Source organism: Dreissena polymorpha, chromosome 4, assembly GCF_020536995.1.
Source record: "Dreissena polymorpha isolate Duluth1 chromosome 4, UMN_Dpol_1.0, whole genome shotgun sequence".
NCBI lineage: Eukaryota > Metazoa > Mollusca > Bivalvia > Myida > Dreissenidae > Dreissena > Dreissena polymorpha.
Window position 1 is genome coordinate 89,820,437 of NC_068358.1, and position 128,078 is coordinate 89,948,514.

Consider the following 128,078-nt stretch of genomic DNA (forward strand, 5'->3'; position numbering starts at 1 on the left):
CGAATCCTACCTTACTAACCGCAAACAAAAAGTTGTTCTCCCAAACGCAGAATCCAATTGGTCTCATATCAACGCTGGAGTACCCCAAGGCTCAATTTTAGGACCTCTTTTGTTTTTAACTTTCATTAATGATATTGTAAAAGATATTCATGCAAACATAAGGTTATTTGCCGACGACACTAGCCTTTATGTTGTAGTCGACAATCCAGTCAACGCTGCAGCTATACTTAACTCCGACCTCGAAAGAATCAATAAATGGGCTAAAACGTGGCTTGTCAGTTTTAATCCTAAGAAAACGGAATCGATGATCATAAGCCGCAAGACAAACACAACTCAACATCCCTCTGTATATATGGATAACGTCGCCATTAGCGAAGTAACAAAACATAAACATCTAGGACTCAACTTTACGAAATATCTTAAATGGGGCGCCCATATTGAGTACATAGCTAATAAGGCCTACACAAGAATACACGTAATGAAAAAGTTAAAATTTAATTTAGATCGTTCCTCATTGGAAACCATGTACTTATCATTTATTCGTCCTTTACTCGAATACGGCGATGTCGTTTTCGACAACTGTACATTACAAGACCAAGAACTGTTAGAAAACGTCCAACATGAGGCTGCATGAATAGTCACAGGTGCCACGAAATTAATCTCTATCCAAAAGCTTTTGGAAGAAGTCGGATGGGAAACTTTAAGTAATCGCAGAGCCAAACATAAACTCACTCTTTTTTACAAAATGACTAATAACCTAACCCCATCCTATCTGTCTGACTTATGTCCACCAATGAATACCAACGACCGCTATAATTTAAGGAATAATCAATCACTTTATGTCCCTAGAGCTAGAACTGCGCTCTACTACAACTCATTTATCCCATCCACAACTCGTGCTTTCAATAGCCTTTCAACCGAAACCTCGAACGCATCATCCATCCACAAATTTAAAAGAGGTCTTCCATCATCAGCGGTCAAAGTTCCAAAATATTATTACTATGGCAAACGTATATCCCAAATAATGCATACGCGACTACGCACACACTGCAGTGTGCTTTCACATGACCTGTTTAGTAAAAACATTATACAATCCCCTCTTTGCTCTTGTGGCGAAGAAGAAACAGCTAGCCACTATTTTTTACACTGCCCATTGTACTCCACCATTCGAGTGCGCCTCTTGAACTGTGTATCGCACTTCTGCCTACCCTCAACCAAGGTATTGCTTTTTGGAAATCCTATTCTTTCTTTGGAAGACAACTGCACTATTTTTGCAGCAGTACATACCTTTATTGATATATCTAAACGTTTTGATAAAACGCCTTCGGTACCAATGCCCACATTATTATAACGTGCTCCCCAGCTCCTTCAAACTCTCTCTCCAACCTCGTTCTACCACTATATCTCCGCTTCCATTTCTCTAACTCTTCCCTACTATCACTTACACATGCACTTGATCTATGTATCCATACTCATCTACTTTTCCGACATTAAACCTTACTTCAATTTAATTATACACATGTACTTTCCACCACAACCACTCTTCATTAACATTTATGTAGTGAAGTCCTTCTCGCCTAATGCATCGCTTATTCATGCTCGTAGAACGACCTACAATAAGCTAAGTTTAGCTTCCAGGTCAATCCACATATTACTGTGTATTTATTTGATGTATATGCATTCCGAAATAAATATGTTTAAACCAAGACTAACTCCAAAATTGGCTAAAGTTTTGAAAACCTTATGATCTGTAGGTACAATTAAAACTAACATATATAAAATCCGTTCAAAATGCCATACTGTATCTACCCTTATTATTTAATTGCTAACATCATTGATGATTGAAATCGATCAGCGTTGATTAGAACTAGGCATTCGATGGGTTTCCCAATGTCTTAAAGGGGACTTTTCACAGATTTTTGGTTGTTTTGAAGTTTGTAATTAAATGCTTTATATTGATAAATGTAATCATTGGATCTATAAAGCTCCAGTAAAAAAAATCAAGAATAAAATTGAAAAAAGAAAACAGTAACCATCAGCAGGGCTGGAACCACTGACTACTGGAGTCCTGGAGTAAAAGTCTACCCAGAGCTCCAGATAAGATGCGTTTCTGCGCATTTACGAATTGAAAAATTAAAAAAAAACGCTTTACAAATCGTTCCAATACGTAACATTATGCAATACAAATCTGGGAACGTATTTTTAATTGATTAAAGTGCGTAACCGGTTAAGCCAATAATCCAGTTGAGTGTTTAGTGTTAGATAATCTTTCAATCAACAGTAAGTCAATCAAAAGAACCTTGTCATCAAAATGGCGCCCCATTGGAAGTTCGAAAAGGGGACGTTTCAAGCGAACAGCTTCTCCTACAGGAAGTCACTGTATATAACAATATGTCAATAGAGGTCAATCTTATGATGATTCTAGAATTGTTGAAATAATTTTAAGCGATCTCATGTCACAGAAGTTTAAGAGTCAAAAAAAGAAAACCAAATAGCATGGTGGTGACCACAGGCCATGTGACTTTATTTTCAATTGCACAAGCATTGTCATATCTTAGTCCAATTCATTGTGAAATGACGTTCATGTACTACATGAATACTATATGCAAGAAAGACCCAATCAAATCAGAGATACAACACATGTTAGTTTGATATTTTAAAGAAAGTATGTTCATGTCATTTAAAGTTTATTCTGTTTACATTTATTAATAACAAATAATATTTGTTCTAGATTAAACACACCATGTACTATGCCAGTTTTCTATGGAAATGGAAAATACCCCTCAATATTCCTAAATACTCTTTATGGTTGAAACAAAGGAGTAAAATACCCTTTAACAATAATATCAGGGGGTAAATTACCCTATTGACTAAATCCTTATCTTACGCTCTGAGTCTACCATTTAGACCACTTGGTCATCCGTCCTTATACAATGACGGATGTTTTTTTATACTTTATATTAGCAATCCTCGTAGTTTCACATAATATAACGACAGCAAAAGAACTCTCCAAATTACTAAATCGTTTCGCGTTGCAACGCTTTATAATTTTCAGGTTTTTAAATCGTCAAAAGATGCATATAATGGCTATTTTAGAGCATGGTAAATGTTCAGTATTACTGTTTCCTCACAAATATCATAACTAAAACGAATTTTGGCGAATCTGAAACAATTTTTTATTTCAATTTTGTCCATTTACCAAAACGTGAAAAGGCCCCTTTAAAGAGCGAGATAGTATATACCAGGGGCCGTATTCCAGTAGTTTCTTAAGTTAAAAAATAACTTAAGTTGAAATATTGCGCAATATTTTTTCTTATCTCCACCATTTTTTCTTTAACCATAAGATTTCACTTGAGTTAATTTCTGGTAGCTTCATAAACTTAATAAATTTCTTTACTCTGTGTATTTCTTCTCATATATTTAAAATTAAGTTAACTTCCTTTAACTCTTAAAGGAATTTCTTAAAGAGAAATACTAAGCGTCTCATATTTTGTTTTTTACATTTCAAATTTAACTTAAGAAATTTATTTAAGAAATGTCTTAATTTAAGTGAAAACTTAAGAAGCTACTGGAATACGGCCCCTGGTTTAACATTTCCAATCTTACTTTTCGCCCATCATTCGACACTGTCCACATGCAGCTGTGAAGAAAAGCAACATGTAGAACATTGGCATGTTAGTAACGTCACAATACAATGGAAATGTGCAACTGGCCTTGTTAACCGAGTGTCGCGTGTACGAATTTGGCAGTTTAGCCCTTTTCCCAATGTCTGTGTACCTCTAGTTGACTTTTACACTATTTACAAAATTTGATCATATGATATTATTATTTTAGTGATAATTGTTTGTTACATAATGATATGTTTTGTGTGTCTCTACTTTTTTTCATATACTAGCAATACAAGAAACAAAATAACCGATTCGCAGTTTTGGTCTCAGTGTAGCTACTGTGGCCAAAAAGTAACGGTATACAAACGAATGATACATGTTGCAAATTGATTGTTTATATGGAATTGTATGCTCATTTTTTGCCGAAAAATTGCTTATTTCGTGATTTTTCGTATTTGAACAAAATAAAACAAGAAACCGTCGGAGACGGGTGATGCTCCCCAAAGGTTTTTTTGTCACAATATTGCACTATATATTCAGATAAAAGGAAACGTCTTGAGGGGCATAACTTTGGACAAAATAATACGATGGATGGTTTAGCAACTTAAAAATTTCAAAGGGCCACAACTCTCTAAATAAACCATCTAACCAGAACCCACAAATAACATGCGCATCTCCTCAAGGTAGTAAAGCTTCCCATAAAGCTTCATTGAATTCCAGTCAGTAGTTGGGGAGAAATAGCCCGGACAAGAATTGCACTATATGTACAAGGGCCATAACTCTGTGAAAAATCATCCGACCATAACCGGCTGATAATATGCACATCTCCAGTTTGTAGTGAAGCTTCCCATAAAGTTTCATTGAATTCCCGTAATAAGTTGCTGAGAAATAGCTCGGACAAGAATTGCTCTATATGTGCAATGGAAAATTTCAAAGGACCATACCTCTGTGAAAAATCATCCGACCAGAACCGGCTGATAATATGCACATCTCCTCTTGGTAGTGAAGCTTCCCATAAAGTTTCATTGAATTCCGGTCATTAGTTGCTGAGAAATAGCCCGGACAAGAATTGCACTATATGTACAGTTAATGAAATTTCAAAGGGCCATAACATTATGAAAAATCATCCGACCAGAACCGGCTGATAATATGCACATCTCCTCTTGGTAGTGAAGCTTCCCATAAAGTTTCATTGAATTCCGGTCATTAATTGCTGAGAAAATTGTGCACGGACGGACGGACACACGGACGGAAAGACTAAGCGGCGACTATATGCTCCCCCCCCCCCCTCCAAAAAAAAATCATTGGGGGGGCATAAAAATAAGTTTACTTTGGAGTGGAACGAGACTAAACAAGTTCATGGTGATGCACTATTAGCTGTTGGGCTATCTAATGGAGAAGTTATGGCCGTCCTATAAGGGAAAATATGTAGTTTCAATTATGTACACTCTTTATTATCTTAATTTAGACTCGGCTACTATAATTACATGATTTCAACGGAATATTCATAATGGTAAGGTTGAAAATATCGTATAGTAATACTCCACTATCGATATGGTAAAGAATTGCGCATTTCTCCAGCGATTACTGTCAATATCATACCATTTGTTGTAAATATCATGTATTTGAATATGAAATGATTTATATAGCGAGATAGCGAGTCTACATTGCAAAATTCCCAATCCCCAGTGGTTAACTATGTTCATGCACACTCCACTATCGATATGGTAAAGAGTGGAGCATTTCTCCATGGATTAATGTCGATATTATACCATTCGCTCAAGCAACGAACAATACCATCCAGTCAAAACTTCTGATCAGGCAAATGCGTTTGTTAAATATAATATTTATTTGTTACAGGGTATTGCTTGAAAATGAGCACCTCAGGCTTGTTTTTGTTAAATTTGTCTTCATCCAAAAAAAAATCAACAACACTTGTATAATATCTAAATCCATTTATTTTCCCATATAGAAATAACAAACAAACAATAATGTTAAAACAATATGCCTAAACAAAACAGAAAAAACAAGAGCACCACCTTGCGGGTGCAGACCGCTCATCTATATTCTTTTTAGAGGTGAAGGGACTCTCAATTTCAATCACAAAGGAGGGAGGGGTGGAGTGAAGAGGTATGTATAGTGTGAGGGTGTGGACATTAATTACATTATCTTCAAAAAATGCGGGAAAAAAATGAAAAAAAAACGGGGGAGGGGGTGGGTGGGTTGGGGGGGGTTATTCTTGGGTGCGATTGTTGGACGGTATTTCAAACATAAAATATGGTTTGGGTGGAGTCTATTGTGGTATGTCAGGTAAGAGTAGTTTTGTCAAAGTATCAATCAAATCTTATCATAAATAAAGAAGTAATGGCAATTTTAGCAAAATTTAACAAATTTGACCTTGAGAGTCAAGGTCATTCAAAGATCAAGGTAAATTCAACTTGCCAGGTACAGTAACCTCATGATAGCATGAAAGTATTTGAAGTTTGAAAGCAATAGCCTTGATACTTAAGAAGTAAAGTGGATCGAAACACAAAATTTTACCATATATTCAAAGTTACTAAGTCAAAAAAGGGCCATAATTCCGTAAAAATGACAACCAGAGTTATGTAACTTGTCCTTTTACTGAACCCTTATGATAGTTTGCGAGTGTTCCAAGTATGAAAGCAATATCTATGATATTTGAGGGGTAAAGTGGACCAAAACACAAAACTTAACCAAATTTTCAATTTTATAAGAATAAAAAGGGCACATAATTCTGTCAAAATGCCAGTCAGAGTTACATAACTTTGCCTGCACAGTCCCATTATGATAGTTAGTAAGTGTTGCAAGTATGAAAGCAATAGCTTTGATACTTAAGGAATAAAATGGACCTAAACACAAAAACTTAACCAAAATTTTCAATTCAAGTATAAAAAGGGCGCATAATTCTGTCAAAATGCACGCCAGAGTTATCTAACTTTGCCTGCCCAGTCCCTTCATGATAGTGAGTAAGTGTACCAAGTTTGAATGCAATAGCATTGATACTTTCTGAGAAAAGTGGACCTAAACACAAAACTTAACCGGACGCCGACGCCAACGCCGACGCCGACGCCAACGCCGACGCCATTTTGATGACAATAGCTCATAATTTTTGTTTAAATAGATGAGCTAAAAATTAATATATTGTCATTTCATTTTCATCAATATGGATGAATTATTGTTGTTTTCCCCAGTCATTTGCATACGTGTAAATACGAGACATTTTTATACGCATGTAATGCATACAGGTTATTGAAATGTACAAAAACATGTTCAATATGTCATACAACTTAGCTTCATATACAATCATTGAACGCCGAATGCACACTCGCATTTTTAGAGTCAGGTTTGAAACCATAAGCATGAAAACATCCCTATAGTACATTATATTACAAAACTGAATGCTGGTATTGACCAAGAAAAGTAGCACACATCTCTCATACAAAGCTCATTTGAAACTCCATAAAACTGTAACACACATCAGGCATTTTTACTAAAAGTCTTGTATTACAAAATATATTATGTTAACGAATTAAGTGCACAGTAAAATTAAGTAGAATAAGTAGAAGTAAAAAATCAGATCATTGCTTGGCTACAAAAAACACGTACAGGTTAAAGTACAAAATGTATACATATTATTGGCAGGCCTAGCTGACGAATTGACTAGCTACAGTTAAATGCAATATACACACAACGGGATTGTGTGGGACATAAAACTGTCCGAATGCACATTATTAAAAATATGTAAAACTTGTAAAGCAGGAAGCATGTTTACCTTAAACATGTGTATTTTAAACATGGAATGATTTGTATAGCGAGTCTAAATAGCGAAATCCTCAAAACCCCTTTGATTAACAATGTTCATGCACACATTGAATTGTGTTCTCAGATTTACACCTTGGTGCCACCTTATGTGAAGAATCCGTCAATCGCTTCTGTGGTTTCTGATGAATTGCCTGTGATTGGTTACTGTAATTACTCGTACCTTCCACGTCACGGAAGATCCATCTTGCAAACGTGTTACAATCTAGTTAATCAACGGTTTCAGTTTCAAGCCTGGGTCAATCATCTAAAAACAAAAATGACAATAGGTATAGCACTTAACTAAACAAGGTCTGTTTGTAAAATATGCATGCCCCATATGGGCTGTCAGTTGTAGTGGAAGCCATTGTGTGAATCCGTTTTCTGTCACTGTGACCTTGACCTTTGATTTATTGACCTGAACACCAATAGGGGTCATCTGCCAGTCATGATCCATGTAACTATGAAGTTTCATTATCCTAGGCCTAATTATTCTTGAGTTATCATCAGGAAACCATTTTACTGTTTCGAGTTACTGTGACCTTGACCTTTAACCTAGTGACCTGAAAATTTATAGAGGTCATCTGCCTTAATGATCAATGAACCTATGGATTTTAATGATCCTATGCATAAGCGTTCTTGAGTTATCATCCGGAAACCATTTTACTATTTAGAGTCACTGTGACCTTGACCTTTGACCTAGTGACCTGAAAATCAATAGGGGTCATCTGCGAGTCATGATCAATGTACCTATGAAGTTCCATGATCCTAGTCGTAAGCGTTCTTGAGTTATCATCCCGAAACCATTTTACTGGTTCAAGTCACCGTAACCTTGACCTCTGACCTAGTTACCTGAAAATCAATAGGGGTCATCTGCGAGTCATGATCAATGTACCTATGAAGTTTCATGATCCTAGGCGTAAGCGTTCTTGCGTTATCATCCGGAAACCATTTTACTGGTTCGAGTCACCGTGACCTTGACCTTTGACCTAGTGACCTGAAAATCAATAGGGGTCATCTGCGAGTCATGATCAATGTACCTATGAAGTTTCATGATCCTAGGCGTGAGTTATCATCCGCAAACCATCTGGTGGACGGACCGACCGACGGACCGACCGACATGAGCAAAACAATATACCCCCTCTTCTTCGAAGGGGTGCATAATAATACCATCTTAACCCATTTATGCCTAGCGTCTAGAAAAAAGGCCTTGGCAAACAGCGTAGACCCAGATTAGACGCCGCATGATGCTGTTTGCTTAAATTAATTTTTGTAAGAAATATTCTAAATATAGAAATAAAAATACTAGACATCCCTTATTTTGGAAATACATTGATCCATTTTAGAAGAATGGGAGAGTCCATAAATGGGTTAAAATCGCTTCATGTTGGTAAGCAAAGTAAGCAAAGACAGATTTGAAGATTATGTTTACTGCTTATCGAGTGAGTCTGTAGCATAAATATAATTTGATATTCATAATGGATGATTCTAAAGATATGAATAACTCCGTCATTAATTAGGTATGAAGCTCACTAGATATAACTAACGTTTAGACCAATATATACTTCAGCAGATTTATGCTTCAAGCGCATTTCAAGTGCATTTCCGATGACAAATTGTTCTTTTGACTAAAGGGGAAGTGTCGCATAACTGTACACATTGGACTGCATTTTTGTTCTCATTCAGATTTAAAATCATCACTATACAGAAGTTTTCATTTATTAATAAAATAGTATTGCTATGCATACATGTACCGGGAACATGTTTTAAATCCATCAACAATCGAATACATCAATTGCTTGTAATTTAAACGATAATTTAGCATGCTGAATGATATGAAATGGTTGTAAACAATACGATATCAATATTAAATGGGTACTAAGCAATAAACTTGATGTTATAATTCGAAAAGAATTTGTTTGTTATTTCATGAAAAAAAATCGTGATGACTTGGTGCCCAATGCTCCAATTCGGAATAACCTGTTAACGTGGCGGTCGGCTCAAAATATTACACAGTGAAGTATTACATAGAGATTAATTGGTGAGTGAAATAGATCTAAATACCGAATAAGCGTATTAGCGAACAATTCATTTTAATCCATCATATCAAGTTATTGACCTTCAATCAATTACAAGCCTTATAAAAAAGTGTGCGCTTTAAAGTAATTCTTCAAAAGAGTACAAAAGTCAGCCAAATGTAGCCAAATCACATGTATGGAGACATGTATCCAGTAAATCATTATACGTGCACTGTGTTTTGAAAATTCCCAGAAACGGACTCCAATGTGTCTCTATTAAACCTGGAGTGTCTCGATATACAAACATATAGATTTCGATAGAATGGAGCTACATTAATAAAAGACGGGTTAATTTACATCGGGCTCTAAAAAGAATCAGAGTAATAGCTAAAGGCTTTCTTTTGTATTTCGCGCCAACCACGTAACCAGACTAACACGATTTCTGGTGGCGAGTGTTGTACGGAAAAAATACCGATGTGCTCAGTAAAAAATCTCTAACCTACACACAAGCTCACAGTTTGGATTCGTTCTTGAGCTCGAGTAGCGAGTCGCTCTCCTGCGCGTCTGGTCGCAGATTCTCTTTATACTCGTTGGAGACGGCCGGGATCTGTAACAGCGAGGGCATAGCATAGACAAGTAGGAATGGATTGTTTCCTTAGTTGGGTTCCGAAAAAATTGGTCCTTTGAATGTCTGAATTTGAAATCAGCTGGTAATGATAATACATTATCCCGTAAGCTTGGTTTTCGAACGCAATATGTAATACTTTGTTCTTGTGGGTCTTGTAATCAGTCTAGTATTTAATAAAATAATAAAAAATATCATCATTGGATTGTTATATTTTTCGTTCAATTTCTTGAACACCCACGATTTTTGCAATAATTGCCCATTCAAAACACGTGTTACATACTCAAGTGTTATTCCCAATCAAAATACATCTTCCAACGGCTTTACCCTTATTTCGGACGCTCTTTGTATCACGGATTGCAACATGATGGCGTTCACAGCATCGTCTACGTTCAAATATATCCGATCGTCAAACTCGGCCAGAAATCCCGTTTCGTCCAACACCCGCCACACCTCGTCTGTTCATCGAGAATTAAAGTGCATAAACATAATGATGGCGATTACTATAACATGTTGATGATGAAATGAGATGATATGCGGACAAAAGAGATTGATCACGAGACGAGACGAAACACGATAACAATTATGACAGTTATAGACTCAACAACAAAGACGATTTTAATGATGATTATGATGACGATGAAGACGAAGATGATAATGCTGATGATGAGTATGATGATAAGGACGATGACAAGCATTCCGATAATAAGAATGATGAAGATGCAGCTGATTCTAATCTTGCTGCTGATGATGATTATGAAAGTAATGATCCAGTAGCGGATTTCATTGTTGAAGTTTATGATAATGGTATTTCCAGTTTAGGGATAGGCAAGCTAATGACTATGTGAAGTCAAAAATTAATGTACTTAAAAATATGTTGTTTTCTGAAGTGCAGTCGACGAGTATACGATTATTTTTATCTTCTAATTTTATTTCTTAGAACTTAACGATATGCACAACAAACGTTCCGTTTTATTTGATGTTGGGTGTTGTTTTTTTGTTGTTTTGTACTTCACTTATCAAATAAACAGGTAGAGCAAATAAACAGGGAGAGCAGTTACGCCTGAAGCGACGTTCGTTATGCGGAGCCATTACGCTATCAGCACAATAAAAAAACGCAATAGGAAAATAAACATTTGCATTCACTAAAAAGACCTCGCCGCGCTAATGTGATCAACTAGTAATACATGCAAGAGATGTTCAAAATAGGCTTTAATCCATACATGTGCTATCCAACTCTTGAAAGTAGCGCTCTATTGCATAGATTTTCCGGAACCGAACACATGCAAATGTAAAGCCAAACGTAGGGATGTCTTTCCTCAAATCTGTGTTTATTCATAATAAAATCAACGAGAATAGTGTCGTTGTTTGTTGTTGTTTTTTCTCTCATAATATGACATCTCGATCTGTAACGTACCACTCTGTCAAAGTTTAATGACACATCATTTGGTTATAATCAACGAACAAACAACGGTTTTATAATAGGGTGCCAATTCTTGAATATATAATTCGAAAAACAATAGTTCGATTTATCATAACTTCGGAATGCGTGCGCATTTATTACAGCCATGTCAAAAACCAAAGACAAGTTCTCTCCTCACCGTTGACACAGCAAAACAGGACTGTGATCTTCACGGCTTCGTAATCCAAAAACAACTGAAATACAACAGAAAGCCACGTTATACCGATATTATACATGTATAGGTTATTTTCTTTCTGATGCATCTAGAGTTTCACTTAGAGTATATAGGAGACCTTAGACATCAGGCCTTTTTTTTAATTACCACACACTACTGTCAAGCAATATTGACCCCTACCGGTGTAACTCCACCATTGTCCTACTTTTTGTTTTTGTTGCCATAGCAAACAGAATTTTTGACGTATGAACAAAATGAAACGCCGTGCATAATCTCCATATTGCCATCTATCCATGTTTCAAGTTTCATGAAAAAATATGAAGAACTTTTAAAGTTATCGCAGGATCCAGAAAAGTGTGACAGACTGACTGATTGACTGACTGATTGACTTACTGACTGACTGACTGACTGACTGACTGACTGACTGACTGACTGACTGACTGACTGACTGACTGACTGACTGACTGACTGACTGACTGACGGACACACAGAGCGCAAACCATAAGTCCCCTCCGGTTTCACTGATAGGGGACAATAAGCATCAACCACATAGTATACGGTCGTTTGCCAGTAATTCTATATTTTCCATATAGTGTTCACATATTCTATTTTTGAAGAAATATATTCATCCAAACGATAAACAAATAATAGTGACATTTGAAATTTAATTAATAGAATCTCTTTTTTCTGAAGTTTCATCATTACTAACAACTTCTTATGGTTCCGCGTTTAATTATGTCTCAATTAAAGGGGCCTTTTCACGTTTGGGTAAATTGACAAAATTAACAAGAAATATCTTTAAAAAAGTTATACGGCGTTGATTGTGGTTGCAGTTAATGAAAGGTAAAGACTTCAATGAATGAGATCAAAGATAGCGAATGTCTTTTTCTGTGCAGTTCTTAGCTGCAGCAAACGCAGTACGGGATGATACGCGGAGTTTTCGCGGCTTATTTTACATTATTACATATTGCTGGTCATAAACGTATAGATACAAAACAGAAAACCAAAAGAAGAATGGAAGTGAAATTAAAACATATGAGTCAACCGGCCACACGCGAAGTATCCGTATATATTTTAAATATTTATACGCGCGTTCTTCGAACAAACCTGTTTTAGTGGTTTGTCTGGCGTTGCTATTTGATTCGATTTTTAACAGTATCGAGAATCATTGGGCTCATGCTTAATTCATTAGTCAATGTGATGACATAATTCTTGTTAAATTAATTAAAAATAATATTTATCATTGTATTGTTGTAAAACACATTAAGAATCTATTATTGACATACCATATGATATCGCTGGATATCTTCATTTAACATCTGTCTGGTTTAAAGAAAATTCCAGTTCACCTAGTTCACGCTATAGCGTCTTTATTATGTAACGATTATTTTCCTAGCCGCGAACTCCGATCAGCACTTAGGGTAGAGACGCAGCGATGACCTGTATGTAAACTCTGACATTCACACACAGTGGCCGCAAATTGACCCGATATACCTCGCGAGTTGATGCAATGCATTAAAGTGAGTCTTCGCTTCCACGGCTCTCTATACTTTAACATGTTAACATGTTGACAGGAATATGGAAGTTAGTAATAAATATGAGAAAATAGCCTTTAAGTGCAAACGTTCTCGCGCTGAAAATCTTCTGAAAATAAAAGATGGACGCACAAACTGTATTGATGTCGAGATTGAGTGTAAAACTGTTCTATCTATTAAGCCTTTTCATTAGATATAAAATTGTTTCATGCTGAACAAGCAGCAAAACAGTGTTACAAAGACGCGGACATGTTTCCAATGTTCTGGTCGTATTCTCAAATCAGCCATTGCAGTCAATGAAGTGTATTCATCTGTACTTGGCCGCGGGAAGTTTTATTTGAATTCAATTGGACGCTAACAAAGGTCAGGCTAAGATGAAAAGCTGGCTTAATACAGCTTACGCCGAAAAAAAAGTTGTTTCAGATTCGCAAATTTTCGTTTAAGTTATGATATTTGTGAGGGAACAGTAATACTAAATATGTACCATGCTCTAAAACATCCATTATATGCATATTTTGATGAATTAAAGACCTAAAAATTGTAAAGCGTTGCAACGTGAAACGATTGAATAATTTGGAGAATTCTGTTGTTGTCGGTATATTTTTTGATACTGCGAGGACTGCTTATATAAAGAATAAATACATCACTAATTGTATGAGCACTGATGGCCGAGTGGCCAGTAGTTCGAGCCTAATTGAGGGTTAATTTTTTTTTCTGCAGATTTTCAGATTCCATGTTTACATTTATAAATATAAAGCATTTAAGGACAAACTTCAATACATGACAAAATCTGTGAAAAGGCCCCTTTAATGCTTAAAGTGATATTATGGGCATGTAACAGTTTATAGGTGTCTATCGCAACCGTTGTTTATTTGTGTTGTTTTCACTTCATATACACTTATATTTGTTAATGCAGCATCAACATACTTAAAATGTCCCGGAAAGAGAAAAATAATGCATTTGAATATCAACCGTACTTTCGTTTGACAGCTGATTATGCATGTACGATGTGATACTAAATTTAGATTAAGTGCAGATTCGTTCATACGACACAAAGACACAATTTTATTTTACGGATTATTTCGGCTTACAGGACTCACCAGTCACGTAAATATCGAATATAAAATATATTGTTATAAACAACTGGTAGCAAGGTGAGTTTCAGATAATTTGTCGGTAACCACATTTTAATTAACTCTTTTGGCCTTTTAATTCTTTTCAGCTCAATTCAACAGAGAAAAATGCCCTTAATGTCACGTTAACATGTGCGTTATGTTTAGCCCTGTATTGTATAGGCGAATGTTCTAGAGACTTAAAAAGGCAAGGAATTTTAACATTAATATTATGTTAATGTTTCCAGAGTTTCTAAATAACATACTAACTTAAGTATTCTACTGTTCTCTCATTTATGTTTTACATGTTTCTGCTGTTGTCGTTGTCTGCTTTTACGAGGAGATTATTGAGATAATGGGACGATGATCTCGTTCGATTTATCACACCGAGTTGGTACTTAATATCACTGAATACTTACACAACTTGCTCTTCTAGCAAGATTTGATAACAAAAACAAACATGGTTATTTCACTAATGGATGGTTTCACTTAGTATGTATTCTGCAAATTTCGTTCAGTCATTCATAAAGTCATTTAATATATAATTCATATTTCTTGACTGAAACTAAACACCATAGTTTTGACACTGTGGTAGGCTACTTAACATAATTAATATCACTTACATGCGTGTTTATGACCGTTTGACATATCACCTAAATTTTAAGTAGAAATTGCACATTTGGAGGGGCGGAAAAGGCGATGCGTAGGCTATAAATTATTAAACATTTATACCAGCTGACGTACGTCACACGTGTTTTCTAACAACACAATTAATGCGCCCTGACCATAACCGGGTCGATTGCTTCATCAATTCCGGAAAATGAGCAGTTGTGTATGAACAAGGTAAATACATTAAGAATGTTCATGTTCATTTCGATAGTTTTAAAAGTACTTGGGATACAATTTTTACACAATTCTGTCATTTTCACTGTATGCAATTGGAAATCAGACAACCATGGTCATAAAATAATTTCTGTAATATCTGTTTCCTGTTGAAAGTTCTCGTTTTTATTGTAAACGGGTTGAGATTATTATTCCTTCCACAAAATTGAACTGCATTTCTTTCCTTTCCAAGAGTACTACCACTTAACTAATTTAAGCAAAGATCACGACTTTAATTTTTGCCTCCCGCTTTAAGCGAAATTACACGCCATCAAATAGGACATTAGTGCATAAAATAAAATAAACAGTCAAAGCGAAATAGAGGATCTTCGAAATGAAAGCGAGGGCGACCACTCAAATACGGTCGCATGTACCTGTTTCAGCACTTTGGCCCCCACGGAATCGACGAAGCAGACGTGCGCCATGTCGATTACGATGTGATGCAGCGCCCCCTCCTCCGATCCACTCAGCACCATGTTGTTCTGCATGGAGGACCCGTTGAGCACCGGAAGCCAGCCTCCGTTGCGCTTCGTGTCCGCACCTGCCTTCTCGAGGCTCAGGATTGAGCCCAGCTCTTTGGATTCGTTGACTACAGTGACGAACGCCTGAAAAATATGGCATGGGGAATGATACTTGAGTGACGAATGTCTGAAAAGAAGGGGATGAGGGAAATTCAAAGGACTCCGTTTAACTATGCAACTTACGAAATTTTTATAAGCTACATAAATACTCTAAATCATCAAATATTTTGTAAAATATTTCGTAAAATAAAGTTAACCCATAAGAAATCAGTGTTCGGATATAGTAGCGGGAAATTCATATGGAATATAGTGTGGCACACACAAATAAAAACGAACCTTTTGTATCGTGTTAAATCTATGTTACCAGACCACATCTAGCCTTGAAATTTTGGCTATTGCTATACGGAACAATGATTATGTATGTGTTAACTTTATTTTTCGAACTATTGTACCAAATAATCGTTGATTTTGAGTGTTAATGGGCTTTTAATGGTTAAATTATATAGGTCTCAATAATTACATTCGTCGGTAAAAAAACACATGACGATAAGATTCCAACTCGTTCCCTTAAAGGAAATCAATGAAAATAATTAAAACATTCCATACCTGAATAACAAAGCTAAGTATACATGTCTGTTGATCCCCAGATTAGTCCCAGTTTACTTAGTGAAGTAAGACAATTAACTATAAAAGCGAATAGCTGATCCATTGAAGAATTACTGAATACACATTCAGAAGCGTTTCACACTATAAACCTCAATCATAGAGATTGTGCACACGTAGACAGTTGATTGAGTGGGAGCCCATGGTTAGTGTCTCACATTACCAAATGAGAAATTAAAAAATCCCGCCATTATTCCCCGCCGAACGATAATTACGTTTTTTCTTCAATGAGATAAAAAAATCCCGCGATAATTTCCCGCCCAACGGTCATTACGTACTGTGATTGTTGATATTCATTAACCAACCCGAAACCTACATTTTGTTTGATTTCGTTGTCCGTTTCTTTGATTTCGTTTTCCGTTTCTCGCTTCATTCTCTTCATCATCTTTAGACGCTTTTCCGGCACCACCCCGGCCGCGTGGTAAACCTGCTTGACAAACAAGTCCCCGTTCGCGTAGTAGACAGGAGAGTTAAATCCCACAACCCGTACACCGGAAACACTCTCCGTCTGCAAGTTCAGAAACAGCTTCACTGACCATAGGTACATTTTTGTAGGCATCGTAATCGGAAAATTGCAGAAAACTACCGATACGAATTGTTCTTGTTACAAAGGATATGGAAATCGACGAAGAATAAATAAAAAACATAATTATATCATGTGAGTGTTTACAGCGTAACATATGGCTTCTTTATTCCATAGATTAGTTACCTGTTTGTATTTCGCGCTGTTTTCATAAACATATAAGTCGCTGATTTTTTGCAGATTTACGGCCTTGGTTCTGAAAAGTTAATTATAAATTCTTAACTAGAATGTAAATATAATGGTTCGATGGTTGTGTATTATTGCTTTGCACACGGAAGGAATTTTCATGGTGACCTGTAAATAATTCATAGTGAATGTCAACAAACCACACCAACGGTAAGATAATATAATGAAAACCAATAACAAGACTTATTCGGCCTCAAACTCGGAAAACGAGTTTTAATGGCTGTGCGTAAAGTGACGTCCAAAATTAGCCTGTGCAGTCCCAACAGGCTAATCACGGACGAAACTACGCCACAATTGGATTTCGCTTAGAAGAGACATGATTTACAAAAAACCATTTTAATCGGAAAGTAAAGTCCTTTATTATGCCATACGGTCTGCAAATGGTAATCTGGGACGACACTTAACCCGCATGCATTAAGCCCGGGTTTCCAAAAGCAAGGCTTAATAACATAACAAGAACAAGAGCACCGAATAACGGGTGCCAGCGCTCTGCTGCGGGTGCAGTTTTGAATACATGAAAGCTTGTCAGAATAATTTTTATTTATTTTGTTAGAGGTCACAGTGACCTTGAACTTTTACCTAGTGACCCAAAAATGGGTGTGGCGTGTAGAACTCATCTAGGTGCATCTACTTATGAAGTTTCAAAGTTGTAGGTGGAAGCACTGTGATTTTAGATAAAATGTCAAGGTTTTAGCACGGCGGACGCCGGAAAGACGCGACACGACACGACGAGCTGGCTATAACAATACCTCGGGTTTTCTCCGAAAACAGCCGAGCTAAAACTGAGCCTCAGTCCTGGATCCTCTTTGCGAGAAGCGGATTATCTAACTGTCTCGATAAATGCTCGAGTTTTACTTCAAATGTTTCCCTTATTATTTACATGTTCTCAACTTAAAAATGTGAAACAGCATCACAGAGTTCGACAAATGAACAGCGCGACCAACAGGTTAACCTAACAATGTCACGTGTTACCTCTGCGCCCGCAAAACGACGGTGAAGAAGGAGAATAGCATGCCGACCAGGATGCCGAAGTCCACGTGCAGTAAAACCACGGCCAGGAACGTCACAACCCAGATCAACTGCGAGAGGAAACGACAAATTAATAAAGAAGCTTTCATTTACCTTATGTAACGGTTGATCAATTCATACAGAGGCTTCAATTAACTTTATTTAACGGTGTATCAAACAGAGACATAAATTTATGATGCGGATAAATTAAAGAACCGTTTTCAATTGAGATACATTCGAGGTACGGTTTAGTGAAATGGTCATAAGAAGGTTCATTACCTGACCAGGAGGTATACTTGTCACTTTGATATCAGTTTTCTTATCATTATTTTGACAAAACAACTTTCGAGATACAGAAAACTGCTTGTATATACGTTGTACTAGTTGTTAAACGAACTTGCGACCTATCTAAATGTCCATAACCCTTAACGGTAAGAGGTTTAACGTCTACCAAGGTACTGCAGACCATTTACGCATACATGCAACGGTCCACTGACTCAAATTATATCAATTATGTATATCGGATACTCACAAAGTCGTACACGGATATCCGATAGATCTGCGGGAGGTCCTGGAACTGCATGAACAGGCCTTTCAGTGCCACGAGAATGATGGAGGCCAACGCACACTGAAATATAGGCAAGGTTGTAAAACACGAGAATGATGGAGGCCAACGCACACTGAAATATAGGCAAGGTTGTAAAACACGAGAATGATGGAGGCCAACGCACACTGAAATATAGGCAAGGTTGTAAAACACGAGAATGATGGAGGCCAAAGCACACTGAAATAAAGGCAAGGTTGTAAAACACGAGAATGATGGAGGCCAACGCACACTGAAATATAGGCAAGGTTGTAAAACACGAGAATGATGGAGGCCAACGCACACTGAAATATAGGCAAGGTTGTGATACACGAGAATGATGGAGGCCAACGCACACTGAAATATAGACAAGGTTGTTAAACAGGAGAATGATGCTGGCCAATGCACACTGAAATACAGGCCAGGTTGTAAAACACGAGAATGATGGTGGCCAACGCACACTGAAATACAGGCAATGTTGTAAAACACGAAAATGATGGAGGCCAACGCACACTGAAATATAGGCAAGGTTGTAAAACACGAGGATGTAGACCAACGCACACTGAAATATAGGCAAGGTTGTAAAACACGAGAATGATGGAGGCAAACGCACACTGAAATAAAGGCAAGGTTGTAAAACACGAGAATGATGGAGGCAAAGGCACACTGAAATATAGACAATGTTGTAAAACACGAGAATGATGGTGGCCAATGCACACTGAAATACAGGCCAGGTTGTAAAACACTAGAATGATGGTGGCCAATGCACACTGAAATACAGGCAAGATTGTAAAACACGAGAATGATGGAGGCCAACGCACACTGAAATATAGGCAAGGTTGTAAAACACGAGAATGGAGGCCAACGCACACTGAAATATAGGCAAGGTTGTAAAACACGAGAATGATGGAAACCAACGCACACTGAAATATAGGCAAGGTTGTAAAACACGAGAATGATGGAGGCCAAAGCACACTGAAATAAAGGCAAGGTTGTAAAACACGAGAATGATGGAGGCCAACGCACACTGAAATATAGGCAAGGTTGTAAAACACGAGAATGATGGAGGCCAACGCACACTGAAATATAGGCAAGGTTGTGATACACGAGAATGATGGAGGCCAACGCACACTGAAATATAGACAAGGTTGTTAAACAGGAGAATGATGCTGGCCAATGCACACTGAAATACAGGCCAGGTTGTAAAACACGAGAATGATGGTTGCCAACGCACACTAAAATACAGGCAATGTTGTAAAACACGAAAATGATGGAGGCCAACGCACACTGAAATATAGGCAAGGTTGTAAAACACGAGAATGATGGAGGCCAACGCACATTGAAATACAGGCAAGGTTGTAAAACACGAGGATGGAGGCCAACGCACACTGAAATACAGGCAAGGTTGTAAAAGGGGCCAACGCACACCGAAATACAGACAATGTTGTAAAAGGGGCCAAATCACACTGAAATACAGGCAAGGTTGTAAAAGGGGCCAAATCACACTGAAATATAGGCAAGGTTGTAAAAGGCTTTGTGTACATGAACTGTTACATATGCGCGTTGTAGAAACCTGTAAACGTATAAGAATCTAAACATGTACAATGTATAGCAAAACATATACATAGACAAAACAAAGATGCATTCTTTTCCAAACAATACTGTATTGAATTTTGATCTCACAATTTTTTTGGAATTCCTATTAATTATTTATACATTCTTAGCTTATAAATATTATTATAATAATAAGTTATATGGTGTATTATTTACAGACCAGCGATTAGATTGTCTTCAGATCAACGGATCCAAACGCAATTGTACATTATAGTTTGTATTTACAAATACATAAGAAAGGTGTTATGTCAGGACCGTATTGTGATGCTCATTATTTATACTTTAAATAACTATTGATAATGTCGGGACATTATCACACAGATCGAGACTTCTACAAACTTCGTCATCAGGAAAAACTAATAATTGGAATCATATTGTAAACAGTCTACTAACTTTTATTAAAATTAAGCTTAATTATCCTGCGTTAAAAGCACTTACATTTGGGAGCGATTCGAACAGCGGACCTATGGACAGAATGACTATAAGCACCATTACTGCAGACACCACGCTGGCCAGCTGAAAATGGGAGTAAATGTGAGTATTGGTGACATAGACAAATGATAAACAACCGTGCTTATCGTATAAAGAGATGTAATCTAAACTGGTAAACAGAAAGCAAACGCTCAGTTCAATCATCGTAGCGTTGACAGAGTGTAAACCCTAAACACTTTAATGCACTTGTAACGTAATACGTGCATTTATCATAATTTATCGATTATTCATCAACGGATTCTTTCACAATTATGAAAATGCTATTCATTACCTCATTTTCCGTACCTCGTAGAATTTATCCACAATACGATAAATTATCATTAAACGAGCAATATCACTCTAAATTAAAGAAAAATACAATATTCAAATACTAGTATAGGTTACACATGTGTTGAAGGTTCAGTCTTAAAGTCCATCTTACTAATATTTGGATACGGTAATTTTAATGGCAGATCAAATATTTGTTAGATATTGCTTGGTACGTGTGTTTTTTATGTGTGGCACGAGCGTATGTTCAACTATATGGCTGCTTTGACGATCGACCAATCTACAATGGTCTTATTGCCCACGGTTGGTTTTTAATTAGGTATTATAACAGGTATGTTTGTTCGATCATATTGCGACTTAAAAACATATACAAAAAACAGCTTGCGTCTTCCTCCTGTTTATATTATAACGTTCAAAATATTTACGTCCATTTACTTTCGCAAGAAACCAGCTGTGGTTATAAACTGCTAAAACGAAGAATTACAATAAAATATCATACATTCAAGTAACCTAAACTCATTCGTCGGTACCTGAGTTTTACCGCCGGCGGACTCCTGCACGGAGCTCCGAGATACCGAGGCAGCGTACGGGTAGCAGGAGAAGAACGAGCTGAAGATGTTCCCGAGACCGTACGCTATCAGCTCCTGAAAATACGGCGGTATTGTGTAGTGCAAAATTTAATGATATACTTTTTTCTCCGATAGAATATCAGTTGTAGTAATTAAAAATGTTGATATTTCAAGCCATTTTCGAATATCAGTATCCATTTATTGGAATATTTGTCTTCATTCTGTGATTTAGTCAACATAACATAGTTCATCATTGGGATTGTGTTGTGGCTGTTGCTGTTCCGTACACAATATTGTATTTTATTATTAATTTAATTTAGTTTGTTTTAACATGTAAACTGTATAATTAACATTAATGTCAAATAAAATGTGTAGCAAATCAACATAGTATTTTTGGAAATTTTGGAATATGACATTAAGTCAATATAACTTAGTTAGTTTCTTTTCCGTTGTTTTACAGTCACAAGTAAATATGTGTGAAGGCAAAGAGGCGGTAATTCCTTACTTTAAGTGTAATCATACTTCTAGCTGGAGAAGAAATTGCGAGAAACAAAGAGACAAATAAACATTTATATTAAATATCCACTTTTCTTGAAGAATTTTAATGAGCCGCATTCTGGGAAAAATGGTTTAAAGCAAGTGCGTCACGTGTTTACCAGGTAAGCCTTTGAACTCCGCACAGGCTAATAAGTGATGATAATATCCGCCTCGAATAAAATTTCGTTCAGAAGACGCCATTAAACGAAAAATTCAATACAAGCGGGAAGTGAATACAAACGGAAAGTGAATACAAGAGGGAAGTGAATACAAGTGGCAAGTGAATACAAACGGAAAGTGAATACAAACGGAAAGTGAATACAAGCGGGAAGTGAATACAAGTGGAAAGCGTCGTCCCTGATAAGTCTGTGTGAACAGGCTTTACCAACATCCATTTACTCTGTTGTTTCCAAAAACCGTATTGAATGTTTCAGAAGAGGGCGGACGCTAGCATACGTTAAAATTTTATGTGATAACGATTATGTTCCCAACTTAGAAATTGAATCTGTTTTCAAACTGTTCGCACTACAAACACGATGATTTCAAATATTTTCATCAAATAAGTGGTTTTCTAGAGCTACGCAAAAAGCTTGATCGTACCTGATTGGAATCGTAGCTGTATCCGTGCTTCTTAGCGAATAGAGCGACCAGACTGACGCACTGGGAGAACGCTACTAAGGCGATGATGAACACGTCCGCCGAGTATACCCCGGGGCTAGGAAAGGAGGGTACCGTGGGGGTCGGGAGACTGTGGGCAGGATACACGAGAAATGTTACTTTACATACAGTTACAGACAGTACACAACGATGCAGAACAAATGAGATCTTAAATTTCTAATTCATAGATTCCTTACAGGTACATAGAAAAAGCTGCATAGATATGTTAGCTTATTATTTTAAGTGTAGAAAGGAGGCTATAAATTTAGCTTAATATTTAAAAACATATTTTTCTCAAAGTGTGGACATTCGCAAACATTTTTGACGTGCTTTCAAAGCAGATGCAAACGAGTTCAACTTGATGTCATTTAAAAGATCTTTACAGGATGGGTTTTCACCATCCACATGCATTTACATGAATTAACGCAACGTACCCAGGCGGTATTTTTCCCACAGTTTTGATGTGGTATTTGCCTGCGAAGTTCATAAAATGGGACGCCAGTGTAGCACCAATGACCTAAATATGTAAATGCGTACATGATTAAAAAACCGCACATAAAATGTCGTCAAAATAAAAAACTATGGACATGTATAGACAATATTCTTTAAGGTAGACATATGAATTTGGCATGTTCATACAGCTAAAGTATGCGATTCGATAACAGGTCTAATTATAAGTTTACCCTCACAACTAACACTATTCTACGGAATACCGTTAGGGCCATCGTGATTACACATTAAAATCCAGAGGGCGACAATGCAAAAGTGCGATGGCGACAATGCGATAGTACGCTGGCGACAATGCGATAGTACGATCGCATTGTCGCCATCGTACTGTCGCACTATCACCATCGTATGGTCGCACTGTCGTCATCGTACTATCGCATTGTCGCCATCGTACTATCGCACTATCGGATTGTCGCCCTCTGGATTTTAATGTTTAACCACGATGGCACTAACGGTATTCCAAACTATTCCTTATAATAAGCAGAAAACAAGGGCCGTGTTCTGTGAAAAGGGGGTTTAATGCATGTGCGTAAAGTGTCGTCCCATATTAGCATGTGCAGTCCGCACAGGCTAACCAGGGACGAAATTTTCCACTTGTATGATATTTTCTGTTTTAAAAAAAAGTATCTTCTTGGCAAAAATCCAGTGTATGCGGAAAATGATGTCCCTAATAAGCCTGTGCGGACTGCACAGGCTAATCTGGGACGACAATTTACACACATGCATTAAAATCCCCTTTTCACAGAGCACGACTCAAATATATGATCCACACTCTGAAAAATTCGGGCTTAAGGAATGTGCGCAAAGTGTCGTCTGCATTGCCTAATTACGGATGACTTTTACGCTGTTATGTTTTTACACACATGCATTAAGCCCGTTTTCCTATAAGCGCGGTTTTAACATTTAACAACAATGAATATAAGCCAGTTAAGATCTCGCTAGTTTACATTTCGCATATGAAGAAAACCAAACAAAAATGCGTTTACAAATCGAAATAGCTAACGTAGATTCATTTAAACGGCCTCCGAATCCTATGAAGGGGATTATTACGAAAGAGATCACTTAAGTTCACTAAGATCCACGTATAATCCTGAATGTGACGTCATACCACGAAAAGCTCTACGGGAATGGGGAAGCGCAGTTTGCTCTTGAATCGCTGGTTGATCTGCTCTTTGACGATGTAAAGTACCACCATGCAGATCAGAGAGACCACCAGCGTTGGGACGCTCGTCTCGCCGATATGTCGGAACACTAGCGCGTATGTCTGCAGACAAAAGAAACATACGTAATATGACAATACGCAGGAACTAAATGCCATTGACAACAAATCGTGTGTTTAAAAGAACACATATATGATATCGTATATTTAAAAGGATGTGAGATATTGACAAATCATTAATAAAATAATTGATTAATTAATGCTGCATAATATTATCAATACCTCTTATTTTTTATCAATTTTATGTACATATATATGTTTTGTACAACGCCATTGAATATAATTATATAAATAGGCGTTTCATCAAATTAGCAAGTTTCAAGTTTCAAGATTTAATATAATATGTTATAAAGGAATAATCGAAATGTTTGTCATTAAACCCCTTTTTCACAGAAAGTCCCTATTATGCAAGCCTAATGTTTATGGTGGTCTATGCGCACATATTGCTTTAAGAATTAGTTGATTAAATTATATATATCTGGTGCAGTCTGGCTGGATGAACTGAACATATAACAGTATCCGAGTTATGCAAACATGGATCTTATGAATTATGCGACAAGCGTTACGGTAGCTACAGACGTCTGCGCATTCGCTCAGGCTTGTTTGGAGATTCCCTGTGCGCTATAAAATACGAAAGGTTCAGTGGTATCATTAGCGGACAATGTACCCTGTTCAGGCTGCGCTAATGTCGCATACGGCATAAGGCCCCTTTTGTCATGACCCAGTTCAATTATATAACATAAACTGTCCTCTAACGTTTTTCAAAAACATTTCTAAATTTAAGTAAGCTTAACAAATCAAATACAACTAAATACGATCTAAAGTTAACTCCTTTGCTCTATACATGCCCAATCCCTGAATGCATACCTTGGGTATTTGGAAGACTCCGTCGGACCTGGGGATGTGAAGACCGAGGGCGTACTTGACCTGACTCGTGCCTACGTGCACCGCGGCACCCGTTGTGAAGCCGCCAATCAGCGGGTCCGACATATACGTCGTGATGAAGCCCATTTTCAACAGTCCCATTACCATCTGCAATACGGAGACGACTTGATATAGCTATAAGCGTATCAATATGGTCATAAGTGTAGAGCTATGGTATTACCTGTATAGATATGACGTTCTGGCATTGACCAATTGTCAATCAAATGACTGAGTTTACCAATAATAAGGGCATTAATAATAATGGTTGCAGAATTCAAACAGCTGAAATTATTGGAAAAACAGAAAGGTGGACCAATTTATATTCTTCCAGTGGTAAAAAGCGTCTTGGAATGGATATGGCAGTTTGAGTCAAAACCGTTCGAGAATGCAAGGCTGAGAAGGGCAAACGGTTTGTTTTTGTCCTTTCATTTATTCAGAATATTGATGAAACGTTGGAAGCTGTAAACAGTAAATAAAATGCAAAAGATAAGCAGTTTTTAGAACGCTCTTCACACAGCACATTTAAATGTCTAGCACTAACGAATGCGAATAATTCCATGATCAACCAAAACAATTTGATATTGGAATCGGAAGATTGTTCATACATACAGTGCTGCGAAACGACACTGGTCAGAAAAAGAAACGCGTTGGAACGACAAAGGATAAAGTAAGCTGCAGGAAACTTTCTTACTGTTTGATTTGCACATATAACCAACGTTGGACACCCCCGGTCTATTCATTACGTTACTCTCCATTCCGGAGCGAGCGTAATCAGCAGCCGTGGGTATCCGACGATGACGTATAAATAACATAAATTATTGTAGAACACTCTTAAAACATATCACTTTTGAAATCAAAAACGTCACCTGTGCTAGCCCCACAAGCAGACAAATCGACGCAGCAATATTGATCTTCACGTGATCCGGGAGCTCAACCTCGATTGGTTCGTCTTTTGCGTTGTCTGGAATCGTCATGTTGTGGAGGATTTCTTCTGTTTGATTGGCTCCCAACACAGCTGAAGCAAGACTAGGGTCGTAGAAGCGAGATACCACGGAGCCGGTAAGCAGGCTGATCAACGCCACGGTACCTGTATAGAAATTGAAATAGAAGTGACAATTTGTAAGTTTGTTACGAATAATCTTGTTAAGTAGATATGCATGTATTGTATATTTCAACAAACAAAATATAAAAATCACAAGGATACGTGACAACATCAGATAAAGGCATATTCGATTTTTCCTTTTTTTTGCAAGAAATAAGAAAACTTTTTTTAAAAATATAATTAAATAAAAGGTAATTTTATCAACTACGAATCGTCTATATCAATCGTATTTTTTAAGAAAACAACGTTATCGGTTGAACGGTTGTACAAGTAACTGTATTCTCCTACCCATGGATACATGTCGAGATGTTCCGAAAATGAAGTACATTAGCACTGGGAAGAACGCCATGTAGAGGCCCACCACTGGGGGTAACTCTGCCAGCAGAGCGTACGCCATACCTAGGAGTAACTGATTATAGTAAGAAATGTACGCCATACCTGGTGGTAACTGACAGAAGTTAGAAATGTACGCCATACATAGTGGTAACTGACAGGAGTAAGAAATCTACGCCATACTTAGGGGTTACTGACAGGAGTTAGATATGTACGCCATACCCAAGAGTAACTGACAGGAGTAAGAAATGTACCCCATACCTAGTGGTAACTGACAGGTGTTAGAAATGTACCCCATACCAAGTGGTAACTGACACGAGTTAGGAATGTACGCCATACCTAGTGGTAACTGACAGGAGTTAGAAATGTACGCCATACTAAGGGGGAACTGACAGGAGTTAGAAATGCACGCCATACCTAGGAATAACGGACAGGAGTTAAAAATGTATGCCATACCTAGGGGTAACTGATAGGAGTTAGAAATGTACCCCATACCTAGGGGTAACTGACAGGAGTTAGGAATGTAAGCCACACCTAGGGGTAACTGACAGGAGGTAGAAATGATGCCCGCCCCTAGGGGTAACTTACAGGAGTTATAAATGCAAGCCATACCTAGAGATAACGGACAAGAGTTAGGAATGTTCCCCATACCTAGGGGTAACTGACAGGAGTTAGGAATGTTGCTCATACCTAGGGGTAACTGATACTCATGGGAGGTTGAAAAGCACCACATACCTAGTGCTAACTGACAGGAGTCAGGAATGTAAGCCATACCTAGGGGCAACTGACAGGAGTTAGGAATGTACGTACTGAAAGGAGTTACAAATGTACGCCGCACTAAAGGGGAAATTGACAGGAGTTAGAAATGCAAACCATACTAGATGTATCTGACAGGACTTAGAAATGTACGCCACACCTAGGGGTAACTAACAGGATATAGAAATGTACGCTACACCTAGGGATAACTGACATGAGTTAGAAATGTACGCCATACATAGGGGTAAATGACAGGAGTTAGAAATGTACCCCATACCTATGGGTAACTGATAGGAGTTAGGAATGTACACCTTACCTAGGGGTATCTGACATGATGTAGAAATGTACTCAAACCTAGGGGTAATTGACGGGAGTTAGAAATGTACGCAATACCTAGGGGTAACTGACAGGAGTTAGAAATGAACGCCATACCTAGGAGTACCTTACATGAGTTAGAAATGTACGCCACACATAAGGGTAATTGACAGGTGTTAGAAATGTACACAATACCTAAGGGTCACTGACTGTGACAGAATATAGAAATGTACGCCACACCAAAGGGTAACTGACAGGAGTTAGAAATGTACGCAATACCTAAGGGTCACTGACAGGATATAGAAATGTTCTCAATACCTAAGGGTAACTGACAGGAGTTAGAAATGTACGCCATTACTAGGGGTAACTGACAGGAGTTAGAAATGTACGCCATACCTAGGGGTTCCTTACATGAGTTAGAAATGAACGCCATACATAAGGGTAACTGACAGGAGTTAGAAATGCACGCCATACCCAGGGGTAACTGACAGGAGTTAAAAATGTACGCCATACCTAGGGATAACTGAAATGTACGCCACACCTAGGGGTACCTGACAGGAGTTAAAAATGTACGCCAGACCAAGGGGTAACTGACAGGATATAGAAATGTACGCAATACCTAGGAGAAACTGACAGGACATAGAAAGGTACGCCATACCTAGGGGTAACTGACAAGAGTTAGAAATGTACGCCACACCTGAGGGTAACTGACAGGAGTTAGAAATGTACGCCATACCTAGGGGTAACTGACCGGAGTTAGCAATGTACGCAACACCTAGGGGTAACTGACCGGAGTTAGAAATGTACGCAACACCTAGGGATAACTGACAGGAGTTAGAAATGTACGCCGCACCTAGGGGTAACTGACAGGTGTTAGAAATGTACGTTACACCTAGGGGTAACTGACAGAAGTTAGAAATGTACGCCACACCTAAGGGTAACTGACAGGAGTTAGAAATGTACAAATGTACGCCATACCTAGGGGTAACTGACCGGAGTTAGAAACGTACGCCACACCTAGGGGTAACTGACCGGAGTTTGTACGCCACACCTAAGGGTAACTGACAGGAGTTAGAAATGTACGCCATACCTAGGGGTAACTGACAGTAGGTAGAAATGTAAGCCACACCTATGGGTAACTGACAGGAGTTAGAAATGTACGCCACACCTAAAGGTAACTGACAGGAGTTAGAAATGTACGCTAAACCTAGGGGTAACTGACAAGAGTTAGAAATGTACGCCACACCTAAGGGTAACTTACAGGAGTTAAAATGTACGCAATACCTAGGGGTAACTGACAGGATTAAGAAATGAACGCCACACCTATGGGTAACTGACAGGGGTTAGGAATGTACGCAATACCTAGGGGTAACTGACAGCAGTTAGAAATGAACGCCACACCTAGGGGGTAACTGACAGGAGTTTAAAATGTACGCAATACCTAGGGGTATCTGACAGGTGTTAGAAATGTACGCCAAAACCTAGGGGTAACTGACAGGATATAGAAATGTACGCCATACCTAGGGGTATCTGACAGGAGTTAGAAATGTACGCCACACCTAGGAGTAACTGACAGGAGTTAGGAATGTACGCCACATTTAGGGGTAACTGACAGGATGTAGAAATGTACGCCACACCTAGGAGTAACTGACAGGATATAGAAATGTACGCCATACCTAGGGGTAACTGACAGGATAAAGAAATGTACGCCATACCTAGGGGTAACTGACAGAAGGTAGAAATGTAGGCCACACCTAGGGGTAACTGACAGGAGTTAGAAATGTACGCAATACCTAGGTGTAACTGACAGCAGTAAGAAATGAATGCCACACCTAGGGGTAACTGACAGGAGTTATGAATGTACGCAATACCTAGGGGTAACTGACAAGAGTTAGAAATGTACGCCATACCTAGGGGTTACTGACAGGAGGTAGAAATATACGCCACACCTAAGGGTATCTGACAGGTGTTAGAAATGTACGCAATACCTAGGGGTAACTGACAGGTGTTAGAAAGGTACGCAATACCAAGGGATAACTGTCAGGCGTTAAAAATGTACGCCACACCTAGGGGTAACTGACAGGAGTTAGAAATGTACGCCATACCTAGGGGTTCCTTACATGCGTTAGAAATGTATGCCACACCTAAGGGTAACTGACAGGAGTTAGAAATGTACGCCTCACCAAGCGGTAACTGAAAGGAGTTAGGAACGTACACGGTGCCGGGTTTTATGGCGGAAAGTAAGTCTGGGTCCATCATACGGAATACAGGGTCGACTTGAGCTCAAAACAATAACTGTTTGCCACAATGGAAGGTTGCAACTGTGAAGAACAAATATGCTGTCCTCTATTTAAAAACAATTTTTTTCAATTTACCGTTGATTATCGGTCAATATACACCGATTTGGATTTCTGAAATATATGATTTCAGCAACGGGGATAATAGAATAATCATGAAAAAAATATTTTCTTGGAACTAAGATAAGGACTTTGTAATTCTTGTTTTGGAATAGAAAAAAGCCATTAAGTCCATTAGAGGGGTAAATAAGCCCGAGACAGTGTGTGGGATACGTATTTAAGCTATGCTAAGCTAATCGGTATTACCCAAATATGACCGAAATCACGTTACCTTGGGGTAACTGCATTATGCCAACAGTTAATCCAGAGACGATGTCGTTTGGTAAATCAGTCCGCCATTTGTATTTTTTCATAGTTCTCCAGACCGGAAATCGATTGGAGAGCAAATTCCGGCGTGACTGCGCACTGCAACATGCGGCCATGTAGCGTTTCAATACAGCTGTAAATCCTAACGGCGGCTCATCTGGGAGCCTGTAGGAGAAAAACAAAACATCGACGGTTAAGGTTAAAGGGATCTTTTCACGGTTTGGTAAATTGACAAAAATGAAAAAAGTTGTAACAGATTCGCAAATTTTCGGTTTAATTATGATATTTGTGAGGAAACAGTATTACTGAACATTTGCCATGGTCTAATAAAGCCATTTTATGCATCTTTTGACAATTTAAAAACCTAAAAATTATAAAGCGTTGCAACGGCAAACGATTGAATAATTTGGAGAGTTCTGTTTTCGTCGTTTAAATTTGTGAAACTACGAAGATTGCTTATATAACGTATAAAATACGCATCTTTGGCAGGATAGCTCAGTTGGCTAATGCGTTTTTACTTCAGGATTCCGGGGGTCACTGGTTCGAGCCCTGCTGCGGGCTTCTTTTTTTTCCTTTTTTAAATTTTATTTTTGATTTTTTACTGGAGCTTTTAAAATTTAATGTTTAGATTTATCAATATAAAGCATTTAATGACAAACTTCAAAACACGCCAAAATCTGTGAAAAGGCCCCTTTAACGCGGTAGCATAATTTAACAAGAGCACCGCATAACGGATGCCAATGCACAGCTGCGGGTGCAGTTTTGAATAAATGAAAGATTGTCAGAAAATTATTCATTTTTTAAGAAGTCACAGTGACCTTGACCTTTGACTAAGTGACCCAAAAATGGGTGTGGCGTGTAGAACTCATCAAGTTGCATCTACATATGTTGTAGGTGGAAGCACTTTGATTTTAGAGTCAATGTTACGGTTTTAGCAAGATGCCTACGGCGGACGACACGACACGACACGACGAGCTGGCTATGACAATACCTCCGAAAACAGCCGAGCTATAAATTAGATAATTTTTAATAAAAAGACAATTAATGGTTGCTTACCACATATGTCTCGTTTTTAGAAGCGCTCATTAAAGTAGTGATTTGTATACGTTATCTCTGGGACCACAAGTAGCGGGTTCTTAAAACTCGCTAGAAGATGCATTAATGAATTGCGCTCGACGTACCGCATGCGCACTATAGATAATTTAGAATGCAGTTATATTCTCTTCGAAGTGGAGTATTTGTGTAAGCGCGAGTTCGAATCCCACTAGAGGCGTCCATACACAATAAAGTGTTTTGGCATTGTACACTTTCATTTCTTGATTTCCCCAATATAATATGATTGTAGATAAATATCGACTAGAAAAAAAGGAATATGTTTTGTTTGAATGCATGTCTATTTTCAGGGAGATTATCGTCCATAAGCCCCTTTATTGAACAAATAAATCTCAGTTAAGTAGTATTTACATAATTAAATTAGTATTACTTTACAATTTATTCAAGCATTAATTACATTAACGTGACATTTACTATGCTAATTTGTCTTTTAAAAGAACACATAAGGCGTCGCCCTTAAAACGAGTGAACGATGTTTGTGTATCATTTTTATCCACGAAATTTTAACGAGCGATACAAATTATAATCCTAATCACGAACTGAGCCCAGTTGCTAATAATGTTGCCTGACATGTAAGATATCAAACCGTTAACTTAAGACGTAAATAAAATTAATACTTTAAGAAACATGATTTTCAAACATGCCAATGATTTAACACATCGATGAATTCTGAACTGTAGTCCAACTAAAATGTAAACATTTTATTCGCAGACGACCTGTCTGCCGCAGCGAAGTGGATATGATGTCCTTCACGGACTCGAGTTTGCCTTAATAAGCCGTGGGCTTTCGATGCAATTGGGCTTAAGTAAAACTATTTAGTCTATCCAACTTAACTCCTATTCGCCTTATAGGCCAATAAAGCGTTTGGCGATTTAGCCGAGCGAAATACATCGAAAGCAGAACATTTACCTGTAATCCCGGCGGAAGACGGCAGTCTTCTTACAGCGGTTCTGCAGCGTGTCGTAGTACTGCCTCTCCTCGCCGGAAATGACGGTGATAGGCGGCGTGGTTCCGTCCACGTCGAGAACCACGTGCACCTGTGGGTCTTTGTTCATCCTGGTCCGCTGCAATTGGCGCTTCTGCCGCCTGCAAGCAACACCATAAACATGGTTTTTTGAATATGATTGTCGCAAACTATCAGTTTTGTTATAGGAATATCATAGTATTATCTGCGGGGACGACGACGACAATGACGACGATGATGAAGATGATAATGATGATAATGAAGAAGAAGAAGATTATTATTATGATGATGATGATTATGATGATGATGATGACAACGACGACGACGATGACGACGACGATGATGATGAATACGATAATAAAGTAATAATGCCTATCAATCCGTCAATGCAATGCAAGGAATCAATACAGCACCATTTTTCATAGTTTTATATCTTCCAAATTTAAAACCTTGATGTCGATGCTATGAAACTGTTCAGTCTCGACATGAATATCCTGTCACTGTTCTTTAAAAATAAGTTTATAGCAAATCGTTATTATATTATTTATGTTGGCTGAACAGTATTGCCCTTGCGACTCTCGCAAATTTGAAATGTAGATACTCTGTCTACATTTCAACAAATATTATTTTCATTTCAGCACAATATAATTTACAACTTCAAAAAACGTAAATGGTTTTATTTTATATAAGGGCGTAAGACACGAATGTTGTATATTAATAATGTCAATCATATGTCAATTAGTAAAGGCCTCTCGTTCATCTTATTGATTCACACAAAAAATAATAAAGGGGAACAGAACTCTTTACTCAAAGCCCTTCATTCTGTTATCGTTATAATCAAGGATATACTACACTATTTTTAATAAAGTTTAAACCTTTTTACAGCTCGATTTCGTGAAGACCGGCTCAAGTTCGACCCTGGAGTGAACCAAAAATAGATTACGTATTTAGGAACGAGTCCTTAGCTGGGGTCCAAACGTGAAATTTTATGTCGTAATGCGAACACCATATTAACTATACCATCGCGATGTCACAATTTTTCAAAAGATGTTTCAGGTTTCTAAATTACATAAATGTGCAATATGGTAAACAATGATTCAGTGCAAACAAACAGCAAAAAATACTCACAACAGCGCAATTAAAGCTTATGTAAGATTAAAAAAAAACATATTAACGAAATTTTTAAATTTCGTGATGTTGAGCAATGAAATCTAGATTTAAGCGGCTCGAATCGTGGGCTAATGGCGACGAACATGAGGACATGTCACATAAGACCCGAAGGCACTGAACTCTTAAGACAAGATAAGTTGATGTGTGCGTAATTAATATTGTTTCAAACCTTGCATTTAACTTAGAGCCATTTTTACACTGGCTGCTATATCATTATAGCAATATTGCTCTTCTGGTTATGTTTAATGCTAATTGTGCGAAAGATGTGACCTTAAGTGTCTTTACAAGCTTTTACTAAAGATCTATAATGGAATCGCCCCGCTTAACGGCTTTAACTAAAGATCTATAAGGGAATCGCCCCGCTTAACGGCTTTTTTTCAACGGAACATTTTCGAACACGGCGCAAATATCATTCGAACAAATGTTCTTAGTGCGTCTCATCATGATTGGGCTCAATTGTTACTTGAGAGTTACATCTACTTTAGCCATATAAGGAAACATGTCCCGCCACATGACGACCATGTTTTTTAATAAAGAACATCCATTTTCAAACTCGGTATCATTAGAACAAATGCTCTTTGCAATTTTCATCATAATTAGCCAAGAAATGGTACTTCTTGTGTTTAACTATAGTTTCATTAAAACCATCCCTGGCATACATGTTTTAAACTGAACAAAAGCACTTTCAAACTCAGCCGAGATACCATTATAACAAATGTTCTGTTCGTGTTTTATGAAGATTGGACAAAATAGTGAAGTGACTGCTTGAGTTCTAACTAGCTTTAAATGTTAATTTTGACTTAGGGGATTAGTTGTTTATCTCACGTGATCAAGTTACAAACTCGACCGAGATATAATTGGGGAAAAATATTCTGACCAAATTACACAAAATATTGGAGAGTTGATGAGAGTGTTAAAGGGCAGGTGCTTAACGACGGACGACGGACATAAGGATTCCACAAAAGCTCACCACAATAACGCTGTGCTTAGGTGGGCTAAACCATAGCAATTCACCCATGCTTTTTTAGTTTAATGATTACTTTTCGACTGTAAACTTATATGTTTGCTTATTTAAATACATAACAAGTCACTATATTCAAGGTTTATCAAAATTAACATCTCTATTATGCGTTGTTGATGGTGTTTTTTTCAATTATAAATATGCGTACAAAAGACATACATCATGATCCAGGATGTCATATTTAGCAATATAGTTTTACTTTCTCTAACACAATAAATAAGTTATACAATAACTCAGCTCTGATGCTGTACGTGCAAGGTAACACATGTACGAGCATTAGTAATTAAGATCAACAGTTATGGCTAGAAAAATATATAATGATTCGTATAATTTGTCAAGAGACAGAATGCAATTATATATGATTCGCACAATGATAGCGAATCGTATTAACAATCGCCAATACATATTTGATGATAAGGTACGTAAAAATTAAGAAGACATACTTGAAACAAGAGATAATAATAGATTGTAAAACGTTATCCCCCCACACAAAAAATAAATAAATAAATTTTACCATTTCGGATTCATAATGCTACCAAATGGCGGCGAGAAAAGTGTCGTTCTATTGTTGTTTATTACTATAGGGATATGTTAACGGGTATTGCAGATACCATAAAATATAACTTATAATGATTATTGTATAAATTAAATTTCATGTTATGAGCCCCTGTGACCTCGACCTTCGACCTGAATCAAAAGTTTATCTTGATATTGAACGGACGCGAATGCAAAGCGGACTAGACTTTCGACCAACGGACGGGTTCAAAGCACAGAACACCTTTCGCGGTCAACGAAATGGTTAGGTAAAATTTCACGACAACGTCATATAACTTGTAAATCATGACATGGTCCTCTGTTAATCGGACGAAAGATATCTTATAGCGTTTTATTAAATCATCAGTCGCTCTTTAATGTAAAAAAAAAACGTGCAAAACAAAATGCATATCTAACGCAAGTTATTATGTTATTACAGTTATTGCGCAATGCGCAGCGCCCACTTAAAATGTCAAAACATCACGACGATCTGACTAATTCGTTATGAAAATTAATATTGAGCATTAAGACATTTAAAATAAATGTGCATTCCGATTTAACATATAAATTGGCAGTGCTCTGTGAAAAAGGAGATTAACGCATGTGCGTAAAGTGCTGTCCCAGATCAGCTTGTGCAGTCCGCACAGGCTAATCAGGGACGACACTTTCCGCCTAAACTAGATGTTTGCTAGACTTTCTTAAACAAAAAATATCAAAAAGCGGTAAGTGTTGTCTCTGATTAGCCTGTGCGGACTGTAAAGACATGTTATTAAACCCCTTTTCACAAAGCACGGCCCAATTATTTATTGACATGACGCGACGCATTAGAACACGTATGAAGAAGACATGTGAGGTGGGGTGGAGATTTACTAGATATGAGTACGAGTTTCTGTTTAATTGTGTTAATTGTGGTTTATTTGATGATGATGATGATGATGATGATGATGATGATGATGATGATGATGATGATGATGGTGGTGGTGATGATGATGATGATGATGATGATGATGATGATGATGATGATGATGATGATGATGATGATGATGATGATGATGATGATGATGATGATGATGATGATGGTGATGATGATGATGACCATGATGATGATACGATATATTGATGATGTATGAATGATAACAGTTCTTGTGATGAATGAGCATAAAACAGCCCACAAGTTTTCACGCGGTCAGGAAGGAGAAAATCAGAGGCAACAGAACACTCTAGTGCAGTAACAAACCATATAGCTAGGCACAACCATGTCATTGACTGGGAGGGGTAAAAGTGATTGATAGGGAAAACAACACCGCACTCAGAAAACTTAGGGAATCGGTTGCGATAGCTAAAGAGAGACGGGTAATAAACAGGGACGAGGGGGGCTACCAACTGAGCCCCATCTACAGGCCTTTGTTTACTGCTTGGAACCATTCCGGCAGTAAACCCGCCCTATGACGTGCATTTCCCGCAAAGTCACAGTCTGATGAAGATTCACCAATGGTGGATCGAAACTGTCAAGGTATGTGAAAAATTTCTTGGAATGTACATAAAAACTGTTAAATAATTCCTGATGAATTTCTTTCGAGTTCTTGTGGTGTATGATATGAGGTGAAACAGAGATTAGCGTGGGATGGAGTGAAGTAAAGCAAAAAACTTGGTTCCAGCTTAGTGCGTCTTATAATACTAGAACCATCCTTCTTTGTAAAGTGTGCGACATCTTAGCAAAGGACAAAAGTTCATGAACAGATTATACAAAATCCTGTCAGGGTTATCGTTATGTCAATAAGACCTTAGGTCATCATATCTAGCCTAACACGATTCGAAACGCATCAATCAAACATGGAAAAGGGAACATGATGCCCTTCATGTTGATAAAACTCATCAACATCGCAAACATTTCTGACATATGACGTCAGATACATATCAAGATAGATTTGTAAACCGCCTGCAAAGGAATTACTTCTTACAAGTCGTTCGTAATAAAAAGCAGCTTCATCACTGGGGATGCTTATATGCACATGACCCTCTGAATACCATACCTTGCCCGACGTCTATGTTTGCCGAAATGCGCGAGTGGACAAATGTAAGTGCGGAGATCAAATTCGAATGGGTCTGTAACACCATATATGCACGTAGCTAACATTTTTCATGTTTTTTTTTCCCAACGCATATGCATGGAAAATTGTGTGAGCTTACACGGTATTGCATTTATATACCGATGCAAGTATTTCTGTAATGCTACCATTTTACCAAGGCCCGAAGTGATACATACACTGTAGAAAATAAACGGTTAACATTTACGGAACTTACTATTGGAAGCTGGTTTCCAGGACTAGTCTGATAAAAAAAACTGGGTGACAGTAATAATTGATTGTATAGGTAACCACATTTCGTTTACGGTTAAGTCCTGGACGCCAGCTGCAAGGACTAAATTAGTGGCTAAATAATTTACGGTGCTGTGCTAAAAACCAGAGCAGATGACTTATCCCCGTTTATTATTAACTTACAGTTTTTATCGAAATATTGTACAGTTTTTATCGAAATATTTTATAAAAAAGTTCAAGATTAACTAACAGGTTTTCTATGTCCATGCAGAGGAACTGTCAAAGAAAGTTGCATTTAAATTAAACTAAGCTGTGCCATCATATTAAGACATTTATCTATACACATACAATGTTTCAAATAGGAATTAAAGTATTGTGTAGCTACACATGCCATTATCTGATGTTTAAAATATTATAATATCATAACGAAACTATAAACATTTTTTTAATGGTAAACGCAAATGGTAATGAAACGTCATCTATATCTTGGAAAGGTTAAACGTTGAATATGAAAAACGAATGCCATTTATTGGCATTTCGACTTAAAGGATTTGAAACTGAAGATAAATTAAAAGATTGTTGAGGACTGCAGGTCAAACGATAAACAAATATTTCTATCGTCTTGTTTTCCTACAAATTTTCGATGTACAACATTGTGAGTTGCGTCTATCTGATGAAAAGCGGAAAATGGATCTCAAACAGTTTTGACCATAATGGTATGTACGAAAAATCAATGATCAATGCTATTACAACATAACGACCATGAAACTTATTTTATAAGCAAGGATTGCAACATGCGTTGCGCGCCGTCGCATAAGTGTCCGATGTGCAGATGCATTGAAAAGTGCATAATAAATTTGCCCGGAAATAATGTTACGTGTTAGACAAACTATAGTAAAAATGTTCTTATGGCATGTTACATATAGGAAAAAAATATGTTTGACACCTTAAAAGCGCATAGTACACACTAAACCTATTTAAAACCTCGTTTTAGAGGACCCTTGATAGTAATTAGATTTTGCCTTCAAGTCTTATTATCTTGACTTTTTCTCAGACTGCTGAAACTAAAGTTTAAGTTTGTTTGTATTTGCAAATTTTTTAATTAGCGTCAATTCAATAGTGTACATAAAACTATGGAAGGGAAAGACCGCCAATATTATTCATCACCAGAAATGTTGCACGTGTTGAATATTCAGCTCATTTGTTAAACAGAGAATTGTTAAAATGCTTAATTACAACTTTTTAATATCTGTTTTGTACAATTGTTAAGTGTCAAATGTCGTATGTTCCGATTCTACAAATGCACAGTACGCATATGTAGAATTGCACTTTGTTATTGAAGTAAATTTACCGTTTGCTAAACTTCAACAGGTTTAAATGTTTAAATACACACATGTAACTTCATACACTACGGATCTGAAAATGAAGATATCGCATATATAAAGTCTACATCTTAATATACCTAATATTGTAAATCATAATAATGAATAAAAGATAACCGATCTATCTGAAAGTAGTCGATGAAAAACTACATTAGCATCTTGAATATTTTTAAAGTTGTACGATCTGTATTAGTAATCTGCTACAAGTCAGCATATAACAAGTTTACACTTAACCATTGTACAGAACACAAGTCGACGAATCACAATTCAACATTTTACAACGCATTGTCATACTACGATGCAACCGGTGTTAGGGTACAAATTGTCGTTAGTAGTAGCCTCCCTTCTATTATTGTGGACGATTCTAGATTAAGGTAAGGATTTATTTAAATATAACATTATCATCATTGTTATATTCATGGATGCAGATGGGTGTTAAACGCATTGGATTACTCAATAAGTGGTCTCAACCACCTGCGTGCTGTTAACAATTTACTTTGTAACACAATGTAATTAAACAATGCATCTGCAATTTACTTTTTTTTTCATTACCGTTTTAGGTTTAAACATCTGATTTGAGATGTAAGTCTGCCCCCATTATCTATTGAACACAGACCAGACTCCGCATGGTTACGTTTAACTAATTAGTGGTGGATTTACATTCCCATTTAATGGGCTATTCATGCCCAATATATTTTCAGTATCTAACCTAGTTCAAATGTGTTCTCTCTTACCAAAGACGTACAATATAGACTTGGCTTTCCTCTTGCATGAGAGTACAAGGAATTACGGGACAGCGGTTTTGTGTTGAACATTACTTCAAAGAGGAATCATGTATTGATCCCCTATTCAATGTTTATTTTAAGAAATAAGACTGTTTGGCATCTGTTGGATATTTTGTTATAATTATAATTATTTGTTATGGTTAGATTATAATAAATTATTTGAGGTAGATTGTGAAACAAGTTCATTCCTCGAATCCATCACCACGGGGGTCTTATTTCATTTTTGAGAAGAAGCCAGTGCTTTCCTACATAGTGGTGAGCGTTAACCTCAGGTAGCCACTGGTACCGTTTGTGTACGTCTTTAGTAGGATGCGGCAAGGGATTGAACCCACAACCTCATGCACTCGAGGCAAACGCTTTACCACTGAGCTGTCGAAGCAGTTTTAAAGTGTGGTTGCTTTGTTATAACAATTGTTATCAATATGACAGATACTAGACATGTATATTACCTCAAAATTACCTTAATATTGTTTCAGATCGAAGCTATCCCCTACGAATCAATGCTCCAGAATGGACCCGCGATGTGTAGAAACTTTTAGAAATAGACTGAATAGAGTTATCGGTTTTCTGGAATCCTGTACATTTCAATCTTTGCATGATCTAATACATGAACTTGAATGCATAGCCTCTGCAGCTGCACGTTTACTATCAAATAGTACTGCAGCCAGTGTTGAATATGATTTATTGACAAGATTTGTGGGTTTTGTTGTACAATCATTAGATTATCTTGAAAATACAGCAATTAGTGAGGGAGAAGCTGATAACAGGCTATGCACAGTGCAGACCACATGTGAACACGGGCTTGCATATGTTATTTCATATGAACAGTTAAACGTTTAAGCAGAACAGGGTTTCACAGCAGCCCAGATGGGGGAGATAACTGGGACCAAAACTGTTTAGTTAAGCTTGGAACTTCATGTACATTTCCTGAATAAGTTTACTTCAAGTACAACTAATTTACCTGCGCCTGCTATTAAATAAACATGTTTTACTCAGTGTTGACTTAGTGTTTCTTAAAAAAATATTATAATGTAAGAAGACTTTATTAATCATTTAATAAATACTTGAGGCTCGCTCTGTAAAAAGGGGTTTTCACGCATGTACATAGTGTTGTCCCAGATTAGGCTGTGAAGTCCAAACAGGCTTATCAGGTGCGAAACGTTCTGCCTTAACTAACTCTTCGCTCATATAAAAATACGAACAGCGGAAAGTGTCTCCCTGATTAGTGTGGACTGAACAGCAAATCTGATAAAACCATTTACACAGATGCATTTAGCCTTATTTTCCCAGAGCAAGGCTCAACTTATTAGAGTATAGCCGTCTAAATGCTATTTAACTTTTGATTCATGATACAGTTACATGTAATAATTTATGATTTGTCCATTTTAAATGATGGATATTTTATTGTACTGGGTTGAACGAAACTTTTATTTTAATTATATGTTCACTCAACATTCTTGCAGTTACGTTTTGCTGTGCTATAGAATTATGTAATAATAAATAAAATTTGAACACCTAGATTCTCTTTTCTTCATGTAATATATTTATATATTTTTAACCAAAACAACAACAAAATCCATAACATAATGAACGCAAAACATAATACTCTATATTCATGGAACAAAACTATGATAAAATTCAAAATCAAGGTTCCCATTTTTCATTTTCTTTTTCTTATCAAATTAATTCCAATTTCCATCAATTGTTTCTCTATGAATAAACAACAAACAATTGTATCATCTATATGTAAGACTATTACAATTAATGGTTGTTAAACTGATAAACAATGGAAAACGTTACATAATCTACAGATTATAGAGCATTGTGATATGATTTCATTGTTCATGAAATTAGAACCAATATCATAATTATGATGTGCAGCTCGCACTCAACATTGACTTCGGCAGATAATACCTAAAACAGTCAACAATTCCTGTTCATGTTATTTACTCTTGATGAAAAATCTGGAAAATGCATAGCACAATGTTTATGCAGTCATTTGCAGGACATTGTTTTCACCAATTATTCTAGTTCTGAGTGAAGTATGATCAAATACTTTGTATCATTTATTGTAATGACAAAACGATTGAATCGCCATATTTCATCATAAGTTTCCAATAAAACAATACCTTACACACTTTAAACTAAAAATTTTGTTAAAGGCATCTCATGTCACTTGAACTCGAAGTTCACTTGTATTTTTACACTGATATTTCAGCGCTTTGTTTATAAGCAGTTTGCGTATTAAAATGTAGTACATTGTATAAGATTAGTATGTATTAGCACAAGTATTACGTAATGACGACAGTACCATAAGATAACACATTTGGTCACGCCTCCACACTCAGTGACTGACACTAATACATTCAATCATTATTCCAAATAATAAGGCCATATACTGACAGTTCAAAACCAATACCCAGGGTTAAATATTTACCATAAAACCATCTTCAAATTCATAAAATATATACCAATGCATAGTCAGCTATCATTTATTTCAGCTATGACAAGTTTTTATTTCACAATGACGTTATGTCAGTTTAAACAACGTACACTATGTACCAATTTCTATGAGTTAATCTAAAAATTGTTTTCGGCTTACTCCCCTGATCCTTGACCTCTTGGATACTAGCAGCTCCACAGTTGCGGACGGTGTATGATGGGTGATTGTTAAGGACATTGACTTTGGAAAAGCTGGATCAACAAGGAACTTCGATCGGAGGGAATTTTACTTGTTGATCTCCATGTACTCATTTCAAATCCTGGACATGCAAGCATGGGATGCATGTGTATCCGTTGTTTTCATTGATCAGACCCACTGTCCGATTCAAGGCTGCCTTGTAATAACTCTGAAATTACATATTAGCATATTTTAAAGATTTAAATGTACATTACAACTAATAATAATAAAAACTATGTATCAAGTTATGTTGCTGCTAAGCAGCTTATTTAACCTACCTGTACTATTCTGGTATTCTTGATTAACGGTATTAATTATTATTAATTAAGTCAGTAACTGACAATAACTGTACTACTAGAGATTGGCGTTGAAATAAGTTCACGACCAATCACTTTTAGTTATGTGAATACTCCAGGAAAAAATGCTATCGGAGATCATCTTATTTTCATAAAAAATATTAATCATGTAGCCATGGAAGCACGTATAATCTTCTTTAAATACATAAATTTATTTTGTGATCAACTAAAATCTTATAAGACAGGGTAGTATGCATACCGGTACTCTAAGTCAGATGTATTCTCTCTAGTTCCTGACAGATGACCAGGTGTGTAACAAACAAGACAGACTAGAATTTGGTGGGGCTGATGACCGTGAATAGGTGTAGAGCTTGCTTTTCTAACATGCTGAACAGTCAAAATTGCAACTGTTAGGATGGCACGCCTTGAGCTAAAAAACAAAGATTGTCTTCATTGACCGACAGAATATCAAATCAAACATATATATTACGTACATTAAACAAACAACAACATTGGTTTTAAATTGAGGTAACCGTAATAAACAATACTGAACAATTATATTTCATATCCTGATAATTTCGTATCCTGGCTACGAAGTTTTGATAGCTATTACCAGCCTGGAGACTGCAAAACGCTGTAAAAGCATAAGTGAACAGTCAATAATTATTTTGAGTTTATTTCATAAAATTATTTCTAACGCTTCGTGCTCAAAAACAAGATAGGTGCAGTACATAAACAAATTAATCCACTTAAATGTGCATTTTGTCACCAAACATTTATTTATATTACATATATTACGTGTCTTTAGTATAAATGTATCGATAAAGACATATGGACAGCTTAATTTTTGCTAAATGCACGACATATGAACACATTTCAACAAAAATAAAAATAGCGTTCACACATCTTATAACTTTCCGCCATCTTTGATCCAGAGGAAAAGCCGTTTTTGTCTAGTTCATACAATGAGAACAGATTAGTCGAACCAAAGTGAATTCGATCTCAGTTTAGTCAGACCATTGAAACTATGGTTTGCGATCGAAGTCGCCCTTGAGAGGCTAAACTTTGATTTTGAACAACTAAGATTATTACCAAATTACCAATGTTTGATAATTAAAATATTTATTCGGCGCTTAACATCGTACACTCTAACCATCACTTACCTTCTTCTTCTTCTACCTTAATTTAAGTTCTTCTTTCGGTCGAGTTACCGCCAAACCACTGTGTCCACACCGGTCTACAAGATGCCGCCAAACAACATGTATCATTGTATGTTAACCTCTAACATTTTATCCGGGATTAAAATTTCGTGTCACAATGGTTCCCGGCATGTAAGTGTAGCATTGGTTCCTGGCTATGACGAAAAATAATTTTGACGCGTCCACTGCGGTAAAACCGCCAATATTATTCAGCGTATAAATTGTTGTTAAACCGATTTTACAAATGTGGCTGGTGCAGATGTAAACTTGTAACATCGCAATGTGTAAAGATACGCGTTGACATGTTTATATGCTAACAGTGGAAATTTGCAGTTCGTAAAAGTTACTTCTTCATTTTCAGATCTGAAGTTTAAGAAGTTACATGTTTGTATTTAAACATTTTAACTTGTTGAAGTTACAAGTCTACACATGTGTACTGTGGACATCGATCAAATGAAAATATCTCCATATTCATAATTGATTTATTTGCATATCGATTTTGTAGAATCGGAACATACAACATTTTACGATTGTACATAACAGATATTAAAATATTGTATTTAAGCATTTTAAAAGTTCTCTTTTCAACATATGAGCTAAATATTCAACTCGTGCAACATTTGTGGTGATGAATATTATTGGCGGTCATTCCCTTTCATATAAAACTAGGGTAAGACCATGTTACAATACATGTGAAAGTATTTTGCGACTTGTTTAACTAAAAGTATGCATTTGATGAAAACAAATGCCCTGATATTTAAATCATCTCACGCATATGAAAGTGGAAAGTAAAAACATACACAAATCAATTACAAATTGTATGCAACATCATAATAAATGGAGCCCTCAATTAGTTTTTCTTTTTTAATCTCATTGGCAGAAATGCCATTATCGGCTCTTGTACCCCTGTGTTTTTGTAATATTCATCAACATTTCTTTTTAATAAATTAAGACCACGCAGGTACTTTTAATAAAACTTAAACTAAACGGTTTGTATTTGTTCAATATAGAACTGTGTATTTATTTAAAAGTTATGTGCAGAATTTAAAAACCAATATAATCTATTTACCGGTGATAAATGTGTAGACATTTGCCATAAATATGGCCACTATAACTATAACAATAAACTATATAAATGATTAATAAAATATAACACAATTATATTGTCATAAAAGTATATACCCTGTAGATTTTGCAAAACGTGTATTTTTGAAAATCCAGCAAACTATTCAATCGCAACGACTTAAGAACTGTTCACATCAGCACTACCGTTCATCAGTGATCACGTAGGATATGATACCGCCAATTTTAAGGCATCACCGTATGTCAACCGGGTACCTGTGCACATGTACTATAACAAAAATATAACAGTTGAGGATTTTTGTTATCGTTGACGTCTTTTTATTGCAAACATTCCAAAGTTGCATCGAATAAGCGAAAGCGATGCCAATAATAACTGGCTGGAGCTGGAAACGGACCTTACCATTCTCCCTTAAGACGCACACACGGGCATCCTTTCGACCCTTATCTAAAGCGACTTTCCCCTTCCGAAGTGTTTGTCAGGTGATTACTATGGGTAAACTCGACTACGGTGTGTTTACGATCTTATAACTCATTTGGGATTACTTGAGATTTTATTATCAGACATTATCGGATACAAACGTTAGTGTGACGTCAAGTACTTTGGAACATGGTGGATGTAATGTACGTACTTAGGGTTAGCAGGGTTACCGATGTTTGCATACGGAAAAGATTAAATCGCCTATAGCTCCTCGCTTTTAGCTCCACCTTTCGATAAACATGCAAACTTGTTTTCTCGCCCCAGCGTCGTTAGAAGCTAGTTGATGTTTGGTAAGTGTTGTTTAACTTAAAGAATGGCGTGAATGATTTTATTAAAATTTAAAAAAGCGATTCCTCATACCATGGATTTAAGTAGATATTCAATAATAATTTGTACCCAATAACAAATCCAGCAATAGCATTAGAAATTAATACATAGACTCCTTATATCCAGTGATTGCAGTGATTGGTGTGATCAAGGTCAATTCCACTGTAACTAAATAAAGAACAATTGTTTCTAAACAACATCGTTAAGAAAATATTCAGTTTTTGTGTTGTTAGCATGAATCTATTCTATTGCATCAAAACTTCATTTTATTTGCACACGATGAGCATTGGCTACGGTCAAGGTCAGTCACACAACTAACTATAGAAAACGTGTTTCCGCTTTAAATCTTTATTTAGAGTTTCTCGGTGGATATTTTGCAAACAGTACAATGCAAAATTACTTTTTAGCAGCAATCCATTTTCTACTTTCTATAAAACAATTTGGATAAGAATAAACAACAACATAATCTCCGACTTAAACAAGAAAAGAAGAGCTAGCTGTCCTTCGACAGCTGTTATTTAAATAGTATTTCATACTTATAATTATAAGCTTGATGAGTTTGCAAATTTGTAAGAAAAACATTCTGCGCGCCGATAAATTCTGCACATGATGAAAAGGTTATAATATATCCTTAGAATGTATGCTTCTTTGAAAAATGCGATCAATCTCAACTATGCATGAAAAAACAGTCAATCTGAACTATGCATGAAAACGTCAATTGAGAACAGCGTGTCAATCTTCTACTACGCTATTGCATTAAATTTTAAGACGTTTTTAATGTTATAATATATCCTTAGAATGTATGCTTCTTTGAAAAATGCCAATAATATTTATGCTGTATAAGGTTGAATGAGACATGTGCCAGGACGAAATCTTACCTGTACAATAATGTATGGTTAAAAAATATGTCATTGCTATTTCGAAAATATTTTCATAAGGTAAAATGCTGTGGCTACCGTAGAGGATATGTTTATTGTATAGACGGTAACAGCACATATAAATAGTGTTACTATTTGAATGCTTAATTAAGCTCTTAATAAACCGTTTATTTCATTAAATAAATATAAGTTAAATAACAACAAAAAATCACAGAAGTAGCAAATGTAAGTTAAGTGTTAACCTCTGTTGCACTTATTATAGAAAACTAACAAAACCATCTAGCAAAACACGTTACACATAAGCAGTTCAGATCCTATGGCGTCCAGTGAAATCAATGAAATTCTAATTTTAGCGAGGGAAATATCTATATTAGTGTTACGTTCACTTAAGGATAGTGTTCCTTGATGATTTTGAAGGATAGGGACAGATCCGTAATAGAAAGGATGGGTTATAAGTTATATTTAACGAACAGGGTACTGAATCGCTTTAAATAATGACGTGATGTAAACAACCACTATATCAACAAAACGTTGCATCTAATCAGCACATTACACACAAAGCTTACTGGGATGAATGTCATTGAAATGCACTCACAATACAATCATGTAATAAACATTTACGTCTTGAACACGATGAATGAATACAAATACACCAAGGTGCCATAGAACCTATATTATGAGACAAAAGCCAACTCGTAGTTTGTTTGCATACATTCCATGTTCATCCAGTTCTTGGTTACCTAATCAGCTGTGTAATAGAAGTCCACAAAATTTATAGCAGTATTATAGTGTGCATTTCTGCACAAGACTAGACTTATTATCCCCACGCTTTTTGAAAAGCGTGGGGATATTGTGGTTATCTCCGCCGCCCGTCTGTCCGTCCATCTGTCCGTCCGTCCTGGCCACTATCTCCTCCTACACTATAAGCACTAGAACCTTGGAACTTACACACATGGTAGCTATGAGCATATGTGCGATCCTGCACTATTTGGAATTTTGATCTGACCCCTGGGTCAAAAGTTATGGGGGTTGGGGCGGGGCCGGGTCAGAGATTTTCACTCATTTATTATGTTATTTTACATTAACTTCTTCATTACTGCACCGATTTACTTCAAATTGATACCGAACCTCTGTTATGGCAATACGGTCAATCTTAACTATGCATGGCCCCATAACCAACCCTGGGGCGCCCCGCCCACATAGACCACACCCACACAAAATTGCCTTTTACTATTATTTCTTCATTTCTACACCGATTCACACCAAATTAATTCTGAAATTCTCTTACGACAATACGATCAATCTCAACTATGCATGAAAAAACAGTCAATCTGAACTATGCATGGCCCCATAACCAACCCTGAGACGCCCAACCCACATAGGCCACACCCACCCAAAATTGCCTTTTACTATAACTTCTTCATTTCTACACCGATTCACTTCTAATTGATACTGAACGTCTCTTATGACAATACGGTCAATCTCAACTATGCATGGCCCCATTACCAACCTTGGGGCGCCCCGCCCAAATAGGCCACACCCATCCATAATTGCCTTTTACTATAATTTCTTCATTTCTACACCGATTCACTTCTAATTGATACTGAACTATTCTTATGACAATACGGTCAATCTCAACTATGCATACCAACCCTGGGGGCCCCGCCCACATAGGCAACACCCGTCCAAAATTGCCTTTTACTCAACTTCTTCATTTCTACACCGATTAACTTCTAATTGATACTGAACTTCTCTTATGACAATACGGTCAATCTCAACTATGCATTGCCCCATTACCAACCCTGGGGCGCCCCTGGGTCAAACATGCGGCGTGGCGATACGCGTCGGCCTCTGCCGCGCCATTTCTAGTTTAAGATTGTAAATGCATTCCAAATCGGTGTTGTCTGACGAAATATAAATATATAAACTATAGACAAACTTATTTTCAGACTAGGAAATGATCTGTACCAGTGAACTTCGTACATTTACGCCTCAATTAACCATTTTATAAACAGTATACTAGTCAGACTAGTAAAATTAAAAAAAAATGACTGAAATGTTAAAGTTTATACTCCCTATGACGATCTTATCTTATAAATGTAGACTAATGTTAAACTACAATCTAAAATAAACGGAACGGATGTTTGCACACAAATTAACTGCAAAGGTTATTAAGACAACTTAAAACATCGTATGATAGAATGTATGGGAAAACAAAAAATCGGCTTTGCGAAAAACATTCATAAACATTATTTATTTCTGCAAGAAACATCTTATCTTTTCAAAAATCAATTTTGAAATTTTTTGAAAATAATATTACTCAATAACGGTTATAAAAGACCAAACCAAAATATAGAGGAGCGAAAGTACCCATGATGGTTAATACGTATGGACAGATTAACCACTACTGGAACTATTATTTCGCATTAACGCGCGACGTCAGTGGAACATTGTTTTGTTTTAGTTAAAAAAGCCACAACTCTCGTTATCAGGTAGTCTCAAGACGCGCAAAGAATTTAGAGATACTTTTTATATGGGCTAAATTCTTTGGAAATATTACCCATATAAAAAGTAGCTTAATATTTAAGAGCGTCAAAAATTTGGACTAGTTATCAGGGTGCAGATTCAATGTGGTTTTCAGGGGTTTACACACGGGCTGAACAGAATGTAAAAACACCGTTAAAAGCTTTATTTTTGGAAAAATCTCAAGTTATTGAAATTCATTTGCAAAAAACTTTAGTGCATAAGACAGCTTTTCTTGCAGTTTGTGCCGATACCTTACGGTAAAAGATTAAATCCTTGAATACGTCTGAAATCGTTGACAAAATTTCAGGCTGCGTGAAGCATAACCATATTAATGAATGCAGAACACATAGTTTATTAAATAAAGTAATTCTGATACATTTCACAGAACCATATGGCAAAAGCAGCATAAAAATCTGTCTTGTTTGCACAAGTTGAAATTTTTAAGACAAATGTTTTAAAAAGCTGTACGAAAAAAAGCACCACTTACTGGTTCCATCGAAGTCACGTGATCCTGCACCCTGGTTGTCAAAAAAAATAAACTAAACTTATAGAGGTGTATGACGTTTGTTGTTATTTTAGGAATTTTGGGCTATACCCAACTGCTTTTATACTTGGTACGTTATTATAGCATTCAATTAATTGAGTACGTGTCTAACTTGCAAAATATCCAAAGAAAGAGGCACATACACTTTTATTTTGAGAGTAAACCGTTGTTCTTTATTAACTTACGGTAACCTTGACTGTTGGCTTTGACCAAATGTGTCCCATATGCAATACGGATGCACTTGTACAAAGCGGATATGCTTAGATTCTTCTCAATCATTCTAGACATTTCTCTATATTCAGTAACAGAGACATTGACCTTGATTTCACCCATCCTCAGTGCCATCCAGGAACATAATGAATCCATTTATTAAGTTTAATCACAATTGCTTAATTTGTTTCAAGTTATTAAGTAAAAACAATTATTTGATAATCTACGTACAGTTAACTAAAGCCACCCACAACCAATATATGGGGTTAATTCAAAATGGCGAATGCTCGTTTGAATAAAGTCCCTCCAGCTATTCTTGATAATCAACGTCATAATCGATACCTGGGCTAGTAAAATAGATTGACCATTCTTTGATAAGTAGAAAAAATGGCATTTTCAGATCATTAAAGGAGGAGTGTTAAGGTAGAGATTTAAAGCGGCAGACAGTGTCCCTATTATTGGAACAAAGAGCAAGACCAGTAAACAATAGTATTTATTTTATCTTACAACATATAAAAAATAATCCTCGAAAAATCCGAAGGGATAAACCTTCGATAAAATTACATGCGTGGAGAATAATACTTTGTGTTGAACCTGTCAATTTGATTTTTGAATGGTAAACAATTTCCTTCTGGAAAACCTATATGCACTCATAAAAAATATATATGCGTCGTCGAGTCTCCAAAAAGATTTTCATTTTAATCATGTTGTTTTAAAACATCAGAATCGGACTTCTATGGCTATGTGTGGCAATGCTAATTTTTGGCTGTGAAAATGGGGCTCTTTTTAGAATCAACACTTGTATCTGTGGTTGAAGTATACAAAAATAGACAGTGTGTGTTTTTGTTATCAAAAGGAACACACAAAAAATAGTTTTAAAAAGGTATGGCGTTGATGTTGGTTGTGTTGGCGACAGGTTATCAGTTATATCGATGAGATCAAAGGTTGCGGGTATAAGCTGAATCGCACACACATCAAATCCGGGTTGTTGCGTCAGTTTGAGTGAATGCTTTCTCATTATCAGATACTTTCGATAATTTGTATACAGATAAAACACAGAGATACACTATAAAAATGAAATTAACAAAAACATATAAAGTAACCGGTTAAACGCGAATCATCCACACATATTTTAAATATGTAAACGCGCACTCTTTGAACAGGCCTTTTCAGTGGTTTGCTCTAAACAGCTGTCAGAACCGTAGCCAGGGTTTTGAAAAGGGGGGTGCGAATTTATTTTCCCATCTACGAATTTTATTTAGCAACGAAGTGGCGAAGGGGGTAGGTGCGGGAGGGGGGTGTTCCCACCCTGCAATCGGGGATTTGAAGGTCCTCCCCATAGAAAAATTTTGAAAATGAAACGTAAAACACTACATTCTGGTGACTTTATTTCTGTATTTAGTGACTAAAGTTATAGAGCATTTTTATATGAAATTTCCCTTTCATAGACCATACTCAGTGACTGATCGACATGTATATGATATAACATACCGTACATGTATTTCCCATTACCGTTAATTATTTACCACCTTTATCGACCAGTCACGGAAATTCATTATATTAAACGGCGTTTAACCCGACACTAGTATGCGCGCACATACTTTGTTTACGTATTCACTAACACATTTATAGAAAGTAAAACCAACAATAAGAACGATATAAAATATCATTATTTATTGGAATCTTGATAAAATTAGTGCATTTTACCATGCCAAAATTTTACCATTCATTAGTCAAGCAAATTAAAAGGAAATATTTGACTTAATTCAAAACATTTGTTTGTCTGCTACTATGGATAGTACCAGAGGCCTAACATTGCTCTCATACCCGTAGCCAGGGGGGGGGGGGTGCGTTGGGTGCGTTCGCGCCCAATCTTTTTTGACGAGTAAAAAAATTGTACTATAAGCTGCAACCAACTTTATTTGACGCAAAACCATTTTTTTTTACTGGAACCCAGTCAGTCTTCGTATTTAAGCGTTAAATAATGTTGTATCTAATATGCAACCTACAGGTCACCATATAATTAATTTCTCGATTAAGTCATTCCCAAGATAGCGCGCGATTTTTATTTACAATATTTAACCATAGAATTTTTGAAATAAACAAATGTTTTGACAGCAAAATTTGAGAAGATCTAGGAAGCCGGTCCACGCAAAATGGAATTGGAATCTTTGTTATAAATGGATATTTGTTTTCTGTATAATACATAATTATTAACCTGGCACTCTAATCCGTATAAAATCGATACTTATTTATAGATATTTGATACTTAATGATTGTTTTGTAACTTTTGTCATCGTTATTGATGTCTGTTAAAGCCATAACTTTAATAGATATCGTAACAAAATGATGAAGCCACGACTAATAACTATAACACATTGTAAACAGCATTTTCGACAGACTGCGTTGTATTTTTGTTATATCGCCGTACAACCATTTTCGGATCCCCTAAATGGTTTTCCAGCAACAAAAATATCAGCTATGCTCAAGACAGGCTAATATTGTTGTTGAATGACAAGAAAACAAATCATTTCTACAAAACAATGTAGCTTTTTATGTAGTTTACCAACACTTAATGACATCTGTTCTGCTCCATATAAATAACTTTCCACAATGTTTTAATTATGTCAAACTTGACACTAGGAATGTCCTACTCTGAAACAGTTGTTATAATGAATTTGAAACTTTATAACATATGATCAGGTGGACGTTAACGTTTAATGTTCATCAACTGTGACGGATCTTGAGCATATAATGGGCAAATCAGTACATCTTTTTCTTCGAAGTCCTAATAAACTATGTTAAGGACTTTGAGACTATAGGGCCAGTAGTTTGTGGTTATAGGGTCTTAAGTGTTGTATTTTTCTAAAATTCGTTTAGAAAAAGATCACTAATTTGTTAAAAAAATTTTAAAAAATTAAAGTAACCAGTCATTCCATTTTGATTTCTTTTTTGGTATTGATGCAGATTAGAGAAGACCCAGTTTTGTTAATCAGTTTTTGTTGAACAATACACTATTTGCACGTTTAGAGCAATGCTAACTCTCTGGTACTACCCATATTAGCAGACAAACAATTGTTTTGAAAATAAAGTCAAATATCTCCGTTTAATTTGCTTGATTTATGAATGGTAGAATGTTGGAATGGTGAAACACACCAATTTTATCAACATTCCAAGATTCCAATAAATAATTATATTTTATACCGTTTTTATTGTTTGATTTAACATTCTATAAAATTGGTGTTGCATATGTAAACAAAGTGTGTGCGCGCATACTAGTGTCGGGTTAAACGCCGTATAAAATGATGTATATCCGTGACTGATCAATAATAAAAAGGTGGTTCTTGAAAAACGTATTGGGGAATACATGTATGTTATATCATATTCATGTCGATCAGTCACTGAGTATGGTCAATGAAAGTAAATTTTCATATAAAAATGCTCTATAACGTCAGTTTCTAAATACAGTTAAAAAGTGACCAGAATGCAGTAGTTTACGTTTCATTTTCAAAACTTTCTAGGGGGGTGGGACCTCCAAAGCCCCCGATTGCAGAAGGGGGACATCCCCTACCGAACAAAACCCTTTCGACACTTCGTTGCTCAATAACAATCGTCGAAGGCAAAAATTCGCGCCCCCCTTTTCAAAACCCTGGCTACGGGCCTGGCTCTAAACGTGCTAATAGTGTTTTGTACAACAAACACTGTTTAACAAAACTGGGTCATCTCTAATTTGCATCAATACCAGGATGCAGGATCGTGTGACTTTGTTAATGGAAGTCAACATACCGGTAAGTGCATCGTCGGATACCCACGACTAATTCATTCCGTTACTCTCCAGCATTAGCCGTGGGACAATATGAGCAATACAAGCCGGTTTGACCTTAACTGTAACCTTTCAGTAGACCAATGAAATCGCAGTTTACAAAAGAATTTCGCTTTTGAGGTGTCAATGCTTCGCCTGGATAATTGCGATTTGATACACCAAGCTTTTCCATCCACCTGTCCGAGTGCTTAAAAAGACATCGCGCCCATGTAAGAGACTAGAGATACTTTTACTCTGAAAGTCGTTTAAATTCTCAATTTTAAAGTATTTGCATGCACGACGAAATTCCATTTCTACGGACGACGCAATTTTGACAACAAACCCTAAGTCTCTAAAGTACGAGTTGTATCATAGGTAAAAAAATATCCTCATGAAACCGTGAGGGATCCAATGAAATTACTGGATTTGACACACCCTAAAACGGTGAAAAGAGCTCGTAATGTCCCACGGTCGATAAATGGAAAGTAACGGAATGGGTCGAACGTGGGTATCTGACGTTGCGGTAAGTGCTGCTCTTTTCCAAATAACTTTGTAAAACAACTTTTCTTAAGAATTTCAACTAGTGCATAAAATATGGATTTTTGAGCTGCGTATGTCAATGTGAAATACATCAGAATTACTTTATATAATAAGCATGTTTTCTTTTTCAAAAAATGCATTTATACTAAACAAATATCCTTCACGCAAATTGAATTTTTGTCACCGATTTCAGACGTATTCTCAAGAATCGGCACAAACTGCAAAAAAAACTGTCTTATATTCACTAAAGATTTTTGCAAATGTACTTCAATAACGTGACATATTTGTAAGAATAAAGTTCTGAACGGTGTGTTTAAATTCTGTCCAGCTCGTGTGTAAATACCTGAAAACCAGGCTTATTCTGCTGCCTGAATACTGAACAGAAACAAAATGGTATAACTGGTTACTTTTACTTTTGTCAACTATTTTTAACAAATAAGTTATCTACGAATTTCAGAAACATTTACAACTTAAGGCTTGATAAAGACCCTATAACCACAAACTACTGGCCCTTTGGTCTCAAAGTCCTTAACAGTGTATACCAGGGCATTGAAAAAAATGACGTATTTGCCCATTATGCTCAAGATCCGTCACAATTAATGAACATTAAACATTAACGTCCACCTGATCAAATGTTACAACGGTTTAAATTCATTTTTACAGCATAGATCTTCTCACATGTTGCTGTCAACACTTCTATTGATTTCAGCAATTCTGCGGTTAAGAATTGCAAATAAAAATCACGGTCTATCTTGGAAATGACTTCATAGAGAAATTTAACTACTAGTATATGGTGACCTGTCGGTAGCCTATCGGATTCAACATAATTGTAACGCTTAAATACGAAGACTCACTGGATTCAGGGAAAATATAAATAACCGCTTTTGCGTCGAATAAAGTTGGGTGCAACTGATAGTACACATTTTTTTACTTGTCAAAAAATCAAAGAACGCACCCAACGCACCCCCCCCCCCCCCGGTATACGCAACCCCCCCACCTCCCCCCCTGGCTACGGGTATGGCTGTCCGACTAGATTGTTCATTGTATCGTGACTCATCGAGATCAAGCTAAATATTTTGTCGATTGGGTTTTATTATTCTTATTTAATCATTCATTAAATAAGTTTTATGTCGTGTTGCAAATACTGTAATGCTTTGTATAAACAATCAATATTTCAGTGTTTTTAGTTCGAAATCAGGGTCGATATCCGACCCCATTCCCAATGAAAAAGTATATAATTTTCCCAAATGGGACCTAAAATTTCCCAATTGAAGATTAAAAAAAACAATTTGTTTAGATGAACATTTAGTTAATCTACCATCCAGCACTACAAGTTACACGTTATTAGATTATAATTTGTAAAACACTTTAATTATCATTAAAAAACAAACACGTATTTCCCAATTTTGGTCAAAACGCCGCGAGTAAGTCCAATCCAAAGGGACCCGGCCCCATTCCGTAAATGATAGGGAAAAACTCTATCTCTGTGGTGTTGCAAGTATTATACAGTTTTGTATTCACAATCATTTTCTCATTCATTTACACGATTTCATCGTTGTCACTTTCCTTATATAAACGACTAGCACGTTTAAACAAGAAATTGGCTCATGTGCATGTTTCTAGTCTCTAGTTTTTATTTTTTATTAAATTGAAAAAAAAGATCTATCATGTTAATGTGTTCAACACATTAAGTTTATGTTATTTATCTGACATGCGTCCATAATAATTCAAATATTTCTTGTCAAAAGATTACGGTTTCGCCTATCTAAACAATATGACTTTGAAATGGCGATTTCAAGACAGGGTGACCGCGCACTGACCTTCATACCGTAAGAGTTAAACGTAATTAATTTAATGACACGTCAGGTTGCACTGCTTTAGCGACGGCTTATCTAAAACCCAATACTAATAACATATTTTAAGGTCAATTGTGAAAACAATATTTAAAATAAATAAAACAACTATATCATGAAAGGTAACATCAATACCTGTATTATATAAAATACAAGTGCACATAATGCAGTACGGTATCACATGTAATTGTTCAATATTAGAACGATATAAAGATAAGATTTAAACGCCGAAGTGATTACCATGTGCCAAATAATAATGGGCACAAACAAACTGTATTAAAGCGAGATTATACGATTATACGATATATACGAATATTTATGAATGTATACAAAATGTGTAAACACACTTATTAACGGGTATACATATATTTCAATATAGATTTAAATAAATGTCAAGTAGAACATGTGTCGTACAATGCGAAATAAACCAGATATTTAATTCTTAAATCGAAAATGTCTGTACAGTCGAATTCGCCAGCATGTATATCATGCATGTACGATGTGAATCTAAATTAGTTTTAGTAAAGATTCGTTCATACGACACACGGAGCGTATATCATCTAGATGCTAGAGTCCGTGTTCGACACAAAGACGCAATTTTGTTTTACGGATCATTTTATTTTCCTTCAACGATATTTTTTCATACGACACACGAATACTAACTCCGATCCTAACGGTGCGCTAATTTGTCTTTGCTGCATTTTATGAAATTCGTCTTCAATGTATAATTTTTCTTGCCTATTTTGTGTTACTGTAACATATTTTTATCAATATACTACAATTAAACACATATAAAAATCGTATGATCTCGCTTTAATGCGAGAGATGAGTCAAATATCTACAAACAACTATAGGCTGTTTATTTGTAGATCTTTAATTGTGTGAAACCGCTGTATCCGCTCAGACATTTTCTTGTAGATACTAATAGAACATTTTCTCGCTAAACACTCGGTCCATATTGGCGCAAACCCGCTACTGAATCCCTATAATTTTAAATAAGACCACACAGAAAAAAATATTAGGTTAATGTTATGCTCACAGGTGGTTAGCGTGTGGCTATGCTATTAATTAGTGAAAACATCATTTTGAATGATAAATAATCATATTATAACGAAAAATTAACTTTTCTGAAAAAAATATTTCACTATTATATATATATTTGATAGTGAAATATTTTTTTTCAGAAAAGTTAATTTTTCGTTATAATATGATTATTTATCATTCAAAATGATGTTTTCACTAATTAATATCATAGCCACACGCTAACCACCTGTGGTTATGCTTCGCAAAATAGGTAGTCAATTAGATTATCGGTTAAGGAAAATGATTCGAAAAACTGTACATTTAACTCTTTCTAATTCGCGCAGTTTGGGTATTTTCAAACGAAAGGAAAATGCCATGTATTCAATCGGGCTTGCTAGTGGGAAATTTTCTTTTGACTGCACAAAATCGAAAAGCCAAACACATTTTGGACAGCTAGTCTACGCCGAAAAAAACACGTTTACGTTCACCCTGGCCACTTCAGCACCCGGCGCAAATTATATGTGTGCAGCGAACGAAGATCGACAACTACCGCGGGTTTAAAAGGTTGAGTTACAAATCAGGAACACGAGTGTGCTTTCTTGACAACGGTAAATTGACATAACTTGGAAATGCTTGAATTCTTACACAAACTAACAAAATAGATTGTGATCTAAAACACGACTGGCCGTATCTCACGGAATATCGTATGACGAACATCTGTTTACATTCGACTAGCTTAGCAACTGACAAAAGCGACAAACAATTTAAAAGTACACGCTGCAATTTCACATGTTCTGCTTATTTAGTAAGATCAGAGATCACTCATTAAACAAAGATTGGAACTTCAATGAAAGACTGCGGGAGATCATGTGTTATCTCGCGACACTCTGTTTTCTGATGCTATCACGTATGACTTCAACGTGTACGCCCGCATGATCAAAAAGAAGCATGCTTTTATGAGAGTAGAAATACAAACAAGGGAAACATAAAACAAGCCACGTGGATCAATACTTGCGCCATTGTATTTTCACGTTTTTATTTATGCAATTTATTATTTTATTTTGAACCTAAACTTAAACACTATGTTCAGAATATAAAAGACAAGAGCTGTCAGAGGACACTCAGGGCAGCGCGCTCGACTATTCGAGTGCTTGACAGTATAGCGTAAGCCATCATGGAGAAATTGTTAATATTCAATAATTTATTAGACGATTTTTCAAAAAAAAAAATATATATATTTTGTGGGGGGGGGGGGTAGGGGGGTTAAGAGGGGGGTATAATGTGGGGTGTGGTCATTTGTTAGACGATCTTTCAAAAATAAAAAAATTAAAAACAAATTATTTTTTCTGGGGGGGGGGGGGGGTTGAGACGGTGGTACAATGCGGGGTGTGGTCATTTATTAGATGATCTTTAAAAAGTAAAAACAAAAAGGAAAAAAAAATTGGGGGGGGGAGGGGGGGGGGCAGGGATTCTGGGTTGGGGCGTGGGGGGTATTTTGGATGGAATCCATTGTTGTATTCAGGTAAGAGTTGTTTTGTCAAAGTATTAATAAAATCTGATCATAAATAAAATAGTTATGGCAATGTAAGCAAAATGTTCAATTATCAAAGTACAAAAGGGGCAATAATTCTGTCAAAATGCTTGATAAAGTTGTCTGCTCGTGTTTATAGGTTGGGGTTATGACGGTAAACAAGTATGCAAAATATTAACTATATAGATTTTTGTTGATGCAAAATGCTCGTTTTTATTTATTTGTGACACAATTAATTCCGTTTTAATTTCCCGCGAATATATCTATTCATACGACACACGAACACTAAAATGGCACCATGTTAGTTTTCATGTTTCGTATGAATAGATATCGCTGCGGGAAATTAAAATGGAATTAAATATGCAAAACAATAATAACAAGGGACAAAATTGTCACAAAACCAGGTTTTCAATTTGAAAAAAAGTATGATACAGAGAGACAACTCAAACTGAACTGATTGTTTATAACTAACCCCCTTTGTTTCAAAATAAATATATTTTTAGTCTTGGCGACCTTGACCTTGGAGATATTGACGTAATTCTTTCGTGCGACACAACGTCCAATGATGGTGAACAAATGTGCCAAATGATTTTAAAATCTCACAATGAATGACATAGTTATGGCCCGGACAAGCATGTTCCGCCCGCCCGCCAGCCCGCCCGCAGACATTCGCCAATATAACAAGGCTATTGTCAAGCAATATGGTCCCCTACCGGCTCCACCATTGTCAGAAATTCCACCATTTTCAGAAAATAGTTTTTTTGGTTGCGATAGCAACCAACATTTTTAACGTAGGAACAAAATGAAATGACGTGCATAATGTCCATATTGCCATCTATCCATGTTGCAAGTTTCATGAAAAAATATTAAGATCTTATAAAGTTATCGCAGGATCCAGAAAAGTGTGACGGACTGACTGACAGACAGACAGACTGACAGACAGACGGAGTGCAAACCATAAGTCCCCTACGGTGAAACCGGTAGGGGACAATCAACAGTCTTTTCATTCGGAAAACCTGGTTTAAAACGAGCATTTTGTATCTACAAACATCTATTTTACCAGACCACATAAGGCGTTGAAATTTCGGCAATTGCCATAAAGAACACTGGTTTTTAATTGTTTAACCTTATTTTACGAAATATTGTACGAAAATTTCGTTGATTTTGAGTAGTAATGGGGCTTTAAGAGTACCCGGGGTACTTTTAAGTAGTACCTGAGCCAAAAATGACCAATCATGGTTGTCTCAATTTTTAATTTTCGGCTCAGGCACTTTTTAAAAGTTCACCCGACAAACTTAAGATTACTGCAATGTACTCAAGAGTACGAAAATTACGCTTAAATGTACCCGGCCATACTCCGGGGTACTTTTTAGAATATTATCCGCTTCCCGGGTATTTTGAAGTTTGCATTAAAGTATCAGGGGTACTTTTCAGCAGTACTTGGACTAACAATTACACACCGAGCGTCAGAAAATCGTCCGGGGACAACAGAATGATCTGATCTATCGATCAATGTTCGACCGGGGACAACAGAATTATCTGATCTATCGATCAGTGTTCGACACTAGCGACTCTGAGTAAGGATTCTGTACTTTTGAAATTCCGAACAAGGCTCAGGCAGTCCAAAATTCAGAAAACTTTTAAATACCCTATTTTTCGGGTTATAACACAGGTAAATCCGCTATTAAATAATTCTCTTGAAATTAATGTTTGGGTTCAACTCGAACTTTAAAGTGACTGCTTTTCAATATTAATTATCGTTTTTTATCTCCAATTGCAAACTTATTTAACCCATTCTGACGATAAAAAACTTATGTTGACAACAAAGTATTGCTTTCAATACATAAAATAACATGAATTGTAGGTCGTTGTATTTTCTGTATATACTATACAGATGATACATGCGTGTCGTTTATTTCCAATTGCACGATTGCGTGACGATTATTTTCATTATTTAATAAATAGACACAGGGACGGTATAAATAAATTATATAATCCAAAATGCACGTAAAAACATCGCGGAATGTGCAATAATAAACCTGATAAATATTTAAAAACTTATATTAACAGATTATTGTACACACAGTTTATAAATAATTTATTAACGATGGATAAACGATAAACATGTGATGCGCGTCTAGAATTATTTTTTTTAATAAACTGAAACAACATGCAATTATATAAAATTGTCTAGCCATCAGAAATTAAAGACAATTACATTCGCAACGACCACAATGGCATCAGCAACATCATTGTTTAATCTTTACATAAATGACCTAGCTATATACCTAATAGGGGCATTTTCAAATGTGGTGATCACACATTAGCTATTATTGACAAATATATGTATTTAGGACTTATGTTATAAGAGCACTTAGATTTCAATGTCACTGCAAAGGTAGTTTCTAAAAGTGCAAGTCGGGCTCTTGGTCTTCTTATAGCTGAATGTAAATCTGCTGGTGGTCTATAACGCATTTACTCACTTAGATTCTACAGTTTGGCCTACTATCAGGTATCATGGTTATGGCTCTGCTATCTGGGATTATCGTTCTTACTCATGTATTAATGCCGTGCAGTATCGTGCCATGCGTTTGTTTTGGGGTGTCGGTAAATATACGCCAAATGTTGCGGTCCATGGTGAACTGGGATGGATACCCCCGGAAATCAGACAGTGGAAATCCATTTCTATTTATTGTGCTAGATTATCTTATATGCTTGACTGAAGAGTAAATAAACGAGTTGCGCTTTGCATTGCATCTGCAGCAAATAGATCATGCAAGAGCTGGGCTTTCTATGTTGATAATATGTTAAAAACTTGTGATGCACAACAATATTGTAAAATTGTATTCTGTTTCAATTCAAAAGCATGCTATTGTCAATAAGGTTACTAGCAAGATGCAAGACAACTTTTTTTCAGAATGACTGGAATCTTTAAATAGTGCCACAGGCCCTTCTGGTCGCGGTGGTAATAAGTTACGTACGTATCGGCTGTTTAAAAATGATTACCAGACCGAGATGTATTGCACACTTATTATGCCCCACGACATCGCGCTGCATTTAGCAAGTTCCGCTGCGGTGTCGCTCCTTTGCGCATAGAAACACGAGGGCTTAAGTGTTCTTGAACGGAAATGTCCGTTTTGTGGTAATATTGAAAATGAAAAAAAGATGAAAGCCATGTACTTCTAGATTGCTTTTTGTACGATGATATAAGACACGCTTTATTTGAGAAGGCTAAGCTTGTAGATAATACATTTGCTAGAATGTCTAAAAATGAATAATTGATATTCCTTTTCACAAATACTGAAATGATACGTTTTTGTGCCAAAACCTGTTTTAGTATTCTACAACGTCGTATTTTATTCCTATTTAATAATGGCATTGTACTTTCTTTAATCGTATGTTCTTTTATTTGCGTTTATGTAATCATTGCTAATCAGTTCACTTAAGCTATGATCTTGGATGATATTCGATATTTTATATTTTTTATGTTATATGCGCATAAGGGCCCATTTACAACTCTCAGCATTTTACAAATTCATCAATCTTATAGCAGTTTTTAATTAACGATTAGCGATGGTCACCTAACTTTTAATACTTCGTGTAAATATGTAAAAGTCTTGAAGTAATGTAATATTGAATAGGTATGTCTCTTAAAATTCTTCAATAGAATGGTCGTATACGTGTTTTATGTGAATATTTGTATATGTGTATGTATAGTCATATATGTAATATACGAATGAGACAATAATAAAGTTTGAATGTCACCACTGACCAGTTCGTAGATGGTCTGGCAATAGGCGATATATGACTTTGTAAGACATAGTGCTTTATTTTCGCTTTCAATATTTTATGATTTATTTGTTATGGCAAATTTTAAGGTGAGGTCAGTGGGGGCAATCATTGAATTATGTAATATAGTCCTAAACTGTACAGTGCTATATGTGTCTTAGTCTCATAACTCTAAGATTGAACAAAGCTGTTTTAACTGATGTCCAGTTTTTAGTGGAGACTTTATAATTTTATGGTATTTGGAAGAGAGGTAACTCTGAAGTTCATGTTACAGTTTCTGTTATTTGAAATCAGGGGTTAGCTACCTTTCATTTCACACTAATTGTATGATGATTCTTGTGTTGATGTAATACTCTAGTCTCTTATAACTCGATACTTTCGAGTGACAGCATTTTATTATTATGCTTATGTTTTATTGCATGTAGTGATTGTATATATGCTGATGAGACTTTGAGAAACTAATAAACCTCATATTTTATTTAGTAAGTTGGTCTGACACGCAGCACGGACATTATTTTCACCTTAGCCACAAGAATATAAGACATACCTACTACCAGCCACATTATGTTAACAAATAAGCTGGTCTCGCGCTTCGCGCATGTAACTATTGTGCACACGCCAGTTTAGTGATAGATGTATTTGGTTAAATGTAAACATACCACTAAGTTTCATTAATTGACTTAGCAAGTATATCTCGTGCGAGGTGACAGATCGAGCTAAGTAAGAGAATGATTTGATGACTCGGAAGTAAAAAAGTACATGCGAGAGTAGGTCAGGGAGCGAATAAATAGGTGATATGGGGGGGTCGTACACGACTCTATGAACATGCATTCAGACCGGTTTTTCAACGACACGCCCCAGATGTTATAATGTTGCATACAGACACAGAGTTATAATGTAGGACTCGTTACTAAATACTTCATTTCCTTGTTCCGAATACCATTCAACGGCTTGCACTTTGTGTATATGGCAATATGTATTGATAAACATTATTTCACAGAAAATAAGTTTACAAGCGTCTGCTTAACATGGAAACAGATCTATCAAGACAGTTAACCTTACTGAATGATCTTTGATTCTTTGAAGACTAGTTTATAGCAATCAGAGTTCGTAAGACACTTGCTTTATATAGATGATGTACTCGTTGATAACTGCTTAATTATTGATGTAATATAAATGCTTTAAACAATACTGTATATCTGCATTACTACAGAACAAATGGCAAAACATTACCTTGATAAGAAGCTGTTGTTCGCGTAGAAATCCATTTTAAATAAATTGTACGTGGACTCTTATCGATCACTCAAAATTCACCCTGACAAACCTGTAAATGTGAACAACACTTAAACATATCAAATGGAGTGTGTATTGGAAAACCTGTGACTACTCTTTCTATAATTGACCAGTCGCCAAATTATCGATCGCTCCGCCCACATAGTCACGTGGTCTAGTGATTAGAAAACTCCGACAAGCAGATCGCAATTATAGCGGATTACGTGAGGGAAATTCTATACTTGTAATGATGTATTATGCTCTTTTCTATAATATAAATTATTAAAGCCGCACACTAAACTAAACTGCTTGTTAAACGTTAATACTATCATAAATACTTTTGAGAGAAATGGCGTAATCAAAATAAATAAGTTAACGGCAGACTGACTATAAGAAACGTTTCTTATACATTTTATATAGGGAGTTGATGAAAAATCCGTTGTAAAAATGAGCATTTATTTCAAATTGAATTTGAACTTGTATTCAACCGTCTGACAGTGAACCCGGTGGCTATTCATATATAATTTTGAAAATATTTTTATTAAATGCAAATGACATATCCATATCATGATGGGTTTTTTGTTTGTTAAAAATGTTTAGATCTTTGTTTTATTGTGTTATTTTAAAAAAGACACCGATTTTTTTTATTTAGACATAAATTAAATTTTGATTGTAACCATAATTTAATACAGGCCTAATTTCGTGGTTTCATTAACAGATAGTCTAATATGCATTTTATTTCATTTATGTTTAATGCGAACCTGTTACATTTCACAATCAAATAATGAAATGTTGGTATTACGGTGCTGTTCACGAACATTCGAATTGAAAACATTTAGCATATAATGCATTTGCTTATTTATAACAAGATGGCCCTTATATGTTAATTGCAATTTTCACATTTCTCCCCGTATCAATATATGTTGTTTTAGAAATGTTGTTGTTGTATTATAAGCCGTACATTTTACACTTGAAGTCGCTCTAAGCTGTCTTAGCCGCGTTGAAATCACCCTTTTTCGTTTTTACTTTAGTTAAAACAATATTTGAGTTAACAATTTATAATGATTTCCCTTGTTTATGATCCACAGAAAATAATTATATAATTGGAAATCATTTAAGTAATTAAATAGTTTTCTTTTCTTGTGTACAGTACCTAACAATGCCTTAATGTTCCTTCATTCTGAGATCCACGCAACATACTGTTATTTATTAATCATCGACAATTACGCTGAGATTAATAAGCACGTGTGGCAATTATTATGTCGCCCAAACTGCTTAATAATATTGTGCATCATACGGTATAACACGTTTTATAGAACACACACCTGGTGTGGTTAAACTATTTAGTGTGTTTGTTTTCTCATTACTCGTTCATATGTTCAAGAAATAAAAGATAAAATAATAACCTTTTATAAAGTATGTATAGCACCTACAATTTTGAATAATGATCGAAAAGTAATGATCATGCATTTGATATAAAATATGTGTAAACTCTTAAAAAATACGTCCATTCCATATGTACAACACGCTTTGTTTGTCGGACAAAATGGCGGCCAGATAAGCGTTGCTGAGGGGTGTGTAAAAAATCGATATCTGATTGGCTGATCGACAAAATGTGGGCGGAGTTGGCGACTGGTCAATTAGATTATTGGAGCTTGAGTCCGTATTAATAAAAGCTCTGTTAAGACGAAGCGGAAAAACACGTCTAGCTCCTAGCTTAATAATTAATTACTAGTACTTGTAGTAGTAGTAGTAGTAGTAGTAGAAGTAGAAGTAGTAGTAGTAGTAGCAGTAGCAGTAGTAGAAGTAGTAGTAGTAGTAGTAGTAGTAGTAGTAGTAGTAGTAGTAGTAGTAGTAGTAGTAGTAGTAGTAGTAGTAGTAGAAGAAGTAGTAGTAGTAGCAGTAGCAGTAGCAGTAGCAGTAGTAATAGTAGTAGTAGTAGTAGTAGTAGTAGAAGTAGTAGTAGTAGTAGTAGTAGTAGTAGTAGTAGTAGTAGTAGTAGTAGTAGTAGTTGTTGTTGTTGTTGTTGTTGTTGTTGTTGTACTAGTTCCCACTGCCGATCCGATCAACTCGATTATCCCGATCACCATAATTTCCCGACCAAACCCGACCAAGCTCGACTTAAAAGGGTATACACGACTTCTTCTCGACCTCATGTCGATAACACACGACCCCCCACGACTCGTTCACGACGTCCTCTCAATCATCTTTCCGATTTCCACTCGATCATCTCGACCTATACGCGAGCCCTAAACGATCTCAGCTCGACCAAGTGGACCTCAGCTCGATCGCCACCAGATCTTCACACGACCAGATCGTGATGGTCGTTCTACAGTCGTACAAAGTCGCGAACGGTCGTGTATTGAAACTTTGAGAATAAAAACTTCAAACATTGTTGTTCACTAATCACTTTAATGGTCATTTATTGTTTTACTAGTTTAAGCAGTATCAGTCGCCTTTTTGCCATTTCTTGGCATTTTTGGATGTTTACTCGTCCGATTCTAAGAAGGCTATGAGAGTCAAGCATGACGTTTTGCACGTGATTTTTGTTTTAGTAACATGAGCTCGTGTATGGTCGAATAACAATCGGGAAGTGATCGTGTACGGTCGAGTAGCCGTCGGGTATCAGTCTTGTAAATCTGTACATCAAATCGAATAGAGGTCGAGTGGATCGTGTTGCGATCTAAAATAACTCGGGTAGAGGTCGAGCGGATCGGGTAGAGATCGTGTAAAAGATGTCAATCCGATCGCCACACGATTGCTTCACGATCAACTCGATCTTCTACTCGACTAATACACGATCACTTGCCGAGCGCTTCTCGATCCATTTTCTACTCGACCGCTACTCGATATTTTTTGACATGTCAAAAAATATCGGGTAGGAAGCCCGACCAATGCCGATCTACCCGACCGCCCCCGATAACTCATGTCGACCGAACCAGATCAGTACCCGACCGCTTGGTCGGGCTTGATCGAGTTGATCTGATCGGCAGTGGGAACCTAGCTTAAACAACATTATGTGTTAACTTCTTCCCAACTGAATTTGGTGTTACGCATTTCTTTTAGATATAATTATTGATAAATTTCCAAAGTCTTCAAACAAACAAATGAAAAGCCTGCCTAAAAGCATATATATTCAGCGTGCCAATACATGTACGAGCTCAATATATATGACCATTTCTTGCAACTTTCTTATGTACTCTATAACTAAATGCCACACACGTTGATAATGGTTTCAAAAAGGTAATTGGAGTGCGATAAACAATAGAAGCGGTGTCAGGCACCGAAAGCCATATTTCGACTTTCGATTTGTTAAAGTCCAGTTGCGAAAGAAGTTCAAATAATACTAGATCTCAACTCTATTGTAATGCACTTTTATGTGGTTATGTTGACTTATTTACCAAATTAACTTGCTTTTCAAATTTGAAAATAATCAGTGTTACTTTAAAACAATATAAAGACATCTATATTACATCTTCAATCTGATTCTATGAACAGCTAAATTTTGTTCAATCTTAAATTACGATAATCTCGCTTTAATGTATACGTAGTTATATTTTAGAAACGGGTTTCCCACTTTCATTCGAATAGATGAATGGGCACCATGGCCCACCGCCCCAGCCACTTATTCTTCGGGATTTCAAAGTTTAAGGCCTATACAATACAACACAATACAATACAATACAATACAATGCACTCCAAATCGCTCTTGTCGTTGGGAAAAATGATTCTAAATCTAAATTGGTCTTTTTATGTGCCCACAGATTTTTTTTCTCAAAGCAATAGCATTGCGATATCTCTTTTTAATAAGGCTTTATTATGTTGTGGCTTCTCGGTATAATGTCTTTCATGTAAAGAGAGATAACTCGGTCTAATGGCGCATAAAGCATTTATTTCCCATTAATAGTTAATCAAATAAATTATACCGTACAAACACGTTAGTTTAGTTTATTAACATTTCTTAACGTGATCTTTTCACATGTTTTTGGCATGTATTGAAGTATTGTCTTTAATGCTGTAAATTGATATACACCCATCAGACACACAACGTTGAATCAAAGGTAGAAACAACGTTGAATGTTAGTCGTGACGTCGATAAACCTTATTTCAGCCAATATACAACTACATGGACGTCTGCATTCTGCTTGGTTGATACTCGACGTTGTATCAACGTTGATATTTGGTTTAGGTCGAAATTATTTTTCCAACTGATAGATTAATAAATTCATCTTTTCAAACACTTTAATTGTGTATATAGTGATATTAAGCAGTCTGTCAACATTGAATATACATTAGCGTGTTAATTACCATTTAAATGTTGTGTAAATGCATCTGGTCAAATTTGACAATTTATACTATGCTATGCAATGTTATGTTATGGTTTGGTATGTAAGTGTTATATTATGTTATGTTGTGTTGATTGCTTATTGATTTTCATCCTTTTTTGGCTGAAGTGTCGCGAACTGCGATTAATTATACCTTGGGTGTGGATGCTGGATCTGATATCTGATATTGTTCGAGAGAGAGAGAGAGAGTTTGTTTGTTTGTTTGTTTGTTTAAAATTAAATGTGCTCTGTTGCAAGAGAGATAACATTTTTGGCTGCGCTTATCAGCTTTTTATGTTGTGAATGTTGATAAGTGTGGGTCTGTTTGGTGAGAGTGGACAAATGTGTAGCTTATAATAACGTGTGATAGAGTTTAGTTGGTTAGAATTTAGGCTTTAAATTAGTAACATCGAATCATCTTTCATTGTGGATTATACATGTAGTTGTATTAAGATCAGCAATTAGTGGACAATAGTTGCTTTTTGACCAGCAATATTGAAAATAACTAAATATTAAGTGTAAAAGTAAAAACTGCTTATTTTGGAATGTTATGAAACTTGTGTTAAAAAATACAATCTCTAATATTAATAAAGTGTTGTGTTATTAATGAACTCAATGTAGTTATTAAATTGTGTATAGTCCTAACAGTTATTATAAAAGAACAATTGGAAAACCTCGCTATATTGAATGGAAATTAATGAAAATTCAACCAAATATTGACGTTAAGTCAACGTTGTTTCAACGTTGAATCATCGTTATTTTCAACGTTAAAACAACGTTGATTCAACGTTGATATCGACGTTGATTTTAGGTTGATGCCTCAACGTTGTCTCAACTTTCAAAATCAAATATAAATCCAACCCATTTTCAACGTTGAATCTGACGTTGATTCAACGTTGAATCAACGTTACTGTGTCTGCTCGGCAGTATGTTAACATTGGAACTAAATAGCTCTAGTAAAAATAGAATACAATTTAAGAAAGAAGATAATTGACTCGAAACACTGACCCCTTGAGTAAAAGTCTAGCACTTCGGCCATCCGTGCTCATACAATGAGTTATGTTTTTATACTTTATAGATTAAATGCTCGTAGTTTCAAGAAATACAGCAGAACTCTTTATATTATTTATCGTTTCGCGTTTGTTTCACTTTATAATTTTCCGGTTTTGAAATCGTCAATATATAATTGGTATTTAAGAGCATTGTAGTTGTTCAGTATTACTGTCTTTTCGCAAATATCTTAAATACAACGACAATTTGCTAATCTGAAGCATTTTTATCTTCAGGTTTTTTTTTTGCAATTTACCAACACATGAAAAGGTTCATTTAAAGGAACTAAACATGCTTCGACCATATCAATATAATTTTATTGCACGTATGTGTGCTTTCTTCTTCGAGTGGTATGAATGGAATCTAGTCCTTATTCGTGACTTTCTATGTATTTTATATGCAATTCCCGACTTATATGTAAGAGCGATGGCAAATTTGGTTTATTCAGATAGTGACCCAGTTATCGTACCGTTTGGGGCAATATTCCTGCATGAATTCGCCAACGGGGATGACACCATTACCCAATCACTGACCCATTTAACAACGGGCGCCGAGTTTTACACAACTATTGAGACATTTTTACGGCGACCATAGTGTTTTTCAATGTTATCTCATAATCAACCAATGTATACATTGTTTCATTGATTAACAGCTCAACGGGTCTAATAACTGATCTAAAAAGACTAATGATAATTGGTGTTTAGAATATGAATTCTTTTTTTCTTTAATTTTGGATTTAAAAGGTGAATTACTACTGTTTCACTGTAACGCTTGCATCTACATAAAATAGTTCTGATTTGGTTTACTAAAATAAAATAACTGAAATTTAAAAGTTTGCATTCAATCGATAATGTACAGAATGTATGGAACGCTTGCAATGTTGTTAAAACGCATATGCCTGTTATAATTACGCCACGACAAGTTCGTAATGAACAATTTAATTCACGAACTTAAACGCTTGGAAAGGGATTTATAACAAAGTCAGACACAACCCCTAAACGGGTTAAAATTTAAAACATAAACAATTTTATTGTTAAAGCAGTATATTATGTTTACATATCAAATAAGCTAAACATAAACAAACTAATACTGACAACGAGTAATACTGTATAGCTGACAACGAGTAATACTGTATAGCTGACTAAGAGTCGCTTAACAAACAATTCTTACAATATTGAGCACCCCAAAGATTACTGGGTTAAATTATATAATATAACAACAAATATACAAGTATGTAGCATGGGGATTGCATTTACATATATAAACGGCATGCATCCATTCGTACATAGGTAGATTAACTAACTTCAACTGTATTACGGAGCATATGGTTAGTATAAAACAAGTTATTAACTCGAAAATCATAACAGTTAAATAACAAGATAACAAGAGAAACACTTTACTCGAAAAAAGAACTCTAACGTATTGTTGTTGCAACAACGATGTATAATTCAGCCATACTTATTTTCAGCAAATTTAAATACAGATTACATACGGTATAGCTTACAGCTTGCAAGCGTAAAGTTCATAAATTCACGTAAAGAAAATCTAGTTTGTCCGTACATAGGGAAATAAAGACAGCAAGAAAAACGCAATGAATCAACTTAAAGAGTTCCAATCATGTTCTGCTGAAGATCCACTTGGCTACTGTAGTGTAAATAACAAGCAGGGTGTATAATCAATTATCTACAACCCAGTCACACGTTTTATCTATGTGATTGCACACTATGAAAGCACACACGTTTATTCGACGTCAGGCGACGTTGAGTCCGACTGACGACTAAATGCACGCGAACGTGTAACGTTGGCGCCGATCAAAGGTACGGGTTCCGCATACCCTCCATCTTTTTCTCCGTGGGTCTGGTTTTGCATGACTTCTTAATGGCCCCGCCACTGGTCCACAAGCATTTCTTGCAGTCCTCAAAAAGCTCCATCTTTGCCCACGAGTGACGCCCCTGTTCCATGAACGTCTGGTCCAGCTTCCATGACGGCGATCGCTTGGCGTTCGAGGAGGTTGTCGGTCTCAACAGGCGCTTGTTTAGCTCTTCTATTTCCGCTTCGCTCATGGAGCTGCCACCAGGCGACTTGACGCCCGAGTGCGCGTGGATGTCGTGCGCACTTCCGGTTTGATGAAACCAAGGGGACGACAGTGAGGGCATTTTTTCTCAATAAAGTTATGTTGCTAAAATGATTTTTAATCAGTTTGTGCCTGTGTTTCACAGTCGAATTTAACGTCTGTACAGATTCTTTCAGCAGAGTTGTATACCTTTTCTTATTAACAAAACACGTATATTTCCTTTAAATAACACTCCAGAATTGCTCTGATGAATATTTTGAAAATAATACAAGTTACATTAAATTCTACGATCAACACTATCGCATTCTAGTCTTAATTTGTTTGCTCTGTGAGCGATAATTTCGATCGGTAGGTTTTATAAAATATTCATGCACAGCTATTTGTTCACACCATTCAAAACATGTTTCGTCCGCTGTTATCCTTACAATTGAAACCGATGTCTCATATATAAATGATTTATATTCCGTCTTTGTGGAATTTATTATTTAAGTAGCCGTTGTTCCGACCAACTTGTCCGTATGAACATTGCAAACCCCCGCGGTAATCAATAAGTTTGTGTACCTTGTCTAGCAATTATACAGTCCGTTGGTAATGCCTGGGTATTAAAGGATTTTGAATTACATTTCAAGCAAGCTGTTGGACAAAATTTGTCTCAGATTTACCATACATATATAAACAATTGAAAATGCTCAAAAGCTTATCGGGTTTTTCGTAATGTGATTTTAATGTATGAATTGTTGTTGTATAAGATCAAATGAATTATCCGCATGGATATTAAATAATAATTTATCTCTGATTCTACTCGTTTAATTTAACGTTTCGGCAATATGCCCTTATCAAAACAATGGAAAATATCTGTAAACTTCATTTTAACATTTTGACAGTGGCACCAATGCTATTCTATAATTAATCTTGTGTAGTTACATAAGTGTTGTCTGTATACACTGTCCATTTAAATGAAATAATAATGATTATTATCCGAATATGTTTGGTATAATTGTCTTTGTTATTATTTTATATTTCATTTTCGTTTATTTAAAATCTATTTAAAGTTTATCCTAAAATCCTAAATCGCTTCTTAAATTACTTATTATTGCGGTCAGGCCACCAGAACATACATATTTTCCGCTAACATAGTGCGGACAAATGGCGAACGACTCAAAATGCGATGACGCTGTAGCTTAAATATTCATTTATAATAATAATCTACGTTTCCTTTTATATACATCTGTATTTTTATGTACTACAAATATTTTTTGTCATCTTGATTTTTAAAGGATGGTACGTATTACTTAATCACGTGCGTTTCTTACAACGTGTTAATCTTTGCATGATTTAGATGAATTTTCCTTTGTCTGTTAACTTATCATTATAATAACAGTAACTGCCACCGAGACATTTGCAAATTAATAAGTCTACCCTTGTAATGCGTGTTTATTTTCTTACGAAATTCCCAGTAAAGTATACGAATTATATTTCTATAAATAAAAGCATGCGGTAGTTTAACTTTGGAAAAGTATTGTTCGATCGTGTTAAGGCAATAGGTTGGATTCCAGCCTTTAATGGTATTACATATTAAATGTCTTACACCACATTTGAACTGTAACAGTATTGGTCTCAGTCTATTATTCTTTCTTCATTAATCCTGTTTCAACTGTGAGAAGTATAAAACAGCTTTAGGCATTGAATGTAGATAAAGATTTTGATTTAATTCAATATTGGGATTTATTTAATCTATCGAGTACTCCGGGTGTTCAATGATGTAAAAGAAATACGATAACCTTAAGGTTAACACGTGTTAATTTTCAAAGAGCAGATTGTCGACAGCTGACAGGCGATTATGTGGCACAGATGCCTACTTTTTTTGCTGGTACATGTTGGGCTATTTTTTATGGGACAATGTTTGCATTAGATGATACAGTTTTTTTTCCATTTATAAACTTGTGTATACGTGAGAACATATTGAGGGTCGTTTAACTTCAAATAATGTTAAATACTTTGGCATATACACAGGTAAGTTGTACTATGTGGGCATGTAGAACTAATGGTTAAATAGGCGATTGTCGCTGGGCGAAGTGTGAGGTTCGACGAGACATTAAACCTGTTTTAGCCTAGCCTCTACTATGGCAAGCGGTTCGACGCATAATCCCAAGAAACTAGGTTTTTTCATGAGAACCTAGGTTTTCAAATGAGAACCTAGGTTCTTGTGAAAACCTAGGATACCAAACGAGAACTTAAGTTCTCAGAATGAGAATCTAAGTTCTCATGAGAACCTAGGTTCTCATGAGAACCTAAGTTCTATGTGTCTATGAGAACCTAGGTTCTCATGAAAAACCTAGTTTCTCATGAGAACCTAGGTTCTCAAGCGTTAACTAAAGTTTTCAAATCAGATCCTAGGTTCTCATGAGAAACCTGGTTTCTTGGGATTTCACAAACCTAGTTTCTCATGAGAAACCTAGTTTCTTGGGATTGTGCGTCGAACCGCTTGCCATACCCTACCTCTCACATGAATCGATTTGGTTAAACAATTACGATCTATTTCTTGAGTCTTACACAAGTTATATGTATCGTCCTGAAAACATTTATCTCGTATCTTTAATGTGATTCCCATTTCATAATACATTTCTAAAAAGTAAATTATAATTCATAATTTATAGCGAAACAAGCACCGCCAGTTTCAGTTTCCACCTGCAGATCCACTTAAAGCTGTCAACACTTAACCCTTTGCATGCTGGGAAGTGGTCGTCTGCTAAAATTACGACTGCTGAATTTCTAAAATAAGTATTATCTTCGAAAAAAAATTCAAAGAATACTATCAGAATAGCAAACAGTTTGGATCCTGATGAGACGCCACGCTTTGTGGCGTCTCATCTGGATCCAAACTGTTTGCAAAGGCCTTTGCAATTCGGTTCCAGCGCTGAAAGAGTTAACCTTCACGGTTGTGTTCTCGATATTCTTTGTGTTACCCAAATACATTCACGTAGTTTATTTTTACTTTAATTGACAATTGATGAGTTACATTGGTGAATTCAACCGTCCTGTCGAACCTATATAAATGCACACAAAACTGTCTCACTTGAAGATGTATACAGGAGGTAAATTATTAACGATTCCTTAGTGTATAGGGTTAACAATCGTTTAACAACAGAAAAATTATAACACTTTTTAGAAGACATACAGGCAGCGAAATAACGGTCTTTAAAATTTGAAACAAAACCTGTAACAAAATTTGCAAAAAATATGAATTTCAAAGTACAAAGCACATTCTTAAAAAACATTAAGATAAACAAGACTTCACCAACGACGTTATTACAAGAATATATAACAATACCTAGTCGTGAACTAGTTCATTTAAAATTCAGATTCGCTAAGGCGAGCGAATATTCTGACATTCAATACAAAATATTGATTTGAATATTAGAAATACGAGCTTATATATCATGAGGCCTTTATTAACATTGATCATTCTTAACACAGTTCCTTTCACTTTTTTTATAAAACAGCATGGGTAATAGTAATAATAGTGTTATATACAAGGAACACATTTTTACAATTATGAGCATTATCATAATGTTCGTAATTTTAAAATCCGTTTAAAACTGTTTTATGCAACCTGTTTGCATACTATTTTAAATTTTGTAGCCAAAACATACTGAATCAAAATAGCGTTTTTATATAGCAAATGTGCTTTCTCAACCTTAGTTCAAACCGTGTTGGCATCAAATTAAGGTATTCGAACTAAGTTTAGTTGACTGCACAATGCGTTGCTACAGTGCACGATTTAAGAAGATGCGATCTTCATTCCCACTAAAGGCGTTTTTCTAAATAAATTAGTGTTACTAACAAAATATATGCATGCAGGATAAACATGGGCCGTGCTCTGTAAAAACAAAGATAAATGCATGTGCGTTAAGTGTCTTCCCATATTAGCCTGTGCAGTCCACACAGTGCAGTCCACACAGTGCAGTCCACACAGTGCAGTCCACACAGTGCAGTCCACACAGTGCAGTCCACACAGTGCAGTCCACACAGTGCAGTCCACACAGTGCAGTCCACACAGTGCAGTCCACACAGTGCAGTCCACACAGTGCAGTCCACACAGTGCAGTCCACACAGTGCAGTCCACACAGGCTAATAAGGGACGGCTCTTTCCGCTTTCATGATATTTTTCGTTTCAAGAAAGTCTCTTTGTAGCAAATATCAATTTAAGGCGGAAAGTGTCGTCCTTGATTAGCCTGTGCGGATTGCACATTCAGTCTAATCGTTGACGACACTTAACGCACATGAATAAACCCCATTTTCTCATATGTATTGTTTTATCAATTATGTGACTTTAGTTTGGGGAATATCCGTCGATATCACCCTTACATCCTATCTCCTAATTTTCCAATTAAAACAAAGTTTAGTGTAAAATATTCATGCCATACGTTCATATAAGTAGTATATAAGTAGTCTCCTTTTTCTTCTTTTGTCGCGTTTGAAATTGTGTAATGAATCACCATAACCTTAAACAACAAGTTATGGTTTGTTTACATAATTTGCTATGTGTAGTTGTACATAATTTGCTATGTGTAGTTGTACATAATTTGCTATGTGTAGTTGTACATATTTGCTATGTGTAGTTGTACATAATTTGCTATGTGTAGTTGTTCTTTTGCGAACAGATTAATACGCCTTACTTCAGAAACAACGAATACGAGGTTACCTCCCATTTGCGATTAACTGTAAATTTTGAGTCTAGTGGCGAACGGTTACTTCAAAGTATTTCAAGATATCCCCTTTAGAATATCTACTATCTCCCCAAAACACTGTTCTTACGCTACAGCAGTTTCGAATCTATTTCTAACAGTGGTGTGAGGGGTTGCGTGGGTTTATGTGTGTTCGCACACGTGTGTCATGTGTGTGTGCATGTATGAGATGCTGCGTTATGAGAGCACATAGATTTTTGTCCCTGTGCTTCTGTCCTATTCTCTTACAAGACTCACGAGGATTGGTATTTATTTTCAATTGAATATGTTGCGATTTCCATGTATTTGCTGTAGTTTGGTTTAGTGACAGGCTTATCAGAAGCCCGCTTTGACTCCCTTATTGAGCGAGTCCCATTTCCAGATATCCACTGACAAAATCGTTTCGCTGATGGCTATGTTTAAATAATGCAAACTTGTTTTGACTTATTTTAACAGCTCATCTTTATATGTATATAGGTTTTTAATTCTATCCAATACGCCATAGTAGGCACACGAGGACAACATAAATTCACAATAAAATTAACAACAACGTAGGCAAAGCAAAATGCAAAAAAAAATAAAATAAATAAAGATAATAATACACACGAACGCCCATACGCATACACCCACACTCACACACGCGCACACGAATACACCCGCTCCCATACACACATGCCCACACTCACAAGTAAACTTAACATACATAAAACGTTCATGGACAACACAAAAATCATGAAAACAAGCGGAGAAGCCCATTATGAGTGATAAACAATTATAATCGAAAAATACATTACAAAATAATAATAATCCAATATTTTCTGAAATGAGCTTAAAGGGATCTTTTCACGCTTTGGTAAATTGACAAAATTGAAAAAAGTTGTTTCAGATTCGTAAGTTTTCGTTTTAGTTATGATATTTGTGAGGAAACAGTAATACTGAACATTAACCATGCTCTAATATAGCCATTATATGCATCTTTTGACGATTTTAAAACCTAAAAATTATAAAGCGTTGCAACGCGAAACGATTGAATAATTTGGAGAGTTCTGTTTTTGTCGTTAAATTTTGTGAAACTACGAAGATTACTTATATAAGGTATAAAATACGTCAAGAATGTGTACTCGGCGGAATAGCTCAGTAGGTTAAAGCGTTTTTACTTCAGGACTCTGGCAGGACTCCAGGGGTCACTGGTTCGAAACCTGCTCCGGGCAATGTTCTTTTCCTTTTTTTAATTTTTTTCTTGATTTTTTTACTGGAGCTTTTATGATCCAATGTTTACATTTATCAATATAAAGCATTTTATGAATAAGTTAAAAAAATGCCAAAATCTGTGAAAAGGCCCCTTTAAAAGAGGCGATCAAGAAATAATTGCCGATCACAAGTAAACAAAACATACATACAAAGTACATGAACGGAGGAGCCTTTAAAAGATATAATTGCCGATCACTCAGTATGAGTATATTAACGCATCATACTTTTCTGTGTACATTGGATACATGAAAACGTAAGAAAGAACAGTATTATGAACACCAGCAAAACATAGATAAGATACTTTTCATATGAATATTTTAATTACCGGTAAACAGGGTAAGCAACTTAAGCAACAATTCGTAATGAAATATGTCAAGCTATAAATGTATGGAAGCTTTAATTTAATGTTAAGTTAAACAATTCGTAATGAAATATGTCAAGCTATACATGTATAGGAGCTTTAGTTTAATGTTAAGTTAAACAATTCGTAATGAAACACCTGACAAAAATATGTGCCTAATTAAAACCAAAATGGTTAAACCGTATTAAATTAATTTGTAAGATAATGTATTTAAAATCAGTTGTTGAACGATGTCGAAAAGAACCAATTTAAAATCAGTTTTTGTTTCAAAATACATTATTCTTAAACCAGACATAACAATTGGTAACAAATGTGTATTCTTTAAATCATGGTTTGAAAATGGCGTACATTTTGTCGGTGACTTGATGCGCATCGCTGAAAATTTAACCTTGTACAATTATAACGATTTTTGTAAAGTATTTAACTTCAATCCGAACTGCTTACTATTCTTATGAATTATGTATGCAGTTAAAAGGTACATAAAGCTCAAACCCTCTAATGGAACTTGCTTTACAAAGCCTTTTATTCCAAATAGCCTATGGTCTATCTTAGTCAACACAAAAGGTACAAAACCTATGTACGAAATAATTGCCAAAGATGAGTCTTTGCCGATGTGCATAGATAAATGGTCGAATATTTTTTATTTTATTGAAACAAAATATTGGCGACATATTTTTGAAATGCCTTTCTTAATTACACAGGATACGAGTTTGCAGTGGTTTCAGAATAGAATTATACATAGAATCATAGTTACAAACTCTTTTTTTTAAATTAAGAATTGGATATGTAACATCAGCAAACTGCTTTTTTGTCAAACTGGACGTGAAACTATCGAACATTTATTTTGGGAATGTAAGCACGTCAATAAATAAATAGTGGATTTTTTTCTGAATGTACTTATTTTTTTATTTTTTGTATGCCCTCCTTTATAATAGGACATGCAAATACAATTGGACCCTTAAACCTATGTTTAAAATACTAAAATAAACAAAACTAGACCCACTTCAAGCAGCTAAATCATACCTGTCCTTGAATTTTAATGTACTGAAAAAAATTAACTATGTTAATGATATGCGCCAAAGTAATGAATGGGAACTTCTATTACCCCTTTTTCGGTAGGTGTGGTAAAAGAAGTCATGCTTTTATTAATTTTTTCTTTGCCAAATATAGATTGTATTGTTATGTAAAAGTTAATATTGTTAAAATGTACAATTTTGCGTTATATTATGCATTTATTGCTCGTTACCTCTGTACGGTGCGGAGTGGGATGCCCTCGATCCACACACACCTATTGACGAGGAGAATAAAATATATTGAAACGGGAAAGAAAAATATGTTTATTATTAATAAAATCAGTATCCTAAGCTGTGATGTGATCTGATTAGATAAGGTTAATTCAGCTTTCTAAGAAGAGACGAATCAAGGTTTCTAAGAGGATATTATAAACATATTTATCGGGGTATATACATCTTATTCAAATAAATGAGTACTGATATTACTGTGGTCACCGTTGTTGTACCGTGAAACCTTTCTGTCGTCGTTACCTGGAAAGGTTCAGAGTACCATAGCATGTACATTAAAGTGCGTATTTATAAATGTAAAGGGTCCTTCCATGTCTGGGGATGCATTTTGTTAGGACTAAATTAAAAAATTTACTTACAAGACTTAAGAAGGTTTGGACGAATTTTGTATTATTACCACAATAAAAGCTCTTTATTTTTAACTGGCAGTTGTTCAATGTGTGTATCGTTTTCATGAGTGTTGAACCGGAATACCAAAGGAAACCATAGTTGTCCTGTATTGTGACCACTACTAAGCTATCATGTGGAGTGGGCGGAGATTGAACCCTGGTCGCAAAGTTCAAGAGCGCGTGTACAAATAACTGTGCTAACCGGAGAGCCACCCAAAGTATGCATATGCTATAAATATAATATATGGCTGGTGACTTTGAAGAACATGTGATATCACACGAGTCTATTATGGCGTAGGAAAAGGCGATGCTTGCCGAGCCTTTTCATACGCCATATTGGACGAGTCTGACATAATATGATATCTATAGGCACGTACCGTATCTTATATTTATTACGCCACTATTTTTTTTCAAATTGTAATAACTAAACAAAAATAATAAAAAAATCCGAAATATTGAGATATTAACATTAAGGCATATGCAAATGGGAAAGTCTGGTGACAACAATGTGGAAAGATGTTTGTATTGATCATTTAACACGCTAAAATAAAAAGATAAAATCACGAACAATAATACACTACGTCTAGCGCGATTTCTGCCTAAACACAGTCCCACTGTGGACAAGTTTTATTCAGCGTGGACAAGCACCGTGGTCTGAGCGTGGTCCCATCGTGATAGATCGCGGTGACAGTGGGTGAGCACCGCGGACGTTATCGAGAAAACGATCTCGCGGTGATTCGCGGTGATTACATGTAAATGTATAGTTTCTGCATGAAGTTTTAATAAATATTTATTTAAAGAATTGTTTTTGTTAACATTTCGAAATTGTTCTCTCGTTTGTGTACATATAGCTTGCCAATAATTGCATGTTAACATGTTTAATGTACATGTAATTTGATATCAGACTATTTTAGTTATTTCATCTGTCTATTGTTACATGTATTGATTCGAATATTCATTCGGCAGTAATTATTCAATTCAGTGATATTTTAATGAAAACAAATCAGTTGTTATGTTGGCGAGTAACTATGTGTGTACCTGTTTTATAAAGTAACAAGTTCATTTTGTTTATTTCATTTCTAAAGAAAAACGTTCAAATGAATAGTGTGATAAATATTGATGTATTTAATATCAGAACTTTACATATGTATCGAAATCAGTTTGTCGTGTTGGCGAGTGACCATTATGTCTACCGTCTCCCATTTAGAGTTGATTTTATTTGGTATAACACATCTGTCGGCTTGTAATTAGTGTCTGTAAATGCCAAGTGAGAGTTTCATTACTTACCAATTAACGTACCATCAAAATATATCGCCGTCTTAACGAGTAGATGAGATTGTGAATATTTGTTGTGATTGTAATAGAAAATACAGTCAGAAGTGAGAATAGACTTGCAAATACCATCTGTACAGGTATGTTATGTGTAAATGGATGTGAACATCAAATTCTCCACCTTTTATTAGATATAGTTAAATGAAGTAGACATCAAAATTTCCATCATTTTTTTTAAGTAAAAACGATTGTATTCGTATTTTAATACGGGACATGTACAATAACAAATATATGAACATGTATTAAAACACATATTTGTAATATTATGTACTTTAATAAATGTTTATGATATAAATAAAATAATATCGTCATCGTTGTTATTACGTCCTTATTTTCCGAAAAACATATTCTTGGTCGTACCTGAAATGAAGAAGTTAAACAGTTTTTAAAAAGCTCGATGTGGTATTATGACTGGTTCAATTTACCGCGATTTCTTATCAACATTTCTTTTCGAGACTATACATATTCTATATACATGTACATTTTATTAAACAATGATTAACATGATCATCTATCAAATCGAAGATTTTTATGTTTTACTTAATGATATGCATATTAATATTGTGATAAATATCGATATACATATTATAAGTAAATCAATAGTGATCATCATGTTAAGATTCTTCGTAAACGTTGTTAACATTAGTATCGATATAAACTTGTTATAGACAAGGCACATGTATACAAATAATTACTCGCCGACAAAACGAATGATCTTGTCGCATGACTATGATATTAAAATATCACTAAATTGAATACTTACTGCCTATGTCTCGAAATTACACATGTATTCTAAGCAAAACATTTCAAAATAGAAACAGGAAATTACGAAAATAGTCTGATATAAAATTACACGCAGCAACTTTTAATGAAATTGTTGGCGAGCTATATATGTACACGAAGGAGCAAGCATTTTCGAAACGCTAACAAAAACAAATCTGTTAAAAAAAAACAAGTGAAATTTCATGCAAAAAACAATTTAAGCAAAACATGTAGCATGAAACGCATCGATGTAAGACATGTCAACTGATTCTGTAAAGAGGGTAAATATAATATAAAAGAGTGAAACAAATGATTATTTTAATATGAACTATTAAAACACATGAACAATATAAATTTATATGTTTACTAACATGAATCTGTAATTAACCGCAAATTACCGAGGCCGTGGTGGTCCACCGTGATTGCGGAGTTCTTGTCAACATATTTGATCGAGTCTGTCATCGCGATTTTCCACAGCGACATCACTGCTGTTGTAATTTTTAATATTTGACCTCAATTTAGACTGCTTTGTTTGATGCCATCGTTCCGTATAAGGAGAACTTATACTGCCTTGCTATATGAGCTAGCTTTTATAGCGACGCGGTAGAATGTCTGACTGATTTGGAACCGGGAGGTCCCGGGTTCGATCCCCATGGTGGTCGGGGATTTTTCTGGCTGGTTTACATTGAAAGAGCTTGCCCAACAGCAAGGCTGTTGGAAGTGACCTCATTTCACTACACTCCCTCCCCCTTTTAATGTTTCAAGGCCCAGACACGCCCGCTAGAGCATGTCTTGCATCCGCATGGCCCTCTCAGAAACCATTTAACGGCTCAGACCCATACCCGCATTCACAGTTCTTTTTTAGCCTCGACGCCATTAATGTGAAAATACTGAGCTCAAGCCGGGGATTGAACCCACGACCTCCAAAGTGGTAGTCAGACACTTTAACCACGTCGCTTAGTATAAGTATAAGGCAGTATAAGTTCTCCTTATACGGAACCCTGCTACATACACCCCCTCCGATTATGAAATTCTTCCACGAATTTCCTATTGCCATGACATCTGAGGTACGTCTGGCACACATGGTGGGGTTTTTACGTTGGGCGCCAATGTTAACCAGCCAGGAAAATCCCCAAATGAGCATATGTTAATATGTATTATAAACAATGCTAAAATATGGCGCAAATGGTTGATTCTGAAAAGGAATGGGAGTGTTTTAATTTTTAATATCTGAACTCAATTAAGACTGTTTTGATTGATGCCATCGGGGCATGGTGGACATGTGTTATCAGAGCAGGATACCATGTGATCATCATTTCTTAATAAAGACTAGTCAGGTGTGTTGCTCTGCAAAGTCTGCTTGTCAATTATTTCAACAGTTGCAAAAATAAATATCAATTAAACGGTAGGTCCTATCAGTGTCTTTCCACACATCCAAATATGGGAGGGCGGACAGATTTGTATAAAAAGCCAGGTGCAGTGAGAAGCTGGGAGAGAGTAGAATTGAACGTAGAGATGTAAAGATACAAGTAGTGATTGAGAGAGTTGGTGGCAGTTTGAGAGAGAATGGATTTTACCTAGATTGTGAAGACAGTTAACAAATAAACATTATTGGTGTATATATTTATTATCATAGTGTGTAAATAATATGTAGAGTGTATATACTGTGATGTGAAGTTATGAACTTATCCCCTTGAAAATTGTAACACTGCGTTCCACGGTTTTCATCGGTGTATTGCGGTGACGAAAGTAGTTGCCACGCTGGGCTGAATCACGGTGATGCGTGGCGGAAGGCAGAAATCGCGCTATTTAAAACACGTTTTGGATATAAACAAAACAGAAAAAATACTGTTTAATATGCCATGAGATTAAACATAACAAAAATAATGACGTTCTCTAATACACAGACAGCAAACATTAAAATATACAAACGTTTGGGTTCAGAAGTGTTAAATGTAAACGCTCAAACAACACCAAATATGCAATCATACGGATCAAATTCATCACAACACGATGGCATGACTAACAATGGATTTTACATTGTGGAGAAGCATGAGGTCGTCTCGGTCAGGGGTAGACAAACACTTCGAAAAATTGCGTTTAAAACGTAATTGTGCACTAGCTGCATAATAAATTCCTGTATAGCTACCATCAACAGCTAACGGATCTACAAGATCTTATTAGTTTAGAGGAAAATTAGTTAGATGCATTGGTGTCTTGAGTTTAAAATCTGCCATTTATATTTCACTGGCGCATGTGCTATGTCAATTAGTTGATGCAAATGACGACACACAAACTGAAAATAACTTAAAATAGTTAACTAACTAAAAATAATAATAAATAGGCAAATGAAGTCATTCCTATGTTTTCTGGCCTTGGTACATAGGTCACAATACCATATATTTCTATCCGCATTTTTTCAACACGCGGTTTCAACCTCGGCACACAGATTAAGATCAGTTGTAGAATCTCCATCCTGCAGTGTCGGGACCAGAACACGTGCAAGCATGGGTCAGCCAAGGCGTTGAACAAATGAAAGAGGTTAACAAAGATAATTGACTAAAAATGATTCTTCGTAATGTGTAAGAATACAAAAGTAATACCCACTAACATCATTGACAGTGTAATCGATATGATGTAAAACAAAAGCAACACAGTGGATCGACCAGGTGTTCCAAAAATGTCATCAAACCGTCCCGGCCCAACGTTACTTTCCCCATATTTTTTATTCTGAATATTATGAATATGTAAGCTGTGTACGAAACACCAATCACAATCAGACAAAGGACGCCGGTGTGGTGCTTCATGAACGTAAAACAAGAATCCGAAAATTCGTATGAAAAGGGGTCACAGAAATAAATGTTGAGTGTAGAAATGTACGAACCAAAAATGATCAAAACGCATATTGATGCATTTCTCGCGCTGCTGTATGTTATATACAGGATGTAGATCCTGTTGGCGGCAAAAAGGACCAGTCGATCTAGACTCATGAGACCCAATATGACAAATTTTACCGGCAGTAATATTCCATTCGCCGCCTGCAGTAAGCTTTTGGAGATAGCATCGTATAAACTTTGTTCTATTAAGACACACGACGATGTCAGCACGTGACACAGTGTTAGAAAGCGCGAATGAAACCTGCACAGTTTAGGTGTGCGCTTCGCTCGGTGGATGGCATAAAACGCTACAGTGTTAAGAAGGAGCGGCACACTGTTTGCGATTGCAAGCGGCAGATCACTATGAAATCTGATGCCTGAAGAACCGACCTTCGTAAAATTCAATAAAGTTTCAGTTGTATTAACTGTTTCATTATTTTCAAGCATGTTTGACACGGTTTTATGCTTTTATCATTGAACACACACAAACAAAATATCTCTCAAGTTGGAAAACACAGTTTTCGAGAAGATATTCATCCATCGTCTGCGTTTGGAAAATGTCATTTTGGTCCCGAAAATTAAAATAATGGCACTGTGTTTATTGTCAGTCAGTCCATTTCAAGCTTTTACACAATATCTTCAACAAATACTGTGCAGTAATAAACAAATCAAATAATTTTCAAAATGATGTTAATTGATAACATTTAGAAACAAATTCATTTCTATTGATAATGTCGGTAATAAGTCCACATAAATCAAGGACGAATTATCAAATGAGTTTCGCTTGTACACTTCTTTTCGTATATATCTCACGAATTTCAAATTATCACTGTAACAAGGTTCGAGTATTATAAAATATATATCCATCGAAACGAATGACAGGTTGCTATCCATAGATCGCGGTTTATTGGTGCGTCGTGCTGCTCAGCTTAGTAAAGGCGCTATGCGGGTTTAATCGGTCAGGGGTAGAAAAACACTTCGAAATATTGGTGTCGCGTTCTGAGAAAACTGGGCATAATGCATGTGCGTAAAGTGTCATTCCAGATTAGCCTGTAGTCCGCACAGGCTAATCAGGGACGACACTTTCCGCTTTAATGGTATTTTTAGTTTCAATAAAGTCCCTCCTTACCGAAAATCAAGTTAAGGCGGAAAGTGTCGTCCCTGATTAGCCTGTGCGGACTTCACAGGCTAATCTGGGATAACACTTTACGCACATGCATTAAGCCCAGTTTTCTCAGAACGCGTCTCATTGGATCAGAGTCTCAAACGTAATAGTGCACTAGCTGCATAATAATTTCCTGTATATCTACCATCAACAGCTAACGGATCTACAAGATCTTATTTGTTTAGACGAAATTAATTTAGATGCGTTATTTTTTTTAGTTTTAACCGTCTGTTATTTAAATTTCACTTGCGCATGTGCTATGTATATCCGTTGATGCAAAGGACAACACACACACTGAAAATAACTGTCGAGGCAAATGAAGTCATTCCTATATTTTAATCCCTTGTTCCGACGGTCATTACAGTTGCGCACTTGTATCCGCATTCTTGCAAATCAGTGGGGGCATCAGAATGCAACGAGCAGATTTAGAGTATCGCCATCATGCACGTGATCATATCGCTTCACTTCATCTTTTGTATGTTTGTTGTGATCTAGTTTGTCACGTGTTTCTCTGTTTAATAAATCATTAATTTTTGCATGTGCGGATCTTTTGATATATTTTTTATCACGAAAAGTACATGAATTTAGTCTCCTTGATGGATTGTTTTATTTACTGAATATTTAAAACACAATTTGGTACGTGAGTACGATATTTGTGTGCTTCAGTGAAAATAGTTAATTTCCAGTATCACGAGTATAGACCAAATGAATAATCTGCCCAAAACCAATAAATGTTGTTTTTTTTATATTTGGCTTTTACAACATGTTTATGATTAAAATTTAAACACATTTTAATTGAAGAATTTTGCTGGGCAAATGCCGTCATGAGGTAAAAACGACGTCATTGCACAATGAAACTATTGTCGCATAATGGTGTATTTATCTTGTTCGCTATAATGCAAGCCCTGTGGCTACGTCAGTGTTGCTGGGGACCAATTAGTTGTTGACAGCAGATACACGCTTTCAACTGGCTACAGTCCGTTTTGATTTTAGGTCGTGACCCGACTACTTGATAAATGGGTGTTTGTTGTCATGCATGTGCAATTACCAGATAATAAATACGCCCGTATATGCATTTCAATAAATTGGTTTGACCCATCAAGTTGACAAGTTTATGTAACGATACATATATAAACAATGCTTTTTGGCCACTAAAATCAATAAGGATTTAACACATAGGAGGGACGCTAGAGGTTTATCTTCAGGGACCCCTTAGGGGTGGGGTCCTATCAGGATGGATTTGGACGGATTTTGTTATGTCTTGGAAACGTTGATAGTTACTTGGAGAATTACTTGGACTTGAAAATATTGCATTAACAACTAATTTAAATAATTATATGGACCTGGAAACTTTATGTTAACAATTGAATAAAGAGCAAATAACTATGCATCGAGTTTATTTATATATTTGTCACTACGGTACACTATGGACTTTATTGATTCTTTGTATTGTTATATTATAGTGTTTAAACAATAAATTATCGTTGGTATATAAATGATATTTCCCTATATACTACCGAAAAGCCTCAACTAAAGGACAAACGTATACGGCTTTCTCTTTCTGAAAAATCATAAACATAAGTATTAAACACCGATATTCTATGAAATGTGTGTAAGACTAAAATATTATTTTATATGTAGAACTATATCGAATACGTTATAACTATAATCACACAAGTAGAAAATCAAAGTGTAACAGACGGTTAGATCATTTTATCAATTAAGTCCCTAACATCATTAAGGTGAGCAACGCCATTTAAGACGGCTGATTTATTGGAAAAAAGGGACCTATACAAACAAACATAATAAATGTAAATATAAATATTAAAGGGATCTTTTCACGCTTTGGTAAATTGACAAAATTGAAAAAAGTTGTTTCATATTCGCAAATTTTCGTTTTAGTTATGATATTTGTGAGGAAACTGTAATACTGAACATTTACCATGGTCTAATATAGCCATTATATGCATCTTTTGACGATTTTAAAACCTAAAAATTATAAAGCGTTGCAACGCGAAACGATTGAATAATTAGGAGAGTTCTGTTTTTGTCGTTAAATTTTGTGAAACTACGAAGATTGCTTATATAAGGTATAAAATACGTCAAATATGTGTACTCGGCGGAATAGCTCAGTAGGCTAAAGCGTTTTTACTTCAGGACTCTGGCAGGACTCCAGGGGTCACTGGTTCGAAACCTGGTCCGGGCAATGTTCTTTTCCTTTTTTTAATTTTATTCTTGATTTTTTACTGGAGCTTTTACGATCCAATGTTTACATTTATCGATATAAAGCATTTAATATATAAGTTAAAAAAATGCCAAAATCTGTGAAAAGGCCCCTTTAAGAAACACATCAAATTGTAACGCAAAATGTTATTCAAAGAAGCAGATTGTTCTTAAACAACAGAGATTGATATTAGTTTCATCTTGTTATATATATTAGCCCAAACTAAACTTAGTTATATGGTTGAATCATAATAACGATTAATCTACGCCTTGTTTGTTTGTCAAACTGTAAATACATCGCCGACTTAATTGTTGAATATATTTTATTCAACGGACCGTATTTCTTCGAAATCTATAACTTAAAATCTATTACCTGCACGCATTTTATAAGAAATTAATTTTTGGCGGAGTGTGCGGTATGGCTTAATAATTGAATTTTGAATATATAATAAATCACACAAATACTGTTGCGAAATGCGGAGATAACTTTGTGGTAAAAATCGCCGCAAGGTCCGGATGTGGTGTTGGTATATAAAGGCGACCACCGTCGTTTGTGTCTCATGCAGGACAGCACATAAGGTAGTCGTGAAGACTCAGCGATAATCTGTAAATAAACTTTGACATACGCACACGTTTGTGTTTCACTCGTTCGTGTTGATTGTTAATTCAAGTATCACATAGTGGAGCTATTACCTAATAGATGTAATCTTTTTTACATTAATATCGCTTTTGTTACTTTTTATAACACTGCAAAAAGTTAAACCTCTATTCACACTATAGTCACTGTATTATTAATTGTTCTTTATGTATGTGTATCGTCGTTGATTCTTTGAGTGCATTTCAGATGGTCGTGACGTTGTACGAAATGTATTTCAAATCAATAGTCTCTTTTTTAAACAAATCTGCGGGAATTGTGGCATGGTCATTTTGAAGCAATTTGGTTGATTTATAATAATAAGCTATATAACAAGGCAGCAACTGTTTGTATAATAGTCAGATATGAGAATGTTTAGTTTCAGATACTGAAACACGAGGCTCTACATCGTGGTCTAAGAAATGCACGTGCATCATAGTTGTTTTGGTCGCCATCATTTCCATAGCAACCGGTGCACTCATGGGAATCCTCATCGGCACTGTAAGTGGGTTGTTAGATATGAAACTGCTTTAAACAATGCGCGTGGCATTGCATTATGCGCATTTATGTTCCTTTTTTCAAATGGTGGTGTTGCTGCTGCTATTCATTATGATTATTACAACGCATAACTTTAATAAGGTTGACGATTGCTTTTTTTTCTTCTGATGATGATGATTAAGATGGCAGCTTAAGGCGATAATTAATATTTATAATAAAAATTATAAGGATGTGTTGTTGTTGTCGTTGTTGATGATGATGGTGAGGAGGAAGAGGAAGGTAGGAAGAGGACGACGACGATCATGATGATGATGATGATGATGATGATGAAGATGATAATGATTATGAGGACGACGACGGCGACGACGAAGAAGACGACGACGACGACGACGATTATTTTTATTATTATCATTATTATTATTATTACACGCATGATAATTATTGTTATTAGTATTATTATTATACCTATGATGATTAAGATGAGCATGATAATGATGTTTATCAAACACTAAGACGAATTTAAACTAAAAGACACAATACGAATAAAGCATCTGTAGTAAAAATTCTCTTTGAGCTGTACTCCAGCACATTACGAGGCTGTTGTCGATGAGCTGGTGGTCCGCAGAGGGGCGCTCACACTGATCATGGTCAGAGGTCAGGGGCTCATGATTATTGACCATGAACAGGTATGCTTTAGCGGCAGGCGGTGTCATAGGTTGAATACGATTTATGTTCTAATTTAATTCCGCTTCCCGATGTTATGTGTTTTTTTCGTTTAAAAAGGTCCCTTCTGAACGAAAATCCCTTGTATCCAGAAAGTGTTGTCCCTCATAAGACTGTAAAGGCTGATCAGGGACGACACTCTACGCACGTACACAAAGCCCAGTTTTTCCATACGGAGGCTCAAATATAATTCTTATTTGTATATTTAAAGCATTCATCACATCATGTTACATAGAGAATAATAGGTTAGTGTTGATTATAGATCAGGTTTATCATGCGAGGCTTAGAAAACAAAAAGCACGAGCCTTGGCGAGTGCTTTTTCGTTTTCGTGCCGAGCATGATAAACCTGATCTATAATCAACACTGACCTATTATTCTATTTATCCCACTTTTTATTCAGTAAACTTTTTTTATTTAAACAAAATAAGTTTTCACGAGTGTTTGTCGTACTTTGATAATGACTGTAGTGTAACCAAGGTCAGTGTATTACTCCGCGTTCCAAAAATAACCGCTGATCAAATAATCATTTTTTTAAATCAGAATATCGTTCTGTAACAAAGTGTCGAGCGTTATTAATTACAATTTTAATCATATTGAATTGCAAATCTTTAAGTTTTATGATATCAATATGACATTAAGTTGTTATATACAAGGAACTACATTTGTTTACAACGTAGCCTAACACCACACACAATTCACTTTCGATATCAAACTATCGAGTCGATCCCGAGGTGCACATTATTTGCTTCTTTGTTATAATATGTGGTTATTTCGTGACGAAATAACAAAGATTACTTGGATTTAAGCTAATTATATACATTAACATTTTGAATGTTGAAAGTGGCACCAAAGAATTGTGAGGCAAAGTTGTTCGAACGCTGGTGAACCGTGAAGTGACTGGGTGGGGCGAACATCAAGATCAACTTGTTCGACGGTAGACAGTGGTTGTCTAGGCTGCATTTCGGCCATAGTTTCGGTGCATGAAGGTGTACAAGAGGAACTGTTGGATTGTTACATTTACTGGACTGAGCAAGAATGAACACTTTTGCAGCTGTTCAACAGATATGTTGGAATAATTGGTTAAGGACTGGACATTTTTGTGCCCTGTTATTGCCATGGTTTCAGTGGGTGGATATTTGTATTTCGAAATTTTTGGACCAGGAATTTGCGAACTGAGTGGTTCGTTATTCTCTTGTGCTTGAGAAAGCCGGAGTCTTTTGCCATGGCCTTCAGCATCTGACCTAACTTGTTGACACCCAATTGTTGACGCAAGAATCACCGGGATGCAGTGTCATTTGTGCGTATTGCCAGGTTGAAAAGATGCTTTGAAGAAAAATCAGATGGATGCATATCCGAGTACAGCTTGTAAATTAACACAGGATTTCTTGGTCCAGACGATTGTTTTCTACGGTCAAAGGGGAGCAACTCGCACTGACTTCTTCAAAGGGGAGCAACAACAACAGAACCTATTTGCATAGTGTTAAATGTACCTATTACTTGAGGTTTTAATAAAAATAAATGACAAAAAAAAACACGTTTTTTTGCTACTTTCCTTTGTTTTAAGGTCATTAAGATTGACAAACATTTGAGATTGTTTTTATTATTGATGCACTTGGCAAACACAGGTGACGAGTTGCGTGGGAAAAAGTAGTCCCGGTTCGGCAGTTGATGACGTCATTTCGTGCCATTGATTATAGCCTTGCCGTTGATTACAGATGAAATTTAATAAACGGGGCTTTAATCAACCGATTTCGCTGTTAAAGTGGGATAAAATGGAGATAACTTTTTCATGTCCGTTATTTATTGGTGGATACACAACCCTTTGTTGTTCTGGTGTGTGTCTGGAAAACACTTGGACTACCGTCCTGATGTAAAGAGGAATCTATTTCTCAATGAAAATCGTGTCGAATACTTTACATTTGGTAGATCATCTGGTGGTTCACATTTTCAGCGACTGAAAGTGCTCAGCTTTGACAACATGAAAGACGCGTGTTATGTGTCTAAAATCGACCAAGACGACAATGATCTGAACGTAACAGTGAGTATTCATCAACATCACTAGGTTGTGAAAATCGAAGCTTAAGATTCATATGCAGTTTAGGAGAGTAGTATACACATCAGAATATAAAAAAACATATGTATATTGCTCGTTCCTTTCTAGATATAACCTCTTCTCCTGTATAAACAGACACAATTTACCACAAGTGATGCATTTTACTTTAAATTCTAGGTCTTGTCAAACATATAAAGGCAACGTAACTTGGAGATCGGATATTTCCTTAGTAACAGAGTTATTCAAGAATTGCGCCCTAGCAACCCTGTGGATTTTCATAAAATATTTCCAGTCGTCATTTTGATAGGACACTAAAACTTTGTATTAATTGTTACAAAAATTGGTATACATGTGCATGTACTGTTTATTGAACACATGCTCTATAGGACCAATAAACACTGTAGATCTAATTATTATTTTGTGATAAAAATGTCTCGTCCAACATCTAAAATTCACATTTTTTAAATAAAAAAAGCAATATTTGTGTGACGGAATTTCAAAAATATGGAGATGGTTGAATCCAACGGTGAACCTACAGGAAAAGAATGATATGAAGTATTGAAATCATATTCTTTTGATTGGTTCGTTATGTGTAAATTTATGACGATGCATGTTTAATACGAAGTTGTATATGTCCTTTAGTAATTGCTCGCAATTTAAAATGTAGACGTGTTTGCTCTAGAATTGAAACGGTGCTTATGTCAAAGTGTGTTGATTGGATCGACACTTTTCGCACATATATGCACCATACATAGGTTCAGATGGCGTACCCGTCTAATACTGTGATGTACGTGGCCGGGAACCAGTCATTTGAACCGGAAATACTGTCCGGTTTCCTGCAGGGAGTCTGTAAAACAGCTTACTGGATGCAGGTGAATCTAAAAGGTATTTGTAAAATACAAATTGCTGTATAGTAGAACACAAGAGCAATGTCATCATTATTTGTTATCCCGGATCGTACGCCATAATAAAGAGCACATTCTTAAGTGCTTCTATAGGACATATGTCATTAAGAAGGACGCAACAGTTTTGTCTGTGGTGACATTTTTATCATGGGAACTCGCTTTATCAGGTTGGATTCCGTATTGTGAACGCGTTTAAAAAAACTTGCTCTTATTAGGAAAATGAACTCGAGTATCAATAAGCCATTGGCTTTCTATGTAATAAATCTTGTATAAAATTAGGTGTTAAATTATCAATTTGGCTGATGAGATCGAAGGCTATGAACATACATTTGTATATGAATACTGTTTTTGTCGTCCATATAAATTGGCATCACGTTTATTTCCAGGCAAAGGATCACTGACTGCGCGTGCCAATCGGAGCTGTGGTAACTCGTGCATGATGGTATGTACATCTATTTAACTCGCTCTGTGATAATGATAAACTAGTGTTTGTACTTTCAAATGAAAACATGGTAAAAGTCAGTGCCAAGACCTGCCAAATGATCTTAACTACACGAACACAACTCTTGTATAAATAGCATTTTAAGCCTTCTCTTAACTTTTAGCAAGACCTATGTTTTATCAGATTTTAGTGATGCTCACATATAAATTTGTAAATTATCTGTTAATGAGTTCAATTAAAAAAATCCTATATATAATGTGTGTGTGTATATATATATTTATGTATGTATATGTATATATATATATATATATATATAATATGTAATCTCTCATGCTGTTTTAAATTTGTCAACTGGAGCTCATAACCTTAGTATCTGGGTGACTAGTTGATTTTATAGTGTATATGTATATATATATATTAATTAAATAAATAAATAATTAAAACACATGTAGTTTCTAAACAGCATGAGAGATAACATTTATATATATATATATATATGTATATATATATATATATATATATATATATATATATATATATATATATATATATATATATATATATATATATATATATATATATATCTATCTATATATATATAAATGTTATCTCTCATGCTGTTTAGAAACTACATGTGTTTTAATTTGTCAACTGGTATGCTATGCTTATGTTTTTGTTTTGTTTTGTTTTTTTAGTTAATTTTTATTATTTTTTATTTCTCTATGTATAAAGTATTAAATACCTATGTTTTAGATAGAGAGCTGTCTCTTATAACTCTGTACTGAGTGGCAATACACTTGTAATCTATGAATAACTTGTATGTGTATATAGCTGTCAAATATGTGTATTGAAGAGACGTTAATAAACTATTAAAACTCTATTGGAGAGTGCAGTCGATAATGCGTGAAAAACCCTTGCCCTCAAACCGGACCTGTGTGGGTGTGACGTACTTCAGCCTTACGAACAAAGGAATCATGTTTTCTTATTATTACTGATGATTTTGTTTGCAAAACGGTTTATCTTTGATTATACGACAGGTTTTTATCACTTTTTTAAGTTGCGAATACATTAAAGCAAGTATGCACGATTTTTATATGTGTTAAAATGTAATATATTGATAAAAATATGTTACAATAACACAAAATAGGCAAGAAAAAATGATGAAAATGATGATGGCAATCATAATTGATAATAAATGTACTTCTATCCTATATGTTGTCACTATTTCATTCTTTCTTATCAACAGACAATCACAAAGCATAAAAAAGAAAAAAATATCCCATAAAGGTATTTTAATCGATACAATCCACATACACATCAAAACAAGTTTTGCGTTTGTAGCAACTGATTTTTAATGTGCTCTTTAAAGGAAATAATTGTAGGTGCTTCTCTTATATTTATTGGAATCTTCCTTATATACATATATGCCGTTTTCATTCAAACGGGAGCGTTAGATCTTTATGCAAATGGCTCTACCTTACATGTAGCTGACGTTGACATTAAAAACATTCAACGTACTTTGCAAAATGACTTAGATATAATATCAAATTGGTGCTCTTTTAACAATATGTTAATACATCCTAATATATGTGGTGGTCATATACATAATAAAGTGACAAGAAAAACGAACAAAAACCATTGTTCTAAAATATTCAAATGCATACAGATTCATGCTGTTATTTATAATGTTATTTCCTCTTACGTAGTTATGGATATGAATTACATGTGTTATTTACGTAATGATTGTTAAATAACTAGATGAATCAAATTCCCACACCGATAGAATGCTCAAAAATAATAATCAATCAGTCCAGCGGTTTTCTTGTGAAAACAAAACAATAGGTAATTATTAAATGCACTTTATTTAGGAAATACATATGCATACTGTTTAGTTAAACAGGTAACAGCATGCGGTTATAATTTTTGTTGTGAGATGTGGACAGCTTAAATTAATGTTAATGGCACGTATTATCTTTGCTTGGTTTGTAACGCTCTTTGCTTGGTTTGTAACGCTTGGATACATGTGAATCCATATCGGCTAACCGTATAAAACGCATACGCCTTGCACGATGAACTATAATCGTTCAACACGCTAACCACCTATTCTCTATCTAATTAATACCATATAATTAAAACGTGTTCACTGAAATGGGCTCCCGGACTGTCAAGGACGCATACGGACAATCAATACGTAAATACGGCTGTCCTCGGACAACTACGTGGATTATCCCGGATGTTGCCATCATCCCGGATCGTAACGGATCAACACGGCAGTATTGAACTTCCAAAACTGCCGTGTTGGCCTCCCGGAGCCCCGAGGACATCTACGGTTGTTCCAGGACCTACAACCACCAACACGGAGCTGCACGGTTCACATGCCGGATCGTGCCGGATATGATCCGACATGATCCGGCATCTATATGGGATTGGGGCTTAAGCAATACCAGACGTTGTCATAATAGTTACATTGTGGGTCATAGGTACCTGCGGGCACTAGATCGGTTGAACAAATTAACATGTGGCATATAATGAACACTCCATGTACCTCATGTATCTGTACTTATTAATTATACTGGTTACAATAAGTTCATCGGGTATAATGGGCATCTGTAGATGAAATATATAAAATATACGATATGTTATTACATACATTTAATATCATTAATTCGGGTAAAAGGAAAATGGTTTATTCCTGTCTTGGAGATTTGGTTAAACATATGCATCTTTTAGTGTGGTGACACTTTATTGCATATTAAATGTACTCCTTTTTAACCCATTTATACCTAGTGGACTCTCCCATCCTTCTAAATTTGATCAATTTATTTCCAAAATTAGAGATTTCTAGTATATTTATTTCTATAATTATAATATTTCTTACAGGAATTCTTTAAGCAAACAGCGCAGACCCTGATGAAACGCCGCATCATGCGGCGTCTCATCTAGGTCTACGATGTTTGCCAAGGCCTTTTTCTAGACGCTAGGCATAACTGGGTTAATATTATATTATATGTCAGTGCTAGTTAATTTGGAAACCTCTTAGTGTCGTTTATGAATATAACAGTTTATTTTTTACTTAAGCATGTGAAGCTCATCGTCGTTAACATACATATAAATAACAGCATGCGTTGAAGTACACACAAAGCACACATTCTTTGAAAGAAAGGCTAATCTGAATAAACAGCAAATAAACATACTTAAAGTGTAGCACCACTTAGGATCGAAACTGGATGATATGAAAATTTAGATGTCAATGATCGCAAAAGATCATTTTGTGACTCGATTGAAGATGACTCTCGTGTTCTGTTTCAGTGTTCTGTGTACAGCCATATTACACATGTTCTCACCCTGAAAGCCTGTATAGTTAACCCAAACTTTGAAAATATGTCATTGTTAGAGAAGACTTTTATGATGTTCTCCGACCCACTTTTGATTAGAATAACTGTCAAATCCTGTTTTGAAATTCTTAAATTACGCTCATTTTATCTATGTAAATAACCAGATACAGGATTTTACCAACCTGGTCAACTGGTATTTTATTCACCTATGTGTAATACTTTGTATTTTAATCTTTGAGTATTTGTACTCAACATGGTTGTAGATATGTATAGTTGGTATTATGGCTGTATAGTAAACAGTTGCTCTTTATTGCCTAGCAATATAAATTGGAAAACTGTGATGTATCAATAGCTGACTTGTGTCTTTACACTTTCTTCTTCAACATCAAATTCTTAAATTATCCAGTGGTGCTTTGTTTTAGTACCATTATAATGTCAAGTAGCCTTTATTTAGGCCAATAGTCTCTTTTTTGTTAGACATCACTACGTTTTCCAAATTTTCCAACTCTATTTGTACAATGATTAGCAATGGCTAATTTGTTTGACTGTACAGACAATGTATGTGTTATGTATGTAATGCATATCTAAGTCCCTTTTTAAGGCTTTTTTATAGTGGTCATATGCCATGTATCAATTTTATGGATCTTAAAGTTACATTTTTTAAAGTACATTGTATATTCTGGGATTAAAATAATGCACTAAACTTGCCTCTGAGCGCATTTAAATGTTAATGTAGGAATGGTGACTCTGCATGGCTTAAAAGTCGATATTTGAACGATAGGGTCTGAAGAGTTACTTCCCTTCAATCTGATAGCTTATCATGGTATGTCATGAATGTGGAATGTTCTCTTTTGGTGGTTAATTATTTGTGCGATTATGTCACAATTCACAGTGTTGGATAATATTCGGCAACAAAGTATTATACTATGAAAAGTAGCGTCTTATATTTTGAAAAATAACTAATTACCTAAATTAAAAAAAAGAGTAAAAATAACAATGATTAAAATATTGTAGGCTATCATCACGTGGTTGGTTATGAAGGTAGGGATTTGATCCAGCTATGCTGGTTCTAGTCAAATCTCTGCGCGGAGGTTTGAACATTATATTGACTCACGATGAATAGCAAATGGAAGTTATTTTGAGGCATATAAACAGCAGATAAAGCAGATAAGGTCCTAAACTAAAAAGAGGCCCCAGAGTATAATGACTGAAACATAATAATTATTGCAAACTATCAATAATCAGCGCCGTTGTTGCATCAAATATTGATATTATGGCTGTTTTATCATTCCCGAATAGGCTCATACCGTTTATTTTAAATATTAACCAATGCAGTCGTTTAAAAAGAGTGTTTTTTGTCAATAAATAATTGTACTATTCACTTCGACCGCCATGTTTTGACGGCAGTGTGGCTTTTTTGTTGCAAGTTTGGTTTATCGATGCATAAATGGCGGAGATAGTTAATCAGTTCATATCGATTACCAGTACGTATTCTTTCTGCTTCGCGCCACACTTCACGTGTCAACCGGATCTGTTCGCACACGTGCATAAAGGTGTGCACCCCGCCGGCCAATGCCGCGAGGAGTGTGTACGCATCCCATGCCAGCCGGGGCAAGCGATATGGACCTAATGTGAACTGATGGAGATGGCGAACGTGTTTTATCGTGTTTTCGTGTTTGTTATTGTATGCTTTCCGGTGGTTTATAGAGAAATATCAGTGAATTAAAACTGATAATTAACGGTTTCAAACAGTCAAATATAAATAACAGTGAAAATTATCGATAATTTTCACTGTTTTACTGTGAAATTACGTCATTTTTACGAAATGACGTTATAATTCCAGCGAAATTCTCCTGTAAAACTATTTTTAAATGTAAATAAACGGTGGAAAACATCATAAAATAAAAAGTAAATTTGTTGAATTCGTAGGAATGTCGATTGTAATCACTCGTGATAATAGAAAAAAATAATTCACTCGTGGTTGCGCCACTCATAAAAATATTATTTTCTATGATAACACGGGAAATAAAATCGATATTTCACCAAATCAAACAAATATCCTCTATATATTCATATCGACGAATGAAATATGAAACCATCATACACTGAGCAATTCATTATCCATTATATCTTTATAAATATCGGACGAAAATGTATTTACAACTTGAAGTTAATTCAATCCTACAAGGCGTCCGTTGTCTATCGATTTTGTAAAAAAAGAAGATTTGGTATCGATACGTAACGAATGGTGCCAGTATAACATTCATTAACATTAACATTCAATACATGCACTTTACAAAAAAACTTGGCTGCGTTCATTTTTCATACATTTGAAGTAGATAAAATTGATGACGTTGTGTATTGGCAATGAACGCATCGCTGCTCAACCGCTTTACTTGTAAACGATATCAACTTAAGACTAGTATCAAATTCAAATACTAGTATACAGGTCTTGTTTATGTATTTGAATGGTTATGTATGGTCATTTGAAAGACTATGTAAAGGATGGCTATACTACGAGGATTTTTATATTCGACAAAAGTTCTACTATATATTAATTTTACGTGTTTTGGAAAAACACTTAAATATGTAATGTTAAGTATTTTTGTGACGTCGCTAATTGTATGTCTTAAATTAGCAACCAACTTTCCGACATATATTTTCTTACACAACCTTTCAGCTCGTATCATACGTGCAAAATTAATTGTTCAGAGCAAAGGACGAGCGCTGGATACTTTCCAAAGCACGTGCATCAGATATTTTTCAATGCGGAAGGTCGAGGAATGCCGAAGAATTTCGAAGAATGTTCCCTTACGTGGCAGCGTGACCATAATTTGAAATACGCGTTTAATTACACATTATGGAACTTGTCGATGGTCGAGAACCTGATATCAATAAACTACCCCTGGCTGAAACGTACCTTCAATGGATATAGTCAGTGGGTGCAAAAAGTTGACATTGCCAAGTACGTTATTTTGCACAAATATGGCGGTTTGTATGCTGATTTGGATATATCATCGGAGTCAATAGACATTTGTGAGCTGTATAGGAAGGTGTCCAAAGAAACAAATGTTATATTATATGAAACACAACCATTTGGCATCGGCGGTGACTTCTTCCTATCAAAACCTACGGACCCCTATTTCTGCGAGGTGCTGTGCGCCTTGCCGCTAGCGGATAAATGGTACGTCTTACCGTACGTAACAACAATGATGTCAACTGGTCCGCTGTACTTTACCGTGCGTCACCGTACATTCCATGACCAGCGCACAATCAAAGTGTTATCAAGCGATGAACTTGCTCCATTCATTCGACACACTAAAGGGTCAACTTGGCATCAACTAGACGGCACTATTATATGGTGGATATTTTGCCATCGAAAAGATGTCTCAAGTTATTTGCAACAACATGCTTTGATTATTTTATCCGTTATACTTTTTTTAGTTACGTTGTCAATGTGTTTAGTGTTTAAACGCAGGATTCATCCTATTATGAAAAGAAGGTGTTTTTCTCGGTGTATTACAATTTAAAGGTTCAGTAGAGCATGGTTTATTACAGTTATCACTTTGATTTTATTGTGCTTTTCTTTCTTTCTAAAGTAAACCTATAAACACGATAAACATGTACCATAAATATACGTTTTATTCAATAAACATTATAGTGGACACGGTAGCTTTTGACCAGACTGCGCGGGTTCGCCGGCTGTTCTGTGACTACGCTGGCCTCATATTGCATAAGACCCATTTTGCATACCGCGGCTAATTAACACACATGATAGCTTAGTTCACGTGGATACGAAAATTATGGCCTTACAAGTCATAATGATGTAAATATTTAATTGATAGGCTTGTTTTGTTGCTCTTAACCTAAATAATCCTTCTGGCTAAGATTTCTAAGTTTGCAAGCTGTAGTATAATTAACAAAAAAATGCAACGTTGAACGTCACCAAAAGGCTATAAGTTTAGCAAAATCCACTAGATTCGTATGGTCTTTTGAGTTGTGTTCTGAGAAAATAGGAAAAAATGCATGTGCGTAAAGTGTCGTCTCAGATTAGCCTGTGCAGTCCGCAGTGGACTGCACAGGCTAATCTGGGACGACAATTTACGCACATGCATTATGCCCAGTTTTCTCAGAACACGACTCTTTTCATTACGCACAAAACACAAGTTGCTCCAATTGCTGGTATAACCACTTCCTACTTTAAATTTTAGACATCAACACACTACCTTGTGGAGAGAAAGGAATACCAATACAATTATATTATACTTCAAGAATTGCAAGATTAGTATGCAAATGTCAGTAAGTTTAAATGCAATTCACACGATACAAAAATTCAAAATTGCTATAATGCAACCGGATTACATGTTATTTCAAACCAATTTTGAAGACTTAAAAGTTTCTGCAAACCTGTTTTTGGTGAAATATCTATATATAAGAGACATTGTCCTCTTTAAAGCAAAGCATTTCGCGATGAACCTCAATCCCCCTTTCAATTATGTATGTTCAATGCAATTGCTAAACCTAAATATTCAAAAGGGTGTAACATAATCTGCACCTTAAAAAAATCAGAAAGTCTATTGAGAATCGACTCGTAATGGAACGGCACTTGGGGTATAATTAAACTTATGTTTGGTAGGAACGCCGTTATATTACATCCAAATTAATCGCATTTATAAACACGGTCGTTAATCACGCGCCCCACCTCTTTTTTTAGAAGCATTAATAATCGAGCAACATTTACAAGGTGGTTAGGTTTTATATGGGTTTTTTCAACATATTTCGCATTATTTTTAAAATGGGGCAATGTAGTGCGATTCAGCGAAGATTAATCCATCCAAATATGTACAGAAACATACATAATCAACCCATTTAAAAACGTGAAAACCTTTATAAGTTGTGGCATGGTGGAGTTTTAAAAGAAAATTTGTTGGATTCGATGCAATATCGATTTTAATTCACTCGTGATCATACCAAATAAATATTTTCACACGTGGCGCATTATTTCACACGATCACTCGTGAAATAAAATCGATATTCCATCGAATCCAACAAATATCCTCTATATACTTCTTCTTGAAACGATGACTTATGTCCCTTAATCCAAATGCTTAATTTACTAAAAGGCCAATGTCGACGAATCTTAATTAGGCTCATATATATGTTGTTTTTCCCACCATCAACTCCAAAAAAAGAAAATAGCTCGGTCTTTTTCCGTTAACTTTTTTGTATAATACCTGTTAAATGTTCTTATCTTATAAAGACGAACGTTTACATCGATCAAGACATCATAAGAAACCTACCTTTCTAATTAGAAACGCACGCGACTCAAATGCGCTGAAGTAGTCAACTTACAAAAAATAATGTTAGTCCTGTAAACATAATAGAAACCATAACATAAAAATATTTCACTTTAAAATAGCTATAAATGTGCATTGGCGCTACCTCCTATTATGAGCGCCACCTCATTGGCATTGGCTCCATCTCATTTTGAAAAATGCAAATTTATCTATTAGATCGGCTAGAAGCCGATGTTTTTGTGCACGTATATACTTGTACAGGTTCAAAGCAGTCGTTTTATGTAATGAGCTATTTAAATGTCTGGGAATTTGCTCGTCACACAGGCACAAGACATCGATTTGCTTTAATGAATTCTACCATGCCACAACTTATAAAGGTCCTCACGTTTTCAAATGGGGTGTGAGTGCTTGTTTCTGTACATCTTTGGATCAATTTATAATCGTTGAATCGCACTACATTGGTCAATTTTAAAACATAATGCGAAATATGTTAAAAAACATATAAAACCTAATCACCCTGTTAAATTATCCGTTAAATTTCAAAACATCCGTGCCAGCGCGTCACTTTGGAAGTAGCATTGGCTCAATGCATGCATGAAATGCATATCTAAAAAGAGGTGGCGCGCGTGATTAACGGCCGTGATAAACGAACATCCTTTTTGATGATCAATTGAGAATGGACTAAATAATACGTTCCATCTTCATCAGATGTTTTGCCATAATTTAAAGATATGCACCAGATCTGAATCTGATGTGCTAACACATTGAAATGCACTTGGTCTTGATCAGATGTAAAAAAAGCAATTAAATGAAGGGTGCTAGATCTTCATCAGATGTGCAAATATGAATGCATAGGTACACGCAAAGTCTTCATCAGATATGCAAATATGAACGCATAGGTACACGCAATGTCTTCCTTAGATGTGCACATAGGAATGCATACGTACACGAAAAGTCTTCATCAGATTAGCAAATATGAATGCATAGTTACACACAAAGTATTCATCAGATGTGCCAATATGAATGCATAGGTACACGCAATGCCTTCATTAGATGTGCAAATAGGAATGCATGCGTACATGCAAAGTCTTCAATAGATGTGGAAATAGGAATGCATAGGTACACGCAAAGTCTTCATCAGATGTGGAAATAGCCATGTATAGGTGCACACACAGTCTTCATCAGATGGCAAATAAGAATGCATAGGTGCACGCAAAGTCTTCATCAGATGTGCAAATAGGAATGCATAGGTTAACTCGAAGTCTTCATAAGATGTGCAAGTCAGCATGCATGGCTATGCACTAGATCCTTATAAGATGTACATATTGTAATACACAGATATTCACCAGATGTTCATCATATGTGATAAACAGAATGCTAAATTATACACTAGTTCTTCATCAGATGTGAAAATAGGAATGCACACTATAAACTTGATCATCATCATATGCCCAAGTAAGAATAGATAGCTTTGCACAAGATATTTATCTGAGGTGCCAATATGAATGCATATGTACGCTTTAATTAGATCTTAATTACATGTGCACATCTTAACTTATAGCTATGTATTAGATGACAAAATTGGAAATCATTGTTATGATCTAAATCTTCATTAGATGCTTATAACAGAAAGGAGAGTAATGCGCAAGTTTTCGTCAGATTTTCAAAATATATAATTCATGGATATGCACTAGACCTTCATCTGATGTGTACACTAGAATGAAAAGCTACGCGACAGATCTTCAAAACAGAATGAAAAGAATTTTATCAGATGTACAAGTATCCATACATAGATACGCACTAGATCTTCAACAGATGTCAGATGTTTTTCTCATATTGCATATACACGCACCCTCTTTTTGTCAGGTCTGCGCATTAAAAAGAATAGTTATGTTATAGAACGTAATCATATGGTAAAATCAGAATGTCTCTTGTCGAATGTCTAAATATTCATTGATGGCTAATGAGGTCCACAATCATTTGCAGAAACTAAACCATTTTAAAAGAACAAAACAAACATTTCATTTCATTTAATGACAAAATTTCATTCAGCGGCTATGCATACACTCCTATGAATAAAACCGGATGAAAACGATATTAAATCGAAACCGATAATGTTATTGCAAATACATGATCCAGAATTTTTAAACCCATAAAAACTAAATTCAGTATAAATAACCCCCCAAAATGCGAGGTAATCCGATCACGAAAAGCGGAACCTTGTCGAGTCATACACATGTACTCCGTCTACAGTCAGGAACTCTCCTTAATGCGCGATCGCAGGTACTTTGTTGCTAACATAGCAGAAGATCTTTCGTGGAATGCTCCCGTCGCGAGCATTCAAGCGAGCATTTTCTTTGCCATTCTTGAAGGGAACCTTGCAAGCTGCTCATGTGATGCCAAGGCTCAATCCCACTATGTACGCTCACATGATCCATCCTTACGTGCACAGCCACCGCAAAACAGCTAGATTGAAGCTTTAAATCGTCTTGCAGACAGATGTGTCACTGGCGATTCCATGACGACATGCAGTACTTACCAGATTATTTGAGACCGTTGCTGGCAGACACTTCAATAACGCCAGACTGAAGCATATTCTTATGATGTAAAGGTTTCGTGTACAGCTTAATTTAGCATAAAGAATCCTTTGACACTCTACCGGTCCATCACCAATACAAGAGGACACTTTTCCAAATACAAAAATGTACATAAAATTATCATGCAAAGGAATGTTCTACACGTTTTCCTTCTTTCAAGCATCGTTCTACCGAGCATCTTGTCTGAGCATGTCGCCACATCCAGCACATCCTGAATTGTTGCAATGGTCCGCTTGCAACTACAACGTAATGTGAACTCTGTTTCAACCTTATTTTAAACATTTACATATGAATGACTCAAAACTAGCATGTATTATTCAAAACTGTACGATTCTATCATATGAACGAAAGACAATAATTTGGTTGTAGAAAAAGACATCAGTATTGACAAAATACCAGTAGACTGTTAAGTGTATGAACTTAAAGCGACGTGTTTACAGAAAGTCGGAAGTACAATTTTCATATGTCACATATTAAAAAACAACATCGTGGGTTTACACCATGGAGCGAAAAACAGTTATGATAAAGGCATACATTTTCGTTTATGAATTATCATATTAATAAACATTTAAAGAGTAATAGACAGGCAGTTGAATAATTTGGATTGTTTCTGTTGATTTCCTTAGTAAAGTTTATTTGTTATTATAGTTATACTGGAGCTCTTTTGTTTTGATGTTAACATTTTTCGATTAAAAGCGCGAACTTAAATAAATCCAAAACCTGTGATCAATTGTTTGAAAACATAAAAATAAACCAAAATCACAATTGTAGTAAACAATCGTGATACATCGACTATCTCCGGAATCTTGATTTGTTAAATAAATCGTCTGCTGATTCAGAGTGTTCTAGTAGAATGTAGCCGATTCTTTAATTGCGATAATAACGCCAAATTTTGATTTCAAGATGGTAAACAAACCAAAAAAGTGACAGATACTGAGATAGATCTGACTGAACGATTAGGGTTCAAAGTGACCATGCATTATTATGATTATAGCTAACATAGCTCTTCAATTACAGATATTGTAGACCAGTATGTTTGGTAATCTATTTGCCAAGACGACAACCACTATAGCCACTGGGGGCAGTGACACAAGTGGTGATGCTGCTAGTGCAGGATTTACGACCTTGATACTTATAGTGAACGTTAGCAGGGCGAATTCTAAAAGTGTGCGTACTAGACAAATTATTAGCGTTACTTCATTTTCGTCACAAAATCTGTTGGTGCCATTATACTTTCGATATTGTTATAATTAGGGATTAAAACAGGCTTATAATTAGTGATTAAAACAGGCCAGTTTATTCAAGGATAACACATTATCTTTCCGGAAACTGTTTGCAGCCACCCCTGTGTCAAAGTGTTTGGGATCAGTTCTTCTTGCTACATTGATCTTTTTACTGCTCTATCAGAAGTTCTTGATTATTGCCTTTATTCATGGCTGTGTGATATACACACTACAGCTTAAACCTTTAAGAAATTGGCCCAAACTGAGCATTGAGATTAAACAGTTTAACCCGATTAAACAACTTCTGAAGTCAATCTGACACTTATTTTATGGTATGTTATTAATGTCACCTCTTTCGCTACACAATTGTTAAATATGTAAAAATTTGTATGTTTGCAGGATGAAGCTCACGTCGTTGCCACAGAGCTTGAGAATCTGGCAGCTAAAATGGCAGTTCCAAATTTGTCTATGGTAAACCATGTTTATGCCTTTCCCTCGGAGTTTGTTAAGGTACAGATGCATCTACCAAACACTATGGGTTTGATGATTTTTAACTTAATTTAATTGGCCATATTTTAATGTCTTTATTACTTCAATGTCTAAGGAGGCAGATAGGGATGCCCCTTATTTGTTTTGTGTCATTGAGGAGTTAATGCCTACTTTATGTTATTTAGGTACAGATGAGGGATTATCTGTGTCGTGTTGCATACATCTGCATGATGGGATATGAGGTGGAGTTTGCCTGTATTCATGCGGTCAAACTGGCACAGCTGGGCACAAATTATGATAAAAGGATAGGTGTGTGCTGTAAATAACCTTTATGTTTAATTTATAGTGGAAAACAACCATAACACTTTCTGGAATCAAACAAATGTATACTTGTGACTTAATTGTTTATTTTATATTCACAAATCTCTTTAAAAAAAATGTAATTTAAATATTATTATTAAATGCTATTGATATCTTTATAATTAGTGGTAAGTTTAAATTTGAATTTAAACACTAACTGTTATATTTTACTTTTATGTAGAAAATACATTTGATGGCACGTAAAAAATCTCAATACACAAACAGGTTGTCTTTATTTAAGATGCTGATTATGCACATTAAATAAAGCCTCATGAACTGGAGGCTTGAATATGACCTGGGCCTGGGAAAACTGGGCTTAAAGCATGATCATAAAGAATCGTCCTAGATAACCCTATGCAGTCAGCGCAGGTTGATCAAGCACGACACTACGCTTTTATGTAATTTTATGTTTTAAGGAAGTCCTTTCTAAGAGAAAATAAATTTTGGGCAGAATTTTGTGTAATCAAGATGAGGAACTTATTATTGCACGATACCTGGCGTGTTGTCTGCTACTGCACAGAGATCATGACCTTATCCTGCTGCTGATCAATACAATACAGAAGGTGTGGAGGTCCTTGATAGATACATTTACACAGTGTTCTCATTTATTAAACAAGTTGAATAATAAAACATGTACTGCATTACACTATTATTGACACTGGGCTTGGTGTACTTTTTTCTTGTAAAAATAAAATAGAGTTTGATGTTATTGTATCATACATGCAGTATTTCAGGAAAAAATACAAATAACCACATAACAGATTAGATCCACAACCTAATGTATGTATGTAAAGATCAAAGACAATCAGTATGTGAAATGCAATACAATGTCTGACCACCTGTTGTTGATATTTGCAGGATTTGAAGAGCGGCAACATCCTCGACAACCTGGCAGCCATGACACCTGTGCCCAGCTGGTACCTGCTGAGCTGGTCCCCAGCCTTCTACCAATAGTAGTGGCAAAACTTCAGCATCAGAGGTATTTCATGGTTTTGAATAGAAAAATTAGCCTCGCTTTGGGAAAACTGGGTTTAAAGCATTTGCGTAAAGTGTTTCCAGAGTAGCCTTTTGCATAAAGTGTCCTCCCAGATAAGCCTTTTGCGTAAAGTGTCCTCCCAGATTAGCCTTTTGTGTAAAGTGTCCTCCCAGATTAGCCTTTTGTGTAAAGTGTCCTCCCAGATTAGCCTTTTGTGTAAAGTGTCCTCCCAGATTAGCCTTTTGCGTAAAGTGTCCTCCCAGATTAGCCTTTTGTGTAAAGTGTCCTCCCAGATTAGCCTTTTGCGTAAAGTGTCCTCCCAGATTAGCCTTTTGTGTAAAGTGTCCTCCCAGATTAGCCTTTTGCGTAAAGTGTCCTCCCAGATTAGCCTTTTGTGTAAAGTGTCCTCCCAGATTAGCCTTTTGCGTAAAGTGTCCTCCCAGATTAGCCTTTTGCGTAAAGTGTCCTCCTAGATTAGCCTTTTGCGTAAAGTATCCTCCTATTAAGCCTATGCATAAAGTGTCATCACAGATTAGCCTGTACAGTTTGCACAGGCTAATCAGGGTCAACACATTCCGCCTACACTGAATTTTTGTTTGGAAAAGACTTTCTTAAAATGTAAAATTCTGTATATGCGGAAAGTGCTGTCTCTGATTTGCCTAGATATTCAAACATTTAGGCATACATTTTTTTACTGAAGTAAAAAACTACCTTACTTGTACATGTAAAACCATGGACATATAAATGTAAACCGCTTTTTCTGTCTCCTATTGTTCATCCATCTTCTGTTTAATTGTTTGAAAATGCTGAAAATTTTCTTGTTGTTAAGTAGATCAGGTTCAATTGTAAATTACAATTGATGCAACTTGAAGGTTATAGGTGTTCTCTGATTCATAGACATTTAAAAAGAAATTGGATGCATTGTTAAAAATAAGGTTGCAAGCTGACTACACATTAAATTTTATCATATCAGCTATCGTATGACAGCAAACTTTACATCTTTAATATAGACTGATCTATGACAATTATATTGACAAATGCACAAGGGAACATGTAGCATGGGATACAAGAAAGGTCATTTTTTTCCAAAACTACATAATTTCTCGACACTATATTCCACAATTTCCTATATAGCTTATTTTATTAGCATTTCCAAAAAATGGAGGAAATAAGCACCGCTATTAGGAACTTAAATTTTGCTTTATGCTTTATATCTTTAAGTTATAAAAAAAGTATTTTTTTTTTTTTTGTGGTTCTCTCCACAGGGAGCTGGTACGTCAGAAGGCTGTTCAGTGCCTACACCAGTTTCAGTTCCTGGCCCCTGATCTGTTGGCTCACTGCAAGGAAAGCCTGGAGAGAGCCCTACTGGACAAAGACCCTGGTGTCATGGCCGCCGCAGTGCAGCTTGTGGCATACAGTAAACAGGTAGTCAGTGACAAATGCCTTGTGTTATTTAAGCCATAATAACATTATGGGTTAACAATATCAGTAGTTTTAGTGTATTCAACATTGTTTATTTACATGACATCATTTGATGTTTAGTATAGTTTTCAGCCGTTTTCTTTTGACATAAAAACAAATAAGTGCAACAGGTGGGGGGGGGGGGGAAGGGAGGAATCAATAAAATACTGTGTTTAAATTTGTAAAGTTCTGAATGTTTAAATGTTCTGTATGTGACTGTAGAGAAATGCTGCAGGCTGTATCCACCTGGGGGAGGCGCTTGTGTCTTTGTTACAGCAGATTGTCGCCAGGAAGCTATCGGACATTTTTAACTATCAGACCATTTGGTTCCCATGGTTGCAGATACAGATAATCAAGTGTCTCTTAGCATTAGTTCCCCACAGTGAGGTGTAGGTGGACATATGAAGAATATTGTTTATTGTTATTGTCATAAGTTATCATGATAGCTCATGAATTCTTTTTTATTATCAAAAGCACTATAGTAGTGAATTTATATATTATGTTTAATGATCAGATGTTACAGACACCTGTGGTACCACGACACATGTTATGACATAAGCACCTACACATAAGAAATAGTCAACACAACCGCCTCCAACTGAGTTGGTTACTAGTATGATACTAAGAGATGCTTTGCTTGATACAATGTCCACTGTGTGGAAATCTTGTTATGGTCAGTCTCAAATGACACTATGTTTTGTATTGGTTTCAGTTAAGTGATGGAAACTGACTTTAAAGTGTTTCAATAAGCATGAGCTTTCCACTCGGCTGTAATGAATCTGTCAATACTCAGTACAGAACATATTGTTTTCAATCTATCGGTGTATTGTGTCATAATTTCAGATTGAAAACAAAGGTTTCCAGTATTATCAGAGTAATTCTACAAAGAAATAGTATTAAAGAAAAAATTCCATTTGGTAAGTAATTACCATTAGAAAATTCAAGACTATATTTGTTTATAGTGAATTTGTAGATACAATTGTTTTCGGTGTCATCTATCCTCTATATTATTCTTAAAAACGTTCCCTCTTTAAAAATCTTTTATATTGTATGAGTACTTGTAGAAACTGTTAATTTTGCCAGTAAAAAAAACATCTCCACTTTCAGCGATACTCTACAAGTAAAAACAGGGCATTGTGATAACTAAAATACATTTCCGCTTTCAGCTGTACTCTATGAGTATGTACAAGCATAGTTAGGTCAATTACATTTTACCTTTCAGCTATACTCTTTGAGTGTACTAAGAGCATAGTTAAGTTACATACATCTCCACTTTCAGCTATACTCTATGAGTGTAAACAGTGCATAGTGAAGATGGCTCCTGAGAAAGATTTACTGGATGAGTCAGCCCAGCATGTGAAGAGTTTTGTCCACTCCAGCAACCCCAACCTTCAGTATATTGGTATGTACAGCCCCAACCTTCAGTACATTGGTATGTACAACCCCAACCTTCAGTACATTGGTATGTACAACCTCAAACTTCAGTACATTGGTATGTACAACTCAAACCTTCAGTACATTGGTATGTATAACCCCAGCCTTAAGTACATTGGTATGTACAACCCCAACCTTCAGTACATTGGTATGTACAATCCCAACCTTCAGTACATTGGTATGTACAACCCCAACCTTCAGTACATTGGTATGTACAACCCCAACCTTCTGTAGATTGGTATGTACAATCCCAACCTTCAGTACATTGGTATGTACAATCCCAACCTTCAGTACATTGGTATGTACAACCCCAACCTTCTGTACATTGGTATGTTATACCCCAACCTTCTGTAGATTGGTATATACAACCCCAACCTTCTGTAGATTGGTATGTACAACCCCAACCTTCTGTAGATTGGTATGTTCTACCCCAACCTTCTGTAGATTGGTTTGTACAACCCCAACCTTCAGTACATTGGTATGTACCACCCCAACCTTCAGTACATTAGTATGTACAACCCCAACCTTCAGTACATTGGTATGTATAACCCCAACCTTCAGTACATTGGTATGTTATACTGTTACTGCCTCAGCACTCTTACTGAGTTCAACAAAACTCTTCATTTTTTTGCAGATCCATTCAAATTTGTAACTATAGACGCAGCAAATCAGTAGAAAGGTGGAGTATTCAAATCGCTGATATATCTAGTATAAATGCTACCCTAGGTTTTCTTTATATATGTTTAAAAATGATAAATTTGAGAACATTTACCTAAAAAGAATTATATGTGATAATGAATATTGTATCATTTTTTAATTAACATAAATTCATTTTATGCTTGATTACATGCAGTTAATAATCCACTTATGTATAGTAGGGTTTACCTGCATGCAGTGTCTTCAGGAGTACATAAAAAAGTTGTAGTGTTTGAATAGTTCTTTTCTCAATCAGAAAAGGATTTTAATTGCACATGTAAATTCAACACATCTAGTAACAGACAGACCATACAAGAAGTATTTTAAATGAATATATTGTCTATAAGGTTAAATTACTTATTATGTTATTATGTCAAGCACATATACATGTATGTGAACAGAATTTGGAGATAAATATCATTTTGCTTTGCATGGTTTGAAGACATACGAGCCATTTCGTGCCAAAAATGGGTCTTATGCCATTTTCGGCCAGCGTAGCTGCAGACCAGCTTAAGCTGTTGAACAGTCTGCTCAGGAGCTTTATTAACCACTCATGCGGCCACAAAACCTTGCATGATGTTATTCTTTAAATAGGACAGGGAAGCTCCCAGTCAAACTATGCAAATGTGCCAGCTGGTGTGGAGCTACACTAGTGGCATTTGGCATAAGACCCATATTTGAACAACATGGTTCATATCATTTAATGATAATGAAAACTGCTATGTACAAACGTACCCAAATGTTTGTGTAGGAGTGAAGATGTTGGTGTCTCTAGTGGCGCTGAACCCTGCCTATGCCGTGGAATATCAGGACATGATCGTGCAGTCACTGGAGTGGAGCATAGGGACACTGTCATCCAGAAAAAGGTGCAGGGTTGTGAATAACTATATTTACTGAATTGTCATCCAGAAAAAATACAGGGTTGTGCATTACTAGATTTTATGAATTGACTCAATTGTTTATTTACTGGCAAGTTTATATTTGTTGAAAAGAAATGTATCTTTTTACTAAAAGAAAATAACCCTATCTTATATGGAAAGAACTTTGATCACTAAAAGGGTGGAAAGCTCGACCAGTCTGAAGATATTTTGTAATAATTTTTAAATCCATGTATTCCATCACCTGTGTATAAGATATTTTAGTATTTTCATTTGCTAATGAATATTTGCAAAAATATGATATATTTAAAAAGGTATTCACATGTTTTATATTGATCAATCCCAAATTGGCCTTAGACAATATTCAAACATTCAAGCCCCAGATATGCCACTGCATCCAAAATACTCTGATAAAGAGTCATAATGGCCGCTTATGAGACCATGAAACAGTTAAGCAGGCTTTATAGCAGACATGACAGCTCCGATCCTAACTAGACAAAAGCGCAGGCTGGTCTGGAGTTAAGCTGCACACATATTGCGCAATACCCATTTTCCAACGCCTGACTCAGATCTTAACAGTATTTATTTAGTCCTTTAGCTTCAAAGCACTTTTGATGTCCTTATTGTTTAAGTTGATGGCCTGTTATAAGAAATACTCATAGTAAATAAACAATCTACATTTCCAAGTAAAATGTTCCTAAACAACTGTGTATATGCTTTAAAATGATTGCTTTGCTAAAAAACACTCAAATATTCCTTCATATGTGTGGAAATGTGGTTCTGTTAATTATCTCTGTTCTTCTGTTAGCCAAAAAGTGTTACAGGTCCAGAAAGCAGCGTTAGCTGTGTGATTAAATATTAGTTTGTCACTGGGAAAACTGGGCCCAGAATAGTCTGTGCAGTAAGCACAGGCTAATCAGAGACAACTCATTCCGCTTAGACTGGATTTGTATTATGAAAAGGCTAATTCAAGAAAAAAAAAGAAAAAAAGCTGAAAGTAAAATGTTTCATTAGCTGTGCGCACTGCACAGTATAATTTTGTGCAACACTAAATGCACATGCATGTCCTTTGACATATTGCTTTCATATTTTGTATACTTCTTTACCAACATGACCCCCAATCTATAAACAAGAGCAGACAACTGTATCAAGCATTTTGACAGAATTATGGTCCCTTTTATACTTAGATAATTGAACATTTGGTTAAGTTTTGTGTTTTGGTCCATTTTACTCCTAAAGTATCATAGTTGTTCATTTTTAGACTTGGGAAACTCGCTAAATATCGTAAGGGGACTGTAAAGGGCAAGTTGCATAACTCTGGTTGGCTTTTTAACCGAATTATGGCCCTTTTTTGTCTTTGTTACTTTGAATATTTTGATAAATTTTGTGTTTAGATCCACTTAACTTCTAAAGTATCAAGGCTATTGCTTTCAAACTTCAAATACTTTCTTGCTATCATCATGTCGCTGTACATGGCAAGTTGAATTTGATCTTGACCTTTGAATGACCTTGACTCTCAAGGTCAAATAAATAAATATTGCTTAAATTGCCATAACTTCTTTATTTATGATCACATTTGATTCATACTTTGACAAAACAACACTTACCTGACATACCACAATGGACTCCACCCAAACCATCCCCCACGACCCACCCCACAATCCCCCCCCCCCAATTTTTTTTATTTTTTTTTCTGTTTTTCTTTTTTTTGAAAGATCATCTATTAAATGACCACACACCCACATTATAACCCCCTCTCCATGATGGCTTACGTTATACTGTCAAGCACTCGATAGTTGAGCGCACTGTCCTCTGACAGCTCTTGTTATGCCCCTGAAGGGTGGCATATAGTTTTTTAACTGTCAGTCAGTCTGTCCCACTGTCTGTCCATCCGTCAGTCAGTCCGTCCGTCTGTCAAAAAACTTTAACATTGCCTATAACTTGTGCAATCTTAAAGATAGCAACCTGATGTTTGACATGAATGTGTATCTCATGGAGCTGCACATTTTGAGTGGTGAAAGGTCAAGGTCATCCTTCAAGGTCAAAGGTCAAATATATGGCTTTAAAGCGGTGCAGTAGGGGGCATTGTGTTTCTGACAAACACATCTCTTGTTAAGTTCTGCAGTGTATCTCTTCCACCTTCCACAGATGCATGGTGTGCTGTATGGTATAGCATGTGAAGCAAACGTGAAGGTTGTGTGCTCCAAACTGCTGCAGCAACTCAAGATCAGCTCAGACAGATTCTGGAAAGCTGAACTTGCTACGATGGTTGTTAGCCTAGTTTCAAGGTACATAAGGTGTATTACATATTTCATCTTTAGGTTCCATTATCAGAGTTTTGACCCTTATGGCTTTTCATTTGCCAGTTTTAGTTTTTTTAAAGTTACATTATCATTATCAACTATAAGTATAAAACTTTTTCACAATGTTTTGAACAATTAAAAAAAAATGTATAATTTTGTTACTTTTGAGCGCATTATATTTATAGATGTCCACTTCTATTTCGGGTTACTGTCTTTATTCACTTTCTGCATTTAGTAGTCTTTAAAGACTTGATAATTAAGTAGATTCATTCATGTTGAGTAAGTAGTGTCATTAATGTATCAGTTTCCTGTGAAAATAAACGTATATATTGGTTATAGGGCTCCCATGGGTCAAAAATATTCATCGGATCGGTCGGCGGGTCAAAATTTAAATACCCGAGAAAATTCAGGTCGGGTCGGGTCAGATAACACATAAGTTAATTGAAATAAAACTACATTAATTTTCAGCTTCTTAAATATTCAACTGTTTGTCAAGTATATTGTTTAGAATATTATACTTTTTATTGGTTTGATTTATTTAATTATGAATGAAATACCGAACTGCACATAACTATTTATTAGGTTTACACAACGTTGTTCAACCAAATCAGCAAATGTAAGTATTACTTGGAATAGCGATAAACAGTGAATGTATAAGAAAAACAACCTGTCAAGCAAACATTAAGCTTCTCTCATTTTGAGGGGAGAAGCCAAAATAACTTTCACTGTAAGCTCTAACTGCCTTTTTTACTTTGAAGTCGATAAAATTATATTGTATTATACTAGTTTCTTTTTTTTAACGTCGCCATTTTGGGATGTGAATAACAAATGAAACTTGAAGTTAATGCTTTTGGTGCGTCACTTCTATATATTTATGACTATTTGTAATAACAACACTGCTTAAAATGATACAGGATGTGATTTTACTTCACTTGTTTAAAGGAGATGATTTGACAACACGTTCAATGTGTAATCTTGTACTTCGTAGCTAGCGACCCGAACCGGCATCGTTCGCAAAAACTTTGACCCGGATCGGCGGGTATTATTATGACCTGTTGATTCATTTTTTTTGGGTACCCGTTTGGGCACTAAGTGGTTAGTTTTCTGTTCTTAATCTTCCACTGCATTTTGAATAAATGTTTTAAAAAACTTTTAAATTTAGAAATAAATTGCCTTCTTTTGAATTGTGCAAGTATATGCCCCTGTTGCACATAGTTGTGCCATGGCTATTGCTACTCAACTGGCAGGTGAATGTTTGACCTACTGGCAGGTCAATGTTGACCTACTGGCAGGTGAATGTTTGACCTAATGGCAGGTGAATGTTTAACCTATTGACAGGTGAATGTCTGACCTTTTAGCAGGTGAATATTTAACCTACTGGCAGGTGAATGTTTAACCTATCGACAGTTGAATGTCTGACCTTTTAGCAGGTAAATGTTTAACCAACTGGCAGGTGAATGTTTGACTACTGGCAGGTGAATGTTTAACCTACCTGCAGGTCAATGTTTGACTACTGGCAGGTGAATGTTTAACCTACCTGCAAGTCAATGTTTGACTACTGGCAGGTGAATGTTTAACCTACTGGCAGGTGAATGTCTGACCTACTGGAAAGTGAATGTTTGACCTACTGGCAGGTGAATGTCTGAACTTTTAGCAGGTGAATGTTTAACCTACTGGCAGGTGAATGTTTGACTACTGGCAGGTGAATGTTTAACCTATTGACAGGTGAATGTCTGACCTTTAAGCATGTGAATGTTAAACCTACTGGCAGGCAAATGTCTGACCTTTTAGCACTGCAGGTGAATGTTTTACCTACTTGCAGGCAGGTGAATGTCTGACCTTTTACCAGGTGAATGTTTAACCTACTGGCAGGTGAATGTTAAACCTATTGACTGGTGAATTTCTGGCCTTTTAGCAGGTGAATGTTTAACCTACAGACTGGTGAATGTTTGACTTTTCTTAACTGGTTTCCTCTGTTCACAGGTTTCCTGTGGAGCCTCAATGGCAGATTGACAGTCTATTCAACACATTGTGTTGTAGCTCGGAGGATTTGGACGGAACTATGTTGAAGAACATCAGGCAGCTCATTGGAGATAGTAATGTTTTCTTTTGTTAAATAGACACAATTTTAAGAAGAAATATTTTGATAGTTAAGAAACCTTATTCAGTTCAACCTTTCGTAGTTGTTTTTCTCATAATTTGTGCTATTTAATACCATTCACAGCTTGAAGCTTTCTCAACATCTGAAATTCTGGTGATTTTATAGCTCATTCATTGTAAATAAATATGTGTGGATATTTTAAGGATACTTTTAGTGCAGATTGTTTTATCAACTTATGATGAGAAAACAGTTTACTTTTATTAAGTAACGTGTTCGCTGAATATTTTGTAACAAATACTTGATCTATTGTCTTCAATGTCACACCTTCATCATAATCTGCATTAATAGTTTTCTTTTACTAGGTACCTTATTTTTGTCAAGAGTCCATTTCTAAAAAACTATCCAAGGTATCTGACTGAAACTTTCAAATCTTGTTTTCATGTAGGATTCTTGTCTAAAGACTGTGATCCCCAGGGTCAGCAGTACCTGCTTCAGAAATGTATATCAGCCCTTGTGTCCGACAAGACAGCCATACCTTTGCTGCAGATTGCATTATGGGTAAATATGTGATGTAGTCTTATAGTGTTTTATATGCATTAGAAAATAAAGAGCCAAATGTTTTGAATATTTGCATGAAATTATAAGTATATTATGTGGTCATAAATTCTAGGTAATCATAGTTACAAATTGATTATCTTTTTTTTTAAAGAAAAATACCAAGATTTATGTTCTGCCAAAACCTGGAAAGGAAAGTTAACTAAAATCCAAGTAAATAAATATAGTTTCAATGTTTGCAGTATTTCTTTTTTACAATATTTACCAGATTTTATTAGATATCAATAAAGTGAAGGATCTTCTAGTTTGACTTTGCCCAGATCCTCCTGACATTTTAAGTGTTCTTGTACAGCATCAAAATATGTTTCAATAATAATAATGTTTAATCAGAATTTTTTTTATATTTCTGTTTCTGCAGATTGTTGGTTCACTGTGCTCATTTCTAAAAAACATGGAGGATGACAAAGTTCTTACGTTGTTCATAAATCTTCTCATGCAAGAAACATGCCCTACTCCATTCAGAGTGCTGTAGTTACGTTTATACACAAGCTGGTGGCCATTGGGATAGCGGAGCAGGTTTCCATGGCAACGAAATTGACTGAATGTCTGTCACATTAATTACCTCTTGTTATTAAACAGGTACTCATCCTTACTGTTTATGCCAGTACTAAATGAGCTTAATTAAATGATTAACGTTAATAAAGCATACATTAAAAAATAAACATGCCATAATTTGTATGTACTTTAAGAAAAAAATGTCAGTATCATGCTATTTTCCTTGATAATATATTGTGCTAGGCATTAACAAGTGCTTTTATTATTTAATATGTTTTAACAGGTGCGATAAAGTAATTGATTTTTCTTTCAGCAATTAAATATTATTATCAAGATGTGTTCTTTGAAGCTAAAAGTGGATCCCAGTGATACTGTTTTCATGGATTTGACCTTGACCTTTCTGAACGACCTTGTGTGGTCAGACTGGAGGCAGGGGCAGAGCCATACAGGCCTCCACACCTCAGACATTCACTCTCAGGTTTAATTACTACACTTGTTATTGTGCTCAACTGGGAGCAGTTTCATAAATATTTTCTAAATTATTTTGGTCATAATTTATTAATGTAATATCAATGTTTATACATACACTTGGACATACATTCTGTTTCATGAAACTCAATATTGTTCTCCGTATACACAGATATATACAACTGCTATATGCAGTATTTATTTTATGTATGAAATGTGCGGAGTCTGACGTTGATGACACAATTTCATTTGAATGCTAATTTATAGAAGTCATAGTGTAAACTTTTGATGAAACAGCTCTTAGTTCTGTATACATAGTAATTTATGGCATGAGAATATTATTTAGTGGACTTAAAAATGCTGTTTCAATGATTTAAAGTGATCTGACTTCGGTACCAGTAATCACGCTCTTATGAACTCACTCTACCCACATAAACATGAATATTCATGCACAATCTGTAGGTACAAGCTTACTAATAAATTTCAAGTTTGGTTGTTCCCTTAATTTTAAGTTAATATTTCTGATGCTACATTCAACTTTTTTTCCTATAAAAATGTTTTCTCATTGCTAAAATAACTTATAAAACCCCTAACAAACAATACCTCATCAATGTTTTGCAGGTCAACACATAATACTCAGTTACCAGTCCCCTGCAGCCCCTAGTTCAGTGCTGGAGATAGAGGAGGTGGAGGAGTCCCTGATAGGGGACAGGGCCACAGTGGACAGCTCTTCATCACCCAAGACTGACACAGAAAAGTTCAGTACACATTTTGGGTGCCTGTTGTATTTTCTTGGTCAAATTCTTCTTGGTCATTATACCCCTATTACCATTGGTAATGGGGGCTATATAGGAGTCGCTTTGTCGGTCAGTCTGTCTGTCCCAAAATTTCATCCGATCTTTATAAAACTTGGTCACAAGTTGTATCTAGTTCTTTTTAATGTTGGATCAATTGATTCTTCATTTATGCTTTTTGTTATTTAGGTTTTGTTTTTTATAAATGTTTTTCTATTGTGATCTGTCCCTGTCCAAATTGTGCTTATTCCTGGCATGTTAGTCATTACCATTCTAGAGGCCTTTTTTTGGTCAATCTTGATGAAACTTGGTCAAAATATTTATATCTTTACAATATCTAACCAATTTTGAAATTGTGTCCAGTTGGGTATTAAATAGGTCACCGTATCATAATGAAAATAAGGTCAGCACTCACCTTTCAAAGAACTTTTGTTCTCTAGGTTTCACAAAAAAATCCCCCAACTTACAAATTCTTGACAACCATTTTTTAACTATCCCAATCTTTTTAAATCCAGTTCAGATACAATAACACCACATTTTTTTATATTCCTAGCAAGTTTCATGAAGAGTAGAGAAATTATGGCAACTAATGTTTAGAACATGTATGGCTTTTTAATAGACCTGTGACCAAGTTTAAAACAAAATTCTAGGCAAGTTTTGTTATGTATCTAGAGTGTTCACAAGCTTTTTAAAAAATTTGTCTTACTAAACCAGTTTATGACCCCACATTACCCAATTTTGATTTCAGCTGAAATATCAGTTTGAAAATTGGTCTAACCAAGTTTCGTGAGGATTGGGCAATTAATGTGGCCTATATGTATTGCTCACACATTTTTAAAAATAAAATTGATTTTAATTTGGTGATCGCTGGTGACTTAATTTTGAATTCGATCAAAATGTTGTTGTTAATAATGTTTTGACTAAGTTGCATAAAAAATGCGTAATCATTTTGACCTCTAGAGTGAAAACTAGCGTTTTCTTTAAGTTCACCTTGTTACCTAGATTTTGACCCCATGCGACACTGTTTTGGACTTAGTTGATAAATCATTATAATAAATTTTCTGAGCTAGTTAAATGAAGATTGGGAAATAAATGTGACCTCTAGTGTTCACAAGGTTTAACTATAGCCTTATGAGCAGAACTGTCCTGCCCCCTGGTGGCAATGTTTTTCAACAGACCAGATGCATTTTCAAACTTGATCAAGATATAAAAGAACAAATGACCAATGTGATGTATAGAGTAATCACAATGTTTCCTATTAACAAAATAAGGAATACTGCGCCACCTGCAGCTGCCCATGTTCTTTTTCTCTCATCTGAAGTAGTTATTGATCCCACAAGATCCAGTTTTGACCTGAACTGAGATGTAATTGAAAACAATTTCTGACCAAGTTTCACGAAGATTCAGCAATAAATGTGGCTTCTAGAGTGGTTAAAGGCAAAATGATGATGACATATTAGAGGTTATTACAAATGCTCGCCATGAGGAAGTTGACAATGTCTGTATGAAATCTTACCTCAGTTCAGCAATGGATTCATTGGATGATTTGCTGCATTTGATAATTAACAAAAGAATTTTTTTCCTCAGGTGAGCTATATAGAGCTTGTTTGATTAAGAAATATTAATAGAACTTGTAATGTAAAAGAAGTAACATTAGTTTCAAGTTTTTAGTACCATTATGATTAAATTTAAGGGGCACTAGTTTGAGTCAGCCAGATATAAAACGTGTGTGGGGAAAACAGGGTCATTTAGATGCTTCAAAAGAAAAGAAATCAACTCCGAAGGTAAATTTTAATGATATTCTTTTCATCAGTTTTATACTGATTTTTTTCCAGAATTACAGCAAAATCTAATATGTTGAGAAAACTTGTGTTTTAAGTATTCTAAGAGTTTAACTCACATGTAAAATTAATGTGCTTATTATTAGCTTGATTCAGAAAACTTTACAAAAAACATATTTCTACATCATAACAACATATTTTTAAGATTTTAACTGGCCAAAAGAGAACGAGTAGTGAGCAAGACAATCTGGCAAAAGCTCTCTTTGGAGGATGGCAGAAAAGCGAAAAGGTAAGAACTGATGTTGGTTATAAGCTTTTTGATTCTTCATGACTATGCATTTCATTTTACATAGCCTTCTTATATATTAATAAACAACTTTCTATCTTGTGAGTGATCAGCAGAGGAATACAAGTTATGTTTTTGTGTTGTTGATGTATTTCGCAACTGAATTGGAACTAGATTCTGTTTTGCAACACATAAAAGGGTCCTTTTCACAGATTATGGCATGTTTTGAAGTTTCTCATTAAATGCTTTATACTGATAAATGTAAATATTGGATCTTAAAAGCTCCAGTAAAAAATCAAGAATAAAAAAAAAAAAGAAAAAGTAACCTTCAGCAGGGCTCGAACCACTGACCCCTGGAGTAAAAAGTCTACCACTTAGACCACTCGGCCATCCTACCTCTTACAATGAAAGTTGTATTATATACTTTATATAAGTAATCCTGGTAGTTTCACAAAATATAACGACAACAACAGAACTCTCCAAATAATTAAATCGTTTCGCGTTGCAACGCTTTATAATTTTCAGGTTTTTAAATTGTCAAAAATGCATATAATGATTACTTGTATTTTAGAGCATGGTAAATTTTCAGTATTACTGTTTCCTCACAAATATCATAACTTAAACAAAACTTTGCAAATCTGAAACAACTTTTTAGCTCACCTGATTGCTCAGATGAGCTTTTGAGACCGGTCTTTGTCCGTCCGTCGGTCCGTTAACATTTGTTCGTAAACACTCTAGAGGGCACATTTCTTTTCCGATCTTCATGAAACTTGGTCAGAAGCTTTGTCCCAATGATATCTCGGTCGAGTTCGAAACTGGGTCATGCCGGGTCAAAAACTAGGTCACTAGTTCGAAAATGGTCCAGATCGGTGAAAAAACATGGTCGCCAGTGGGCGGGGCATTTTTCTCTATTATGTATATAGTGAAAACATGTGAACACTCTAGAAGTCACATTTTTGGCCCAATTTTCATGAAATTTGGTCAGAACATTTGTTTCCTTGATATGAGAGATATGTGACTAGAGAGAAACCTTGTGATCGAACACTATAGAAGTCACATTTTTTGCCTAATCATTGTGAAACTTAGTCAATACATTGGTTTTATTGATTTCTCTGACAAGTTGGAAAATGGCTCAGATTGGTGAAACACACTTTTTAGCTCACAGTTTCACCTGATTGCTCAGATGAGGTTTTAGGATTGGTCTTTTTCTGTCGTCCGTCCATCCACATTTGGTTTGTAAACACTCTAGCATTCACACTCCTCAAGCATTTTTTATGAAAGTTGCTGAAGGATCTCAGTCAAGTCTGATAATGAGCAAAATCAATTAATTAATGCCATAATTATTGCCCTTAGATTGTCCAAATTTTCATTATATTATACATAATCCTTGTAAACACTCTAGAGATCACAATTTTGTTTCAGATTTTATGAATCTTGGTCAAAATATTTATTTTTGTAAGCAAAGTTTGATGTTTGGTAAGGGGGGTCAACTCAAAATATACTGTGAAACCATTTATTTTCGTCAGCACGAAATTTCGTCCTTTTTAAAAAAATGACTATTTCGTCAGCACTTAAATTCGTCCATTTCTGGTTTTGAAAAAAAAGCGTCAGATTTGTTTGTAATGTTTTTAATACGCGGTTGCGAAAAAATCGTGCTGGGGAAAGAGGGGTGACACTTGGTAGTCACTTGCTGGAGGTGGGCCTTGTTTGGCATATGCCAATTAACAAGTCTGTTATTTCAGGTGATAGTAACTGTCCCTTTTTATTTTATGTCATCGACACGTTCTTTGTTATGATTAGCGGATTAGTGGGACTGAATAACCGTTAACGAGTGTTTTAAACAACGAAGCCCATTGCCAATTAGTCTTTTTCCATTACAATCACGGTCAAACTGATAACAATCTTACCTTTATCGGCTCCAATTAGAGAAGGTGCGAACATTATGGGTCATATTTAGCGTAAGCTAAATAAAACAAAATAAACACTTGTGCATTTTTCATGAGTATGGGATTTAGTCTGAATGACCTTAGTTTCATTAAAATTTGGTCAATGCAGTTATCAAACTTGTTCTATTATACAGAAGAGGACCTAGTTCGTTAAGTCTTTTTTTTCTAAAAGTAGGTCACCAGGTCAAATCTTACAAAAACACTCCATACCCCAGAGTTTTGGTTCAATAACAGGATGTTTGTCTGGACAATATCTAGGTCAAGTTTGACATTAGATAAAGATTGAATGAACCGACTCCTCTCAGGTGAGCGATGGCCCTCTTGTTTAAATTTATCAAAACGTGAAAAGGCCCCTTTAAGCCTGTTGCAAAGAATGCCATTCATTTTGTATTACTTTTAAATATACTACTCAAAATTTGCTAAGAATCACTTTTTATAGTATGTGTAATTTGAAGTTCACCCCTAGCTAGATTCAGACAGCGTCACGAATCAATGATAAATCAATTCATAAAAATAAAATCAAAAACACACATTCTCATATCAAAACCTGCAAAATAACACAATAAATTAAATTGAAGATAATGTGAAAAGTAAGAGTGATCCTTAGCAAATTTGAGTAGTATATGACAGTGACAACCCACATGCAACATGTTTTTAACAAATACCTTTAAATATCTTTAAAATGAAGTTATTGGAACTTTGGTTGTCTTTGTGTTACTTATTAGACAGTATCCTGTTCAATATATATTCAATTTTTTATTAAGCCGTATTTAATTTTAGGCTTCCCTGGAAGTTTTTACTGGCTTTGAGGATGATGACCAACATGACGACTATGTCAATAATTTCAAGACAGATTTGCCAGGACCGTGGAGCAATAGACTGAGGAGTTTGATACCAGAAAATGTCAATGTCGAACCTATGAGTATACAAAACACTGGCATAAGACAAGAAAGTTTCAATGTTTTAAACCAATGTGCTATGTCTAATGAAAGTCCTAAAACCCCCAAAGAAAATGAAATTGATTATTTACAACTGCAAGGTGATATTAACCTGAAGAAAGATGCTTCCAATGAGAACAACGGGGAGAAGATATCAGAAGGCAGAATGTACAATGACTTTGATAACGAACTTGCTGGTGCCAAGGTTGACTTCGACGCGCAACTTTCACAGTTGCTGGAAGCCAGTGGTACTTCAGGTGATGTCCATTGTCTTGACCGTACCGACGGTTTCTTCAAAGAGGATCCCGTGTCCAAAACAGCAGTTAGTGATATTGCATTGGAAAATGATGGTTCTTTGGATGGGGAAAGCTGTAGGATTAAGCATTCTATATACACAGACAGTGACTGTGTGTTTTAAGTTGATAATGAATACAAATAAATGCTTAACTTTATTTTGTCATTTTCTCATACTTAATTTAACATGTAATTAATTGTTTAGTGGTCACAAACCTTCGCATATGGCAAATTTGGACACATTGTTTGAAAAATGTCATTTGCATATGCTTTCTTTAAGAACCATGTAAAAGCAGTGTTTACTGATTTTCTTTGGGAAATAATGCCATCTCCAAAAACTAGTATTTGGCATAATGTAAACTAGAGCTTTGTCACAGACGTGACGAACACCCCCACATGATGCATTGACACAAGAGTATTTTGCATGCTGTCTTCACAAAACAAGAGAAGCTAATTTATGGCGATTATTAAGAATTAATATGCCATTATCATTTTTGGCCATTTTGACCTTTGAAATCTTGAATTCTTTCGCATGACATGCTGTCCAATGACTGTGAACAAAATTAATGAACAGAGTCATTTTTTAAGCTCACAATGAATAACATAGTTATGGCCCAGACAAGCTCATTTATGGCCATTTTTATGTCCCCCACTATAGTAGTGGGGGACATATTAATTTTGCCCTGTCTATCTGTTGGTCTGTTTGCGCCAACTTTAACATTTTGCAATAACTTGTGCTATATTGAAGATAGCAACTTCATATTTGGCATGCATGTGTATCTCATGAAGCTGCACATTTTGAGTGGTGAAAGGTCAAGGTCATCCTTCAAGGTCAGAGGTCAAATATATGTGGCCAAAATCGCTCATTTTATGAATACTTTTGCAATATTGAAGATAGCAACTTGATATTTGGCATGCATGTGTATCTCATGGAGCTGCACATTTTGAGTGGTGAAAGGTCAAGGTCATCCTTCAAGGTCAGAGGTCAAATATATGTGGCCCAAATCGCTTATTTTACGAATACTTTTGCAATATTGAAGATAGCAACTCAATATTTGGCATGCATGTGTATCTCATGGAGCTGCACATTTTGAGTGTTGAAAGGTCAAGGTCATCATTCACAAGGTCAAGGTCATCCTTCAAGGTCAAACATCATATAGGGGGACATTGTGTTTCACAAACACATCTTGTTGACTTTTGAACTCCAAGTGTGACCTTGACCTTGGAGATAGTGACGTAATTCTTTCGCATGACACTCATTCCAGTGACTTTCAACAAATGTACCCCGTAATTTTAAAATCTCACAACAAATAACATAGTTACGGCCAGGACGGACAAGCTCATTTATGGCCATTTTTTACCTTTGAACTCAGTGTGACCTTGACCTTGGAGATATCGACGTAATTCTTTCGCATGACACACTGTCAAATGATTGTGAACAAATGTACCGAGTAATTTTAAAATCTCACAATGAATGACATGGTTATGTCCCAGACAAGATCATTTATGGCCATTTTTGACCTTTGAACTGTGTGAACTTGACCTTGGAGATATAGACGTAATTCTTTCGCATGACACGCTGTCCAATGATTGTGAACAAATGTACTGAGTTAATTTAAAATCTCGCCATCAATGACATAGTTATGGCCATTTTGACCTTTGAACTCTTGAATTCTTTTCAATGACTGTGAGCAAAATTAATGTACAGTCATTTTAAAATCTCACAATGAATGACATAGTTACATTGTATGCCCGGTCAAGCTCATTTATGGTCATTTTTATACTTTTTAACTCCAAGTGTAACCTTGACCTTGGAGATACCGATGTAATTCTTTTGTGCGACACACTGTCCAATTATTGTGAACAAATGTACAGATTAATTTTAAAATCTCACAATGAATGACATACTTATGCCCAGACAATATCATTTATGGCCATTTTTGACCTTTGAACTCAAAGTGTGACCTTGACCTTTGAGATATCGATGTAATTTTTTCGCATGACACACCGTCCAATGATTGTGAACAAATGTACAGAGTTATTTTAAAATCTCACAATGAACGACAAATAATTTTAAAATCTCACAATGAATGACATAGTTGTGGCCCAGACAAGCTCATTTATGGCCCTTTTTGACCTTTGAACTCGAGATGTGACCTTGACCTGTTTGTAAAACATGCATGCCCCCCAGATGGGCTCTCTGTTGTAGTGGGAGCCATTGTGTGAATATTTTTTATTGTCACTGTGACCTTGACCTTTGACCTTGTGACCTGAAAATCAATAGGGGTCATCTGCCAGTCATGATCAATGTACCTATGAAGTTTCATGATCCTAGCCATAAGCATTCTTGAGTTATCATCCGGACACCATTTTACTATTTCGGGTCACCGTGACCTTTGACCTAGTGACCTGAAAATCAATAGGGGTCATCTGCGAGTCATGATCATTCTACCTATCAAGTTTCATGATCCTAGGCCTAAGCGTTCTTGAGTCATCATCCGGAAACCATTTTAATATTTCGGGTCACTGTGACCTTGACCTAGTGACCTCAAAATCAATAGGGGTCATCTGCGAGTCCTGATCAATCTTCCTATCAAGTTTCATGATCCTAGGCCTAAGCGTTCTTGAGTTATTATCTGGAAACCATTTTACTATTTTGGGTCACTGTGACCTTGACCTTTGACCTAGTGACCTGAAAATCAATAGGGGTCATCTGCGAGTCATGATCAATCTACCTATCAAGTTTTATGATCCTAGGCCTAAGCGTTCTTGAGTTATCATCCGGAAACCATTTTACTATTTCGGGTCACTGTGACCTTGACCTTTGACCTAGTGACCTCAAAATCAATAGGGGTCATCTGCGAGTCATGATCAATGTACCTATGAAGTTTCATGATCCTAGGCCCAAGCGTTCTTGAGTTATCGTCTGACAACCACCTGGTGGACGGACCGACCGACCGACATGAGCAAAGCAATATACCCCCTCTTCTTCGAAGGGGGGCATTATAAATATATATTTTTTTTATGATCATGAGTTTATAAAAATTGATATTCCACCAAATCCAACCAATTTTCTTTTGATTTTATGCTTACAAATGATTATTTTTGCCATTCCGGCCTATATAATTTCCCGTTAAACGCCCCGAAATGTGATTACATGTATGTTCATGGGAAGCTTATGCGTATGTTTTTATAAACCAGAGCTCCAGATAAGGCCGTACAGCCGTAAATACGCCTTTTTTATGAAGATTTACGCATTTATTTTTATAAACTGGACGTACAATTACGACATTAATATCCATTTTACGCATTTACGAAAAAAATCTGGCCGTACCGATACATCTGCGTCAGCGAGGCGTGATTTGTTGGTCTATAACCTAACAGCGCTTTTCGTTAATTTAAATTACCGAAAAGTTGTAGACTGGATTAATATATGGATTCATATATTAATGTCTATTCTGTCGCGTGATTTCCTGTAACTTGTAAATCCGTCAAAAACAATACTTTGTTGTCATATAATGACTATTATGGTGTCATCTAACCATCCCGACATTAAATCTGTAAACCCAGAAAAAGACATTGTCGCCCCAATGTTAAACGATTTGATTGCATTGGTGGCTTAAAACATTAGAAAACACGATAAGTGTTCATTTACTTAGCCTACTAGTTGGCTTGTGTTTTCTTGTCAAGAAAAATAAAGAAAAAGTATTAGTCATGAGTTTTAATGTGTAGTTGTATTTGCATCCTAATTCAGAATGGAAAACCTAATACAGTAACTGTTTAAGAAGCTACATATATTTATTATAATTGCTGCAAATGTTTCTGTAAAGTCAGTTATACACCCTTCAATATCCAAGAACACGGGTAGTACAGTACTACCTGTATTTTTGGATATGGTAGTACAGGTACTAATTGATTTTAAGCGTTACTCCTTTTCTTTCCGTCAGTGGCAGAACCGTTACTAATTTCACAAATCCTTATCTGGAGCACTGATCAACACTCAATGCCGAGTAGTCGCCCTTAGTAACATTGGGGGTCACAATGGGGAAACCAAAGATATCTAAAAATAGTTCCTATGAAACAATGAAAATAATCAATAATTTTAACTGTTACTTTCTCACTGTTTGAAACAGTGAATTATCAATTTTAATTCACAGATATTTTTC

At 35.8% G+C, this 128,078-nt stretch overlaps 3 protein-coding genes and 2 long non-coding RNA genes across 7 annotated transcripts; 2 read left to right on the plus strand and 3 right to left on the minus strand.

Annotated features, from left to right (window-relative positions):
* Positions 1-5,818: 5,818 nt before the first annotated feature.
* Positions 5,819-64,170, minus strand: LOC127879337 (sulfate anion transporter 1-like). 3 transcript variants are annotated; one of them, XM_052426117.1, is made up of 20 exons: positions 64,015-64,170; positions 32,758-32,934; positions 30,701-30,900; positions 26,957-27,067; positions 26,433-26,653; positions 25,510-25,674; positions 24,532-24,687; positions 23,351-23,433; positions 22,860-23,007; positions 21,684-21,797; positions 20,833-20,910; positions 18,730-18,825; positions 18,162-18,268; positions 17,130-17,199; positions 16,737-16,928; positions 15,611-15,841; positions 11,672-11,726; positions 10,398-10,528; positions 9,949-10,052; positions 5,819-7,695 (listed from the first exon to the last, which is right to left on the minus strand). In XM_052426117.1, exons 1-19 carry the CDS (start codon positions 64,047-64,049, stop codon positions 9,957-9,959), a joined length of 2,466 nt encoding a protein of 821 aa, XP_052282077.1. In that variant the 5' UTR covers positions 64,050-64,170; the 3' UTR covers positions 5,819-7,695; positions 9,949-9,956. The 3 variants fall into 3 exon arrangements, with proteins under 3 accessions (XP_052282077.1, XP_052282078.1, XP_052282079.1); XM_052426118.1 differs by having other exon boundaries at positions 9,945-10,052; XM_052426119.1 differs by lacking the exon at positions 64,015-64,170 and adding an exon at positions 45,380-45,484.
* On the minus strand, positions 42,499-44,453 carry LOC127879347 (uncharacterized). Its single transcript, XR_008049024.1, has 3 exons — positions 44,162-44,453; positions 43,258-43,428; positions 42,499-42,871 (listed from the first exon to the last, which is right to left on the minus strand). It is a non-coding gene; the product is annotated as an uncharacterized LOC127879347 (long non-coding RNA).
* A 6,267-nt stretch (positions 64,171-70,437) lies between the features above and the next one.
* LOC127879343 (uncharacterized) lies at positions 70,438-72,060 on the minus strand. The gene has a single exon (XM_052426126.1). The coding sequence runs from the start codon at positions 71,582-71,584 to the stop codon at positions 71,240-71,242; it is 345 nt and encodes a 114-aa protein (XP_052282086.1). The 5' UTR covers positions 71,585-72,060; the 3' UTR covers positions 70,438-71,239.
* A 17,919-nt stretch (positions 72,061-89,979) lies between these two features.
* On the plus strand, positions 89,980-93,403 carry LOC127879350 (uncharacterized). Its single transcript, XR_008049027.1, has 3 exons — positions 89,980-91,783; positions 92,554-92,683; positions 93,090-93,403. It is a non-coding gene; the product is annotated as an uncharacterized LOC127879350 (long non-coding RNA).
* Positions 93,404-105,181: 11,778 nt separating this feature from the next.
* On the plus strand, positions 105,182-107,417 carry LOC127879342 (AP-4 complex subunit epsilon-1-like). The gene is made up of 5 exons (XM_052426125.1): positions 105,182-105,541; positions 105,997-106,068; positions 106,272-106,395; positions 106,863-107,009; positions 107,305-107,417. Exons 1-4 carry the CDS (start codon positions 105,407-105,409, stop codon positions 106,874-106,876), a joined length of 345 nt encoding a protein of 114 aa, XP_052282085.1. The 5' UTR covers positions 105,182-105,406; the 3' UTR covers positions 106,877-107,009; positions 107,305-107,417.
* The last annotated feature ends 20,661 nt before the right edge of the window (positions 107,418-128,078 follow it).

Excerpts from the sequence above, each read along its gene's own strand:
- LOC127879343 (XM_052426126.1), bottom strand. The coding sequence starts at position 71,584 with ATGCCCTCACTGTCGTCCCCTTGGTTTCATCAAACCGGAAGTGCGCAC.
- LOC127879337 (XM_052426117.1), bottom strand. The coding sequence starts at position 64,049 with ATGGATTTCTACGCGAACAACAGCTTCTTATCAAG. Across the intron at positions 27,068-30,700 it reads CATAATGCAGTTACCCCAAG|GTATGGCGTACGCTCTGCTG; the intron begins GTAACGTGATTT and ends AGTTACTCCTAG. Across the intron at positions 25,675-26,432 it reads TGCTTGTGGGGCTAGCACAG|ATGGTAATGGGACTGTTGAA; the intron begins GTGACGTTTTTG and ends TCCGTATTGCAG.
- LOC127879342 (XM_052426125.1), top strand. The coding sequence starts at position 105,407 with ATGTTTGGTAATCTATTTGCCAAGACGACAACCACTATAGCCACTGGG. Across the intron at positions 105,542-105,996 it reads GCAGGGCGAATTCTAAAAGT|GATGAAGCTCACGTCGTTGC; the intron begins GTGCGTACTAGA and ends GTATGTTTGCAG. Across the intron at positions 106,069-106,271 it reads CAGTTCCAAATTTGTCTATG|GTACAGATGAGGGATTATCT; the intron begins GTAAACCATGTT and ends TATGTTATTTAG.